At 46.2% G+C, this 141,717-nt stretch overlaps 4 protein-coding genes and 1 long non-coding RNA gene across 19 annotated transcripts; 2 read left to right on the forward strand and 3 right to left on the reverse strand.

Moving 5' to 3' along the window:
- Nucleotides 1–47,284: 47,284 nt before the first annotated feature.
- On the reverse strand, nt 47,285–50,972 carry LOC120304848. The gene is made up of 3 exons (XR_005555858.1): nt 50,916–50,972; nt 48,290–48,335; nt 47,285–47,615 (listed from the first exon to the last, which is right to left on the reverse strand). It is a non-coding gene; the product is annotated as an uncharacterized LOC120304848 (long non-coding RNA).
- A 6,189-nt stretch (nt 50,973–57,161) lies between these two features.
- Nucleotides 57,162–66,301, reverse strand: LYAR (Ly1 antibody reactive). Its single transcript, XM_039335852.1, has 9 exons — nt 66,170–66,301; nt 65,523–65,703; nt 63,899–64,013; nt 63,093–63,200; nt 62,399–62,482; nt 61,119–61,476; nt 60,536–60,598; nt 58,702–58,787; nt 57,162–57,460 (listed from the first exon to the last, which is right to left on the reverse strand). Exons 2-9 carry the CDS (start codon nt 65,642–65,644, stop codon nt 57,326–57,328), a joined length of 1,071 nt encoding a protein of 356 aa, XP_039191786.1. The 5' UTR covers nt 65,645–65,703; nt 66,170–66,301; the 3' UTR covers nt 57,162–57,325.
- A 2-nt stretch (nt 66,302–66,303) lies between these two features.
- Nucleotides 66,304–76,710, forward strand: ZBTB49 (zinc finger and BTB domain containing 49). 5 transcript variants are annotated; one of them, XM_039335848.1, is made up of 8 exons: nt 66,304–66,439; nt 68,117–68,289; nt 70,523–71,586; nt 72,477–72,523; nt 73,570–73,643; nt 73,917–73,999; nt 74,361–74,522; nt 75,996–76,710. In XM_039335848.1, exons 2-8 carry the CDS (start codon nt 68,138–68,140, stop codon nt 76,640–76,642), a joined length of 2,229 nt encoding a protein of 742 aa, XP_039191782.1. In that variant the 5' UTR covers nt 66,304–66,439; nt 68,117–68,137; the 3' UTR covers nt 76,643–76,710. The 5 variants fall into 5 exon arrangements, 4 of the variants coding, with proteins under 4 accessions (XP_039191782.1, XP_039191784.1, XP_039191783.1 ...); XM_039335850.1 differs by lacking the exon at nt 66,304–66,439 and adding an exon at nt 66,505–66,748; XM_039335849.1 differs by lacking the exon at nt 66,304–66,439 and adding an exon at nt 66,506–66,843.
- A 907-nt stretch (nt 76,711–77,617) lies between these two features.
- NSG1 (neuronal vesicle trafficking associated 1) lies at nt 77,618–88,955 on the forward strand. The gene is made up of 5 exons (XM_039335863.1): nt 77,618–77,755; nt 77,861–78,013; nt 81,741–81,857; nt 86,164–86,274; nt 87,179–88,955. Exons 2-5 carry the CDS (start codon nt 77,885–77,887, stop codon nt 87,377–87,379), a joined length of 558 nt encoding a protein of 185 aa, XP_039191797.1. The 5' UTR covers nt 77,618–77,755; nt 77,861–77,884; the 3' UTR covers nt 87,380–88,955.
- STX18 (syntaxin 18) lies at nt 78,418–118,113 on the reverse strand. Of its 11 annotated transcripts, none has more exons than XM_039335859.1 (15): nt 117,904–118,042; nt 99,316–99,467; nt 98,355–98,422; nt 97,658–97,773; nt 97,495–97,572; nt 96,310–96,376; nt 94,536–94,657; nt 94,005–94,093; nt 91,730–91,788; nt 91,104–91,173; nt 90,610–90,690; nt 89,760–89,842; nt 82,561–82,647; nt 81,616–81,771; nt 78,418–79,249 (listed from the first exon to the last, which is right to left on the reverse strand). In XM_039335859.1, the coding sequence occupies exons 2-15, from the start codon at nt 99,316–99,318 to the stop codon at nt 79,240–79,242; spliced, it is 1,089 nt and encodes a 362-aa protein (XP_039191793.1). In that variant the 5' UTR covers nt 99,319–99,467; nt 117,904–118,042; the 3' UTR covers nt 78,418–79,239. The 11 variants fall into 11 exon arrangements, 9 of the variants coding, with proteins under 9 accessions (XP_039191793.1, XP_039191796.1, XP_039191788.1 ...); XM_039335862.1 differs by lacking the exon at nt 99,316–99,467 and adding an exon at nt 112,958–113,152 and having other exon boundaries at nt 117,904–118,041; XM_039335854.1 differs by lacking the exon at nt 99,316–99,467 and having other exon boundaries at nt 81,636–81,771; nt 117,904–118,113.
- Nucleotides 118,114–141,717: the final 23,604 nt, after the last annotated feature.

Here is a 141,717-nt window from a genome sequence, read left to right on the forward strand (position 1 = left end):
TTTGCCATTTTCAAAGGTTTATTTCTTTCGGTGGCTGCTATACCCGGCTTGGCCACGGGAGGGCACTGTTTTCCCTCCCTTAGCGATAGCGGCATTGAGGCCGTGGAAAAGGCCTACGGTGGCCTCGATGGTAAATGCTATGGGACGGGTATTGCGGCCGCCAAGGGAAATAAGCCTTTTGAATGGGGTTTTCAAGGCTTACCTCGTTGGTCGGACGTCGAGTCCGCCCTGCCCAGAAGGTCCCCGGAAAAAAAGGAAGTGGAAGGATGATTAAGAAGGACGGACCGGAAGTCCGCCATATTGGGAAGGTCGCATTTCAAAGACCCTGGAGGACGGCGAATTTGAGCGGACGGGAAGTCGGCCATATTGAGGAGGTCTACCCGAAAGGAAGTAGGGGGGAAGATTAAGAACGAAGGGACGGAAGTCGTTTGCCGCAGCACCTGGGGGACCGCCGATACCGACGGACAGGAAGCCCGCCGTCCAGAGAGGCCCTCTCGCAGATTACTCGTCAAGAGCCAGCCGGCCGACATGCGCAGAAGGCCGAGGGAAGCGGCCCGTCCCTTTCGGAGGAGCATAGAGTGGCGACCCTTTGGCTGACGCTCTGCGCTTTGCGGCTTAGCTTCTCCGTGTCCCGATCCTGGGCAAAAGGCCTACGACGGCCTCCCTGTTAAGGCTATGGGACGGGAAACACTGCCCTCCTGTGGTCAAAAACGGGTACTGCTGCCGCCCAAAGAAATAAATACTTTTTAACACCATTTGAAGCTTATTCTTCTCTATTTTTATTCTTAACGCCTTATTATTAATATTTACGTGGCGACGGGGGGCCCGGCCGGTGCGACACGGGCGCAGAAGAAATCCTGGTTCCAATCTTAAACCGAGTTAAGGCCTATCGTGGCTTATTCATATTAATAAGGTTTTAATAATCAAGAATAATCATCTTAAAGAGGTTTATTTATTTTTCTGGCCGCAGTATCTGATTTGACCAGTTTTCCGTCCCTTAGCAGGGCTGGCTCAGGAATTCTGGGAGTTGAAGTCCACCAGTCATCAAAGAGCCAAGGTTGCCTACCCCTGCCTTAGCTATAGGATGGAGGCCATTAAAAAGGCCTAGGATGGACTCCAAGCCAAAGCTATGGGACAGAAAACTGTGCCCTCCCGGCGTCAAAAATGGGTATTGCGGCCACCCAAAGAAATAAACCCTTTTTAATGGCATTTTAAAATGACCGCATTCTCTATCTTTATTAACGCTATTAACACCTTATTAATAGACGAAGGTCTACAAAGTTAGATGGACGGCGAACAAATTGATAAATGCCATTAGTTGCAACGTCTCACGTCTCATCCCTTTTACCCCTCCTTTAAATGATAAACCTATAAGGGAACGATAGGTTATATACTTTTTCAAAATAAACTACATTTATTTTTATATTGATCTTTCCTAATGAAAATACACAATATTTCAAATAGATATTTGATATTGCGCTTATATTAACACATAGGTATCTCTAAGAAATATAGTTTAGAAACACCAAACCTAAATACAAACCTACATACGTACGATCTCCTTAAAGAAAAGGAAGGGCAGGACAAACTAAACCATTCTTGAATAAAAACATCGGGGTTTGCTTGAAGGGGGCGAGCGGGGTGCACTTTTAGGAGCAACCTCTTAAGGTGTAACACAGGGAAGTGCGACACCACTGGATCATGGAGAAAGCTAGGGAGTTCCAGAAAAACATCTACTTCTGCTTCATTGACTATGCTAAAGCCTTTCATTGTGTGGATCACAACAAATTGTGGCAAGTTCTTAAAGAGATGGGAATGCCAGACCATCTTATTTGTCTCTTGAGAAACCTATATGCGGCTCAAGAAGCAACAGTGAGAACTGGACACGGAACCACGGATGGGTTCAAAATTGGAAAAGGAGTCCGGCAAGGCTGTATACTGTCGCCCTGCCTATTTAACTTATATGCAGAGCACATCATGAGAAAGGCAGGGCTAGATGAAACAAAAGTTGGAATTCAGATTGCCGGGAGAAATATCAACAACCTAAGATAGGCAGATGATACCACTCTAAGGGCACACAGCGAGGAGGAACTAAGGAGCCTCTTGATGCGGGTGAAGAAAGAGAGTGCAAAAGTTGGCTTGAAACTCAACATTAAGAAAACCAAAATCATGGCATCCGGCCCACTCAATTCCTGGCAAAGAGATGGGGAAGAAATGGAGGTAGTGACAGATTTTATTTTTCTGGGCTCCAAGATCACCTCAGATGGGGACTGCAGCCAAGAAATTAAAAGACGCTTGCTCCTGGGAAGGAAAGCTATGGCAAATCTAGAAAGCGTACTAAAAAGCAGAGACATCACCCTGCCAACAAAAGTGCGTATAGTCCAGGCCATGGTTTGCCCAGTTGCAATGTATGGCTGTGAAAGTTGGACCATAAGAAAGGCTGAGCGCCAAAGAATGGAGGCCTTTGGACTATGGTGCTGGAGAAGACTCCTGCGAGTCCCTTGGACTGCAAGGCGTTCAAACCGGTCAGTCCTAGAAGAGATCAACCCCGACTGCTCTTTAGAAGGCCAGATCCTGAAGTTGAAACTCAAATACTTTGGCCACCTAATGAGAAGGAAGGACTCACTGGAGAAGCGCCTAATGCTGGGAAAGATTGAGGGCAATAGAAGAAGGGGACGACAGAGAATGAGGTGGTTGGATGGAATCACTCAAGCAGTAGGTGTGAACTTAAATGGACTCCAGAAGATGGTAGAGGACAGGAAGACCTGGAGGAACATTGTCCATGGGGTCGGGATGGGTCGGACACGACTTCGCAATTAACAACAACAACAAAAGAAATAAACCTTTTTAATGGCATTTTAAAATGACGGTATTCTCTATCTTTATTAACGGTATTAACACCTGATTAATAGGGCCAGGGGAGGCCCGTTTGCTGCAACGCAGGCACGGAAGAAGAAATCTGCTTCAAAAGTTTGCTAAGCTCATAGATGTTCAATTCCTAATCCTTCATTCTTTGCTCTAACCAAGAATAAAATAAATTCTTAAACCTAGTTAAGAAAGCCTAGGATGGCCTAATATTAACGATATTAATATTGTACGAGTCGTACAAAGAACATACGGACTGCTATCCAATTTGGAGTTTATTTTATTCTTGGTTAGAGCAAAGAATGAAGCAAAGAACTGCCAAGCTCTGCTAGTGGGTAGGCCCTTGGAGAGGTCCCTCCCGCTACTTCCCACCAAAAACTGCAATATTGAGAGGAGCGGTGGCCATCGCAACCTCCCACCCTGTTTCCCGCTTCCTCTTGGGGTTTTTACTGGGCTCCCAACCTTACTCCATTTCCATCCCTGTTTCTTTAACAGGAAAAGCCTTAACCTCACTGAAAGTGGAAAAAAAAGGGGGAAACTTACCTGTTTCCCCCCCCTCCCCCAGTTCCTTCTTCACAGCCACAGCAAGGGGGGGGGGTCACCCATCCGGCGGAGGCTCTAGGCTGGAAATCCAGGGAGCGTGACCTCCTTTCTCCACTGCCTCTTCCAAAAAGGCTGAAGCTTTCAGCCGGCAGGCGTCCCCACCCTTCCTCCTGGCCGCTACATCAGTCGATGCAGCTGTGACTGGGGGAAGTTAGCAAAATTGCAAGCCGGACTCTGCAAAGACCCGGGTCTCCTGCTGCCCCCAGAGAGACCTGCTTTTCCTTTCTCTTACCTCTGGGCGGTGGGTGGGCTGTTTACGGCAACCTGGGGAGGAAAGGAAGGAATCTCCTACCCTTCCTAACCCTGACTTGTTTTGGACGAAGGTCTACAAAGTTAGATGGACGGCGAACAAAATAATAAAAGCCATTAGGTGCAGCTTCTCACGTCTCATCCCTTTTATCCATCCTTTAAAAGATAAACCTAGAAGGGAACGATAGGTTATACACATTTTCAAAATAAACTGCATTTATTTTTATATTGATCGTTTCTTAATAAAAATGCACACAATTTCAAATAAGAGATTTGATATTGCACCTATATTAATACATAGGGATCTCTAAGAAAGATAGTTGAGAAACATCAAACCTAAATACAAACCTACATACGTACGATCTCCTTAAAGAAATAGCAGGGCAGGACAAACAAAACTATTCTTGAATAAAAACACCTGGATTTGCTTGAAGGGGGCGAGCGGGGTGCACTTTTAGGAGGAGCAACCTCTTAAGGGGTAACACAGGGAAGCGCGATACGACTGGTTCTTCTACACCCGGGACTCGGGCGCTGGGAAAACACAGAGAAAGCCGGTATCTTTCTGGAATCAGGAAATGCGGGGATGGCTCGGCTCACCTGAGGCAGTAGCAGGCTTCCTTTTTTTCCTTCCCGAGGCCTCGCCGGGAGACGTGCGCTCCGTCCACGTAGTGCAGAAAAGAGCACGGGAAAAAGCAGGGAACCGTGCTGCGAACGGACAGGAAGTCGGGGACGAATTCGGCGGATGGACAGGAACTCGGCCGTGCTGGGAACGTCGTCGTCGGTGGTCATGCTACGGGACGGAAAACTGTGCCCCCCGTGGTCAAAAACGGGTACTGCGGTCGCCGAAAAAAATAAAGCTTTTAAATGGGATTTTAAGGCTATTTATTTTCCCCCCGTCTCTATTAGTAACCTCTTATTAATATTAATAGGGCGACGGGAGGCCCTTTTGCCATTTTCAAAGGTTTATTTCTTTCGGTGGCTGCTATACCCGGCTTGGCCACGGGAGGGCACTGTTTTCCCTCCCTTAGCGATAGCGGCATTGAGGCCGTGGAAAAGGCCTACGGTGGCCTCGATGGTAAATGCTATGGGACGGGTATTGCGGCCGCCAAGGGAAATAAGCCTTTTGAATGGGGTTTTCGAGGCTTACCTCGTTGGTCGGACGTCGAGTCCGCCCTGCCCAGAAGGTCCCCGGAAAAAAAGGAAGTGGAAGGATGATTAAGAAGGACGGACCGGAAGTCCGCCATATTGGGAAGGTCGCATTTCAAAGACCCTGGAGGACGGCGAATTTGAGCGGACGGGAAGTCGGCCATATTGAGGAGGTCTACCCGAAAGGAAGTAGGGGGGAAGATTAAGAACGAAGGGACGGAAGTCGTTTGCCGCAGCACCTGGGGGACCGCCGATACCGACGGACAGGAAGCCCGCCGTCCAGAGAGGCCCTCTCGCAGATTACTCGTCAAGAGCCAGCCGGCCGACATGCGCAGAAGGCCGAGGGAAGCGGCCCGTCCCTTTCGGAGGAGCATAGAGTGGCGACCCTTTGGCTGACGCTCTGCGCTTTGCGGCTTAGCTTCTCCGTGTCCCGATCCTGGGCAAAAGGCCTACGACGGCCTCCCTGTTAAGGCTATGGGACGGGAAACACTGCCCTCCTGTGGTCAAAAACGGGTACTGCTGCCGCCCAAAGAAATAAATACTTTTTAACACCATTTGAAGCTTATTCTTCTCTATTTTTATTCTTAACGCCTTATTATTAATATTTACGTGGCGACGGGGGGCCCGGCCGGTGCGACACGGGCGCAGAAGAAATCCTGGTTCCAATCTTAAACCGAGTTAAGGCCTATCGTGGCTTATTCATATTAATAAGGTTTTAATAATCAAGAATAATCATCTTAAAGAGGTTTATTTATTTTTCTGGCCGCAGTATCTGATTTGACCAGTTTTCCGTCCCTTAGCAGGGCTGGCTCAGGAATTCTGGGAGTTGAAGTCCACCAGTCATCAAAGAGCCAAGGTTGCCTACCCCTGCCTTAGCTATAGGATGGAGGCCATTAAAAAGGCCTAGGATGGACTCCAAGCCAAAGCTATGGGACAGAAAACTGTGCCCTCCCGGCGTCAAAAATGGGTATTGCGGCCACCCAAAGAAATAAACCCTTTTTAATGGCATTTTAAAATGACCGCATTCTCTATCTTTATTAACGCTATTAACACCTTATTAATAGACGAAGGTCTACAAAGTTAGATGGACGGCGAACAAATTGATAAATGCCATTAGTTGCAACGTCTCACGTCTCATCCCTTTTACCCCTCCTTTAAATGATAAACCTATAAGGGAACGATAGGTTATATACTTTTTCAAAATAAACTACATTTATTTTTATATTGATCTTTCCTAATGAAAATACACAATATTTCAAATAGATATTTGATATTGCGCTTATATTAACACATAGGTATCTCTAAGAAATATAGTTTAGAAACACCAAACCTAAATACAAACCTACATACGTACGATCTCCTTAAAGAAAAGGAAGGGCAGGACAAACTAAACCATTCTTGAATAAAAACATCGGGGTTTGCTTGAAGGGGGCGAGCGGGGTGCACTTTTAGGAGCAACCTCTTAAGGTGTAACACAGGGAAGTGCGACACCACTGGATCATGGAGAAAGCTAGGGAGTTCCAGAAAAACATCTACTTCTGCTTCATTGACTATGCTAAAGCCTTTCATTGTGTGGATCACAACAAATTGTGGCAAGTTCTTAAAGAGATGGGAATGCCAGACCATCTTATTTGTCTCTTGAGAAACCTATATGCGGCTCAAGAAGCAACAGTGAGAACTGGACACGGAACCACGGATGGGTTCAAAATTGGAAAAGGAGTCCGGCAAGGCTGTATACTGTCGCCCTGCCTATTTAACTTATATGCAGAGCACATCATGAGAAAGGCAGGGCTAGATGAAACAAAAGTTGGAATTCAGATTGCCGGGAGAAATATCAACAACCTAAGATAGGCAGATGATACCACTCTAAGGGCACACAGCGAGGAGGAACTAAGGAGCCTCTTGATGCGGGTGAAGAAAGAGAGTGCAAAAGTTGGCTTGAAACTCAACATTAAGAAAACCAAAATCATGGCATCCGGCCCACTCAATTCCTGGCAAAGAGATGGGGAAGAAATGGAGGTAGTGACAGATTTTATTTTTCTGGGCTCCAAGATCACCTCAGATGGGGACTGCAGCCAAGAAATTAAAAGACGCTTGCTCCTGGGAAGGAAAGCTATGGCAAATCTAGACAGCGTACTAAAAAGCAGAGACATCACCCTGCCAACAAAAGTGCGTATAGTCCAGGCCATGGTTTTCCCAGTTGCAATGTATGGCTGTGAAAGTTGGACCATAAGAAAGGCTGAGCGCCAAAGAATTGAGGCCTTTGAACTATGGTGCTGGAGAAGACTCCTGCGAGTCCCTTGGACTGCAAGGCGTTCAAACCGGTCAGTCCTAGAAGAGATCAACCCCGACTGCTCTTTAGAAGGCCAGATCCTGAAGTTGAAACTCAAATACTTTGGCCACCTAATGAGAAGGAAGGACTCACTGGAGAAGCGCCTAATGCTGGGAAAGATTGAGGGCAATAGAAGAAGGGGACGACAGAGAACGAGGTGGTTGGATGGAATCACTCAAGCAGTAGGTGTGAACTTAAATGGACTCCAGAAGATGGTAGAGGACAGGAAGACCTGGAGGAACATTGTCCATGGGGTCGGGATGGGTCGGACACGACTTCGCAATTAACAACAACAACAAAAGAAATAAACCTTTTTAATGGCATTTTAAAATGACGGTATTCTCTATCTTTATTAACGGTATTAACACCTGATTAATAGGGCCAGGGGAGGCCCGTTTGCTGCAACGCAGGCACGGAAGAAGAAATCTGCTTCAAAAGTTTGCTAAGCTCATAGATGTTCAATTCCTAATCCTTCATTCTTTGCTCTAACCAAGAATAAAATAAATTCTTAAACCTAGTTAAGAAAGCCTAGGATGGCCTAATATTAACGATATTAATATTGTACGAGTCGTACAAAGAACATACGGACTGCTATCCAATTTGGAGTTTATTTTATTCTTGGTTAGAGCAAAGAATGAAGCAAAGAACTGCCAAGCTCTGCTAGTGGGTAGGCCCTTGGAGAGGTCCCTCCCGCTACTTCCCACCAAAAACTGCAATATTGAGAGGAGCGGTGGCCATCGCAACCTCCCACCCTGTTTCCCGCTTCCTCTTGGGGTTTTTACTGGGCTCCCAACCTTACTCCATTTCCATCCCTGTTTCTTTAACAGGAAAAGCCTTAACCTCACTGAAAGTGGAAAAAAAAGGGGGAAACTTACCTGTTTCCCCCCCCTCCCCCAGTTCCTTCTTCACAGCCACAGCAAGGGGGGGGGGTCACCCATCCGGCGGAGGCTCTAGGCTGGAAATCCAGGGAGCGTGACCTCCTTTCTCCACTGCCTCTTCCAAAAAGGCTGAAGCTTTCAGCCGGCAGGCGTCCCCACCCTTCCTCCTGGCCGCTACATCAGTCGATGCAGCTGTGACTGGGGGAAGTTAGCAAAATTGCAAGCCGGACTCTGCAAAGACCCGGGTCTCCTGCTGCCCCCAGAGAGACCTGCTTTTCCTTTCTCTTACCTCTGGGCGGTGGGTGGGCTGTTTACGGCAACCTGGGGAGGAAAGGAAGGAATCTCCTACCCTTCCTAACCCTGACTTGTTTTGGACGAAGGTCTACAAAGTTAGATGGACGGCGAACAAAATAATAAAAGCCATTAGGTGCAGCTTCTCACGTCTCATCCCTTTTATCCATCCTTTAAAAGATAAACCTAGAAGGGAACGATAGGTTATACACATTTTCAAAATAAACTGCATTTATTTTTATATTGATCGTTTCTTAATAAAAATGCACACAATTTCAAATAAGAGATTTGATATTGCACCTATATTAATACATAGGGATCTCTAAGAAAGATAGTTGAGAAACATCAAACCTAAATACAAACCTACATACGTACGATCTCCTTAAAGAAATAGCAGGGCAGGACAAACAAAACTATTCTTGAATAAAAACACCTGGATTTGCTTGAAGGGGGCGAGCGGGGTGCACTTTTAGGAGGAGCAACCTCTTAAGGGGTAACACAGGGAAGCGCGATACGACTGGTTCTTCTACACCCGGGACTCGGGCGCTGGGAAAACACCATTCAACGGCTGCCTTGCTTGGCAGCCTTCGAGGAGACCCCCGAGACGGGTCGGAACCCCCTTCCCGACCCGGACGCCAAAAGCCTGGAGCGTGTCCCGCCGGCCCCGCCTCTAAAAAGGAGCTAAAAAGAAGCCGCGGCTGAGCTCGCGTAAACGACCCCGAAGTGTGCTAGTAAAACAAGCTAACTTCGTCTCTACGTTCCCAATTCAGCCCCTAGAGCTGAAAGGGAAAGAGCGCAAAGAGACCACGTCTCGCAACCTCCGGCGCCGCCGCCGCCGCCGGTTCTCGGTCGCATTTTTACAGATACCGGCGGCGAAAGGCCAGGAACGGCCAGGCGGACATCTTAGGGGAGAGGACCAAACGAGTGGCCGGGGAGGAGGCGGGGCAGGGGGAAGGTGGGGATCCCCCGCTAACTAGGTAACAGAGAAAGCCGGTATCTTTCTGGAATCAGGAAATGCGGGGATGGCTCGGCTCACCTGAGGCAGTAGCAGGCTTCCTTTTTTTCCTTCCCGAGGCCTCGCCGGGAGACGTGCGCTCCGTCCACGTAGTGCAGAAAAGAGCACGGGAAAAAGCAGGGAACCGTGCTGCGAACGGACAGGAAGTCGGGGACGAATTCGGCGGATGGACAGGAACTCGGCCGTGCTGGGAACGTCGTCGTCGGTGGTCATGCTACGGGACGGAAAACTGTGCCCCCCGTGGTCAAAAACGGGTACTGCGGTCGCCGAAAAAAATAAAGCTTTTAAATGGGATTTTAAGGCTATTTATTTTCCCCCCGTCTCTATTAGTAACCTCTTATTAATATTAATAGGGCGACGGGAGGCCCTTTTGCCATTTTCAAAGGTTTATTTCTTTCGGTGGCTGCTATACCCGGCTTGGCCACGGGAGGGCACTGTTTTCCCTCCCTTAGCGATAGCGGCATTGAGGCCGTGGAAAAGGCCTACGGTGGCCTCGATGGTAAATGCTATGGGACGGGTATTGCGGCCGCCAAGGGAAATAAGCCTTTTGAATGGGGTTTTCAAGGCTTACCTCGTTGGTCGGACGTCGAGTCCGCCCTGCCCAGAAGGTCCCCGGAAAAAAAGGAAGTGGAAGGATGATTAAGAAGGACGGACCGGAAGTCCGCCATATTGGGAAGGTCGCATTTCAAAGACCCTGGAGGACGGCGAATTTGAGCGGACGGGAAGTCGGCCATATTGAGGAGGTCTACCCGAAAGGAAGTAGGGGGGAAGATTAAGAACGAAGGGACGGAAGTCGTTTGCCGCAGCACCTGGGGGACCGCCGATACCGACGGACAGGAAGTCCGCCGTCCAGAGAGGCCCTCTCGCAGATTACTCGTCAAGAGCCAGCCGGCCGACATGCGCAGAAGGCCGAGGGAAGCGGCCCGTCCCTTTCGGAGGAGCATAGAGTGGCGACCCTTTGGCTGACGCTCTGCGCTTTGCGGCTTAGCTTCTCCGTGTCCCGATCCTGGGCAAAAGGCCTACGACGGCCTCCCTGTTAAGGCTATGGGACGGGAAACACTGCCCTCCTGTGGTCAAAAACGGGTACTGCTGCCGCCCAAAGAAATAAATACTTTTTAACACCATTTGAAGCTTATTCTTCTCTATTTTTATTCTTAACGCCTTATTATTAATATTTACGTGGCGACGGGGGGCCCGGCCGGTGCGACACGGGCGCAGAAGAAATCCTGGTTCCAATCTTAAACCGAGTTAAGGCCTATCGTGGCTTATTCATATTAATAAGGTTTTAATAATCAAGAATAATCATCTTAAAGAGGTTTATTTATTTTTCTGGCCGCAGTATCTGATTTGACCAGTTTTCCGTCCCTTAGCAGGGCTGGCTCAGGAATTCTGGGAGTTGAAGTCCACCAGTCATCAAAGAGCCAAGGTTGCCTACCCCTGCCTTAGCTATAGGATGGAGGCCATTAAAAAGGCCTAGGATGGACTCCAAGCCAAAGCTATGGGACAGAAAACTGTGCCCTCCCGGCGTCAAAAATGGGTATTGCGGCCACCCAAAGAAATAAACCCTTTTTAATGGCATTTTAAAATGACCGCATTCTCTATCTTTATTAACGCTATTAACACCTTATTAATAGACGAAGGTCTACAAAGTTAGATGGACGGCGAACAAATTGATAAATGCCATTAGTTGCAACGTCTCACGTCTCATCCCTTTTACCCCTCCTTTAAATGATAAACCTATAAGGGAACGATAGGTTATATACTTTTTCAAAATAAACTACATTTATTTTTATATTGATCTTTCCTAATGAAAATACACAATATTTCAAATAGATATTTGATATTGCGCTTATATTAACACATAGGTATCTCTAAGAAATATAGTTTAGAAACACCAAACCTAAATACAAACCTACATACGTACGATCTCCTTAAAGAAAAGGAAGGGCAGGACAAACTAAACCATTCTTGAATAAAAACATCGGGGTTTGCTTGAAGGGGGCGAGCGGGGTGCACTTTTAGGAGCAACCTCTTAAGGTGTAACACAGGGAAGTGCGACACCACTGGATCATGGAGAAAGCTAGGGAGTTCCAGAAAAACATCTACTTCTGCTTCATTGACTATGCTAAAGCCTTTCATTGTGTGGATCACAACAAATTGTGGCAAGTTCTTAAAGAGATGGGAATGCCAGACCATCTTATTTGTCTCTTGAGAAACCTATATGCGGCTCAAGAAGCAACAGTGAGAACTGGACACGGAACCACGGATGGGTTCAAAATTGGAAAAGGAGTCCGGCAAGGCTGTATACTGTCGCCCTGCCTATTTAACTTATATGCAGAGCACATCATGAGAAAGGCAGGGCTAGATGAAACAAAAGTTGGAATTCAGATTGCCGGGAGAAATATCAACAACCTAAGATAGGCAGATGATACCACTCTAAGGGCACACAGCGAGGAGGAACTAAGGAGCCTCTTGATGCGGGTGAAGAAAGAGAGTGCAAAAGTTGGCTTGAAACTCAACATTAAGAAAACCAAAATCATGGCATCCGGCCCACTCAATTCCTGGCAAAGAGATGGGGAAGAAATGGAGGTGGTGACAGATTTTATTTTTCTGGGCTCCAAGATCACCTCAGATGGGGACTGCAGCCAAGAAATTAAAAGACGCTTGCTCCTGGGAAGGAAAGCTATGGCAAATCTAGAAAGCGTACTAAAAAGCAGAGACATCACCCTGCCAACAAAAGTGCGTATAGTCCAGGCCATGGTTTGCCCAGTTGCAATGTATGGCTGTGAAAGTTGGACCATAAGAAAGGCTGAGCGCCAAAGAATGGAGGCCTTTGGACTATGGTGCTGGAGAAGACTCCTGCGAGTCCCTTGGACTGCAAGGCGTTCAAACCGGTCAGTCCTAGAAGAGATCAACCCCGGCTGCTCTTTAGAAGGCCAGATCCTGAAGTTGAAACTCAAATACTTTGGCCACCTAATGAGAAGGAAAGACTCACTGGAGAAGGGCCTAATGCTGGGAAAGATTGAGGACAATAGAAGAAGGGGACGACAGAGAATGAGATGGCTGGATGGAGTCACTGAAGCAGTAGGTGTGAACTTAAATGGACTCCAGAAGATGGTAGAGGACAGGAAGACCTGGAGGAACGTTGTCCATGGAGTCGCGATGGGTCGGACACGACTTCGCAATTAACAACAACAACAAAAGAAATAAACCTTTTTAATGGCATTTTAAAATGACGGTATTCTCTATCTTTATTAACGGGATTAACACCTGATTAATAGGGCCAGGGGAGGCCCGTTTGCTGCAACGCAGGCACGGAAGAAGAAATCTGCTTCAAAAGTTTGCTAAGCTCATAGATGTTCACTTCCTAATCCTTCATTCTTTGCTCTAACCAAGAATAAAATAAATTCTTAAACCTAGTTAAGAAAGCCTAGGATGGCCTAATATTAATATTGTACGAGTCGTACAAAGAACATACGGACTGCTATCCAATTTGGAGTTTATTTTATTCTTGGTTAGAGCAAAGAATGAAGCAAAGAACTGACAAGCTCTGCTAGTGGGAAGGCTGTCCCTCGCGCTATTTCCCACCAAAACTGCAATATTGAGAGGAGCGGTGGCCATCGCAACCTCCCACCCTGTTTCCCGCTTCCTCTTGGGGTTTTTACTGGGCTCCCAACCTTACTCCATTTTCATCCCTGTCTCTTTAAAAGGAAAAGCCTTAACCTCACTGAAAGTGGCAAAAAAAGGGGGAAACTTACCGGTTTCCCCCCCCCCAGTTCCTTCTTAACAGCCACAGGAAGGGGGGGGGTCACCCATCCGGCGGAGGCTCTAGGCTGGAAATCCAGGGAGCGTGACCTCCTTTCTCCACGGCCTCTTCCCAAAAGGCTGAAGCTTTCAGCCGGCAGGCGTCCCCACCCTTCCTCCTGGCCGCTACATCAGTCCATGCAGCTGTGACTGGGGGAAGTTAGCAAAATTGCAAGCCGGACTCTGCAAAGACCCGGGTCTCCTGCTGCCCCCAGAGAGACCTGCTTTTCCGGTCTCTTACCTGGAGAGGAAAGGAAGGAATCTCCTACCCTTCCTAACCCTGACTTGTTTTGGACGAAGGTCTACAAAGTTAGATGGACGGCGAACAAAATAGTAAAAGCCATTAGTTGCAGCTTCTCACGTCTCATCCCTTTTATCCATCCTTTAAATGATAAACCTAGAAGGGAACGATAGGTTATACACATTTTCAAAATAAACTGCATTTATTTTTATATTGATCGTTTCTTAATAAAAATGCACACAATTTCAAATAGAGATTTGATACTGCACCTATGTTAATACATAGGGATCTCTAAGAAAGATAGTTGAGAAACATCAAACCTAAATACAAACCTACATACGTACGATCTCCTTAAAGAAATAGCAGGGCAGGACAAACAAAACTATTCTTGAATAAAAACACCTGGATTTGCTTGAAGGGGGCGAGCGGGGTGCACTTTCAGGAGGAGCAACCTCTTAAGGGGTAACACAGGGAAGCGCGATACGACTGGTTCTTCTACACCCGGGACTCGGGCGCTGGGAAAACACCATTCAACGGCTGCCTTGCTTGGCAGCCTTCGAGGAGACCCCCGAGACGGGTCGGAACCCCCTTCCCGACCCGGACGCCAAAAAGCCTGGAGCGTGTCCCGCCGGCCCCGCCTCTAAAAAGGAGCTTAAAAAGCAGGGGACCGTGCTGCGAACGGACAGGAAGTTGGGGACGAATTCGCCGGATGGACAGGAACTCGGCCGTACTGGGAACGTCGTCGTCGGTGGTCACGCTACGGGACGGAAAACTGTGCCCTCCTGTGGTCAAAAACGGGTACTGCGGTCGCCGAAAAAAATAAAGCTTTTAAATGGGATTTTAAGGCTATTTATTTCCCCCCCCGTCTTTATTAGTAACCTCTTCTTAATATTAATAGGGCGACGGGAGGCCCTTTTGCCATTTTCAAAGGTTTATTTCTTTCGGTGGCTGCTATACCCGGCTTGGCCACGGGAGGGCACTGTTTTCCCCTCCCTTAGCGATAGCGGCATTGAGGCCGTGGAAAAGGCCTACGGTGGCCTCGATGGTAAATGCTATGGGACCGGGTATTGCGGCCGCCGAGGGAAATAAGCCTCTCGAATGGGGTTTTCAAGGCTTACCTCGTTGATCGGACGTGGAGTCCGCCCTGCCCAGAAGGTCCCCGGAAAAAAAGGAAGTGGAAGGACGATCAAGAAGGACGGACCGGAAAACGGCCATATTGGGAAGGTCGCATGTCAAAGACCCCGGGGGACGGCGAATTTGAGCGGACAGGAAGACGGCCATATTGAGGAGGTCTACCCGAAAGGAAGTAGGGGGGGAAAGATTAACAACGAAAGGGACGGAAGTCGTTTACCGCAGCACCTGGGGGACGGCCGACACCGACGGACAGGAAGCCCGCCGTCCAGAGAGGGCCTCTCGCAGATTACTCGTCAAGAACCAGCCGGCCGACATGCGCAGAAGGCCGAGGGAAGCGGCCCGTCCCTTTCGGAGGAGCATAGAGTGGCGACCCTTTGGCTGACGCTCTGCGCTTTGGGGCTTAGCTTCTCGGTGTCCCGATCCTGGGCAAGTGGCCTACGACGGCCTCCCCGTTAACGCTATGGGACGGGAAACACTGCCCTCCTGTGGTCAAAAACGGGTACTGCCGCCGCCCAAAGAAATAAACGCTTTTGAATAGCATTTGAAGCTTATTCTTCTCTATTTTTATTCTTAACGCCTTATTATTAATATTAACGTGGCGACGGGGGGGCCCGGTCGGTGCGACACGGGCGCAGAAGAAATCCTGGTTCCAATCTTAAACCGAGTTAAGGCCTATCGTGGCTTATTCGTATTAATAAGGTTTTAATCATCAAGAATAATCATCTTAAAGAGGTTTATTTATTTTTCTGGCCGCAGTATCTGATTTGACCAGTTTTCCGTGCCTTAGCAGGGCTGGCTCAGGAAGTCTGGGAGTTGAAGTCCACCAGTCATCAAAGAGCCAAGGTTGCCCCCTCAAAGTCAGGCATTTTTGTCTGAACATTTAACTGAAATTTAAGTGGCCCAGACTCACCCAGCCGGCTTTCATGCCTAAGGCAGGACGAGAATTCAGAGTCTCCTAGTCTCCAGCTTGGAGTGCTTTTATTTTTTTTAATTTTAAATTTGCTTCCCCACCACGTTCTGGAAGTTGAAGTCCACAGGGTAGTTGCCGAGGCTGACAAACATGCTCTACCTCATCTCCAAGTCAGCACAGGTCCTTCCCAGGCTGGTGACTTGGACAACTTCAGTTTGCCTTTTCCAGGGTTGGATTCAGTTTCAAGGTTTTATAGTCACCATGATAATCATGGGCTTCTCACAGGCCCCCAACTTATATGCAGAGCACATCATGAGAAAGACAGGGCTAGATGAAACAACAGTTGGAATTAAGATTGCCGGGAGAAATATCAACAACCTAAGATATGCAGATGATGCCACTCTAAGGGCAGAAAGTGAAGAGGAACTAAGGAGCCTCTTGATGCGGGTGAAGAAAGAGAGTGCAAAAGTTGGCTTGAAACTCAACATTAAGAAAACCAAAATCATGGCATCCGGCCCACTCAATTCCTGGCAAAGAGATGGGGAAGAAATGGAGGTGGTGACAGATTTTATTTTTCTGGGCTCCAAGATCACCTCAGATGGGGACTGCAGCCAAGAAATTAAAAGACGCTTGCTCCTGGGAAGGAAAGCTATGGCAAATCTAGAAAGCGTACTAAAAAGCAGAGACATCACCCTGCCAACAAAAGTGCGTACAGTCCAGGCCATGGTTTGCCCAGTTGCAATGTATGGCTGTGAAAGTTGGACCATAAGAAAGGCTGAGCGCCAAAGAATGGAGGCCTTTGGACTATGGTGCTGGAGAAGACTCCTGCGAGTCCCTTGGACTGCAAGGCGTTCAAACCGGTCAGTCCTAGAAGAGGTCAACCCCGGCTGCTCTTTAGAAGGCCAGATCCTGAAGTTGAAACTCAAATACTTTGGCCACCTAATGAGAAGGAAGGACTCACTGGAGAAGCGCCTAATGCTGGGAAAGATTGAGGGCAATAGAAGAAGGGGACGACAGAGAACGAGGTGGTTGGATGGAATCACTCAAGCAGTAGGTGTGAACTTAAATGGACTCCAGAAGATGGTAGAGGACAGGAAGACCTGGAGGAACATTGTCCATGGGGCCGCGATGGGTCGGACACGACTTCGCAATGAACAACAACAAAAGAAATAAACCTTTTTAATGGCCTTTTAAAATGACGGTATTCTCTATCTTTATTAACGGTATTAACACCTTATTAATAGGGCCAGGGGAGGCCCGTTTGCTGCAACGCAGGCGCGGAAGAAGAAATCTGCTTCAAAAGTTTGCTAAGCTCACAGATGTTCAATTCCTAATCCTTCATTCTTTGCTCTAACCGAGAATAAAATAAATTCTTAAACCTAGTTAAGAAAGCCTAGGATGGCCTAATATTAATATTGTACGAGTCGTACAAAGAACATACGGACTGCTATCCAATTTGGAGTTTATTTTATTCTTGGTTAGAGCAAAGAATGAAGCAAAGAACTGCCAAGCTCTGCTAGTGGGAAGGCCCTTGGAGAGGTCCCTCCCGCTATTTCCCACCAAAAACTGCAATATTGAGAGGAGCGGTGGCCATCGCAACCTCCCACCCTGTTTCCCGCTTCCTCTTGGGGTTTTTACTGGGCTCCCAACCTTACTCCATTTCCATCCCTGTCTCTTTAAAAGGAAAAGCCTTAACCTCACTGAAAGTGGCAAAAAAAGGGGAAACTTACCTGTTTCCCCCCCCCCAGTTCCTTCTTAACAGCCACAGCAAGGGGGGGGGGTCACCCATCCGGCGGAGGCTCTAGGCTGGAAATCCAGGGAGCGTGACCTCCTTTCTCCACTGCCTCTTCCCAAAAGGCTGAAGCTTTCAGCCGGCAGGCGTCCCCACCCTTCCTCCTGGCCGCTACATCAGTCCATGCAGCTGTGACTGGGGGAAGTTAGCAAAATTGCAAGCCGGACTCTGCAAAGACCCGGGTCTCCTGCTGCCCCCAGAGAGACCTGCTTTTCCGTTCTCTTACCTGGAGAGGAAAGGAAGGAATCTCCTACCCTTCCTAACCCTGACTTGTTTTGGACGAAGGTCTACAAAGTTAGATGGACGGCGAACAAAATAGTAAAAGCCATTAGTTGCAGCTTCTCACGTCTCATCCCTTTTATCCATCCTTTAAATGATAAACCTAGAAGGGAACGATAGGTTATACACATTTTCAAAATAAACTGCATTTATTTTTATATTGATCGTTTCTTAATAAAAATGCACACAATTTCAAATAGAGATTTGATACTGCACCTATGTTAATACATAGGGATCTCTAAGAAATATAGTTTAGAAACATCAAACCTAAATACAAACCTACATACGTACGATCTCCTTAAAGAAATAGCAGGGCGGGACAAACAAAACTATTCTTGAATAAAAACACCTGGATTTGCTTGAAGGGGGCGAGCGGGGTGCACTTTCAGGAGGAGCAACCTCTTAAGGGGTAACACAGGGAAGCGCGATACGACTGGTTCTTCTACACCCGGGACTCGGGCGCTGGGAAAACACCATTCAACGGCTGCCTTGCTTGGCAGCCTTCGAGGAGACCCCCGAGACGGGTCGGAACCCCCTTCCCGACCCGGACGCCAAAAAGCCTGGAGCGTGTCCCGCCGGCCCCGCCTCTAAAAAGGAGCTTAAAAAGCAGGGGACCGTGCTGCGAACGGACAGGAAGTTGGGGACGAATTCGCCGGATGGACAGGAACTCGGCCGTACTGGGAACGTCGTCGTCGGTGGTCACGCTACGGGACGGAAAACTGTGCCCTCCTGTGGTCAAAAACGGGTACTGCGGTCGCCGAAAAAAATAAAGCTTTTAAATGGGATTTTAAGGCTATTTATTTCCCCCCCGTCTTTATTAGTAACCTCTTCTTAATATTAATAGGGCGACGGGAGGCCCTTTTGCCATTTTCAAAGGTTTATTTCTTTCGGTGGCTGCTATACCCGGCTTGGCCACGGGAGGGCACTGTTTTCCCCTCCCTTAGCGATAGCGGCATTGAGGCCGTGGAAAAGGCCTACGGTGGCCTCGATGGTAAATGCTATGGGACCGGGTATTGCGGCCGCCGAGGGAAATAAGCCTCTCGAATGGGGTTTTCAAGGCTTACCTCGTTGATCGGACGTGGAGTCCGCCCTGCCCAGAAGGTCCCCGGAAAAAAAGGAAGTGGAAGGATGATCAAGAAGGACGGACCGGAAGGCGGCCATATTGGGAAGGTCGCATGTCAAAGACCCCGGGGGACGGCGAATTTGAGCGGACAGGAAGACGGCCATATTGAGGAGGTCTACCCGAAAGGAAGTAGGGGGGGAAGATTAACAACGAAAGGGACGGAAGTCGTTTACCGCAGCACCTGGGGGACGGCCGACACCGACGGACAGGAAGCCCGCCGTCCAGAGAGGGCCTCTCGCAGATTACTCGTCAAGAACCAGCCGGCCGACATGCGCAGAAGGCCGAGGGAAGCGGCCCGTCCCTTTCGGAGGAGCATAGAGTGGCGACCCTTTGGCTGACGCTCTGCGCTTTGGGGCTTAGCTTCTCGGTGTCCCGATCCTGGGCAAGTGGCCTACGACGGCCTCCCCGTTAACGCTATGGGACGGGAAACACTGCCCTCCTGTGGTCAAAAACGGGTACTGCCGCCGCCCAAAGAAATAAACGCTTTTGAATAGCATTTGAAGCTTATTCTTCTCTATTTTTATTCTTAACGCCTTATTATTAATATTAACGTGGCGACGGGGGGGGGGGCCGGTCGGTGCGACACGGGCGCAGAAGAAATCCTGGTTCCAATCTTAAACCGAGTTAAGGCCTATCGTGGCTTATTCGTATTAATAAGGTTTTAATCATCAAGAATAATCATCTTAAAGAGGTTTATTTATTTTTCTGGCCGCAGTATCTGATTTGACCAGTTTTCCGTGCCTTAGCAGGGCTGGCTCAGGAAGTCTGGGAGTTGAAGTCCACCAGTCATCAAAGAGCCAAGGTTGCCCCCTCAAAGTCAGGCATTTTTGTCTGAACATTTAACTGAAATTTAAGTGGCCCAGACTCACCCAGCCGGCTTTCATGCCTAAGGCAGGACGAGAATTCAGAGTCTCCTAGTCTCCAGCTTGGAGTGCTTTTATTTTTTTTAATTTTAAATTTGCTTCTCCACCACGTTCTGGAAGTTGAAGTCCACAGGGTAGTTGCCGAGGCTGACAAACATGCTCTACCTCATCTCCAAGTCAGCACAGGTCCTTCCCAGGCTGGTGACTTGGACAACTTCAGTTTGCCTTTTCCAGGGTTGGATTCAGTTTCAAGGTTTTATAGTCACCATGATAATCATGGGCTTCTCACAGGCCCCCAACTTATATGCAGAGCACATCATGAGAAAGACAGGGCTAGATGAAACAACAGTTGGAATTAAGATTGCCGGGAGAAATATCAACAACCTAAGATATGCAGATGATGCCACTCTAAGGGCAGAAAGTGAAGAGGAACTAAGGAGCCTCTTGATGCGGGTGAAGAAAGAGAGTGCAAAAGTTGGCTTGAAACTCAACATTAAGAAAACCAAAATCATGGCATCCGGCCCACTCAATTCCTGGCAAAGAGATGGGGAAGAAATGGAGGTAGTGACAGATTTTATTTTTCTGGGCTCCAAGATCACCTCAGATGGGGACTGCAGCCAAGAAATTAAAAGACGCTTGCTCCTGGGAAGGAAAGCTATGGCAAATCTAGAAAGCGTACTAAAAAGCAGAGACATCACCCTGCCAACAAAAGTGCGTACAGTCCAGGCCATGGTTTGCCCAGTTGCAATGTATGGCTGTGAAAGTTGGACCATAAGAAAGGCTGAGCGCCAAAGAATGGAGGCCTTTGGACTATGGTGCTGGAGAAGACTCCTGCGAGTCCCTTGGACTGCAAGGCGTTCAAACCGGTCAGTCCTAGAAGAGATCAACCCCGGCTGCTCTTTAGAAGGCCAGATCCTGAAGTTGAAACTCAAATACTTTGGCCACCTAATGAGAAGGAAGGACTCACTGGAGAAGCGCCTAATGCTGGGGAAGATTGAGGGCAATAGAAGAAGGGGACGACAGAGAACGAGGTGGTTGGATGGAATCACTCAAGCAGTAGGTGTGAACTTAAATGGACTCCAGAAGATGGTAGAGGACAGGAAGACCTGGAGGAACATTGTCCATGGGGCCGCGATGGGTCGGACACGACTTCGCAATGAACAACAACAACAACAAAAGAAATAAACCTTTTTAATGGCCTTTTAAAATGACGGTATTCTCTATCTTTATTAACGGTATTAACACCTTATTAATAGGGCCAGGGGAGGCCCGTTTGCTGCAACGCAGGCGCGGAAGAAGAAATCTGCTTCAAAAGTTTGCTAAGCTCACAGATGTTCAATTCCTAATCCTTCATTCTTTGCTCTAACCGAGAATAAAATAAATTCTTAAACCTAGTTAAGAAAGCCTAGGATGGCCTAATATTAATATTGTACGAGTCGTACAAAGAACATACGGACTGCTATCCAATTTGGAGTTTATTTTATTCTTGGTTAGAGCAAAGAATGAAGCAAAGAACTGCCAAGCTCTGCTAGTGGGAAGGCCCTTGGAGAGGTCCCTCCCGCTATTTCCCACCAAAACTGCAATATTGAGAGGAGCGGTGGCCATCGCAACCTCCCACCCTGTTTCCCGCTTCCTCTTGGGGTTTTTACTGGGCTCCCAACCTTACTCCATTTCCATCCCTGTCTCTTTAAAAGGAAAAGCCTTAACCTCACTGAAAGTGGCAAAAAAAGGGGGAAACTTACCTGTTTCCCCCCCCCCAGTTCCTTCTTAACAGCCACAGCAAGGGGGGGGGTCACCCATCCGGCGGAGGCTCTAGGCTGGAAATCCAGGGAGCGTGACCTCCTTTCTCCACTGCCTCTTCCCAAAAGGCTGAAGCTTTCAGCCGGCAGGCGTCCCCACCCTTCCTCCTGGCCGCTACATCAGTCCATGCAGCTGTGACTGGGGGAAGTTAGCAAAATTGCAAGCCGGACTCTGCAAAGACCCGGGTCTCCTGCTGCCCCCAGAGAGACCTGCTTTTCCGTTCTCTTACCTGGAGAGGAAAGGAAGGAATCTCCTACCCTTCCTAACCCTGACTTGTTTTGGACGAAGGTCTACAAAGTTAGATGGACGGCGAACAAAATAGTAAAAGCCATTAGTTGCAGCTTCTCACGTCTCATCCCTTTTATCCATCCTTTAAATGATAAACCTAGAAGGGAACGATAGGTTATACACATTTTCAAAATAAACTGCATTTATTTTTATATTGATCGTTTCTTAATAAAAATGCACACAATTTCAAATAGAGATTTGATACTGCACCTATGTTAATACATAGGGATCTCTAAGAAATATAGTTTAGAAACATCAAACCTAAATACAAACCTACATACGTACGATCTCCTTAAAGAAATAGCAGGGCGGGACAAACAAAACTATTCTTGAATAAAAACACCTGGATTTGCTTGAAGGGGGCGAGCGGGGTGCACTTTCAGGAGGAGCAACCTCTTAAGGGGTAACACAGGGAAGCGCGATACGACTGGTTCTTCTACACCCGGGACTCGGGCGCTGGGAAAACACCATTCAACGGCTGCCTTGCTTGGCAGCCTTCGAGGAGACCCCCGAGACGGGTCGGAACCCCCTTCCCGACCCGGACGCCAAAAAGCCTGGAGCGTGTCCCGCCGGCCCCGCCTCTAAAAAGGAGCTTAAAAAGCAGGGGACCGTGCTGCGAACGGACAGGAAGTTGGGGACGAATTCGCCGGATGGACAGGAACTCGGCCGTACTGGGAACGTCGTCGTCGGTGGTCACGCTACGGGACGGAAAACTGTGCCCTCCTGTGGTCAAAAACGGGTACTGCGGTCGCCGAAAAAAATAAAGCTTTTAAATGGGATTTTAAGGCTATTTATTTCCCCCCCGTCTTTATTAGTAACCTCTTCTTAATATTAATAGGGCGACGGGAGGCCCTTTTGCCATTTTCAAAGGTTTATTTCTTTCGGTGGCTGCTATACCCGGCTTGGCCACGGGAGGGCACTGTTTTCCCCTCCCTTAGCGATAGCGGCATTGAGGCCGTGGAAAAGGCCTACGGTGGCCTCGATGGTAAATGCTATGGGACCGGGTATTGCGGCCGCCGAGGGAAATAAGCCTCTCGAATGGGGTTTTCAAGGCTTACCTCGTTGATCGGACGTGGAGTCCGCCCTGCCCAGAAGGTCCCCGGAAAAAAAGGAAGTGGAAGGATGATCAAGAAGGACGGACCGGAAGGCGGCCATATTGGGAAGGTCGCATGTCAAAGACCCCGGGGGACGGCGAACTTGAGCGGACAGGAAGACGGCCATATTGAGGAGGTCTACCCGAAAGGAAGTAGGGGGGGAAGATTAACAACGAAAGGGACGGAAGTCGTTTACCGCAGCACCTGGGGGACGGCCGACACCGACGGACAGGAAGCCCGCCGTCCAGAGAGGGCCTCTCGCAGATTACTCGTCAAGAACCAGCCGGCCGACATGCGCAGAAGGCCGAGGGAAGCGGCCCGTCCCTTTCGGAGGAGCATAGAGTGGCGACCCTTTGGCTGACGCTCTGCGCTTTGGGGCTTAGCTTCTCGGTGTCCCGATCCTGGGCAAGTGGCCTACGACGGCCTCCCCGTTAATGCTATGGGACCGGAAACACTGCCCTCCTTTGTCAGAAACGGGTACTGCTGCCGCCCAAAGAAATAAATGCTTTTGAATAGCATTTGAAGCTTATTCTTCTCTATTTTTATTCTTAACGCCTTATTATTAATATTAGCGTGGCGACGGGGGGCCCGGTCGGTGCGACACGGGCGCAGAAGAAATCCTGGTTCCAATCTTAAACCGAGTTAAGGCCTATCGTGGCTTATTCGTATTAATAAGGTTTTAATCATCAAGAATAATCATCTTAAAGAGGTTTATTTATTTTTCTGGCCGCAGTATCTGATTTGACCAGTTTTCCGTGCCTTAGCAGGGCTGGCTCAGGAAGTCTGGGAGTTGAAGTCCACCAGTCATCAAAGAGCCAAGGTTGCCTACCCCTGCCTTGGCTATAGGATGGAGGCCATTAAAAAGGCCTAGGATGGACTCCAAGCCAAAGCTATGGGACAGAAAACTGTGCCCTCCCGGGGTCAAAAATGGGTATTGCGGCCACCCAAAGAAATAAACCTTCTTAATGGCATTTTAAAATGACCGTATTCTCTCTCTTTATTAACGGTATTAACACCTTATTAATAGACGAAGGTCTACAAAGTTAAATGGACGGCGAACAAATTAATAAATGCCATTAGTTGCAACGTCTCACGTCTCATCCCTTTTACCCCTCCTTTAAATGATAAACCTAGAAGGAAACGATAGGTTATATACTTTTTCAAAATAAACTACATTTATTTTTATATTGATCTTTCCTAATGAAAATACACAATATTTCAAACAGATATTTGATATTGCGCTTATATTAATACATAGCTATCTCTAAGAAATATAGTTTAGAAACACCAAACCTAAATACAAACCTACATACGTACGATCTCCTTAAAGAAAAGGAAGGGCAGGACAAACAAAACTATTCTTGAATAAAAACATCTGGGTTTGCTTGAAGGGGGCGAGCGGGGTGCACTTTTAGGAGCAACCTCTTAAGGTGTAACACAGGGAAGCGCGATACGACTGGATCATGGAGAAAGCTAGGGAGTTCCAGAAAAACATCTACTTCTGCTTCATTGACTATGCTAAAGCCTTTCATTGTGTGGATCGCAACAAATTGTGGCAAGTTCTTAAAGAGATGGGAATACCAGACCGTCTTATTTGTCTCTTGAGAAACCTATATGCGGCTCAAGAAGCAACAGTGAGAACTGGACACGGAACCACGGATGGGTTCAAAATTGGAAAAGGAGTCCGGCAAGGCTGTATACTGTCGCCCTGCCTATTTAACTTATATGCAGAGCACATCATGAGAAAGGCAGGGCTAGATGAAACAAAAGTTGGAATTAAGATTGCCGGGAGAAATATCAACAACCTAAGATATGCAGATGATACCACGCTAAGGGCAGAAAGTGAAGAGGAACTAAGGAGCCTCTTGATGCGGGTGAAGAAAGAGAGTGCAAAAGTTGGCTTGAAACTCAACATTAAGAAAACCAAAATCGTGGCATCCGGCCCACTCAATTCCTGGCAAAGAGATGGGGAAGAAATGGAGGTAGTGACAGATTTTATTTTTCTGGGCTCCAAGATCACCTCAGATGGGGACTGCAGCCAAGAAATTAAAGGACGCTTGCTCCTGGGGAGGAAAGCTATGGCAAATCTAGAAAGCGTACTAAAAAGCAGAGACATCACCCTGCCAACAAAAGTGCGTACAGTCCAGGCCATGGTTTGCCCAGTTGCAATGTATGGCTGTGAAAGTTGGACCATAAGAAAGGCTGAGCGCCAAAGAATGGAGGCCTTTGGACTATGGTGCTGGAGAAGACTCCTGCGAGTCCCTTGGACTGCAAGGCGTTCAAACCGGTCAGTCCTAGAAGAGGTCAACCCCGGACTGCTCTTTAGAAGGCCAGATCCTGAAGTTGAAACTCAAATACTTTGGCCACCTAATGAGAAGGAAGGACTCACTGGAGAAGCGCCTAATGCTGGGAAAGATTGAGGGCAATAGAAGAAGGGGACGACAGAGAACGAGGTGGTTGGATGGAATCACTCAAGCAGTAGGTGTGAACTTAAATGGACTCCAGAAGATGGTAGAGGACAGGAAGACCTGGAGGAACATTGTCCATGGGGCCGCGATGGGTCGGACACGACTTCGCAATGAACAACAACAACAAAAGAAATAAACCTTTTTAATGGCCTTTTAAAATGACGGTATTCTCTATCTTTATTAACGGTGTTAACACCAGTTCATGGTTACGTAAACCTAACCCTAAGTGGAGTTTTCCTCCAATGGGATTTTCCCATGTATTTTACCAAGAAACATAGATAAGGCAGCCTAGAAAGGTCTGTTCCCTCCTAACCATACCCAAGCACTCTGAGTTTGTTGGCAATGTCCATTTTGCTCTAGAAGTTCATGGTGACGTAACCCTAACCCTAAGTGGAATTTTCCTCCAATGCGATTTTCCCATGTATTTTACCAAGAAACATAGATAAGGCAGCCTAGAAATGTCAGTTCCCTCCTAACCATACCCAAGCACTCCGAGTTTGTTGGCGATGTCCATTTTGCTCTAGGAGTTCAAGGTGACGTAACCCTAACCCTAAGTGGAATTTTCCTTCAATGGGATTTTCCCATGTATTTTACCAGGAAACATAGATAGGGCAGCCTAGAAAGGTCAGTGCTCTCCTAACCATACCCAAGCACTCCGAGCTTGTTGGCGATGTCCATTTTCCTCTCTGAATTTATGGTGACGTAACCCTAACCCTAAGTGGAATTTTCCTCCAATGGGATTTTCCCATGTATTTTACCAAGAAACATAGATAAGGCAGCCTAGAAAGGTCAGTGCCCTCCTAACCATACCCAAGCACTCTGAGTTTCTTGGCGATGTCCATTTGCTCTAGGAGTTCATGGTGACGTAACCCTAAACCCTAGTGGGAATTTTCCTCCAATGGGATTTCCCATGTATTTTACCAAGAAAACATAGAAAGGCAGCCAGAAAGGTCAGTGCATCCTAACATACAAGCACTAGGAGTTTGTTGGGCGATGTCCATTTTGCTATAGGAGTTCATGGTGACGTAACCCTAAACCCTAAGTGGAATTTTCCTCCAATGGATTTTCCCATGCTATTTACCAAGAAAACATAAGATAAGGCAGCCTTAGAAAGGTCAGTTCCCTCTAACCTACCCAAGCACTCTGAGTTTGTTGGCGATTTGTCCATTTTCCTCTAGGAGTCATGTGAGTAACCCTAACCATAAGTAGGGATTTTCCTCCAATGGATTTTCCCATTATTTTACCAGGAAAATAATATGGCAGCCTAGAAGGTCCAGTGCTCTCCTAACCATTCCCAAGCACTCCAAATTTGTTGGTGATCTCCATTTTTCTCTATGAGTTAATGATGACCTAACCCTAACCCTAAGTGGAATTTTCCTCCAATGGGATTTTCCCATGTATTTTACTAGGAAACATAGATAAGGTAGCCTAGAAAAGTCAGTGCCCTCCTAACAATACCCAAGCACTCCGAGTTTGTTGGCGATTTTTGTTTCTTCTGCCATCAAAGTGCTTCATAAAACGCTAACGCTGTAATCTACAAACCACATTAACGCAATTGAAATCGCTCTTAAAATTACACAAGAGGATTGCTCAGAAATCAAAAGCTCGGCCAAAGAGATGCGTTCTTACCTTGTCTCTAAATGCCCGGAAAGCGGGGCCCGTGAGCATCACCCAAAGATTCTGTCGCACGGCCTGCCAGGTGTGCCAGAAAAGGCCCTTTCCGGTAGACTGCCAAGTTCTGCTAGTGGGAAGGCCCCTGGAGAGGTCCCTCCCGCTATTTCCCACCCAAACTGCAATATTGAGAGGAGCGGTGGCGATCGCAACCTCCCACCCTGTTTCCCGCTTCCTCTTGGGGTTTTTACTGGGCTCCCAACCTTACTCCATTTCCATCCCTGTCTCTTTAAAAGGAAAAGCCTTAACCTCACTGAAAGTGGTAAAAAAAGGGGGGGGGAAATCCTCAAGGACAACTTACCTGTTTCCCCCCAGTTGCTTCTTAACAACCACAGCAAGGGGTGGGGGGTCACCCATCCGGCGGAGGCTCTAGGCTGGAAATCCAGGGAGCGTGACCTCCTTTCTCCACTGCCTTTTCCCAAAAGGCTGAAGCTTTCATCCGGCAGGCGTCCCCACCCTTCCTCCTGGCCGCTACATCAGTCGATGCAGTTGTGACTGGGGGAAGTTAGCAAAATTGCAAGCCGGACTCTGCAAAGACCCGGGTCTCCTGCTGCCCCCAGAGAGACCTGCTTTTCCTTTCTCTTACCTCTGGGCGGTGGGTGGGCTGTTTACGGCAACCTGGAGAGGAAAGGAAGGAATCTCCTACCCTTCCTAACCCTGACTTGTTTTGGACGAAGGTTTACAAAGTTAGATGGACGGTGAACAAAATAATAAAAGCCATTAGTTGCAACTTCTCACGTCTCATCCCTTTTATCCATCCTTTAAATGATAAACCTAGAAGGGAACGATAGGTTATATACATTTTCAAAATAAACTGCATTTATTTTTTATACTTTTGAAGCAGATTTCTTCTTCCGCGCCTGCGTTGCAGCAAACGGGCCTCCCCTGGCCCTATTAATAAGGTGTTAATACCGTTAATAAAATAAATAACTTCCCCTCTCCCAGGAAACAGGCGGTGGGAGCATAAGCATAAGCATAACCCAAGGAAAGCAACAGAATAAGAGACGTGGAGTTCCAACTATAATTTAACAGAATATCTCTCTGCAGCAAAAAAATGGAAAGCATCTCCTAAATTCTGCATGTAATCTTTATTTTATTTTGCATTTATAAAATTTTCAGTTTTTTTTAAAACAGCATTTTAAGCATTTTCCTTCTCAACAAGATAAAGTTCTCTGTTGGAAGAAGGGACGATCCCCATCAGCACCCCAGAGGTGGCTGATGGGACTTGTAATCCAGTAGAAGCCCAAGTCGCCCTCTGTTCTCTCAATCCTAAAAAGCACAGCTGCAAAAATGATGGGGATATTTTGGGCCTTTGCAACGGGAGAGGGAGGTGGTGGGAGGCAGCCTCTCAGGCACAAGGCTGCGTGACGAATGGAATTTGTAGTCCAAAGGGTCCCCGGGCGGGGCGAAGGCTCGAGGAGGAGGCATTACGCAGTCTAATTATCTTCACCTGTGCGGGCCGAGGCACACCTGACCGTGATGAGCAGCTTCCCGCGCGGCGGCCGTCTCCATGGCAACCGCTGCGCGAGCTGGGAAAATAGCCGAGCGTTCGCACCTGTGTTTGGGCGGGAAAGAGCGCGCGCCTCGGACTGCCTCGCGGGCTCCTGTCTGCACGCCCATCTCGCTCGTGATTGGCTGCTCCGGAAACGCTTCCCTCGGATTGGCTGAGCGGCCTCTTCTCTCTCCGAGAGGCGGGGGCATTTAAAATGTCGGCGGGCTTCTCAAGCTGAGTGTCAAAAGAAAAGCGAGCGCGCTGCAGAGGCAGCCGACGCCGCTACCGCGTCTCTTTTTCCTCAGAAGAGAGGCGATAGCGGCGTCTCGTGCCTCTGCAGCGCGCTCGCTTTTCTTTTGGCACTCAGCTTGAGAAGCCCGCCGACTTTTTCCTTTTTGCTGCGGGGCGCCGGAGGGCAAAAATGTCTCTCTCCGGCTCTCCCGCGGCTCAAGTCCTCGAGCTCGAGGTCGGGCAGGGCCTTTTGAGCTTTGAGGTGAGTCTGGCGGAGACTTTTTTTTACCTTTTAGGGATGCGGAGGGGGGCGCGAGTTCGTTAGCTAATTAATAGCTTATTGTTCTCGAGGAGTCAGGATAGCACCTGGGGTAATTTTAACCACGGCGTGTATTCTTACGAGTAAAACGCCAGTGGTAGCTCAACGGTGTTTTATTCAAAGGACTCCAAAACCATAGATCGCTAAAGATACTTATCTCAGTCTTTCGCTCGGGGAATAAGGCAAACCGCTGTGTCTTAGAATAATACTAGTCAAGTTCTTAACATTTTGGTCGAACCTGAGCTAATCTCAGCCATGTCCTTTTTAAAGGGACCAAACCAGCAAAGGTTAAAATTAGCTTTAAAGGGAAAATTATCTCAAGAACTGACTTCTCTCTTAGGAATAAAGTGAAGTCTTGGGGTAATTTTAGCCAAGAATTCAAGTTCTTAGAATAAAATTTTGGTCGAACCTGAGGTAATCTCAGCCATGTCCTTTTTAAAGGGACCAAACCAGCAAAGGTGAATAGGAGTTAAAATTAGCTTTAAAGGTAAAATTATCTCAAGAACAGACAAGTGAATTCTTGGGGTAATTTTAGCCAAAAATTCAAGTTCTTAGAATAAAATTTTAATGGAACCTGAGCTAATCTCAGCCATGTCTTTTTTAAAGGGACCAAACCAGCAAAGGTGAATAGGATTTAAAATTAGCTTTAAAGGTAAAATTATCTCTTGAACTGACTTTCCTCTTAGGAATAAAGTGAATTCCTGGGTTAATTTTAGCCAAGAATTCAAGTTCTTAAAATAAAATTTTGATGGACCCTGAGCTAATCTCAGCCAAGTCCTTTTTAAAGGGACCAAACCAGCAAAGGTGAATAGGAGTTAAAATTAGCTTTAAAGGTAAATTTATCTCAGGAACTGACAAGTGAATTCTTGGGGTAATTTTAGCCAAGAATTCAAGTTCTTAGAAAAAATTTTTTGATGGAACCTGAGCTAATCTCAGCCATGTCCTTTTTAAAGGGACCAAACCAGCCAAGGTGAATAGGAATTAAATTTAGCTTGAAAGGTAAAATTATCTCAGGAACTGACTTTCCTCTTAGGAATAAAGTGAATTCTTGGGGTAATTTTAGCCAAGAATTCAAGTTCTTAGAATAAAATTTTGATGGAACCTGAGCTAATCTCAGCCATGTCCTTTTTAAAGGGTCCAAACAAGCAAAGGTGAATAGGAGTTAAAATTAGCTTTAAAGGTAAAATTATCTCAGTAACTGACTTTCCTCTTAGGAATAAAGTGAATTCTTGGGGTAATTTTAGCAAGATTCAAAGTTCGTAAAATAAAAATTTGATGGAAACACCTGGAGCTAATCTCAGGCATGTCTTTTTAAAGGGGACCAAACCCAGCAAAGGTGAATAGGAGTTAAATTAGCTTGAAAGGTAAAATTATCTCAGGAAAACTGACTTTCCTCTTAGAATAAAAGTGAATTCTTGGGTAATTTAGCAAGAATCTCAAGTTCTTAGAATAAAATTTTGATTGGAACCTGAGCTAATCTCAGCCATGTTCCTTTTAAAGGGACCAAACCAGCAAAGGTGCATAGGGAGTTAAAATTAGCTGAAGGTAAAATTATCTCAGGGAACTGCCCTTCTTAGGAATAAAAGTGAATTCTTGGGGTAATTTTAGCCAATAATTCAAGTTCTTAAAATAAAATTTTGATGGAACCTGAGCTAATCTCAGCCATGTCCTTTTTAAAGGGACCAAACCAGCAAAGGTGAATAGGATTTAAAATTAGCTTTAAAGGTAAATTATCTCAGGAACTGACTTTCTTCTTAGGAATAAAGTGAATTCTTGGGGTAATTTTAGCCAAGATTCAAGTTCTTAGAATAAAATTTTGATGGAAACTGAGCTAATCTCAGCCATGTCTTTTTTAAAGGGACCAAACCAGCAAAGGTGAATAGGAGTTAAAATTAGCTTTAAAGGTAAAATTATCTCAGGAACTGACTTTCTTCTTAGGAATAAAGTGAATTCTTGGGGTAATTTTAGCCAAGAATTCAAGTTCTTAGAATAACATTTTGATGGAAACCTGAGCTAATCTCAGCCATGTCCTTTTTAAAGGGCACCAAACCAGCCAAGGTGAATAGGATTTAAAATTAGTTTTAAAGGTAAAATGATCTCAGGAACTGACCTTCTTAGGAATAAAGTGAATTCCTGGGGTAATTTTAGCCAAGAATTCAAGTTCTTAGAATAAAATTTTAATGGAACCTGAGCTAATCTCAGCCATGTCCTTTTTAAAGGGACCAAACCAGCAACGGTGAATAGGAGTTAAAATTAGCTTGAAAGGTAAAATTATCTCAGTAACTGACTTTCCTCTTAGGAATAAAGTGAATTCTTGGGGTAATTTTAGCCAAGAATTCAAGTTCTTAAAATAAAATTTTGATGGAACCTGAGCTAATCTCAGCCATGTCCTTTTTAAAGGGACCAAACCAGCAAAGGTGAATAGGAGTTAAAATTAGCTTGAAAGGTAAAATTATCTCAGGAACTGACAAGTGAATTCTTGGGGTAATTTTAGCCAAGAATTCAAGTTCTTAGAAAAAAATTTTTGATGGAACCTGAGCTAATCTCAGCCATGTCCTTTTTAAAGGGACCAAACCAGCCAAGGTGAATAGGAATTAAAATTAGCTTGAAAGGTAAAATTATCTCAGGAACTGACTTTCCTCTTAGGAATAAAGTGAATTCTTGGGGTAATTTTAGCCAAGAATTCAAGTTCTTAGAATAAAATTTTGATGGAACCTGAGCTAATCTCAGCCATGTCTTTTTAAAGGGACCAAACCAGCAAAGGTGAATAGGAGTTAAAATTAGCTTTAAAGGTAAAATTATCTCAGGAACTGACTTCCTAGGAATAAAGTGAATTCTTGGGGTAATTTTAGCAAGAATTCAAGTTCTTAAAATAAAATTTTGATGGACTGAGCTAATCTCAGCCATGTCCTTTTTAAAGGGACCAAAACCAGCCAAGGTGAATAGGATTAAAATTAGCTTTAAAGGTAAAATTATCTCAGGAACTGACCTTCCTAGGAATAAAGTGAATTCTTGGGGTAATTTTAGCCAAGAATTCAAGTTCTTAGAATAAAATTTTGATGGAACCTGAGCTAATCTCAGCCATGTCCTTTTTAAAGGGACCAAACCAGCAAAGGTGAATAGGAGTTAAAATTAGCTTGAAAGGTAAAATTATCTCAGGAACTGACTTTCCTCTTAGGAATAAAGTGAATTCTTGGGGTAATTTTAGCCAAGAATTCAAGTTCTTAGAATAAAATTTTGATGGAACCTGAGCTAATCTCAGCCATGTCCTTTTTAAAGGGACCAAACCAGCAAAGGTGAATAGGATTTAAAATTAGCTTTAAAGGTAAAATTATCTCAGGAACTGACCTTCTTAGGAATAAAGTGAATTCTTGGGGTAATTTTAGCCAAGAATTCAAGTTCTTAGAATAAAATTTTGATGGAACCTGAGCTAATCTCAGCCATGTCCTTTTTAAAGGGACCAAACCAGCAAAGGTGAATAGGAGTTAAAATTAGCTTTAAAGGTAAAATTATCTCAGGAACTGACCTTCCTAGGAATAAAGTGAATTCTTGGGGTAATTTTAGCCAAGAATTCAAGTTCTTAAAATAAAATTTTGATGGAACTGAGCTAATCTCAGCCATGTCCTTTTTAAAGGGACCAAACCAGCAAAGGTGAATAGGAGTTAAAATTAGCTTTAAAGGTAAAATTATCTCTTGAACTGACTTTCTTCTTAGGAATAAAGTGAATTCCTGGGGTAATTTTAGCCAAGAATTTAAGTTCTTAGAATAAAATTTTGGTGGAACCTGAGGTAATCTCAGCCATGTCCTTTTTAAAGGGACCAAACCAGCAAAGGTGAATAGGAGTTAAAATTAGCTTTAAAGGTAAAATTATCTCAGGAATTGATTTTGCTCTCAGGAATAAAGTAATTTTTTTGGAATCTGAGGTAATTTTAATCAACGCACAAGCCCCTAAAAGTAAAATATATAATAATAATAATAATAAAGTTGGAAGGGATCTTAGAGGTCATCTAGTCCAATCCTCTGCTCAGGCAGGAAACCCTATAGTTTAACAAGTTAACAAGACAAGAAACTAGTGCAGGGGTAGGCAGCCTTGGCTCTTTTATAACTTGTGAACTTCAACTCCCAGAATTCCTGATCCAGCATGGCTCAGCTTGGAAACCTCCCTTTCCCCTCAACATGGCTGGCTCAGGAATTTTGGGAATTGAAGTCCAAGGGTCTTCAAATGTGGCCCTTTTATGACTTCTGTATTTCAATTCCCAGAATTCCTCAGCCAGCGTGCCTGGCTGAGGAATTCTGGGAGCTGAAGCCCTGGGGTCTATTTGTGGACTTCAACTCCCAGAATTCCTCAGCTAGCGTGCCAATGCACAAGTCATAAAAGGGTCAAGTTTGAAGACCTCTGCCTTAAAAGAAGCAAAACATGTAGAAAACAGGCTAGTGACTTAAGGGAGCAATGTTACAAGTTATTGTATCTTGCCTTCTTTCACAAGTAGGATAAAACACATAAAACCCCTTTGACTGATTGCTTTTCTACCCTCTGAACATCCATGGTCATTTGGTGATGTTGATTTTTTTTTTAATTTCAAAGGCATGAATCCATGTAGACGAAGAAGAAGACATCAACAGTAAGACAGATGGTTTAATTCACTCTCCAGTGTATTATGAAAGTGAGGAAGCCTGGCAGATACTGTTTGCAACATGTTAACTACTGCAAAAATCTTTGGGTCTTGCTAAAGTTTATCTTAAGACTTGCTTTAGCAAAGTTTTTTTTTAAACATTACAAAGTATCAAGGGTAAAAAGAGCAGTCATAAGTGTGACAAACATGCCTAAAAAGTAGCAAAAAAATTTCTGACCCAAGACAATTTTAGCTATTGGCTGTAGATCTTAGAATCAGACAGATACCAGCCTCCTCCAGTACCTGAGGACTCCCTCAGTGAGACTCAAGCCGGAAGGGAATCCTTTGGGATCACCTCCCTCCCACCTTCACACCCTTGGAAATAATGCCAATACCAGCCAGACTTCTTAGAAGCAAAAGTAAACCTGGTGATGCATTTTAATATGAGGAATACCAATAAAGAAGAATATTTGTGGTTAACAGTTGAAATGAGGTGTCTTTGGTGCTCTCTGAGCTTGGCGGTTTTCTTGTAGACCAAGCATGTCCAAACTTGTGACGTCATGTGACGTCATGCAATGCATCGGGCTGGTTTTGCCCTTGCCGGCAATGGGGTGGGCGTGGCTTCCACGTGACCTGTCCGGTCCATGGGCCGGCAATTTGACACCCCTGTTGTAGTGCAGTTTGTTCCCAGTTTATGTTCTAGTGCAGTGGCGGCGAACCTATGGCACTCGGAGCCCTCTCTGTGGGCACATGTGCTGTTGCCCCAGCCTTGCCTCCCCCTGCGACCCCCTCCTCTCCAGCAGCTCCCCTGAAGGAGACTCGCCCTCGAGTGTGGCCCACACGGAACAGCGCAACCAAGGACATGGCAGCCAGGCAGCGTAGACAAGACTCTGCCCTCACACCCCATCATGCAGTTGATGCTGCAGGGCATGGGCAGAGGGCGTGGCTGCCATAGTGCTGCTGGGCTGCCTGGGCAATCTGCGGAGGGCCATGGAGGCGGTAAGTGGTCCTGTGGGCGGGGGGGTGGGGGGTGGGGATGGAGGGGTGGAGCGGGGTCGGGGCAAGTTTTTGGGCACTCGGTCTCTAAAAGGTTCGCCATCACTGTTCTAGTGGCTCCTTTCAGTGTTAGCGAAAATGGTCTTGGAGGTTGTTTGTTGCGCTATGTGTTGTTAGCTTCTTTGGCAGCTCCTTGATTAGGGTATTGTTTACTTCTTGATTGTTGGTCTGGAAATGTAGCCTTGGCAATGGTTCATAGAACCAAAAAGAAAACATTAATGGCCCTTTTTAATGTTAGGTTGGCCATTGATCTGTAAAAGATGTTATAGTTTTGTAGCTTTGCAGACTGAGCAAAGGAAGTGCACTCTTCTACCAAATATTCTTCGAAAGAAAGAGACAACGTTGCCGGGCACGACTGAGGAAGAAACAAAGGAGAAAGAAGAAAAAAGAAGAAAAAAAGAGCAAGAAAATGTCTCCAGCGCAAGCCCTCTTAGTCTTCAGCTGTGATGGCACCCTCTACGCTGAGAGGTATGTTTAGTTGAGTCTTATATTCTTTAAAGCTTTAGGACAGGGGTCTCCAAACCTGGCCCTTTTATGACGTTGTGGACTTCAACTCCCAGAATTCCTCAGCCAGCGTGCTGAGAGTTGAAGTCCACAAGTCATAAAAGGGCCAGGTTTGGAGACCCCTGCTTTAGGATATGGAGGGAGGTGGATGGTCTTCCAGTAATTATGCCTAGGTAAGCAAGGGTAACCCCTGTGTCTGGGGTAATAGTAACCACTGTGTATTGTGCATTCTTAGGAGTAAAACCCCAGTTCCAACTGAAGTAATGTTGACTTTCAAGGCACGAATCCAAAATGACCTGTAGACGAAGAAGAAGACATCAACAGTAAGACAGATGGTTTAATTCATTCTTCGGTGTATCATGAAATTGAGGAAGCCTGGCCAGTACTGTTTGGGCCTTGCTGAAATTTACCCTAAGGCAGTGGTGACGAACCTATGGCACGTGGGACAGAGGTGGCACTCTGAGCCCTCTCTATGGGCACGCGCGCCTTCGCCCCAGCCCCACTTCCCCCCGCGGCCCCCTCTTCTCCAGCAGACCCCCGGAGGAGAATCACCCCTGGGTGTGGCCCGTGCGCAGCAGCCCAGCCAAGGACATGGCAGCCGGGCAGTGGGGACAAGACTCCGCCCTCGCACCCTGTCGCATGCAGATGATGCTGTGGGGCGCAGGCAGAAGGCGTGGCTGCCATGGCACTGCAGGACCACCTGGGAGATCTGCGACGGGCCATGGAGGCGGTAGGTGGCCCTGCGGGATGGCAGAGCGGGATGGGGAGGCGGGCGGGCGAGAGCTGGGGCAGGGCGGCTTTTGGACACTCTAAAAGATCTAAAAGGTTCGCCATCACTGCCCTAAGGCTTGCTTTAGCAGTTTTTTAAAAAAATGGTCTTGGAGGTTCTTTGTTGTGCTATTTGTTGTTAGCGTCTTTGGCAGTTCCTTGATTAGGACATTGTTTACTTCTTGATTGCTGGTCTGATGTTAATCATAGTGTTAATCTATGCATATCTCAGTGTGGATTGCTGGTGAAGAGGTGTTGTCTTTTTTGCAAAGTGGGTACATATTGTTTCTGTCTGTCTATTCATGGCTAATTTGTCAGAGTGACAGGCTCCTAGAAATTTATTAATGTTTTTGGACATTGCTTGGTCTACGACAGGGGTAGGCAACCTTGGCTCTTTTATGACTCGTGTACTTCAACTCCCAGAATTCCTGAGCCAGAATGGCTGGCTCAGGAATTCTGGGAGTTGAAGTCCACGAGTCATAAAAGAGCCAAGGTTGCCTATCCCTGGTCTAGGATAGTCAGTTTCCCAACTGTAACTATGGTTAGGTCTTTGAATTTATTGTGAAATTAAAGAGTTTTCATTATATATTCTGGCTGCTACCTGGTACTATGATTGATATTTGATTTCACACCTTTCTTCCCTAGCATAATTTTAGCCATGGTGATGGTTCTTAGAACCAGAAAGGAAACCTCAGCGGCCCATTTAAATGATCAGTGTGGCCGGTGATTAATAATAGATTTTATAGATTTGTGCCTGGCATAATTCTAGCCAATGGTGATGGTTCTTAGAACCAGAAAGGAAACCTCAATGGCCCTTCTTAATGCTAGGTGTGGCTGTTGATCTATAATAGATTTTATAGTTTTCTGGCTGGCATTATTTTAGCCATGATGATGGTTCTTAGAACCAGAAAGGAAACCTCAACGGCCCGTTTAAATGACCAGCATGGCCGATGATTAATAATAGATTTTATAGTTTTCTGCCTGGCATAATTTTAGCCATGGCAATGGTTCTTAGAACCAGAAAGGAAACCTCAATGGCCCTTCTTAATGCTAGGTGTGGCTGTTGATCTATAATAGATTTTATAGTTTTTTGGCTGGCATTATTTTAGCCATGATGATGGTTCTTAGAACCAGAAAGGAAACCTCAACGGCCGTTTAAATGACCAGCATGGCCGATGATTAATAATAGATTTTATAGTTTTCTGCCTGGCATAATTTTAGCCATGGCAATGGTTCTTAGAACCAGAAAGGAAACCTCAATGGCCCCTTTCTAATGCTAGGTGTGGCCGTTGATCTATAAAAGATTTTATAGTTTCCTAGCTTTGCAGATTGAGCGGAGGAACAAGTTGCGCTCTTCTGCCAAATGTTCCTCGAAAGAGACGACGCATGCTGGGCATGGCAGAGGAAGAAACCAAAGAGAAAGAAGAAGAAAGAAAGTAGAACCAAGACAGCAAGAAAATGTCTCCAGCTCAAGCCCTATTAGCCTTTGGCTGTGATGGCACCTCCTACACTGTGAGGTAAGTTTAGTTGAGTCTTGTATTCTTCAAAGTCTCAGGGTATGGAGGGAGGCGGATGATCCGTTATGCCAGGGGTCCCCAACCCCTGGTCGGTGGACCATTACTGGTCCGCAGCATGCCAGCAAGTGGGCCACACAAATAAGCAAAGCTCCATCCTCAGGATTCAGGCAGTATTCAAAACCACACCCCCTCTGGTCCACAGAAAACCTTTCTCCACGGCACCGGTCCTTGGTGCCCAAAAGGTTGGGAACCTCTGCATTATGCCTAGATAAGGAATGGTAACACCTGCATCTGAGCTAATAGTAACCATTGTGTATTGTGCATTCTTAGGAGTAAAAGTCCAGGGGCAGCTGATGTAACATTGATATTTTTTTTTAATCTCAAAGGCGTCTACTATACGATCTTAGAAAACAGAAGACACAGTTGTCAGCCTGCAGTGTTGATGGTGAAAATGGAGGAAGAAGGAATGGAATAAAAAAATGAATATGGTCTCCATCAAGAATGCTACTTCACCAACTCAATCACAACTGAGCTGTAGATAATAAAGTTTTAAATGTTTGTTGCCAGGCATAAATTTAGCCATGGCGATGGTTCTTAGAACTGGGGGGGGGACTCTCAATGGCCCCTTTTAAAGCTAGGCATGGCTGTTGATAGATTATAAACTTTATGGTTTTCTTGCCTGGCGTAATTTTAGCCATGGTAATGGTTTTCAGAACCTGAAATAAAACCTCAACAGTCCTTTTCTAATGCTAGGTGTGGCTGTTGATCTATAAAAGATTTTATAGTTTTTTTAGCTTTGCAGTCTGAGTGGAGAGCAAGTGCACTCTTGCTGACAAATGTTCCTCAAAAGAGACAACCCTTGCTGTGCACAGCAGAGGAAGAAACAAAAGCGAAGAAAGAAAAAAGAAGACCAAGACAGCAAGAAAATGTCTCCAGCTCAAGCCCTATTAGCCTTTGGCTGTGAGGGCGCCTCCTACGCTGTGAGGTAAGTTTAGTTTAGTCTTGTATTCTTCAAAGGATATGGAGGGAGGTGGGTGGTCTTCCCTACTTGTTGATCCGTTATGCCAGGGCTCCCCAATCCCTGGTCTGTGGACCAGCACCGGACTGCAGCATGCCAGCAAGTGGGCCACACAAACAAGCAAAGCTCCATCCTCAGGATGCAGGTATTCAACACCCCCCCCCCTCTGGTCCGCGGAAACCCTTTATCCACGGCACCATTCCCTGGTGCCCAAACAGTTGGGAACCTCTGCATTATACCTAGATAAGGAACGGTAACACCTGCATCTGAGGTAATAGTAACCACTATACTTTGTGCATTCTTAGGAGTAAAACTCCAGGGGCAACTGAAGTAATACTATTTTTTTTAACTCAAAGGCTTCTACTACACCATCTTAGAAGATAGACGACTCAGCTGCCAGCCTGCAGTGTTGATGGTGAAAATGGAGGAAGAAGGAATAGAACACAAGAATGAATATGGTCTCCATCAAGAATGCTACTTCACCAACTCAATCACAACTGAATTGTAGATAATAAAGTTTTAAATGTTTGTTGCCAGGCGTAAATTTAGCCATGGCGATGGTTCTTAGAACTGGGGGGGGGACTCTCAATGGCCCCTTTTAAAGCTAGGCATGGCTGTTGATAGATTATAAACTTTATGGTTTTCTTGCCTGGCGTAATTTTAGCCATGGTAATGGTTTTGAGAACCTGAAATAAAACCTCAACAGTCCTTTTCTAATGCTAGGTGTGGCCGTTGATCTATAAAAGATTTCATAGTTTTTTTAGCTTTGCAAACTGAGTGGAGAGCAAGTGCACTCTTGCTGACAAATGTTCCTCAAAAGAGACAACCCTTGCTGTGCACAGCAGAGGAAGAAACAAAAGCGAAGAAAGAAAAAAGAAGACCAAGACAGCAAGAAAATGTCTCCAGCTCCAGCCCTATTAGCCTTTGGCTGTGATGGAGCCTCCTACACTGTGTGGTAAAGTTTAGTTGAGTCTTGTATTCTTCAAAGACTTAGGATATGGAGGGAGGTGGGTGGTTTTCCACTACTTGTTGATCCGTTATGCCAGGGGTCCTCAACCCTCAGTCTGTGGACCAGCACTGGACCGCACCATGCCACCAAGCAGGCCACACAAACAAGCAAACTCCATCCTCAGGATGCAGGTATTCAAAACCATACCCCCTCTGGTCCGCGAAAACCCTTTATCCATGGCACCATTCCCTGGTGCCCAAATGGTTGGGAACCTCTGCATTATGCCTAGATAAGGAAAGGTAACACTTGCACTTGAGGTAATAGTAATCACTGTACTTTGTGCATTCTTCGGAGTAAAACTCCAGGGGCAGCTGAAGTAATACTATTTTTTTTAACTCAAAGGCTTCTGCTACACCATCTTAGAAGACAGAAGATGAAAATGGAGGAAGAAGGAATGGAACGCAAGAATGAATATCAAGAATGCTACTTCGCCACGTAAATCAAAACTGAACTGTAGATAATAGATTTAATACCTTTCTTGCCAGCTATAAATTTAGCCATGGCAATGGTTCTTAGAACCAGAAAGGAAACCTCCCCAACAGCCCTTTTAAATGCTAGACACAGCTGTTGATTGAATATAGATTTTACAGTTTTCTGCCTGGCGTAATTTTAGCCACGGTGATGGTTCTTAGAACCAGAAAGAAAATCTCAACAGCCTTTTTAAATGACCAGTGTGGCTGTTGATTGATTATAGATTTTATAGTTTTCTGCCTGGCATAATTCTGGCCATGGCAATGGTTCTTAGAACCAGAAAGAAAGCCTCAACGGCCCTTTTTAATGCTAGGTGTGGCCGTTGATCTATAAAAGATTTTATAGCTTTAGAGTCCCTGAGATTGAGGGGAGGAACATTTGCACGCCTGTTGCCAAATGTTCCTCAGAAGAGACACGGAGGAAGCAACAAAGGCGAAGAAAGAAAAAAGAAGAACCAAGACAGCAAGAAAATGTCTCCAGGTCAAGCCCTATTAACCTTTGGCTGTGATGGCGCCTCCTACGCTGTAAGGTAAGTTGTATTCTTCAGAGTCTTAGGATATGGAGTGAAGTGAATGGTCCATTCTTCCTGGAAATTGATGGTCCATTCTTCCTAGGTAAGTAGGGGGTAACACCTGCTGCTGAGGTAATAGTAACCACAGTGTATTGTGCATTCATAGGAGTAAAACGCCAGTGGCAGCTGAAGTAACGCTGATTTTTTTTTTCTCTCAAAGGCATGTACTACAGCATCTTAGAGGACGGAAGACTCAGTGTTGATGGTAAAAGTACAAGAAGAAGGAATGGAAATTAAGAAGAATATAATGTTGTAGATAATAGATTTTATATCTTTCTTGCCTGGCATAAATTAAGCCCTGGCAATGGTTATTACAACCAGAAAGGAAACCTCCCCAACAGCCCTTTTAAATGCTAGGCATGGCTGTTGATCGATAATAGATTTTATAGTTTTCTGCCTGGTGTAATTTTAGCAACGGTGATGGTTCTTAGAACCAGAAAGGAAATTACAACGGCCTTTTTAAATGACCAGTGTGGCTGTTGACTGATTATAGGTTTTATAGTTTTCTGCCTGTCATAATTCTGGCCATGGCGATGGTTCTTAGAACCAGAAAGAAAGCCTCAATGGCCCTTTTTAATGCTAGGTGTGGCCGTTGATCTAGAAAAGAATTTATAGCTTTAGAGGCCCTGAGATTGAGGGGAGGAACATTTGCACCCTGTTGTCTCCCAGAAGAGACACAGAGGAAGAAACAAAGCCAAAGAAAGAAAAAAGAAGAACCAAGACAGCAAGAAAATGTCTCCAGTTCAAGCCCTATTAGCCTTTGGCTGTGATGGCGCCTCCTACGCTGTGAGGTAAGTTGTATTCTTCAAAGTTTTATGATATGGAGGGAGGTCAATGTTCCCCCCCCCCCAAAAAAAATTGATGGTCCATTTTTCCTAGGTAAGTAGGAGTAACACCTGCCTCTGAGGTAATAGTAACCACAGTGTATTGTGCCTTCTTAGGTGTAAAACCTCAGTGGCAGCTGAAGTAACGTTGATTTTTTTTTTATTTCAAAGGCATGTACTACAGCATCTTAGAAGACAGAATACTCAGCTTTGATGGTAAAAGTACAAGAAGAAGGAATGGAAATCAAGAATGAATACGATCTTGTAGATAGTTGATTTTATATCTTTCTTGCCTGGCATAAATTAAGCCCTGGCAACGGTTCTTAGAACCAGAAAGAAAGTTTCAATGGACCTTTTAATTCTAGGTGTGGCCATTGATTGATAATAGATTTTATTGTTTTCTGCCTGGTGTAAATTTAGCCATGGCTATGGTTCTTAGAACCAGAAAGAAAACCTCTCAGTGGCCCATTTAAATGACCAACGTGGCCAGTGATTAATCATAGATTTTATAGTTTTCTGCCTGGCATAATTCTAGCCATGGCGATGGATCTTAGAACCAGAAAGGAAACCTCTCAATGGACCTTTTTAATTCTAAGTGGGGCCGTTGATGGATAATAGATTTTATACCTTTCTTGCCTGGCATAATTCTAGCCATGGCGATAGTTCTTAGAACCAGAAAAAAAGCCTCAACGGCCCTTTTTAATGCTAGGTGTGGCCGTTGATCTAGAAAAGAATTTATAGCTTTAGAGTCCCTGAGATTGAGGGGAGGAACATTTGCACCCTGTTGCCAAATGTTCCTCAGAAGAGACACGTAAGGAAGAAACAAAGGCGAAGAAAGAAAAAAGAAGAACCAAGACAGCAAGAAAATGTCTGCAGCTCAAGCCCTATTAGCCTTTGGCTGTGATGGCGCCTCCTATGCTGTGAGGTAAGTTTCGTTGAGTCTTGTTTCCTTCAAAGCTTTAGGATATGGGCGGCAGGGGGGGGGGTTGGTTTTCCACTATTTGATGGTCCATTCTTCCTAGGTAAGTAGGGGTAACACCTGCATCTGAGGTAATAGTAACCACAGTGTATTGTGCCTTTTTTATCTCAAAGGCATGTACTACAGCATCTTAGAAGACAGAAGACTCAGCTTTGATGGTAAAAGTACAAGAAGAAGGAATGGAAATGAAGAATGAATATGATCTTGTAGATAATTGATTTTATATCTTTCTTGCCTGGCATAAATTAAGCCCTGGCAACGGTTCTTAGAACCAGAAAGAAAGTTTCAATGGACCTTTTAATTCTAGATGTGGCCAATGATTGATAATAGATTTTATAGTTTTCTGCCTGGTGTAAATTTAGCCATGGCTATGGTTCTTAGAACCAGAAAGAAAACACCTCAGTGGCCCATTTAAATGACCCACGTGGCCAGTGATTAATCATAGATTTTATAGTTTTCTGCCTGGCATAATTCTAGCCATGGCGATGGATCTTAGAACCAGAAAGGAAACCTCTCAATGGACCTTTTTAATTCTAAGTGGGGCCATTGATGGATAATAGATTTTATACCTTTCTTGCCTGGCATAATTCTAGCCATGGCGATGGTTCTTAGGACCAGAAAAAAAGCCTCAACGGCCCTTTTTAATGCTAGGTGTGGCCGTTGATCTAGGAAAGAATTTATAGCTTTAGAATCCCTGAGATTGAGGGGAGGAACATTTGCACCCTGTTGCCAAATGTTCCTCAGAAGAGACACGTCGAAGGAAGAAACAAAGGCGAAGAAAGAAAAAAGAAGAACCAAGACAGCAAGAAAATGTCTCCAGTTCAAGCTCTATTAGCCTTTGGCTGTGATGGCGCCTCCTACGCTGTGAGGTAAGTTGTATTCTTCAAAGTTTTATGATATGGAGGGAGGTCAATGGTCCCCCCCCCAGCAAAAAAAATTGATGGTCCATTCTTCCTAGGTAAGTAGGGGAAACACCTGCATCTGAGGTAATAGTAACCACAGTGTATTGTGCCTTCTTAGGTGTAAAACCTCAGTGGCAGCTGAAGTAATGTTGATTTTTTTTTTTATCTCAATGGCATGTACTCTACACCATCCTAGAAGACAGAAGACTCACTTGTCAGCCTGCAGTGTTGATGGTGAAAAAGGAGGAAGAAGGAATGGAACGCAAGAATGAACATGATCTCCACCAAGAATGCTATTTCACCAATTATGTCAAAACTGACCTTTAGAACAATCGCTGAAAATGTAAGCCACTTTCATGATCACACCACACTACACATTTTAATCCTATCTGTGACCATTGCTACATAATAGAGATTCTAGTTTTCTTGCCTGTTGTATTTTTAGCCCATTCTAGGTGTGTTCCATGATGTACATAAGATTCCATACTTTTCTTGCCTCCTTACTGTTAGGCCTGGCAATGGTTCTTAAAACCCAAAAGAAAATGTCTATGGCCCTTTCTATTGCTAGGCTTGGTCACTGATTATTAAAACAGTAATTAGTATTCTGGCCTAGTGTAATGTTAGCCATAGGTGTAGTTCTTAGAACTTGAGAAGGGCCACACAAGCATTCCACATGCCAATCCATCCTGTAAATAGTGATGACTCATTTTTAGAGGTCTTTCAGTCCCTGAGCTTGTGTGACACTCACACCGAATGGATGTGGATAATTATCGGCTCCCAGACTCACTCAGTCCATGAGCAGATACTTTCTGAGACTCACACTAGAAGTCTCTCTCTTTCAGTCCCTGAGTGAGCAGCGAGGGCAAATCAGAGGGCAAATCACACTGGAGGCGTCAATAGCCCTCGGCTGGAAGCCTCTCCCGGTCCCTGAGGCTCCCCAACTGAGTCTCAAACTGGAAGGGAATCCTTTTGGATCGCTTCCCTCACTGGCCAATGATGATCATGATCATTGCAGTCCATGAAACCAGAGAGACAAAAGAGATGCACTATTCCTGATTCCATCTGCACCGACCCCCATGTTTAGGCATGGACGCTAGGTCACGCCTCCTTCGCCCCCTGCCACTCCCCTCAGCCCATTTACAGCCAGCTTTCCTCCTCCGTTGCCCTCCCGCAGCCATTCTCCACGGCCAGTGGACCCTTGGCCCTCTGCCCGTCGCCCTTCGGCCTGGACAATTCACCCAGACACCCTTTGTCCCAGGCCTTTGGCTATATGGGACAAATAGCCCCCAGCCATGGTGCTGCGGGGGCAGCATGCGATGTGCAACCCCAGGGGCTGGGGAGGGCAGCTGTGATGCAAGATTTTTTTAAAAAAGTGCTCTGCTCTGAATGTTTTGGGGCCTTGCAGCTCTGACCCCAGAATCGGAAGGAGGGGGACTGGCAGCAGAAGTAGCAGCCACCGGGGCCACTGGGGGGAGCAGTCAGACAAGAGTGTGTTGGGGGAACAAGGGAGGGAGGGAGGGGCACCTCAAGGGGGCTTCACGAAGACAACTTGACTTGCAACTCAAACGAAAGAGGGGAGGAGGAGAAAGGCCGGAGCAGCTTCTGCCACAGCCAGGGAGGCAGGTTAGGGGGGCACACAGGCAAACAGAGGGCTGGTGTGCTGCTGGAACTGGAGCGTCATGGGAGGGAAGCGTGGGCTAATGGGACTGCTTGCGCCTTGGGAGGGAAGGGAGGGCAACTGGCAAGGGCTGGGGCTGATGGGACTGCGTGCGCCGTCGTGGGAGGGAAGGGAGGGCAAATGGCAAGGGCTGGGGCTGATGGGACTGCGTGCGCCGTCGTGGGAGGGAAGGGAGGGCAAATGGCAAGGGCTGGGGCTGATGGGACTGCGTGCGCCGTCGTGGGAGGGAAGGGAGGGCAAATGGGAAGGGCTGGGGCTGATGGGACTGCGTGCGCCGTCGTGGGAGGGAAGGGAGGGCAAATGGGAAGGGCTGGGGCTGATGGGAATGCGTGCGCCGTCGTGGGAGGGAAGGGAGGGCAAATGGGAAGGGCTGGGGCTGATGGGACTGCGTGCGCCGTCGTGGGAGGGAAGGGAGGGCAAATGGGAAGGGCTGGGGCTGATGGGACTGCGTGCGCCGTCGTGGGAGGGAAGGGAGGGCAAATGGGAAGGGCTGGGGATGATGGGACTGCGTGCGCCGTCGTGGGAGGGAAGGGAGGGCAAATGGCAAGGGCTGGGGCTGATGGGACTGATGGGACTGCGTGCGCCGTCGTGGGAGGGAAGGGAGGGCAAATGGCAAGGGCTGGGGCTGATGGGACTGCGTGCGCCGTCGTGGGAGGGAAGGGAGGGCAAATGGCAAGGGCTGGGGGTTGGAACTGCGTGACCCGTCGTGGGAGGGAAGGGTGGGTAGAAGCCAAGCTGGCCTTGCTGTTTGCCTGTGTGCCCCCCTAACCCGCCTCCCTGGCTGTGGCAGAAGCTGCTCCGGCCTTTCTCCTCCTCCCCTCTTTCGTTTGAGTTGCGAGTCAAGCTGTCTTTGTGAAGTCCCCTTGAGGTGCCCCTCCCTCCCTCCCTCGTTCCCCCAACACACTCTTGTCTGACTGCTCCCCCCAGTGGCCCCGGTGGCTGCTACTTCTGCTGCCAGTCCCCCTCCTTCCGATTCTGGGGTCAGAGCTGCAAGGCCCCAAAACATGCAGAGCAGCCACAGCACTTTAAAAAATCTTGCATCACAGCTGCCCTCCCCAGCCCCTGGGATTGCTCATTGCACGCTGCCCCCGCATCACCATGGCTCCTGCCTGCCACCCAGTTGGCTGTGGGCTATTTGTCCCGTACAGACAAAGACCCAGGACAAACGGTATCTGGGTGAATTGGCCGGGCCGAAGGGCGACAGGCAGAGGGCCAAGGGCCCACTGGCCGTGGAGAATGGCTGCGGGAGGGCAGCGGAGGAGGAAAGCTGGCTGTAAATGGGCACGGGTGAGTTGATGGGCTGCATTTCTTGGGCAAAAGGCTGCACTGCTGCTGAGGCCATCCTGACTCAGAGGTGATGCCAAGGCACTCCTGACAGGGGTCTTCCAGCCCCCGAGTTACTACTCTGGGAAACTCACACTGAATGAGTAGGCAGCCAGACGCTCCCAGGCTCGTCCAGCCTCTGAGCACACACTCTGTGAGACCCACCCTGGGAGGGAGACCCTTTCAGTACCTGAGTGAGCAGCCAGGGCGAGTCACACTGGAGGAATCAACAGCGCTCAACTACAAGCCTCCTCCGGTGCCCTAGCTGAGTCTCAAACTGGAAGGGAATCCTTTTGAATCGCTTCCCTCCCAACTTCATACCCTGAGAAATAATGTCAGCTGCAGCCAGATCTCTTGCAACCAAAAGTAAACCTGGTGACACACTTTAATACGAGGTATTGCCATCTCTACAAATTAATAACTAGTTTTTTGCTAGAGTGAAACATTATGTCCTCGAACTGGAAAATAAATCTGTGTGACCCTTTTAAATTCTAGATGTGGCCATTGAAACCCTGAGTAGATTTCTTGCCTGGCTTAATTTAGGCACGATGGTCGTTCTTAGAACCAGAAAGCATCTCAATGGCCCTTTTTAACGCTGGGTGTGCCGGTGATTGATAATAGATTTTATAGTTTTCTGCCTGGCATAAATTTAGCCACAGCCATGGTTCTTAGAACCAGACAGAAAACCTCAACCGCTCTTGTTAATGTCTGGTGTGGCCAGTGATTGATAAAAGATTTCTATTTGGAATAATTTTATCCACGGCTGTTGTTTAAAATGTGTAAGTTATGTTTTGACTGATAAATATTAAACATGACACACAGTATGGCGGTCACCTCAAGAATTTTGATTTCTTTTGTCACACACATTTGTCTTTTTGTTCCTGAAATTTCTGTTTGACATGTATTTTTTGTAATACAACTGAGTTTTACTCTTGATTTACTGTTGTTAAGTAGTTGTGATGCTTATGGTAGACAAGTTTTATCTTTTGCCTGTTTTTATGTATTCTTTCTTATCACCATCTCTTCACCAAGAGATACCTGTTGTGATATTTATGTATTTGAACACTGAAGTTGTGTTTTCTTTCTTCCGAGAAAAATCTTTTGATGACAACTATGGTTCCTTTTACACCTCACCTTTTGTCAAAAATGTCATTTTAAATTAGTGAACTATTTAACCCATGGTATTTTATCATTGCTTTTGTAATTTTTGTGTGACTTTTTATCCTTAAAATATTGGATTATGCTTTTATGTATTTTATCTGTAAGACTGTATTATGTTTTGAATTGTTGTACAAACTGTTGCAACTGGGTAACGCTTCGAAGATATGATGCAGAACAATAAAGTATTTTTCGAGTCTTCCTTCACTACATTTGGGATCCTGCAGCAGGAGCTTGGACCTGTTGGGCACCTTGTGCTCCTGCCCTTTGCCGAAATCACCGAGGATCATCTTTTGTAAGGATTTGGGGGTTTGGTATATTCAGAAATGTCCTGTTCTACCAAAATAGAAGTTTTTTGTGCTTTACATAACATTTTAGGTTTCTCTCTCTCTCTCTCTCTCTCTCTCTCTCTCTCTCTCTCTCTCTCTCTCTCTCTCTCTCTCTCTCTCTCTCTCTCTCTCTCTCCCTCCCTCCCTCCCTCCCTCCCTCCCTCTCTCATCTATTATCTATCTCACCTATTAATCATCTATATCAGACATCCCAAACACAAGGCCCAGGGGCCGGATGCAGCCCACAAAGTGGTTTCATGTGGCCCGCAAAGCCATCCTGGAAACAGTGAGGGAACAGCCCCTTGTGCCTTGGCCCTGGCCCAGGCCGGCTGGGAGCCAATGTACAATTTTGTGGTGGCCATCTTGGCACTTGCCCCAGTGGACCATGCCTTGGCACTTGCCCCAGTCCCACCCCCTTTTGCCAGAGACCCTCAGATCTGTCCCACAGGCACCCTTGATGCGACTGGTGTAGAACTGACCACGCCCACCCAGTAGGCCACACCCACTCCATGCCCACCCAGTAGGCTGCACCCACTTTGGTCACACCCACCCCCCAGAGCAACCGCAATGCTGATGCGGCCCTCGGTGAAATTGAGTCTGATACCCCTGATCTATATCTATTTAATCTATCCAGTAACCTTTTCTGCTGTACCTTAGGGGAAAAAAATGTCATGAGCTTACCTGGCCACAGGAGGGCAGCATTCCCTGTTTTGTCCTCCTCAGTGCCCTATTAGAAATGAAATTTTAGCTCCTGCAATTATCTTTTATATTCCCAGCATCCTCTGCTGTGGCTGCTTTGAGCTACCATCAAAGGAAGGAAATGAAAGAATAAAAATAAGCCACTCTGGGAGTTCTTTGCCAAACGTTACAGCACACACTGGCCACAGGAGGGCAGGCTTTGCTGCTTTGACTAAACTCAATTTTATAGATGTTTGCTTATATTCCTTTATCAAAGGTGTACTCTGAGTGCCCCTACGACACAGGTTGGCAACCTGCGGCTCTGGAGCCACATATGGCTCTTCGTGGCTTATTAATATTAATAAGGTTTTAATAATAAAGAATAATAATCTTAAAACATCATTAAAGAGGTTCATTTATTTTTGTGGCTGCAGTATCTGATTTGACAGAGTTTTCCGTCCCTTGGCTATAAGGATGGAGGCCATTAAAAAAAGCCTACCATGGACTCCACAAGCTAAAGCTATGGGACGGAAAACTGTGCCCTCCTGTGGTCAAAAACACGTATTGCGGCTACCAAAAGAAAAACCTTTTTAATAGCATTTTAAGATTACAGTACTCTATCTTTATTAACGGTATTAACACCTTATTAATAGGGCCAGGGGAGGTCCGTTTGCTGCAACACAGGCGCGGAAGAAGAAATCTGCTTCAAAAGCCTTAAACCTAGTTAAGGAGGACTATGATTCCCTATTAATATTAATAAGGTTTTAATAATGCCATTGAAAAGTTTTTTAATGGCTGCTCTACTTGCTTCAACCACAGGATGGCACTGTTTTTTGACCCTTAATAGCATTCAATAGCTTCAACAGCTAAATAATAATAATCTTAAAATCATATTAAAAGGGTTTATTTCCTTTTGTGGCTGCTATTCCTTCTTTAACCATAGGACTCAATTCTTCCCAGAGGGCTTGACTGCTTTAGTCTCAATAAATAACTTCCCCTCTCCCAGCAAACAGGTGATGGGATTATAAGCGGGCCTCCTGTGGACTTTCCTGTTTTTAAATATCCCTAGGCTATAACCATCCCAAGCAAAGCAGTTACCAACAGAATAAGAGATGTGGAGTTCCAGCTAGAACTTAACAAACTATCTCTCTGCAGCAAGAAAATAGATTAAATGGGGTGTGTGGGAACCAGCAAGGTATCTGAAAGACCTGAGCTTTCCCAAGAGTAGAATACCATTTTTTAGAGCCAGACATTTTAATATCCTCTCCTTCGCACTCCTGCAGGGCAGAAATGGTAAAACCCCAAGACTGAGTGAAGGTGTACTTGTGGCAGTGGGGAAGTTGAAAATCTCTCTTACCTGTCTCGTCCCCTCCTTTCCATTTTGGATTCTGCTGCTAAGATGGCCCTGGAAGTCCTTTCTGACTAACACCACAACCACCACCACCCCCGGCCAGAAAGGAAAGCATTAGGCCCTTAGGAAAAGGCCTTGTCTGCACAGCTAACCGGACTGTGCGACGGGACCCTGGAAGAACAGGGTCTTGCATCTCTTTGACCGAGCTTCGACCTGAAATTTATCCTGATGCTTAATTTGAACTCATTTCAATGGCATGTTGCTCCCATTTCCACTTGATGATTTAAAAAACAAAAGTACCGCTGTTGCAAGCAGGCGCCGTTATATTTGCCCTTTTGTGTTTTTTATTTTAAAAGTGTGGACAGCAATTAACCCTAACGATTTTCAAAATCTGGTTTACGGTTATGTTTAATCCTAGAGTTTAGTACGCTAAGATTTAAGATGTAATCTATGTTTATAGTTATTTCTAATTTTACATTGGGTACGTTTGTTTCTAAGTTATTTTATATCTAGGCAGCTTTTGTTTCTTCTACCATCAAAGTGCTTCATAAAACACTAACGCTGTAATCTACAAACCACATTAACGCAATTGAAATTGCTCTTAAAATTACACAAGAGGATTGCTCAGAAATCAAAAGCTCGGCCAAAGAGATGCGTTCTTACCTTGTCCCTAAATGCCCGGAAAGAGGGGCCCGTGAGCGTCACCCGAAGATGCTGTCGCACGGCCTGCCAGGTGTGCCAGAAAAGGCCCTTTCCGGTAGACTGCCAAGCTCTGCTAGTGGGAAGGCCCTTGGAGAGGTCCCTCCCGCTATTTCCCACCAAAACTGCAATATTGAGAGGAGCAAACTCCCACCCTGTTTCCCGCTTCCTCTTGGGGTTTTTACTGGGCTCCCAACCTTACTCCATTTCCATCCCTGTCTCTTTAAAAGGAAAAGCCTTAACCTCACTGAAAGTGGCAAAGGGGGGGGGGGAATCCTCAAGGACAACTTACCAGTTTCCCCCCAGTTCCTTCTTAACAGCCACAGCAAGGGGGGGGTCACCCATCCAGCGGAAGCTTTAGGCTGGAAATCCAGGGAGCATGACCTCCTTTCTCCACTGCCTTTTCCAAAAAGGTTGAAGCTTTCAGCCGGCAGGCGTCCCCACCCTTCCTCCTGGCCTGGCCGCTACATCAGTCGATGCAGCTGTGACTGGGGGAAGTTAGCAAAATTGCAAGCCGGACTCTGCAAAGACCCGGGTCTCCTGCTTCCCCCAGAGAGACCTGCTTTTCCTTTCTCTTACCTCTGGGCGGTGGGTGGGCTGTTTACGGCAACCTGGAGAGGAAAGGAAGAAATCTCCTACCCTTCCTAACCCTGACTTGTTTTGGAGGAAGGTCTACAAAGTTAGATGGACGGCGAACAAATTAATAAATGCCATTAGTTGCAACTTCTCACGTCTCATCCCTTTTATCCATCCTTTAAATGATAAACCTAGAAGGGAACGATAGGTTATACACATTTTCAAAATAAACTGCATTTATTTTTATATTGATCGTTTCTTAATAAAAATGCACACAATTTCAAATAGAGATTTGATATTGCACCTATATTAATACATAGGTATCTCTAAGAAATGTAGTTTAGAAACATCAAACCTAAATACAAACCTACATACGTACGAGCTCCTTAAAAAAATAGCAGGGCAGGACAAACAAAACTATTCTTGAATAAAAACACCTGGATTTGCTTGAAGGGGGCGAGCGGGGTGCACTTTTAGGAGGAGCAACCTCTTAAGGGGTAACACAGGGAAGCGCGATACGACTGGTTCTTCTACACACGGGACTCGGGCGCTGGGAAAACACCATTCAACGGCTGCCTTGCTTGGCAGCCTTCGAGGAGACCCCCGAGACGGGTCGGAACCCCCTTCCCGACCCGGACGCCAAAAGCCTGCCCCGCCTCTAAAAAGGAGCTAAAAAGAAGCCGCGGCTGAGCTCGCGTAAACGACCCCGAAGTGTATTGTTAAAACAAGCTAACTTCATCTCTACGTTCCCAATTTAGCCCCTATAGCTGAAAGGGAAAGAGCGCAAAGAGACCAGGTTTCACAACCTCCGGCGCCGCCGCCGCCACCGGTTCTCGGTCGCATTCTTACAGACGGGGGGGGGGGGCGGCGAAAGGCCAGGAACGGCCAGGCGGACATCTTAGGGGAGAGGACCAAACGAGTGGCCGGGGAGGAGGCGGGGGAGGGGGAAGGTGAGGATCCCCCGCTAACTAGGTAACAGAGAAAACCGGTATCTTTCTGGAATAGGAAATGCGGGGATGGCTCGGCTCACCTGAGGCAGTAGCAGGCTTCCTTTTTTCCTTCCTGCGGCTCCGTCAACGTAGTGCAGAAAAGAGCACGGGAAAAAGCAGGGAACCGTGCTGCGAACGGACAGGAAGTTGGAGGCGGCCTCGGCGGATGGACAGGAAGTCGGCCGTATTGGGAACGTCGTCGTCGGTGGTCATGCTACGGGACGGAAAACTGTGCCCTCCTGTGGTCAGAAACGGGTATTGCGGTCGCCGAAAAAAATAAACCTTTTAAATGGGATTTTAAGGCTATTTATTCCCCCCCCCTCTTTTTTATTAACCCCTTATTAATATTAATAGGGCGACGGGAGGACCTTTTGCCATTTTAAAGCTTTATTTCTTTTGGTGGCTGCTATACCCGGCCTGGCCACGGGAGGGCACTGTTTTCCATCCCTTAGCGATAGTATCGGCATTGAGGCCGTGGAAAAGGCCTACGATGGCCTCGATGGTAATGCTATGGGACGGGAATTGCGGCCGCCAAGAGAAATAAGCCTTTTTAACGGGGTTTTAAAGGCTAACCTCGTTGATCGGACGTGGAGTCCGCCCACCCCAGAAAGTCCCCGCACAAGGAAGGTGAAGGATGATTAAGACGGACGGACCGGAAGGCGGCCATGTTGGCAAGGTCGCATTTCAAAGACAATGGAGGACGGCAAACTTGAGCGGACAGGAAGACGGCCATGCTGAGGAGGTCTCCCCGAAAAAAACTAGGGGGAAAGATTAAGAACGAAGGAACGGAAGTCGGCTACGATGGAAAGGTCCTTTCACCGCAGGACCTGGGGGACGGCCGATACCGACGGACAGGAAGTCCGCTGTGCAGAAAGGGCCTCTCGGAGAGTACTCGTAAAGAACCAGCCGGCGGACATGCGCAGAAGGCCGAGGGAAGCGGCCCGTCCCTTTCGCAGGAGCATAGAGCGGCGATCCTTTGGTTGACCCTCTGCGCGTTGAGGCTTAGCTTCTCGGTGTCCCGATCCTGGGCAAAAGGCCTACCACGGCCTCCATGTTAATGCTATGGGACGGGAAATACTGCCCTCCTGTGGTCAAAGACGGGTATTGCTGCCGCCCAAAGAAATAAATACTTTTTAATAGCATTTTAAGCTTATTCTTCTCTATTTTTATTCTGTATTTATTAACGCCTTATTATTAATATTAACGTGGCGACGGGGGGCCCGGTCGGTGCGACAGGGGCGCAGAAGAAATCCTGGTTCCAATCTTAAACCGAGTTAAGGCCCTATTAATAAGATTTAATAATCAAGAATAATCATCTTAAAACGCCATTAAAGAGGTTTATTTATTTTTGTGGCTGCAGTATCTGATTTGACCAGTTTTCCGTCCCTTAGCAGGGCTGGCTCAGGAATTCTGGGAGTTGAAGTCCACCAGTCATAAAAGAGCCAAGGTTGCCTACCCCTGACCTGACCCCTTGGCCTTTGACCTGACCCAGTGACCCCCGGCCCTTGACCTTTGACTTGACCCTGTGACCCTTAGCCTGACCCCTTGACCCTTGACCTGATCTCTCAACCTTTGACCTTCTTGCCCCAAAAGAGAGATAAAGACAAACGCAACACAACTACTGAAGTTCCCCCTGTGCTCGGAAAAACAGTGCTGACTTGATAGGACCGAAAATGATATCGGAACCACCCTGGGCTTCATCTGCCTCCCGCTTGCTGCAAAGCTACCCGCTTACCTGTCTCATACCCTCCTTTCCGTTTTGGATTCTGCTGCTAAGATGGCCCTGGAAGTCCTTTCTGACTTACACCCCCCCCATCCCCACCCCCACCCTGGCGAAAAAGTAAAGCATTAGGCCCGGAGGAAAGGGCCCTGTCTGCACAGCTAACCGGACTGTGCGACGGGACCCTGGAAGAACAGGGTAATCTTGCATTTCTTTGACCGAGCTTCGACCTGAAACTTATCCTGATGCTTAATTTGAACTGATTTCAATGGCATAAGGTTGCTCCCGTTTTCCCTTGATGATTTAAAAAACAAAAGTATCGCTGTTGCAAGCAGGCGCCGTTAGTTACGCTTTTGTGTTTTTTATTTTAAAAGGGTGGACAACAATTAATCCTAACCATTTTCAAAATCTGGTTTACGGTTATGTTTATTCCTAGAGTTTAGTACTCTAAGGTTTAAGATGTAATCTATGTTTATAGTTATTTCTAATTTTACATTGGGTACGTTTGTTTCTAAGTTATTTTATATCTGGGCAGCTTTTGTTTCTTCTACCATCAAAGTGCTTCATAAAACACTAACGCTGTAATCTACAAACCACATTAACGCAATTGAAATTGCTCTTAAAATTACACAAGAGGATTGCTCAGAAATCAAAAGCTCGGCCAAAGAGATGCGTTCTTACCTTGTCCCTAAATGCCCGGAAAGAGGGGCCCGTGAGCGTCACCCGAAGATGCTGTCGCACGGCCTGCCAGGTGTGCCAGAAAAGGCCCTTTCCGGTAGACTGCCAAGCTCTGCTAGTGGGAAGGCCCTTGGAGAGGTCCCTCCCGCTATTTCCCACCAAAACTGCAATATTGAGAGGAGCAACCTCCCACCCTGTTTCCCGCTGCCTCTTGGGGTTTTTACTGGGCTCGCAACCTTACTCCATTTCCATCCCCATCTTTTTAAAAGGAAAAGCCTTAACCTCACTGAAACTGGCAAAAGAAAAAGAAAAAAAAGGACAACTTCTCTGTTTCCCCCCAGTTCCTTCTTAACAGCCACAGCAAGGGGGAGGGAGGTTTAATGGCATTTTAAGGTTATTCTTCTCTATATTTGTTATTAACGCATTATTAATATTAACGGGGTGACAGGAAGCCCGATTGGTGCGACACAGGTGCAAAAGAAATCCTGGTTCGAGTCTTACACTGAGTTAAGGCCTATCGTGGCTTAATATTAATAAGGTTTTAATAATAAAGAATAATAATCTTAAAATGCCATTAAAGAGGTTTATTTATTTTTGTGGCTGCGGTATCTGATTTGACCAGTTTTTCGTCCCTTAGCTATAGGATGGAGGCCATTAAAAAGGCCTACGATGGACTCCAAGCTAAAGCTATGGGACTGAAAACTGTGCCTCCTGTGGTCAACAATGGGTATTGCAGCACCAAAAGAAAAACCTTTTTAATGGCATTTTAAGATTACGGTATTCTCTATCTTTATTAATGGTATTAACACCTTATTAATAGGGCCAGGGGAAGCCCGTTTGCTGAAACGCAGGCACGGAAGAAGAAATCTGCTTCAAAAGCCTTAAACCTCATTACGAAAGCCTAGGATGGCCTAATATTAATAAGGTTTTATTAAGAAAGAATAATAACTTTAAAAATGCCATTAAAAGGGTTGATTTCTTTGGGTGGCTGCTATTTCCCGGCCCCCGGAACGGATGAGGGAGAAGGAATCCTGCTTCAAAAGTCTTAAACCGAGTTAATGTGAGTTTCCGTAGATGCAGAATAATCTTAAAATCACATTAAAAGGTTTAATTTCCTTTTGTGCCTACTGCTCCTTCTTTGACGGCAGGACTCTTACGCTCTAGGACCGCTTATCGAAAAAGGTGGCCTCCCCTCCTATATCTCCAGCAAAGGAGGACGTGTTGGGTGGCTTGGAGAAGAGCTGGGACGCAAAGCTTGCGTTAAAAACAACATCCAGCATTCTTTCACAAATCGATTGCGACCGTATATTAAGTCTGAAAACTCACCGGGAATGGGCAAACTGCTCTGGAATATTCTGAAAAGCTTTTCTGCCACATTGTGGCTGTTGAAACTCTGGCGGAAATTGTGTGGATGTCTTATGTGCCTGTTAGAATCTCTTTGGTTCCCCAAGTTTTGTATCGGGCTGTAATTATAATTTCGTATTGGCTAAATTTGAAGACCCCTTGCCCGGGCCTTGTCCCGACCCTGATCTAAAGATGAGAAACCTTACGAGCAGGGATATTATACCTTTTATTGAACTTCCTTTGGGTTTACGTTAAGGTTGGTTAAAATTGGGTTTTCTCCCCTAGAAGTGACTGCCAACATGCAACCAAACAAAAAAGTGAAGCAAAAGATAGAAAAGAACGATAAAAGCAAAAGAAGCGGAAGATGGAAGCAGAAGACGACAGATAGAATCAGAAGCGGGACCAGAAGCAGAAAGATAGAAGCAGAAAAAGCCAAAGCAAAAGAAGATGGATACAAAAGAGAAAGAAGCAGAAAGATGGAAGAACGAACTTGAAGCAGAAGACAGATATAGAGCAGCGGGAGGAATGTGTTACTGTTTAGTGTGGGAAACAAAGATGCTGTACCTCAGAGGTGGATGGAAATCCTATGATGGTAAAATACTATTCTGCTCATCTGAAGCCTCAACTTACAAATGGGATCACTTACTGTGCATATTCTGATCTCTGCTGTAACTAGACTACCTGAAGTGTGTATTGAAATAAACAAACTTTATCTCAACATTCCTCATTTGGCCCTTCATGGTTTTTTTTAAAGTTCAAATGGAAAGAATCCAAGGAGATAGGGTCTCCCATCGTCTGGTGGCCCATCATCCCTACCGGTTCTCAGTCGCTCCCTTACAGATGCAGTGAAAGGCCAGGAACAAGTGGACAGCCGTTATGGGCGACAACCAAAAGAGGGGTCAGGATGAACAGGGGAGGAGGCAGGTGGGGGAATCTCCTGCCAACTGGTTAATGAAGAAGAACGGCACCTTTGTCTCTACCACAGACTTCAGGGGCTATTTCCACCATGGTTCCTCCTCAGTCGTCTGTGGGAGCCTGGAAATGCGGGGCTGGGCTGGCTCACCTGCAGCACTGACGGGCTTCTTTTTCTCCTTCTTGCCGCCATGCCACTCAGGCCGTACTACCCCGCGGGCCAACCTCCAAAGGTGCACTCTGCCTGCGTAGATAAGAAAAGAGGACAGGAAAAAGCAGGGCACCATGCTGCAAGACGCACTCGGAGAAGGAAGTGGAGGACGGCCACAGAGAGTGGACAGGACGTTTCCCATGGCGGGAAGGTCATTCCGAGAGGAAGTTGGGAACTTCCGAGGTGAGCGAATAGGAAGTCAGCTGTGCCGGGAAGGTCGTTCCGGCCCTGGAGGGAGACTTCTACTGGTTTCAGGGGCGCTTACATATTTATCGATTCAAAGTATTCTGCTATGCCCTTGAAAGTTTAGAGAGCAAACATTCACTGAGGCTGCAAAGCAAATCAAATAGAAAATGTAGCTCTCTAATAGTAACAATAGAAATATTTCAATGGAGTTTTTGTCTTTTACAAAATGTTTTTAATTTTAATTTTCATGTTATACAAAAGAAAATTAATTTATAATCAAATGCAGCTATATTTTGTTTCCATATAACAAATAGTTTTATATTTGTTAACAAAACTGACAATGTACAAAATCAGATCATCTGACCACTAAAAATCATTTTAGAAGTTTAACCTTTTCTTTTAAAACTCTAAATTTAGGATTGCTGCTGACTTTCTTATTAAACAGGGCTAGTGTTTCCTCCTCAGATTTATGACGGTCACCAGCAGTGGAGTAATACTGAGCTATAACCTACAACAGAAAAAGAAAACAGGCGTTAACACTCAAAGGTTTGGTTCTGTTTTCAGTTCAGTCAACTTTCTAGATTTTCTCACATTTTCCTTTGGCAAACTGGGAGGAGAAGCTCGTCATATGTGCAGATGTACACTTTTCTTTTTGCTTAACCACTGAGAATAATTTTTACCTACAGCCTTACAAGGTGGGACCTGTTAATATTTTTCCCCAGTGCTTACAAGTTTAACCAGGCTGCTAGACTAAATCCAAACTATTTATAGCTTTTAGGAAATCAATGGAAATAGTAGTTTTCCACTATGCCTGGGGCTCAATAGCACTTTACTGTTAATGGCTCTCAACTCTGCTGCTTCAATCACTGCAGTAATTCTAGGCAGCTCGCATGCTAGAGTTAGAAACAACACACTGGGACTTGGAAAAGCCAAAAACCAACCAATTCTAAGCAGTCTGAGAAGACAATATCTGCACTTGCCCCATATCTAGATCTGTTAAAGCCAAGCTACAATAGACGCCTTCCTTTAACACTTCTGATAGCATTTAATTCTCTCACTTTTATTAAAACTTGTTAAAATATATATGATGTCCAAGTTACAGAGAACAGTATTATGGTAGTAAATGCAGTTATTTTCCCTCACATGAAGTCCCAGAAATGTACAATACAATTAAAAAGCTGCCCTTCTAAGGATACTGAACTGCATGCAAGAGCCACTGACTTCCACTGGATTTAAATTTTAAGGAGTTAACCATAGATCTACACATGGCAATTTTATTTAAACTGGTATAACACTGGGCTTTTTGCTCATATATTGGACGATGATCGTAACCCTGCCTTAGAGTCTTTTCCATGAATGAACAGAAGTGCTATCATGTGTTCAAGAGCTGTGGTTTCAGATCTAATTTAATTTTCATAGATGAAGTCAAAGCCATTTTTTGAGTAATAAAGTAATAAAGCATAGAGCACAAATACTACAAAACCAGAGACCGAGTTAAAATGTGGCTTGCTAGCCGCTGGAACTTGATTTTCAATTCCATGAAATGAATGATTACAAACAGTGTATTTACCACACGAGTTAGTTTTAAAAGGTGTCAGCTAGTAAAACTGCTGAAATGCAACCCAACCTCATAGCATGCTAGAAGTACACCAATTTAGCAGCCCACTGTACTTAGTTTAAAGCACTTTTCCTTTAATTCAATAGTGCTCTCTCTTCAATTTTACATTGTTTCACAGTGATGCAACACACCTTTTTCCTTAGTTTCTTAATGGATAGTTCACTGTCTGGTGCTTGCTTCAAAACAGCTCTTATTGTTCCTTTCCAGTTGAATTTACCTACAGAATTGATAAAAAAAACTTTAAATGATCTCCTTACATTTTGTCTTAAATTAGTAAAAAAAAAAAAAAAAACCAGCATCACTCAAACATAACATTAAGTATTTCTTATAAATAAGTTTCTGCAATAACATAAACCTGGGATTGTTAGAATATTGCCACTGGAAATTGTACTTCATTTATACATTTATCTGTCTGTTGTATGCCTTCGAGTCAGTGGTGACTCCTAAAACTGTCTAGAGTGTTCTAATTTTCTTTGCAAATCACTTTTTAAGAAGTGGTTTGTCACTGCCTCCTTCTGAAGACTAAGAGAGAGAACTTGGTTACCTAGCTGGCTTTAGTGTCCAAGACAGAACTAGAAATCAGAGCTTCTTGGTTTCTAGTCCGGTGCCTAAAACATTAAGAAAGAGCGACACTGTTTAAGGCTTTGATTTGGCCAAGGCAGCCTTGGGGAGTACCATCTTGCTGGGAAAAATATCGTAAGTTATTTTAAAGTAATGTGGATGTTACAAAGAGGTGAGAAGCATCAAATGCGGATGTTCATAAAGTCTACTTATGCAGAACGCCCCCCTCCAATGCAAAACTTATGCTATCCTTGCAGGGGCATCACTGAGTAAATTACTATATATACAACTATGTAAAATCACAGCCATCAATTCTTTAACTAGTTTTGGCTTTCCTATGCATCACGTTGTCTCCAAGAACCCAGGAGAGTATATAGTATCTACATTTTTTACTATGGTTCATCACTATTGTCTTTGAAAAAGAAAACACAAAAAAGGGGGACAAAAAAGCAACCTCCCCCCCCCCAAAAAAATAAATACACAGGTAATTTACAAGCATCACAATATTAAATAAGAATGTTCAATTTTCATTATCCTTGAATAACTAAAAAAAAGTACGGCACCACTTAAAAAGATATAAATCATTTTAAAATATAAGAAATTAACTAGTCTCATTAATAATCAGCATTGTATAAATCAGAAAATAGGAGATTGGGAATTATTATAGCAATTTCCACTGGAATAACTGAAGATCAATCCTCATTTATCCAATCACTGAAAGTTAAAGATTCCACGTTGAGAGAACCCCAAATTTTGGATGTTGTGCAAAGTCACATACAGTATTATAATCATCCGAAAATGGCTTCCACATTGACTTCATTTTAATGACAGATTTACTTATGAAATATGTATTTTGGACTTCCCCAATTCAATTAGCCATTCATCTGCCAAAGGGAACGGTAAATATTTTCAATAGGACACGTAAAAATCTTTGCAATAGTTACCACATATAAAACTAGTTTGTAAGTTTTAATACCATTTAATAAAAAGTACCAGACTGGAAAAATAAATCTAGCTTTCACAATTTGTCTCATCTTATTAAAAATCATCCAATCCACCATATCTCTTCAAAACGGCACCAACAAAGGAGGGTTTGGAGGAGGAGGGGCCACCGAAGGGCATCCCCCCTCCCCCCTGGCTCCGTCTAGAATGATAGAAGCAGCCAAGGCCTCAATCTAGCCTGGGCTCAAAACCTCTCTCCCAAAAGGGAACCTCACACACTGTGCCTTCCTATTGCCGTCTCTGACCATTTTGGACACTAAATTCTGTATCCAGGTTCCAGCTGCTGACCAGCCTTTTAGGGCAGGACTTTCTGTTTTTGAAAATAATACTAATGACCATAAGATTCAACTGACATGTTCCATTATTATTGTACTGCACAGTTTTGATAAACTTCCAAGTTACCTTGATGTTTGTTTTCTTCCACTTCAGAGCAGTTCATTATTTTGGTGGGAATGGGAGACTCATCTGCATTTATAGGGGAGCAGGGAGAGAAAAATCAAGAAATTAAGAAAAGATAGAAGGCCCCTTTTGGTGAGAAGCACCATCATCATGTTACAATCTTGGTGGTCACTGTACCTGCTTTTCTCTATACAAATGTCTCATCATCACCCAAAGTGGCAATGTCTCTGAAATGTAACATTTGCAAGGGAAAAAAAAAGCCAAGCCCAGGGAACACTTAGGTCACAACCTCTCAGCTCTGAGCTACACTATATCCTCAGTGCTGGGTTTAATTCCAACAGGGGGAAAAAAAAATCTTCTGTTCCTTAATGTGACGTGACATTAAGGGCGCACTCCTCAGGCTGTTAATTTCACTAGCTTTGATTCCTCACATGAATTTTCTTCTAGCTCTGGTCCCTGCCTTTAAAAAGCCCATTTCATTTTCTTTCCCTGGCAAATGTTTAATGGAGGAAGATAAATGAATCTTGCTGCAGGATTCTAAAAAGAGCTTTTAAAATTAGGAAGAACGTGAAGAACACATTATGACCTTTTGTGCAGCTGTTCTTGCGTTTCTTCACACGCGCCTGTGTCTCGGCTTCTTCTGCTTCTGGGCCTCTTCCCTTCCTGGGCACTTTGGCCAAGCCGGCTGCTTCCTGCTGCTTTGCCTTCTCCAAATGGTCACTCTGGGGCATTTTTATGCTGCCTTCCTCAAGAATGTCTCTCCTAGGTTTTTCACTTTTTAAACATTCCAAGTTTTCTTGCTGAGCTTTTAACTTTCTGATACTTTTCTTCTCTTTTAATTCCTTTTTACTTTTTTCCTCTTTTGGTTTCTCTGTCTTCCTGACATTGTTTTCTGATACCACAGGCATAATTTCATTTTTTACAGATTGGATTTCAAGTGTTTCCTGGTGGAAAAATGAGGGGATTATATATCACCATGACAAGTCCAGTATGTATTAGCACATTTCTTCTTTTTATTACTTCTACTACACTTTTATTGTTTCAATGGTTGAAGGTCTCTTACAACTAAAAATATTCCAAAACAAAAAAATAACAAAAAAGAATAAAATGCAAACACAGGAGCAATGAATGTAACAATATAAAACATACTATTCCAGCATGGAATGGGCATTTCAAATCAAATTGATAACAAAGCAGCAAAAGCATTTGACAGAAATAACTGTTTCGCCGAAATTAAGATGAATATTTCCACCTACACATTGGAAAGCAGAGTTCTGCATGACTCACATGGCAGTATTTCCTGTGTGGGAACAGCAGAAGATATTCTCTTAATCTATTTATGCTCAGATTTCTGAGATTTTTTGGGTTTGCTCAGAATTTTTGGGTTTGCTCAGAAAATAAGAAAATGAAAACCTTCCCTAACTGAATAAAGAAAGCTAGAGAGGCAGGAGCTATATTTTTCATTTACCAAAAAGCTTGCTAGAGGGAAAAAAATGTCTCTCTTATCAGGAGATTTTCAATACATTTCTCAAGGCCAAATAGAACAATTTTTATCTGGCTTCACAAATTTCAAGTTTATTTCTTTTAATCTTTTTTAATATTAAAGAAATCCACCCTTCTATTTTTCCAAATACACATACAAGTCCTCAGTTGATGACAGTAATTTTCACAGTTAAGCAATCTGGTCGTAAAACACCACATCATGTGACCGCATGGCTTAACAAAAGCAATCCTGTTACTTCCCACTGGACAGTAGGCCAGGACCCATCCTGAGCCCAGCCCCGTCCCAAACCAAGCTTCCTCCTGCACTGCCCCCATGCGCGTATCACAATTTATTCCAAATGCAGCAGCAATTGGTTTGCTTACCTTTCTCACTGCTTCTGAAAAAATATCCCATACTTGATCCTGTAGAGTAGGATTGTGGATTTTCAAGCTGTTGGCCATCCAGTTCTATTTGGGCAGACCGGGGGGGGGGGAGGGGGAGAGAGAGAGAGAAAACCCTCTATTTAACCAGAACACAAATGTGTTTTCTGACAGAACTAATGAATCAGCATAAGGCCATAACTACCTGTTCTTAACTACTTAACTACCTGTTGTTAACTACTTCTTCCAGAGTCTGTTAACAACCAAATGTATAGAATTTTCCAAATAGGTTGCTGTAATTTTGCTGTGGGCTTTAGCTCTTCAAGGGTACAGCGCTGGTGACCAGTGGCCAAAGTGGAACTATATGTCTTCTGACTCTGCTGAGGTGGCCCGCAGTGGCGTCTCCGCTCCTTAGCCCCAGACACGTCCACTGATGGGGCCATGATGCCCGAGGGAGGGTTCGAGCAGCGGGTCCACTGGCAGGCACAAATGTGTAATTAAATGGATCTAAATAAGTTTTTTTTTTAAAAAAAGGGTCTTGTTTTCCACAGTATAATTTAAGAAACCCTGAATTATGCAGATTCTTTAAGAGAATTTATTTAAAAGAAGTTACTTTTGCTTTAAGGAACCGTAATAAACAAAATCTGCACTATACTACGTCAGGTTTGGGGCATAAATACTTAACTCATTAACATACCTGAAATTTGCGTTTTTTTCGTGGAATATTGTCATATGCATACATCTGTTGTAAAATATCTCGAACTTTGATATTAATGTTACTTTCCTTTATAATTTCATGAATCTTCTGCAAATGAAAAACAAGACTAATGTGACTGCTTTCATGGTTCTGATGAGACCAATTAAAGCAGAACCCCAGGCTTTCCTCTAAGAGCATGTTTATTGGCTACAAAGTATCAGCACAGTCAAAAATGAAACCAAGACTAAAATTCCTTCCAAAAGTAACAATATTACAAAGTTAAACTTCCCACCCCAGAAACTATGCAATTGACCACATTTCCCAATAGAATAGCTTGGCAGGCTTTCTAACATTAAGCTCAACCCCCTCCCCTCAATCTGAAATGACCTTGGTTCCCACGGGACAGAGAATTGTTTAGACCAGTGTTTCTCAACCTTGACAATTTTAAGGCATGTGGACTTCAACTCCCAGAATTCCACAGCAAGCATTGCTGTGGCAACTGAAAAGGAGCAAGATGGCTTCACTGCAGAGTTGACAACTGGTTAATACATCAGTAGAACATTTTATGTTTCCTATTGTCGCATTTAATTTTATACTGTGAATTGCTACAGGATTAAATATAGTTAAAATGCCGAAGAGGTTCATGTAATACATTTATAACTCTAGACACAGCATTATATTACATTAGTTTTATTGCATTTTACTGGGCCTTGGGCACCATTATAGAAAGCGTGTGGTATAACAAATAATGAAAATGTTTTTTTAAAAAATTAAATGCAATTTCTGCTGTGCTTGGTTTACTTCACCTGAATCCACTCCTGCTGCTTGACGTCTCCTTTGGGGACTTTGGCTTCATAATTCTTTCCTCCATACTTCTGATCTTCACTTAGGCACTTCACATGGTGTTTATAATCATCATCCCTGCATTATAAGTGCAGATATAAATAACCCCTAAAGGAAGGCATTTGGCAGAGCTCTTCCCAAACATTTTGCTGAAATATATTAAAGCAGCATAATTAACTTGAAAGACTTTGGTAGGTCTAAGCTAGCTTTTTTCCCAACTGCCCCACAAGAGGGCATGACTGGGGGGGGGGGGAATAATAATTGTTTTTTCTTATGCAGTGCAATGCTGGGAAAGTTTGCCTGCCCCCACTCAGCTGCTGGCCTGCGAGTCTGCTCTGTAAATATTGCAAAATTTGGATTTTGCAGGTTAGAAATGAGTTGTATTGTGAAGTACAAGTATTTTTATTATTATTATTATTATTCTGGAGTCCCTTGAGACTAAAAATTGTGTCAAGATTTTCTCCAGGATGAAAAGGTTGGAAAAGGCTGGTCTTTGCAAAGAACTTGCTTGGCATAGAGCAGGGGTGTCAAACTGCAGGCCCGCGGGCTGATTTCATCATACCGAAGCCGCGCCCACCCCATTGCCGGCAATGCAAAGAGAGTCGCGATATGTCGTGACATGTCACGTGACATGGCGAGTTTGACACCCGTGGCATAGAGGCTTTTAGAGAACGACCTCCTCCTTACGGAATACTTCTCCAGGGTGGACCGCCTGCCAACCTCTTTCAATGCCGTCCAAATGCTGGGCAGGAAAAGGGCAGGGATTCGCAAGCAATGTTTCTCTGCAGCAACCCCTCCCTTACCGAGTGCTCTCCTCCTCAAGATTAGATTGGCAGCCTCATTATTGGTGTTGGGAAGTGGCTGAAGGCAGAATGCTTCCAGAGGGCCTTTGAGAAGTCACCATTACACTTACTGCTTTGTAATTGCTGATGAATTTGCAGGGTTTTTTCTGTTATTACTGTTTTTTTCAGTGGTAAACCCCTCGGAGTCATTTTTGCTAAAATCCAGCACTATACAATGCAATACTGGAAGAAATAAACTCTGACTATGTGCTGAACTCAAAATTGTGCTCAAGTAGAGATAATAAATTATCTAGGCTGACCTTAAGAAATCTCTCCCCCCTCCCCTTTTCAATTTTACCTTTTCTCAAAATGCGACATTATATTAACTCTCTTATTTCCTGTCTCTTTTCCATAGGTTGCCCACATTGGGCTCTATTAACCTTTCTATTACTTCCCCAGATGTTCCTAGAGATTTCTTCCCCTATAATCTGAGATACATAGTATGTTTACTGTTTAGTTTAGCTGCTTCTGATTTGGCTAGAAAGGGGGATAAGCCACAGTTCCAATACTTCAACTGTGTCCTTCAGGTCAGCCTGGATGCCGGAGAACTCCAGGGTAACAACACCGGGGCCTTTTTTCAGACATCCCAGAACAGCTCACAGCTCTGGAGCTGCCAGGCAGCCCACTAGCAAGGTCCTTGCTGGTAGCAAGCTAGCCTGCTTAAGTTTCACGCTCGGAAAAGGCTGGCCTGATGCTGCAACGGCTGAAGCCCATCGAAAAGCTTCCTCTGCCGGTTTCAACCTACCAGAAATCCTTCCCACAATCCATGCAAGACAGACACTGACAGTGTCGGCACATATTCAGATGCTTCTCCACCTGTCCCTTCTTCAGGGCTTCTCCGCAGGCGTTACACGTAAAAAACACCATTCTGGAAAACTAATTGTATCTCTCTCTCCCAAGTCTGATTCACTGCTCCTCCACAAATCCTAGAAATAAATTGAAAACAGAATTAAAAATCTGATGCTGCATTGAATTCTACTTCCAAGAAGAAAACGATCCAGCACCACACGATAGAGAATTACTCTCTATTCGGAACGGCCCACAGGGAACGTCACACCGCCACAGCCGCTGCCAGCAATTGTCTCCTCATTCTTGACAACCACAAAGGGGGGGGGAAGCAACGCTGCCCCCGCCCCTCCCAAGAGATGCGGAAAGAAAAGAGTTCCGGGCGGGGGGGGGGAAGGAGGAGGAGAAGAGCGCCCCCCCGCCGGTCTCCGAGGCAACCGGCGCTTTTTATTTCCCCCGCCCCCATCCCTCAGTCTCCCCCCCCAACGCCCGGCCACAGCGAGACCCCCCAGCCCTGGAGGGGAAGGACTGCCCCCCCCTCCTCAGCCGGGAAGAGGCCGCCCTGGGGGTGGGGGAGGGGGGAAACCCGCCAGTCGGAGCACGAACCGCTCGCGGGTGGGGAGACCGCCGCGTCCTCCCACGGGCGATCAGACCGGCTCAGCCCCGGACGGAAGCGGCCCGAGCGGAAGGGAACCCGCGCGCAGGTAGAGTCCCGCCTCCTCTCTATGGTGGCGACTTCCGGCCGGGAGTGGCCGACGTCTTGCCGCGGCGGGGGGGGGGGTGCCCGTTTGGAAGCGTCCAAATGGCGGGGGCGCGCGGCTCGTCTCTTCCTCCTCCGTCCCCCCCTCCCCCGCCCGGGATTCCGCCCGCCTGGCCGTGAGTCGCTCTTTCTGGGGGGATTTTGGGGGGGCGGTAAGGGGAGCTGGCTCCCTCCCTCCCTCCCTCTCTTCCTGTCCTTCTTTCCTCCCTCCCTTCCTGTCCTCCTTCCTTCCTTCCTTCCTGTCCTCCTTCCTTCCTTCCTTTTCCAGAATAAGGAAACGCTGAGACTTCTTCATCTTGCCCATTATGTACAGCTGGTCCTCGAGCTACAACGGAGCCCCAAATTTCTGTTGCTAAGCAAGACTGTTGTTAAGGGAACTTTGTCCCATTTGCCACATTTGTGAAGTGGATCACTGCCGTTGTGAAGTTAGTAACATGATTGTTAAGTGAATCTGACTTTCCCATGGGCTTTGCTTGTCAGAAGGTCGCAAAAGGGGACACTGCAACCGTCATAAATGCAGGTCGGTTGCCAAGCCTCCGCATTTTGATCACATGACCAGGGGGATGCTACAACGGTTGTAAGTATGAAAAATGGCCATGCTACTTTTTTCAGTGATGTTGTAACTGAACAGTCACTAAATGAACTGTTGTAAGCTGAGGACCACCTGAAGACCACCACCTCTCGGAAGATGTCCCGAGGCCGTGGCTCTTTAACTTCCCGCCCTCGGCTCTGGGTGCCCCATCACCCACCCACTCTCTGGTCGTCTGCGGGAGGTGCCTCTGGCCTTCTCCCCAGGAGCCGGGATCTCATCCGTCCTTCTTCAGCTTCTTCCCAAGAGTTCTCTTGATGTCGGGCCGTCCCTTTCTTCCTTGTGTCTCAGTTGGCAGAGTGTCTGCAGCCTCATCTTTGGCTGCTTGGGACACAATAAGCTCGTCAGATATATTTCATCTTGGCCCTGGCTCACCCTGTCAAAGTGCCACCTTTGGATTTTTGTGGCATTTTGTGGAATTGCTTCCTCCCCTACAGTTCACTATGTCCTGCCTAGATTGCTGCTCATGGCCTGGGTTCGTTCCACTTACATTGCTGCTAAGTTGCATATTTGCAGGCTGTTTCACTTAAGCCACCCATGGACGCATCCCAATGCCAATAAAAAATAGTCTTCAGGTTACTTTGGCAATTGGTACCAGACTTGCTGTTGCTAAGCAATGCGGTCATAAAGCACAACATCGTGTGACTGCATCGCTTAGCATTGGGATCCCGGCAGTCTGTGTTGCAGTTGTAACCCCAGGGCTGCACAGGTCCTTCAGCGGGAAGACAGCAGTAGCAGGCAAGCAGGCAGGGAGCAATAGGAGTCATTTCCGAATTCCTAGTGGCTTCCCCATTGACTTTGCTTATGAAGAGCTGGCAGAAAACGTGGGAAGTTGCGATCATGTGACTGCAGCTTGCTGCACCCTCATAATTGCAAACTGGACACCATCAAAACGTTGGTCCCTGAACAAGTGGTCATAATCTGAGGACTACCTTAAATAGTATTCTAATTATGAGAGGCTTTAGGAAAATCAAGATATAGCGTGTCTACTGTGTGCCTTTAGTTTGTTAAGGAAGCTACCTGGTCAGAAAATGAAATGGGGCTCTTTTGGCAAACCTGGCTGTCTGCTGTGATTTGGGTTGCATTTTAAAACAATATAACATTTAATCCTTTTGCGTAGAACAGCTCTGGTGTATATGCCTACACAATTTAGCACGTGCTTATAACTGCATACATATATATATATTTTTTTTTTGTCTTTTAGGTAACATAGACACATTCTAGCATGGATGCTTTTGCTAATCACAGTTGCCACCTCCTTCAGCAGCTCCATGATCAGCGGATACAAGGTCTTCTCTGTGATTGTATGTTGGTGGTCAGAGGTGTCTCCTTCAAAGCACATAAAAATGTATTGGCTGCTTTCAGCCAATATTTTAGGTATGTTAGTAAAAACTATTTTAATGAATATTAAGTAGGGCATGGGAGGCAGAAGTGCCATTAAGTTAACAAGAGTTATATATTTACAATTCTTACAGACTTCCCCAATCGCCAGGATTCTGAACAGTGTGCAGAAAGCAAAATGAAATAAGGAAAACATGGTGTGATGTTGCTCCTAAAAACTGTTACCAACTGCAAAAATAAAATAAAAGCTTTGATTATTTATAAATGTGTTTTTCTGTTTTAAAATTAAGGAATCTAATTTCATATACAATACATGTTAAAAAAGATATAATTACATTGCATAAAAATACTATGAGCAGTGCAAAGTCTTGCTCGATGTCATGTAGACGCATCCATGTAGTTTACCTGTTAACATTTTGGGAAAGGTTTTCTTTCTCTATTCTTCTAGAGCAGTGGTCCAGCTTTCTAAGGTGGCCCACAGTCCTGTGATCTGAGAGAGAGAGTGAGAGAGAGAGAGAAGGGGGGAGCAGTGGGGGGAGGGTCCACTGGGGTATGTAAGAGGTGCCGCAGGTGTCAGCAAGGATGCACGAGAGGTGCTACATACATCAGGGAATATCCAGGAGGGTCCATGAGAGGGACTGCAGGGGCTGGGCGGGAGGGTCCACGAGGGTCCCCAGAGGTGTCATGACGGTGCAAGGGGCTGACTGACTGCCTTTCCCAAAGAGCATCGGCCATTCCCACTGGATCAGAACAGGGTCAACCTGCCCCAGGTCCCTTCCCTCACACATAATCTGATGGGACCTTGGAGGCATGCCTTCTGGGCGTGCAGATGCCCTGGCTCTATGCAGTATAGCCCTCCGTTATACTGACATTGGGGGGGGGGTAACTCTTTTAGCCTTCCAAAAACTCTTCTCCCAAGCATTGTGCTAAGAGTCAGGGAGGGGTCTGTATGGCTGGTCCAGCACCTGATGGGATGGGTGTCGTATGTTTTTATATTGCTCTTTTTAATGGTTGTTGTCTAGGATCACTGTACCATAGGCATTCCTTAAATGAATAAATAAGTAAATACATTTCTTATTATATCCACTCTATTTCATAGAACTCAAGACAGTGTATATAATGAGAAAGTTTTCCAGAAATGCTTGCACTGAATAAGGAACGGAATCTAAAGCCCCAATCCCTGTACGCGTTAAGCTTTTTTCTGAGATCTAGTGGTATCGACTATGATTTGCTCTAACTAATGGTCTAAGTTGGTTACAAACTCTTTTACTAGCAGTGTGCACTCATTCTAGTTCTATAAATTCTTTAAGAGGAAATACATTATTAATGTGTGGTCATACACAAGTGTAGAACTAAAATGCAAAATGTCAAACCACAAAGTCCTGTTCACAACAAAAGTTACGTATACTTAAGTTACATTCAGATCCAGTGACTTCAAACATAGCTGTCTGTTGCTACCACCAGCAATACTACAAATTCAATTGAGGATATTCTGCCATCCTTTGTGCTCTCTGAAAACGGAAATTATATAGAAAGATTAAAAGATGACCTTTAAATGTTTTTTTTTTCCGGTTAATATCAGAGACTGAAATTGTGTCAGAGACTGAAATTGCAAATTCCAGTATGTATGTTTGCTATAAAAAGAATTGCTGCTTTCAGTAATATTGTTGTGCAATTATTATCTAACCAAATGCTGTGAGCAAGATTTTTAAAACATTGATGAATATGTGCACTTTTATGTTTACTTAAGTATTTTTCACGTTTTTGAGCCACCAGTCTCCTCAGAGAGGGACTTTGGGCAGTGTACAATAAAATTTTAAAAAGTATATATAAAAGTTTAAAAAATAGAAAAATAGTTTAGAAGGAAGGCGGTAAGGAGGATTAAATGTTGTGAAAATGAGTTAAAAGGCAAAGGGAGGTTTTCAAGGACTAACCAGGCCCTGCGCTGCATGCTCCTCTGGGCTCTCCATGCAAGGCCAAAGAGCCAAGTTTTGATCCTTTTTGGAAGGCCAGGAGGGTGGGGGCCTGCCTCGCCTCGGGGGAAATATTCCACTTTTTTGGGGGGGGGGGAGAAACGGCAGAAAAGGCTCTCTTCCTGGACTCTGCTAGTCGAAGCTCTTTAATTAACAAGGTCTCCAACATACCTTCCCTGCCCGACTGGGTGGGATGGGCCAATGTCATGGGATGCAAGGTAATGTTAATGTCTATAAAGGGGATTTGAGGATAAGCAGATGTACCCCTTGTTTGTAATTCTGCTTTTCTTTCCTAGGACCCTGTTTCAAAATTCTCCAAGCCAGAAGAATGATGTTTTTCATTTGGACATTAAGAACGTGGGTGGCATAGGCCAGATCTTGGATTATATGTACACTGCACATCTTGACCTCAACCAGGATAATATACAGAACTTGCTGGATATTGCACAGTGCTTGCAGGTGCAGAATATTTTGAATCTGTGTCACTCCTTTTTAAAAACCTCCCGATCCATAGAGCAGCCAGCCAATCTGACTGGCAATGATACATTTTCTTTGCAAAATACTTTGGTTGTTGATACCCACTGTGGACATTATGATGTGCTCCGTGTTTGTTCAACTGCTGCTTGTAAAGTCTTGGATGACCAGCAAGCTGGGCCACAGCCTTGTGTGCCTCACAGCTCATCAGCTGAGAGAGCCAAACCAAAACAAGACTCCGTGGACCATGTTGGGGTGGATCTGTCCTTTAAACTGCCAAATGGCCATTATAAGCTCCGAAACTTTTATAGCAAGCAGTTCTGCAAACAAACTATTTGTCCCAGCAACAAGGGGTTACTAGAACTGCCCCCTGATTTTGTAATATCTCCAGCCCAAGACACGGCTCAGGATGCTACTTTGTGCAACGTCAGCCAATGTACTTTGGAGTCGTCTGATCCCCCCCTGCCACCAGCCTTTCTCACTCGGTCCTTACATGACTGTCCCGAGGACCAAGACACGGAGGGCACGTCCCTACAGCCAGCCAAACAGTTGAGGCTTAAGAAAGCTATCCACCTTCAAAAACTGAATCTGTTACGGTCTCCTGAGCAGTCTTCAGTACATGATCCTGACAGAGCCATTGCAAAAGGAACTGAATTAGGCAGTCAGAGCAGCACAAAAAGGACGACCATGTTTGTAGTTCCTGAAGGGAAACGTCCCAGTGGGCTAGTGAATTCCGAATGTGTAGAGTTGGAACCGTCCCGGGAGCTGTCTGGGCCAGGGAGCCCATGCAAGATTTTCCCTCCAGAGAGGCAGTATCCTTGCGCGTTGTGTGGAAAGGATTTTAAACATCCGAGCAACCTGGAGCTCCACGTAAGGTCTCATACAGGTACAGTCGGTTAACATGGCAGGCCGGCTATCGAGTGACCGACCGCAGGGGGAGCCAGCTGGATGTGGCCTTAGCAGCTGAAAAGGCTCTGGTGCCGCCGTGGTCTCCCAGGTCCTCCTCCTGCGGTAATCGGGTCTCATGGCCCTCCTCAAATGGCCTCCATCCCTGGGAAGGTGCTTAAACATTCGAGGAGTGTGTGTGTGCGTGTGTGTGTGTGTGTGTGTTTTCCAGTAAAGGTGTGTGTGTGTGTGTGTGTGTGTGTGTGTGTGTGTGTGTGTGTGTGTTTTCTCCAGTAAAGGTATGCAAATCGTTTTTCTGATAAGGGCCAGTCATAGCACTTCTAAAAAAGTTATTGCCTGGTTTCCCTGATAGAACTTTTTGCATAAAAAAGTTACTCCGCTCTGCCATAGTTGATACATATTTCATATACTACCATTTACAGCCATTCCGAAGGGAAAAGGAAATGGTTTGTAAAAAAAAAAGACATTATGATCTTATTGCATCATAGGGATGTTAAGGTGCTTATAGAATCTGTTCACTCCAATGACCAGAATTTTCTTTGAGGCCTCCGCCACTAAGTTCCAAATCCCAGCTTTATGGTGAAGAATTTCAAAATGGCAATGGTCAAGCTCTGTTAAGCTATGTGTGACCTGCTCCTGGGCAAACATAGAATAGTGTACAATTAAGCTAATTTTGCATTAAGCCTTATTAATACAAAATAAAATTAATCTGTATATTAAGGGGAATTGTGAATATAAAATATCTTGAATATAAACGGCATCTTGGCTATTTCTATGTTGACTTAAAGGCAAGTGGCCATTTTGCCTTTTTATATACATTCAATGTTACTTAGTTGTCAGAAGTGCGAATATCATTGCTTCTTCTTTTAGGTGAAAAGCCTTTTGAATGTAACATTTGTGGAAAATGTTTCTCACAGGTAGGAGTTTTAATATTTTGTATAATATTATTTTGTATTTAAGTTTATTTTTGTTTAGATGCTACCTAGTCCCTTTCTATTGATCAGGCAATAGATTGTACACAGTATGATTTTCTGGCAATTCTACAAGAATCATAAAATAAGATAAACAATTTTAAGAAATGTGTTTCACCAGAAAAAAAAACAAACAAACATGGTTTCTGTTCCCCATGATTGGTGTTGCTAAGGAATCCTATCTTTCCTAAAGTTAGCTTCAGAAATTATGATCATGTACCATTTTCAGATATGAAAAAAGTTCTGGATTCTAGTTTGAGAGAATGAATTCCTAATCCCTAAGCATTTGTCCTGTCATTGATTTTGTTTCCAAATTTCTAACTGGAAACTTTACATTGTCCGTCCTCGTGCAATAAATGATCGCACTGGATGGTATTTTTCATTAAACGTCTGCAAGGAAGGCAGCTGGATAGCGAGAGCGGCCTCACACACACCTTTGGCTTCGGGGAAGGGAGAGCTAAGCATAAATGTCTTAAAGTCTCTTCTGCCTTGAGCAGAAAGGATGCCAAGCTTTGAGCCCCGATGCCATCACAGTGCCGCCCTCTTGCTCTGGGGTCCTCCGCGCCCAGTGAAAGGATGATGACAGCACAGCAGACTCGGGAACGTTTTGTGGCAGCTCCTTCTGCACAGCTGCAATCGCCCTCTCCCAGTTGAGGCTGGTTCCAGGAGAGGAGACCCCTTCGTACCCCCTTCCCTCCATTCGGAAATACCTGCCTTGGTGGGGGTGGGGTGGGTGGGAAGGTGCTTTGTGTTTAGCCCATCTGCTGTTGGGGAGCAAAGTCTTTGCAATCCCAGGTCTGGTAAAGGGAATGCTCTGCTGCTTGTGCTTAAAGGAGGCCCCTCCCCCTTTTTCAGATACGACACAACGGTACATGGGGGGGAGGGGGTTGCTTTTATTTTTCAAGTATCAGGATTAACCTAAGGAACTATTTGAAGGTCTTCATTTCCAACTGTAAACTTCTCTGGTTAAAAACGTTTCCTTATCTTCGTAGGCTGGCAATCTTCAGACTCACCTGCGTCGCCATTCTGGTGAGAAACCATTCATTTGTGAAATCTGCGGGAAGAGGTTTGTATGTCTGTGAAATTCATACATATTATATGCATTTATATCTATTAATCATATATGTAGAGATTTACTCTTCACTGTCCACTAAGGTAACACATCCCAGAAGATCCATTGGCTAACATACCTGGATGGGGAAGTTCTGGGTCTCTTAAATTTCTTCCAGCTAGATTGAGAAGGCAGGTCTGCCTGCCAGGGACAGGATGCATTCGAGGGAGGAGGGTGCAGAAAGTACTTATTGGGACATTCACAGTGGCTCTCACAACGGTGTTACAGGTTTGCTGCCTCTGGAGACGTCCAGCGCCACATTATTATTCACTCTGGAGAAAAACCGCACCTGTGTGACACTTGTGGTCGAGGTAGGTCTGCTTAAACCTCCCTGGATGAGTAAGCCAAGCTGTCATTCTGGCATATGCCTCTTCCCCGCTAGGCCTCGCTCGGGTGCCGGCACCGTCCTGCTGGGGTCCTGAAAGCAGCCAGGTGGCCGTGGCCAGAATGAGCAGCGGCCCAAATCCACCGGTTGTGCACCAGCCCCCTCCGACTCTCCCCTTGTAGGCCAGGAGTCAATGGGAGGAGAGGTTTCACCCTCGCAAGCTCAGGTTCCCCCCCCCCATGTTTGGCCTGGGCTCTGTGGTCTGGGGTGGCCCGGGGGAAGGATTTTTAATTGTAATGTATTTCACCCTGTGAGTGATCATTCTGATTCAAACTCTCTTAATTTAGGATTTAGTAATTTTAGTAATTTAAAGGAACACAAGAAGAACCATGCAGCAGAAAAAGTATTCACATGTGACGAGTGTGGAAAGTCATTTAACTTACCACGAAAATTAGTAAAACACAGGATCAGACACACAGGAGAAAAGCCATATAACTGTTCAGTTTGTGGTAAGTCAGAAGGTTTTCTGGTGGTTTGGAAAGTTCCACTAAAAATGCTAACCTTTTCATTGTTCTGTTGTACCTTTGGAACACATATGAAGATAGTGAAAATTCTGTACTTGGCAGACATGGTACTGATCACTCAAGCAATAATATCAAACTATTTCCCCTCCTCATCAAAAGAAGAATTAACAGGCAATATGTTATACTCATAATATAGACTTCAAGAATTACGTCTCCTGTCTCAGCTGGAAACTATAGGCATTCGTTAAGATTCAATAAAATTACAACATTTATCCTTTTAAAAAATAGTATTAAAGATTTTAATGATAGTAAAAGTGAAAGTAGAAGCAAAAACAGAAAAACTGAAATCAAAGAGAAAGAAAAAGTAGGGGGAAAAGAAAATATCTCCAGAAGTGACTTTCTGTCTTCTTTTACAAATATAAGCAAACTGAGTAGGTATTTTTCAGACCTCTTGGCTATTACTTTTCCCGAATCTCTTCTACCCATCCGTAAATCCAAAATGCATTAATGTTTCTGTCGAGTGTCAGCAAACAATCTATGATGGGTTGCCAGAACTTTGTAAAAGTATTTCTGGTTTTAACCGTGATTCAACAGATCCACTTTATGTTCCTTTCTTTTGCTCTTAATCTTCTTAATCTTTGCCCCAGTAAGATGCTTTTGTAGGATTTAATTTCCACCCAATTTTCTTTCTCCCATTTCCTCGTGGCTTTATAGCCCCCTTTTATAAATCCAAATGAGTCGTTCTTACTGTCTGCATTTCCAGTTTACCTTTCGTATCTGACTACTATTTTATTTTCCAGTATTTCTGCATAAACTAAGGTTTGTTTTACTTCTTTATCCTGTCAGCTTATAAATGCTTCCAAATTCTTTTCCTTTGCAACTTTCCTTTCTTTAAAAACTGTTAAATAACACTTTTGCAGTAGCAGATGTTGTTGCTGCCATTGTGTCTTCAAGCTTCTTTCCCATTTCTTCAAAAATCCTTTGAAATGTCTCCAATGTAACACTTTTTTGCAGATTTCACTGCAATGTCCTCGTGTCCTTATCTACGAGAGTTTGCTTTCCCAGCATGGGACCCCCTGGCTCAAAATGAGGGAAGTTATGGTAGAAGTTGTGGTTGGAAGGACTCTTAAATGTTGCCTGGTTAAAGCCCAGTCGCGAAGGAGCAGAGAACCTCCCAGCCTCTTTTCAAAGGACTCTCGCCAAGGAGAACCCTCCACTGGGCACAGCAGCCTCTTCCGCTGGCTGAGAGCCTGCACAGTCGGGCGGCCCCTCCTGATGTGTAGCCTTCCTTGCAGTTTTAACCTACTGGATCTGATCTGCTCACTGGGGCTGTAGAGAACAAGTCTGTTTTTGATGCATAGGTGCACGGAACAACCAACCGCACGAATGAAAACGTAGTAATTTTAGAATTAAAACATTGACCTTTGCTGAAAGAACAATAAATATCTTATTTTACAGGGAAATGCTTCACAGGATCTGGAGATTTGCGAAGACATATCAGAACACATACCGGGGAAAAGCCTTATCATTGTGAGACCTGCAATAAAAGTTTCAGCCGTTCTGCTGTCTTACGTCGACACAAAAAAAACCACTGTAAAGCTAACCGTGAAAGTTCTGCTATTGTAGACAAGTTTTCTCACGGAATGGACACTCCTGATCTTGAGAAGTCGCAAAGTTCAGGTTTCTTTACCCAGGAAATCTTCCTGTCAGTATCAGAGAAATGTCCACCCCACTCGAGGGGACATTCGCCAAAAGAGTTTGGATCTCCCGGAGCACCATTTGGCAGGGCAAGGCCTGGGGAGGGAAAAGACGCTCAGAAACTGAGTTTGGATCCTGCCAAACTCTGTAAATCTCAAGAAGGACCTGCTCAGTCTTGTACTTTTAAACAAAGTCATCCCCCTTCTGAGCAGGGACTGCTGCAGTCTGGCCCTCTGCCCCCCATTCGCTCCTCTGCAAGTGCCCCGGGCAGCGGCTGGAACGGGGACCCCACCGGCACCCACGAGGCTCCTGCCCAGCCCCAAAATAACGAGGGCCCCTTCTCCAGCATGGCGCTCTGGGGCCTGGCCTTGAAGACCTTGCAGAACGAGAGCGAGCTGGACCACTGAGGAACTCTGCTTGGGTCTTCTGAGGAGCAGCACGTGTATTTGTAAGTAAATAAAACCGTATCAAAGTTGTACTTGATTGAATTTTTGCCTAGAGAGTTAATATTTCTTTTTAAAAATCACCATTCACCTGTAGGCTGCCTCAGTCATGTCTGAATTTATCTGCATAACACCATTTCCATAGTTGAGTGAGGTTTAAAATACGACAAGCCAGCAATACTGAAATAATAGAGCCGGTGATCTTGTGGGTTGCTATTAATAATCAAGCGTCCCATTAAAAAATGAGTGCTCCGTTCTGTGGAAGCCCAGTCGCCTCCCTCCCTTTGGCTCTCCTGATCAAGAAGTGTGAACGTTTCAAAGAGACTCGGGCCGCCCTTAGGGCAGAGGCCCACCCACCCTCGGCACCTGACCCAAGGTAAGGCCCTGGCTGAGCAGGCTGCCCGTCGAGGGAGGCCATCCCGGTGGGCAGGGGTCCGGCTACTCCGATTCCAGATGTGGGCCGGTCGCTCTCAGCGCCCCCTGCCTCTAGGTTGCGGGGGGGGGGGCTGCTGAAGGGGCATGAGAAGAGGCCACAAGGCAGGCGGGGGGGGGGGAGGCCGGACATCTGGAGCTGCGGGGGGGGGGCTGGGCGGGACGGAGAGCCCGACTCTGCGCTAGAGGGGGGCGGCGGGGCAGAGCTCGGGGGGGGGGCTCGGGCGGCCGGGGCGCTGCGCTAGCTGAGCCGGCGGGAGTAGCCGGGACGTCGCTTCCACCGGGCGGCGGCCCGGAGCAGCCGGAGAGCCGGGCGGGGGCGCTAAGGCGGGCTGGGCTCGCAGCAGGTGCGTCGCCCGAGGCCAGCGGCTGCCCCGAGGGAGCCCCCGGCCGCTCTCCTCAGCCCCGCGCCCTGCCGCAGCCCCGGCCGAGGGCGCCGCGCCCGCTTCGTGCTCCCGGCTGGGCGGGGGAGGCGGCGGCCACGCGCGGCTGCGTCACTCCGGAGCTGCTGCCGCCGCCGCCGCCGCCGCCGCGGAAGGGGCGGCTCCGCTGGGCTCGGGAGGCAGAGCGGCGGCGGCGCCGGCAGAGAGCGCGAGCGGCCGGCGGGGGCAGCGGCAGCGGCGGACGAGGCGAGGGCCGAGCCAGGTAGGTCTCCCCCGGCCGGGGCGCGGCTGGGCAGGGGGCGGAGCTCGGTCGGTGCCGGCGCCGCTGCTCCCGCGGCGAGCCTCGCCTGACCGCGCCCGTTTGCAGGCTCCCCTTCTTCGCGCGGGAAGGATGGTGAAGCTGGGCGGCCCCTTGGGCGAGAAGAGCGGCAAGGCGGCGGCGGCGGCGGACGGCTTCGACACCATCCCCCTGATCACCCCCCTGGACGTCGGGCAGCTCCAGTTCCCCCCGCCGGACAAGGTAGGAGCGGGCGGCGCCTCGGGGTCCGCCGCAGCCCCCGGGTGAGGGTCTCTCCCTCTCCGTCTGGCCGGAGCATCCCCGCCGCGAAGGGCTTCGGCTCTCCCGCCTGCCCCCCTCCCGTCCGCGCCGGGCACGAAGCGCTGCCTCCCTTGGAGCGCCTCCCGGGCATCCCCGTCGGGAGGCGGCGGCGGCGCGCGCTCCTTCCCTGGTCACCGAGAGGGATGAATCCTGTCCGCCCCCGGCCCGGTCGCTTCCGCAGGGCAACCCGGGGCCACAAAGCGTGGCAAAACCAGAAGCCCCCCACCCTCCCACCCCCGGAAGAGTTTTCTGGAGAGCCTTCGGTGTACAATGCGAAGCAGCAGGCTTCGCTTTCAAAAAAAATCAGCTTCTTTTTTACTACATGGTTGAATATTTTTACATTTGTATTTTTAGTTATTTTACTGTTATTTCCATGTAAATTGCCGAGCGACCACGTCAAAAGAATAACATCGATACATTTAAAATCAATACTGCGGGGGGGGGATTCAGAATTGGCGGTGGGCTATTTTAATCGGCTTGCAAAGGATATCTGCAAAGAGGAAAGACGTTTGGGGGCTGAAGTGGATCATATAAATCGCGGAGAACGAGCGGCTGTAGGCTACGTAAGGGAAGACGGCGGCGGCTCTTTGTTCGTGCCTGGCGGAGAAGCTTTTGTTCCTCTCTGGGTGTGGCCTCTGCCCACCCGTGGCTTACTCCTCAGCTAGTACCGTAGGTGCCTGGAGGTTTCTGTTGCAGATAAAGACTCTCAACCTCCATTTCTTCATCAGATAAACAATACGATAGGAATAGTAGAAGTTACAAAAATAAATCTGGATACATACTCTTTGTCTCCTAAAAAATTAAATGAGTTAAATAACTTGTAAAGGCTTTCACGTAACTCTGTCTTCCCTTTCAGATCATAAACTACTAAGTAATTAAATTGACACCCGTGTATCAGGAATAGCCGGTGTCTATAGGATAATCTCATTTCAGTTCTTCATTTCTTAGGATCCTAAGAGGTATTGTGGTGCTCCAAGAGGCATTCAGGACCCAGAGTCCAACTCTTTCTCCTGGGGTTCTTTCAGCTTGGGAAGGTTCTAGTTCTGCTGCTGAAGTTAGCATTGAGAAGTTCATCTGCAGATTTAGGAAGCATCTCCCTTCAAGTCATTCATTAAAATATTCAGTCCAGGACTGTTATCCTGTGCTCCTCAGTCCAATCTGGAAGGAATAATCAGTGAGAACTTTGAGGGCAATTTCCAAGTCAGCTGCATATGCCACCAGACCACATTTAGCAGGCTGATCAGAATGGCAAACGATCTGCTGAAATCAAGATATATTATTATGTCTTTTCCTACATCTCCTAGGAAAGTTACCCAAGCAAAACAAGAAACATCACGTGTCTCTTAAGCATTGTTTTTCCGGTTGCTGACAGTCAGTTTTGTATCAGACTGACTGATTCCTTGCAACCTACTATTTTCTAATTTTAAAGATAAGGATGTTTATTTCCTCTAATTACCTAGCATTTAATTGGTTCTCCAATGTTTCTTAATAATAAGATACAACTGTTTGGTAAGATTTTTAGCTAGCTCCTTCAGTATTCTAAGATGCAATTTAATAGACTCTGGAGATTTAAAGCTGATCACTGTAAATAGGCAATTCCTAACTAATTTCTGTCAATCTCAAGATTCATTCTATATCTTGCATTTATCTTGTAAAACTTACATCCTATGTTAGAGAAGACTGAACTAAAAGCATTTATCATCTTCATTGAGCAGCTTCATTAATTGATTCTTTTCTCTTCCCATTTTATTAAACATGTCTAAAAAAGCCCCCCCCCCGTTATTGTTGTCTTAGCACTCCCCCCCTCCGCCAAGCCCGCCTCCTTCTGAACTTTCCTGGCACCTTCCCTACAGCTGCAAGATACTTCTTGCTCACTTGCTCTTTTCCATTTGCCCTCTTTCCACTGACATTATGTGAACAGGATTTAAATTAAATAAAAAAATGTTTTTATCTTCTGGGATGTTGGCTATTCCTGCCAGCTTAGTGTCATCAAATTTGCAGATACACTAAGCTGGCAGGAATAGCCAACACTCCACAAGAATAACTCAGGATCCAGAAAGATCTTGACAGACTTGAACAATGGGTCCTATCCAACAAAATGGAATGTAATGTGGAGAAAAAGCAAGGTTTTACACCTGGGCAGGATAAACCAAACGTACAAGTACAGGTTAGATGAAACCTAGCTCAAAAATTGTGAGAGGGTCCTTGGAGTCCTAATGGATAATTACTTAGACATGAGCCAGTCGTGTGCAGCAGCAGCCAAAAAAGCTAATATAATCTTTGGTTGAATAAATGGAGTCATAGAATCAAAATCACATGAAATATTAGTGCCGTTTTATAAAGCCTTAGTAAAGCCACATCTGGAATACTGCATCCAGCTTTGGTCACCGTGTTACAAAAAAAAAAAAGATGTTGAGACTTTGGGAAAAAGTGCAAAGAAGAACAACTAGGATGATTAAAGGCCTGGAAACTAAAACACATGAAGAACGGTTGCAGGATTTGGGAATGGCCAGTCTAAAAAAAAAAGGACTAGGGGTGACATGATAGCACTATCCCAGGATTTGAGGGGCTGCCACAAAGCACCAGAAGGCAAGAGAAGAAACAATGGATGAAAACTAATCCAGGAGAGAAACAATCTGGAATTAAGAAGAAACTTCCTAACAGTGAGGACAATTAGGCAGTGGAACAGCTTGCCTCCAGATGTTGTAGGTAGAGGCTTCATCACTGAAGGTTTTTAAGAAAAGACTGGACAGCCACCTATCTGAGAGGGTTATAGGATCTCCTGCTTGAACAGAGGGTTAGACTAGACCTCTCTTCCAGCTCTGTTAAGATTGAATTCTGATTGAATTGGCCTCATCTTGTTCTTTCTTTTGCCCATTTCACTGCTCGGAAGACTGCAACTTGTCACGAACAGGCTTCAACCTGTCATATCTAGAGTCATTTATTGTTAATGCTGCTGTTATTTTCTATCCCACTTTCGTTCAGCCTTTCCTAACAAAAGGGGGTGTGTTTTACTAGATGTAAGTGACCAAGGGGTGTATGTTTTACTGCTCTAAAGGCCATTTACAACTGATAAAGAGTTTTGGAACCCAGGCTTGAAAATTGGTGGAGGAGAGACCAGGAGCCAGTTTAGGTGGTGCCTAGTTGCTCAGGAGGGTACAGGAAATTGCTACTTCCTTTTTAATTAAGACTTCAGGTAGTCCTCACTTTGCAACCATTTGTTTAAAGATCATATAATAATTTATAACATAATTACAAATCCAAAGGTGGTTAGAAAGTAAGTTGGTTGAACCCACTGTCCTTAAAATGCCCTTCTTTCAGGAAAGCCTTTGGAAAAGCATTTCCTGGCAGACTCTGCATCTTGCATCCCCGGGAGAAAATCACAGGGAATTATTCAAATCGGGATGTGCATATTTTGTGTGCGTGAAAGGACAAAATAAAATGAACAGGGGAGTCCTTTGCACGCTGTGTGGGACACGCCTGTTTTCTTGGCCACAGCGTAGAAGGGGATTGTCACTTCCTACTTCTTTATTCTGTGGCTCACGTGTCCAAACGGTGCGCCAAGGAGCAGGCGGTTGCAGGCGTTAAGAGCAGCTCTGGTGGGGCGGCTGTGCTGGTAACGGCTCTTCTGTTGGTGTTCACTGAAAAGGTGGTGGTGAAGACAAAGACGGAATATGAGCCTGATCGAAAGAAAGGGAAATTTCGTTCTCCCAGAATTGCAGAATTCACAGTCAGCATCACTCAAGGCATCTCAGAACGTTTTAAGGTAAGCCAAGTCAGCTCATTTTCAAGGATGAAAAAATGAATGTTACGTTTATTTATTTCACTCCAAAATACTAGCAGGTATTAAATTAAATAATTGCCACAGGAAAACTGAAGGATTAATTAAGGTAAAGGTATGGAGTACTTCCTTGCAGAATCTTTTAGGCCTTAAGGGACTGAAGTTTAATGTAGTACACACACACACACACACACACACACACACACACACACACACACAGAGAGAGAGGTTAGCCTCAGTGAAAGTGATGGGAAGTGCTAGAACTGTTATTTTTTGGGAAACAGGTTCACCTGTACTAAACGTGTGCTAGAGGTGAACTTTCCAAATCTCTGATCCATAGTTTCCACATTAACTAATTTATCTACTTACTCCATTTCCTTCCTTTATCTACTCTTTTCCAGTGATCAAACAGACTGACAGCCCTAAAAGTTTAGGGTTGAGCATCATAAATTTAGGATGACATTACATCAGTGATCTAACCTTGAACAGAGGGGAGAGGGTGGCAATGTTTGGGGTAAAACTGGCCTTGGGTTTCACTTGTGATCAAAGCTGACCAAGACAAGGAATGTTGCATGCGGCCCCTGTGGGATGGAGACTGATGATGACCATCGCATATGGAAAGTTGTGGCACAGACTGAAACCAGGAATAACTAGGAGACACGTTAAAATATAGATGCGGCTTACTTACGTAACGGTATGTGAGAAACACCTTGGGAGATGGAGTGAAGAAATATTGCCGAGGAAATGGTCCGAAAAGGGAGGGCCCAGCCCGCAGCTGCAACACAGGGAGGGAAAAGGATTCAGAAGGACCCCTCAGCTGTAAGGAAATAACAGGAGACTTGTACTGTCAGATTTGCAAGGTGCTGTTAAGGAAGCCTTCCCATAAAGTAGAATTAGCTCACCTGGTTGACTTGGGAAGGCTGATAGCCTATACAACAGCTGTGCCAATAGAAGGGAGTGCTTGCAGCTCAGGGTTGAACTGTGGGACCCTCGATGCTCTCTCCCCGAGCTTGGTGATTTTCTGCAAGAGAACCACCACCAAGCTTGGAGGGAGCACCAGGGACCCCGTGTCTAGGCCACCGGCTCAACCCACCCACAGGAAGACAGCATCTGTGCCTGACAGTTGGGAGAAGGCTGCCCTTCTGCTACGAAAGGGGGAAGGGTGGCAGCCAGGGAGAATGCAAAGGCCACAGAGTGACCGCTAGTTCTGCCTGTAAAGCGCCGGGAGCATTATAGGGAGCAGGAGTCTCCTGCGGTTTTATATCAGGGAAGAAGATTGTTCTGTTTAGCAGCTCATTGAGAAATATACCATCGTAAGAAAAAACTTTCTATTATGTTTGTTAGTTTAGAGAAAATGCAAAATATATAAACGTGGAATTAAAGTTTGATTGCTTAATGCTGTAAGAGCTTTATAGGGTGGAAGTAAAATAAAAAATATGTGGATCTGAAAATTAATCCGAGGCGGCCTTGTATTTGGTAGGGAATACAAATTATGCATCAGTGATGAAGAATTAGAGCAACTACCGTAGATGAATTTGTGAGAGATAAACATAAATATAGCAATACCATCATATTTATTTACTTATTCTATAATGTTTTAGCTTTTTCATCATTAGGACAATGCCCAATAGACTTTATTTGCTGTAAAGGATATTAAATGGACGCAGTGATAAGTTAAAGACCATAGCTTAACCATAAGTTAAAGACCACACCACAAGGGCAAGAACATTTGTTAAGAGGAGCTGGCTGAAGGAGTCAACCCAGAGCTCCAGTGCGGCTCCCAGGGAGGGAGGGAGGGAGGGAGGGGGGGGGCCAAAGGCAAACCCCCAGAGGCCCCCCAGGACAGCTCCCTCCCTCGGGGAAGCCTCTGGGGATCCTGGGCTGAGTCAGAAGAGTTGGCTTGTTAAAAGTTAAATTCAAAATATGGCTTCGCCAAATGCTCAAATGAAGAAATGAACGAGCAAACAAACATGCGTCCAGTTATGAACTTCATTTTACTGATTTCTGCTTCTTACTGGCATTAGAGTGAACTGTATAAATGCTGAAACGTCAAACACTTTTCGTGTGCAACATAGAGTGTGACAATTATTTATAGAGACTTCTCGGTTCTACTGCCAAAAGCAGACTTGCCCTGTGTAGATTAGAAGTTAGAAGACAAACAAATTTTCAATTGCTTTGCTTGAATCGTTACAGGATTATTTTCAGGCTGTGTGGGTTGTTGAGCTCTGCTGCTACGCAACAGGGCCCCGGAGGCCCCGGAGAGGCCGCCTGGGCCTCTCGGTGCTGTCGGTTCACAGTGCCAGAGGGAAAGAGGGAAAAAGGCGGGCTCTTGAGCAAATGGAAGGCTTCCCCTGTGGAACTCCTGCAAGCCTTCCTGGTCACCCAGTCAACACGCATGGGTGGCCTTTTAGGAAAGTCTTCCAACGCCTGTCACTCAACAGCAAAGGGGAATACATGACACTGCCGTGTCCCAACAGCTGTTGGCGTTGCTGGGGTTTTCCAAGGCCAGCAGGGGAAGCCATTAGATGGGCAGATTCTGCCAGGGCATCTCCAGCACAGGGCCTTCCGGTTGAGTTGGCTGGGGGCTCTCAGCTCTTCAGCACTCCCATCTTTCCCAGCAGGAGAGCCTCCTCCTCCACAGAGCTGGGTCTTTGCAGGTGTCTGAAGTAGGATAACTTGAGTCTGGTCATTTGTGCCAGGAGAGAGAAAACTCTAGGTCAATTTGTTTGATGTTTATCAGTTTGTCTTCTTAGCTGTCCGTGGTCTTTTCGGGAGCTTTCTCCAAGACTGAGTAGATGAACTGACTTTTTCCAGTAGGCTCACTACTGTGTTATGCTCCCAATTTATAACAGCAGTTGGTTAGAACATTTACAAATGCTTTTTTAATTGATTGGCTTATTCTGGTTTTGTAGTTTTTTTATGTTGCTTGCCGTATTCTCATAGATATTTCAGCAATTTCTCCAGCCTTCAAACTTGATAATGAGAATGTTAATCTACCTTTGTGTTCTAGTACCAGGGTTTTTTATAATCAGGAAATATTTTTTAAGATACCTTGACACAGACATCTTTACTGTAGACAGTTTCAGTTTACTCCTATCTTTGATCTTCTTGAAATTAGTTCTGTCTGTCTCTTCAGTGTACCAAATTGAGGTTGGAACCTCCCAAGTGGAGAACTTCTGAAAGACTTTCTTTGCGTGTCTTGTCGGTTCCGAAGGTTGATGTCTTCACTGTAATTCTCCTCTTAACAGTTCACTGAAACTCATAAGTGCCTTGGGAGATCCTCCTCTCTTGCTCAATAACATCTTGAGTACCACTCAACCCAACTCAACCCCCATCATCCAGCATTATACTGTCAATTGCTTTATATTGTTCAGCTAAGGGGCTTTCTTGGTAACATGCAAGAACAGCAGAATGCTCAATTCTAGACGAAGCCATCACACAGTAGTAAATGTATTTATTACATTTATATGCTGCCCATCTCACTATCCAGAGCGACTCTGGGATGCTTGCAAAGAACCCAGCTCAATCTACTGGTTGTAAGGGCAATGCAGGGCCAGCAGCTGGAGACCCAACGGGCTCTAGGTCCGGGCAGACGGGCAAGATGGCAATGGAGAAAGGAGTGGTCAGTGTCAATCCAGGATTCAGACTCGGTCCTGGTTGTAAAGGCTGGAACTGTGATTGGAGTGAGGACACGGGAAGGCATCCTGTTGCTGGAGAACTGTTTCCAATGGAGAAGAACTCCTGGCCATCACTGTGGGGCTCTACCATCCTTGCTTCCCCCAAAGTCCAGCGGATCACCTTGGTGTCCTCCAGCCTCTGGCTTCTCCCAATGGGAGTCTGCCCTCCCTGGCTCCTGTCCCCCCCCCCGGTCTGCTTCAGCTTCCTCGCAGTTGCCTGGCTGGTTGCCTGAAGGATCAGGCCCTCCGGCCTCCAGCTGACAGGAACCCATAGCACAGAGGTCGAAATGCAGGCATAGGCAATTCATGAGATGCCTCAGAGGATGGCGAGCTACTGAGCAGATCGCTCAAGCCCCCCCCCGTTAGCAAACACAGCCCCCCTTCTTTAGGGGAGGGTTTCAGATTCAGCTGCAGCGGGAGTGCAACACAGGCCCCACCCGCTATGGGGAAGGCAGGTGCTGGCGGTGGAACTGGGCACTCTCTTCTTTCCCCACAGAAACTGCCAGGTCAGGCAGTGAAACTCCAACTGAGATGTCGATGACAATCCTTGGGTCTGTGTTCAGAAGTGTTTCGGAGCCACGCATGCTCAGAAGAAATTGTAAATCTGTTTGCAGGTGACTGCCCTGATCCTGTTTGCCCTGGCATTCCTTACCTGCGTTGGGTTCCTGGTGGTCTACAAGGTCTATAAGTACGACCAAGCCTGCCCAGAAGGTTTCATCTCCAAGGTAAGGAAGAGGGACTGAAAACCTTGGGGAGGCCACCCCACCGATGCCTCCCCAGCGGGGTCTCCAGCGGGATCAGGCAGGAGGAACAGCATGAAAGAAGGGCAAAAAAGCTAGGGCAGAAGCGGGAACATTTGCGGTGTGTTGAGGTGCGGAGATGGGAAAAAAGAGCCAGGCATGAATAGATGAGGGAGGGCTCCTGCACCTAGTTCCTGTGATATGTTGTTTTTTACTGTAACAACTCGTTTCGGCAGTTGACAACCCTCAAGCAAAGGCTTCTCCCTTTTGTTTGAGCACTGTTGTTCAGAGCACTCTGCAAAACGTGGCTCCTTGGGGAACAGCCATTTTGGAGTGGCACTTCAGGCAAACCGTCCTGTGACTCTCAGCCTCTGGGTCCATGTCCAGCTTACGTCCCGTGGATGGAGACGGTTTGCCCAAAATTCCCACGTTAAGCTGGGCCAGACCTGCCAGCCGCTTCCTCAGAAAAGAGAAACTTCTATTTGATCCTCAGAGGAATAGAGAGACGGTGGGCATTATCAGTCTCCAGAAATTAAGGGGCCCAGAGCCACAGGACAAGAAAAGGCTCCGGTATCCCTCTGGCAAGGGGAGCCTGGGAAGCAGGAGGCAAAGAGAGAGAGGAAAACCTCCGAGGTCCTTCATAAGCTTCTGCCCTGGAGGAACAAAGGTTAAAAGGCTGGGAGAGAACGGGATGCAAAGGAACAGGGGCGCCAGCCCAGGTGGGGGGGAGCTCTGCTGGGCCCAAGAAGCCCGGTGCTGATGCGTAGTCCGTTTGTCTTTCTCATCACACACACACACACACACACACACACACACACACACAGAGCCGCCTTGCTTTCTCTCTGGTATTCAAGTGTGTGTGTGTGTGTGTGTCATCGGTGTCTTTCAGAACAATCAATGCATTCCGGCTGGATTGGAGAGCTACTATTCTGAACAAGACTCTAGCCCCCGAGGAAAGTTTTACACGGTGATCAACCACTACAACCTGGCCAAGCAGACCATCACCCGGTCAGTTTCTCCATGGATGACGGTGCTTTCGGAAGAGAAACTTTCTGAGCAGGAGACGGAGGCAGCTGAGAAATCTGTTTAGGAGAATGAGTCTGATGGAGAAGGGGTCTGGAGGTGGTTTTCATGGAATGTCTCATTGTTAGGATCACTTAGAGGTTGCTCATAATTTATGGTGTAATTGCTTTGGTTGCCGATAACTGCTTTGCGAAAGGGAGCAACGAAAAAGAAATTGGGCCATCAATGCGGGTCCAGCGCGCATCAGCCTCCCTGTAGAGTTCTAGCACCGATTTCTCTTTCGGTGGCATCGAACTTGGGCACATTCTTGTAATTCAGACATCTGGCCAGAGTCACTCAGGCAGGGCCTGTTGGCGTGAGACAGCCTCTGCTGCGTCCGCCCTGGTGTTTCCCTTCCTGTTAAATCTGCTCTGAAATCCAAATATTCGCGGGAAATAAAACCGGCCTGATTTTGCTCACTATATCCATTACCTTCAGGCTTAATTGCTTCTGTTGTAGCATGAACTTCACTGTTTCCACTACATTAAAGAATCTTGTGCAAACGAAATAGAAATTAGACATTCGAGAGCTATGTGGTTTTAATGACAGATTAGGCGTTTCAACTAAAGGGCAAAAATATAAAGGACAAACTATTCTGAGGGATAAACAAGATAGAAACTCCTTAGATGTAGTCCACGATGCAATCTGTGTCACTAGAAAGGACGTATTTTATTAGAACGGCCTCTTTCGCAGACCTTAACCTCGTACAGTGCCCTTTGCTGGCAGCAGCGTTGTCGGCCTGCCCTGAAAAGACATCGGCTCCCTGGAGCTCAGGGGGACTCTGGCACGCCCAGGAACGTAGGGAGGGAGGGAGGGAGGGTGAGGCTGCTTTCTGGACATAATAAGCTAAGCACGCACAAGGCCAGGTACCCACTTATTACGTTTGTTGTTCAAATGCTCCTCTGCAGTCATTGTCGATTCCTTCCCAGAGAGTTTGGGAAAGCTGCCAAGAGCCCCTGCAGCATAAGCGGCCGAGGGCGCCAGCCTGCTAGGAGGACATGCGTCAATCTGACCAGCTTCCCCACTGCTAAGCCCTGTAGGGATAGAACAGCGGCTCATTTTAATCTGGGAATCTTCCCCTAGGATGGGAGATGGCTGGAAAAACAGGGCACCGCACTAGGAAGACCCTCCGTCAGATTCTGGCGTTGGCTTGTCTGCTGTTCTTCAAATTACAGGTTGTAGTTAAAAACTGCTGTCATTTTTGTTCTTCTGAATGTGTTATTTCCCAGTGGAATGTCAAAAGTTTCATTAATTTTACCGAAACACACTTTAAAATAATCAAAATATCTTTTTTTTCTGTACTTGTAGTAAGACAAACATGGTTCTAGGTTATATTTCCTTCCAGAACTTTTTTCATCAATCTACTTGGAAATGCCATTTATAGTTTCATTGAAAGTTTTAATATTAAATATAGTTACATATTGTACAATTTTTGGTATATAATCGCTGCTATGTGGAATACATAAAAAGCAATAACTTATGTGCCAAATCTTTTCTTTGCATCGAGTTCTCTCTTGTACACACAATACCATGTTTGTATTCCCTAGTAGTCAGATGTAACTTTTGACATTTTCACTCTGTGTAAAATAAAATAGTATGCTGAAGTCTCAAACTCCGTATGTTTAAATAGATGTTTGCTGCAATGAAGAGGAAAAAGAAGGAAGGATTCCAATCACCCTATTTGCAATAAAACCCTCTTCTAACATGTCTTTCTAACAATGGTTATTTGCATGACTATGTCTGAGCAATCCCTGTTTGCTGTATATTGAAATGCAAGAAGACCCCCTTCCTCTCCATTCTTCATGGGGGGGGATGGGGGACTTCCACGTGTCCCCAAAGCTGAAGAGGGCAATTGGGGCTTTGAAAGGGGAGACTAAATGAGGGGAGGGAGTGCACAGTTTCTGGAAAGCGCCAAGTAGCCCCTGTGCCGCCCTCTCCGTAAGGGGACCTTTTCTGACCCCCCTCCCCCTACGTCAGCCAGTAGAGAAGACCAGTGGCCTCCCCCATGCCGGAAAACGTTGCCCCCCTCACCCTGCCCCCAAGGGGAAGCAGTTGCTTTTCGTTTTATCACAGAACAAACGTCTCGCAACTTCTCTCTGCTGCAATCGTGTCCATGTCAACACTTTTATTCAGCATTTCCTGGCAGCCATCCAGTTTCCTTCTGCTACCTAAAGCTCCAGATGAGATATTCTGAGATATTCCTGAGTATTAGAATTTATATATCCTAGAATTTACATGTGTGTGTGTGTATACACACATACATACACACACATACATACATACATACAATATATACATATTTCTACAACCACCATGTGGTGAAACACAGGGTCACCTGGCGGGGAAAACCTCATAGGGCAGTGGGGGGGGGGTCTGCAGGTCCGGCTGGCCAGGATCAGCTTCCGTACCAGTCCAGAAACAACAGAGAGAAGGAGCACATGACCAGGAAGAAGAGGATCCACACTCGGAATCCAGCGTTATTCTTGATTGCCTGTGGAGAACAAAAACATCGTTTTAAAAGATGTAAATTGCAGTGGGCAATTCAGGAATATGCAAAAATGTTTTCAACATAAGTTTTTGTCTTCAGATTTTTTGTTCCACATGGCAGCCTCCTAAGAGCAGAACACTGAGGGAAAAGGCCAATCAAATTATGACTGAAATGTTCACGAACATCTTTAATGTATGCCCTTCCCCCCCTTTATTTTATTTTATGCCACTTGTTCAGCCGAAGAGCTGAAATAAGAACAAAGATTTTACACATCTTTGTGTAAAACGAAGAACAACTTTTTAGCAGTTGTCCATCAGTCCTCGCTTGCAAAGCACGCAGGATGCTTTGACCAAGGAATGGTGCCTTGAGGGGTTAAGGTGTCTCTGGAGCAGAGGGTCTCAGCCTGCACTGGGGGAGGGGAGGGAGAGCCACACCTTTAGATGTGATCCTTGGACCTCGCAGCATCAGAGTCTCCAATCTGTCTTCCTTAAGGAAGGTGGTTGGTCCACAGCTAGAATATTACCCACGGTTGGTTTTGAACAGGGCGGCACTTCCACAGACTGCGCTGCCCAGAGTTTGTTATAAGATGGGCAGCTATGTAACTGTTTTAAATGAATGAATGGATAAATAAAAGTGCACAGAACAAGAGGTACAAGAAACAAGAGTGTCTTCCTTCAAAATGCAGCAGAGCCAGGCTACTGGAGTACAACTTGCCATGGGCCAGTCAAGAAGACTTTAATAAAAATCAAGGAAGCCTTGGCCAAAATTACCTCTCTTATGTCTTCGTTGCCTTCCTTGATGTTCTCCGTTGCACCCACAACTATCTGGTGGATGTTGTCAATTTCAGCTTCCTAGAAATTAAGTTAACACATATGTGGTGACTCTCTGCAAATGGCAGCAGCTGAATCCTTCTGGAAAAAGGTAAACATGACTGACTTTTGGACAGGAGTTGGATGAGAGACCACAAGGAAATCCCAAGGCTATAGGCTACACTGGGAATTGGAAGAATATCTGGGAATTCAGCGACACCTTCACAGCCCCAGTGTACTTGTTCATTCCCCCATAATGTTCTCCCCTGGAGCATATTTCTGCAGCAAATTCGTGTTACACAAACTCTTTTGGTAACTGTCCTCATGATCCCCACTCTATTAATTCGTATTTTGCTCCATCATCAGAGATAATTTGCTTCTGTCCTGCAAAGTGCCATGAATTTTTTTACAGAGCTCAAAATGCTTTATGAAAGAGTCAAATATGAGATTCTTACCTGTTGTAATACTTTTTCTGTAAATATTTCTTGAAGTCTAGATATTTCAACTACTTTCCCTTCAATCTGCCTAAAAATGATAAAAATATACCAAAGGAAAACAAAAAGACTTTGGTGTATATACAAACACAATTAAGAATAAACATTTCCAATTTTTATAGAATGAAGTATATAGAATATCTTACATTCCTAAGATAATGAAGCATTTATTGGATGAAGCAGATTTTTAATAAGCTACTCTTAATACAAAGAAGATCAGTTGTTTATAGTAACTTTGGAAAAATACAATTTATGTAATTAGGTGTAGATTCTAGGTGGGTAAAAAATGCAGACTGCTAGACATAAAAATTGGAAACTTATTATCTGTGCACTATAAAACAGCATTAGTCACAGATAGGTCCTGTTGGAGTTGGGAAATGTTAAGAAGGCTCAAAAATTATGCTGAACAAGAGCACAGAATTAACAGAAAGTATCAGCCCTGCTGGGAGGCCAAACTGCGGACACGCAATCAGGATGCGCCCCAATCCCCGCCGTGCTGCCCATACGACCTCACCTCAAGCAAGGGATACGGGCCAAGAACCTTGATCAAAATGTGAAAAAAGCAAACAGAAGGAAAAAAAATGTACCTCACTTCATCAAACAGGCTGTTCATTTCACCCACAAGGCGTTGGTTTTCCTGCTCAAACTGGGCGGAGAAAGGCAAGGATTACTGCAATTTAAAGCTTAGTTCCAATGGACCATCTATGTGAAAAAGTAAGTTGCAGTGAAACTGTCTTTCCGGGAATTCAGCTTGCCTTAGGCCAGCGGTGGCGAACCTATGGCACGGATGCCAGAGGCGGCATTCGGAGCCCTCTCTGTGGGCACATGTGCTGTTGCCCCAGCCTTGCCTCCTCCCGTGACCCCCTCCTCACCAGCAGCCCCCCTGGAGGAGAGTCGCCCACGAGTGTGGCCCACGCGGAGCAGCACAGCCAAGGACATGGCAGCCAGGCAGCATAGACAAGACTCTACCCTCACACCCTATCGCGCACAATGGATGCTGCCGGGCGCGGGCAGAGGGCCTGGCCACAATGATGCTGCTGGGCTGCCTGGGCGATCTGCGGCAGGCCCTGGAGATGGTGAGTGGCTCTGCGGGCAGGCGGGGTGGGAGCAGGGCAGGGGGTGGAGCGGGGGCGGGGCCAGTTTTGGGGCACTTGGTCTCTAAAAGGTTCGCCATCACTGCCTTAGGCTATCCCTACCGGCATCATGCAAGGAAGGTCCCGGAGAAGACATGAGGACCTAAGAATTGTTAAAGAGAAACCTGAATTCAGGGCTCGCGTCTCCAACACTTTTCATCTATGTCTGCCTTCTTCTAAGATTACAAAAATGCATCCTTCCCCCCCCCCCCAATTTCTGAGCAAGTATTCTTTAACTGAGTTATCGGGGGGGGGTGATGGGAAAGGAGGAATGAGAATTATTTCTACATTCATGGTAAAACTACTAATGCAGCAGAAACATCTCTGAAAAGATTTGCAAAACAGTTGTGTGTCACAGACCAAATATGTAGTCATAGACCAAACAAACAAAAGTTTAAAAAAATGACACGGCATCTAATTAAAAAAGAAGAAAAACAGCCCGGTCACATCCGTGCAAACTATACCTAAAAACCCCATCAGGTCTCCAAATTCCTGCTGAGAAAATTTGGCTACAATTCTGGAGACTTTCCTGAATACCTGGCCACTCGGGAGGCGGTGCATGAGTGCCATGGGGGGAGGGGCTGGGCCCAGTGTGTGAGCAGAAGGTAGGCTGACTGGCGGGCGAGAGGCCTCAGGAAGCCCTACCCAGGAGCTGGAGACCCTCCCTGCCAAAATCGAAGGGGGATTTCCAGCCCCCTCCCCCTGTGCTGGGCCTATGTGCTTCTTACCTTCCTGCTGCTCAGGAGCCAAAAATCCTGCTTGGCTTTTCCAGGCCCAGCCCGGGATGGCTGAAAAGAGCTGCCTGCCAAGGGATGTCAGCTCTTCTCTGTGCAGAGAAGGAAACTCCTTTGGCAGGTTGCAGAAACGGAGCTTAACTCATCAGGATTTAAGCTTCATCTCTGCCCACCATGGGAGGATGGCAGCTCCGTCGGTGATGTGCAGGAAGGGAGCTCAAATCTTCAGGATCGGAGCTCCATTTCTCCACCCTGCCAAAGGAGCTCAACTGCCGCAGCAGGCCGCTCTTTCAGTCGGTCTTCTTGGCAGGTGGCGTCTACTTGCACCCTTCCCTGCCAGCCTCCCCACTTTCTCTTCCCCGCATGTTGTGGGTCAACACCTCCACTGCCACTTTGCTCAGCCCAGTCCCTCCCCTTCCTCTACACAAGCCTCCCCTTGCACCAGGTCCACTCTGGGCCATCTGCTTCGCTTCTCTTCCTGCCCATGTTCCCTGCCAACTTCTCCTGCACAAACCTCCACTCTCTCTGCCCCATTGCCTAGACTAGCTGCCTCTTCTAAATGAGTGCCAGCCTAGAGTGAGAGGGCGGGGGGAGACCCCCCCCCACCTGCCCTGTTTGCTTGCTCAGGGAGCTCGCTCTTCCTTACGTTACCCTTTGGGCTCTTCCATGAGGCCAGCAGTGCCCCAATCCAGACACCCTGGGCATTCACCTAACTCTGAGGGGACAATCTGCAGCCCATCAACCCCCCCCCCATCTCTCTCTCTCTCCCCCTCTCCTGGGTTGTCCCCTTTAGCCTCCTCCAACCCCCCCTTGGCTCCTCTGGTTGGAGGGAGGGAGGGAGGGAGGGCACAGCATGCACCGATCCGCCAGCAGTGGGGCCTTGGTGGTCTCCCAGACTGCCCGGCCTGACGAGGCGGCCCTTTCAGGAAGTCTTTGCAACAGTTTCCCTGGCAGAGGCTTCCGAGCTTCCTGCTCAAGATGAAAAGATTAACTACCATTTGGATCTCTTCAGGGGAAAGCTCGTCTTCTCCTCTGCTGTCTTGACCAAGTCCAAAATCAGAGTGCTCATCAATTAGGTTTCTCTCTGCAAAAGAAGCCACACAAAACTATCATCAACACGAAGGCAGTCCAAACTTGCTAGAGCAACTCAATCCGAAGTGAAGCAAAAAGCAACATGGCACTTAGGAATTGTGGTCCCAACTGTGACGGGACTACAGAAGGACTACTTGTGCTCCGTTCTTAGGCACAAAACTAGCCGGGTGCCCTTGGGCCAGCCCCTCCCTCTCTGCCCTGGGAAGGAAGAAACGGCAAGCCCCCCCCCCAGAAAACAGCCTGAAGGAAGTCAGTACTGGCCCTGGGCCGCTTCTGAAGCCATTTCGCTTTCAAGCAGCACACTGTCAGTGCAGCATTACGATAAATAACTGAAAACTATTTTCCCTGCATGAATAAAGAGGGAAGCCTCACGAGCCTCAACATTATACAACATTTAAAGCGTGGATGTTACAGGCAGGAACGGATTGCCCCACCTCGGTGGGCTTCACTGGTGGGTTTCTCTCCCAGTTCTTTAGAAGACGCCTCCGTCTCAGGCGCTTTCCCGGGAGAAGCAGCTGGTGCTGACTTATGGCTTTGCTCCGGCTCCAGCCTGGATCTAAAAGGAACGAAGCGTCTATCATCATCATCATCACAGCTCTCCCACACCCATCAACCTGGAAAGTATGCCTCCCTCCCTGTTGTTGGTGAAGGGTTTATGGGGGGGGGGGTTGCCTCTCAAGGCCCTTCTTTCTCTTTGCTCTTTCCCTGAGACCCAAGATACTCTTATGCTCCCCCCCCAAACACACACGCAGTGTGCACCCCCTGCTTATCACTGTCCCAGCAGCATTGTGTGCAATCCAACAATCAGCCCTCCCACCCCCCACCCCCCAAAGTGGCAGAGGGCCTCTTGGGAAGCAATCAAATGCTGCCACTTGTAATTTCTGAATTTGATTTAAACTTCCACAATAATTGAAACAAAAGGCAGATTATAAAAGAAACGGATGAGTGGACCATCTCCACTCTTTCTCTCTTCTGCCTAAATACTGCAATATGCAATGAGCCAAGTCATTAACAGCAGTTTTAAGGCTGTTTTGGGTGGAATGATTCCGGATGTCAAAGCTAAACTCAGTCAGGACTGGGGGCTACCAAGCAGCACCGGATCGAGAAGCTGAAATGCATCTGGCCAGGAGGACTCCTCCTTTCCGGCCCTGCTGCCAGGGGGCTGAGCTCAGCACACGGCTGATTTTGCCCCCAAAGAGCATGGCAGACACCTGGGGATGGAGGATCCAAGTATTGCATTTCCGGATTTCGAAGTGCAATCACCTCTGGACTTAACAGTTGCTCTACAGAAAGCTTTTCTAATTTAGGCTAGCAATAAAGGTGTTATTAGACAGGGCAGAAAAAGAATCACTTTGCTGGCTTTATTTCTCTGCTCTGTGTAATGGCAGCTGCTGCAAAAGAGAGAGGAGGGGAATAGGCATAGGAGGAGGGAGGGAGGGAGGGAGGGCTGCTCTTCTCCTGGGGCTTCCCTTTCCAGGCGCCCTACGTGGGGAAGAGCTTCTTCCGTGAAAGCCCTGGGGATGGGGGGGGGTCCTCCCAAGGAAGTCAGTCTTCCCTCCTTGGGGTGGTCTTTTCAGGGACAGGAGGAGCCCCTCCCCGTGTGCCAGACAGTTTTGTGGTCAGCTGGTCCTTGTAATGGAATTCTGGGAGTTGAAGTCCACAAGTCTTAAAGTTGCCAAGGTTGAGAACCCCTGCCCTAGAGTAATGTGCATGAGTAGTCAGGGTGATTCACTCACTTCTCCTGATTGCATAATCCACGCCAACCCGCACGGCCTGCTTATTATTCCCTCTGGTTAATCATGCTGCATGATGTAATTATACTGACAGCCCCAGGAACGGACCCTTGTGCCTTGTACCCTTAGGACAGTTACCTTCAGTGCTGAATTAGCAACACTGTGTAATGAACTTAAGTGCTCCCAAAAAAAAAAGGGAAATCCCACTGAATTCAGCTAAAATACAACGAGAGGCTTACATTATGCTTATACATATCACTCTGCAAAAAGAAAAATAGGAAAGCAAAGAGGGGAAAAATCTATATAAAATTCCGGGTAAATTTAAAAAGAAACCCTTACAATGCTTGCTTGTTCGGTTTTACGTGATATTACAAAGAGCTTCAGAAACCAATGAAATGTTTTTTTCTGAAAGACCAAGAAGTTTGCACAGAAATGGGCCAAGAGCTTCCAATTCAGAAAAGCAAGCCTCGCTTACAGTCTCTTTTTATCCACCACGCGCTTGACCCGTATCGCTCTTTGTTCCGAGTACAGCCTGCACACTCCTGCGAAAGAGAGCAGAGCAACATAACCCCAGGGGAAATATATATTATAATATAATAAACCAACTTCCTCTGTATAAAAAGATGACCGCAATTTGATCATTTGAATTATTTTTTTCTATTTCTCATTTTAAGCATAACCACAGTAAAACCTCCCAGATCTAATCATTTACATATCTATCTTACAAAAATCTCCATTTAAAGTTAAAATGTACTATCTTTTCCAAATATATTTGGAATAATGGAGTGGCTAAACCTTTGAACTAAAAATAACTTGCATAGGTATTTCTGGCCGACAACATTTTGAATATTGGGATACTGCTTACCTTGTTAAAATAAGAGTTACTGCAATAATATACAAATAGGAAACACACTGAGCACTTTAAAAACTGCATTGTCTTACTCTACTTCTAAAATTAATCAAATAGTTTTAAATTGCTTTAAAAAGGCTTGGCACACAAATGAGTATCAAATTTATTTTCCAATTTTAACAGCAGCAAGAAAATTGCTAGTCCAACATTATGAAAAATGAACTATGTGACTCTGTTATTAGCTATATGTCATTTTTTTATTATTATTATTTGGAGAAAAGAAGATGAATTATTTCAGGAATTGAATGATCATGTGGCACCAAGCCACTTTCAACTCCTAGTGACTACACAGATAGACTTCAAGATTTAGGAGGAAGAAAATTGTTTTGGCACTAGAAAAAATGGAGACATTACTAAAAATGGATGCCAATGAAATGAAATGTTTTCTGCTGTTTAAAATATTGTCACGTTTTTTTCATTAGCTCATTACTATCAGTGGACTTATTAAGAATGCTTTGCCTCTTTCCAAGCAGTTAAAAAGCTTTTTTGTTTGTCTGTTTAATGACTGCTCAGTTTCATATCACTAAGTCCCCACCAGCCCACTGTCCACAGAAACTACGTCCCCTCAGGCTGAGTTAGGCCACTGCCTTCAGTCTCCTGGCAGATGCCTCCTGTCTCACTGGAGAACTTGCTTTGGCCCACAAATGGAAAAGAATATCTGAAAATGATCCTACTTATTTGGTCACAACAGCAGAAACTAATTTTGCAAAACACATAAACACAAGTATTATTTTGAGGAAAAACTGATACTTTTTAAATAGTCTGCAATGAAATCCAAAACCGTTTCTCGGTGCTGCTTCACTTGTGGGGAATGGATGTCCTTGTGTGCTGAAATGAAACGATACAGAATGTTATTTTGCTCAAAAGAACTCTCCACCCATCTGGCTAAATCCACACACGTCGCTCAAATTACCTTCTGCTCTGAGCTGCTGAATTGCATCCGCACACGTTCTCATGAAGATTTGGGCATCTTGGTCAATCTGATCTCGGTCAGTGTCGGACATTCGCACATACTCAGACATGAGATGGCTGGAAAAGACAGCCCATAAATAGCTCAACTGTATTGTATAACTGTATAACATCCACCTCAAAGAAGAAGCCTTGTCCTCAGTCATGGGGCCGTTTGAGGGAGTGGAAGAAGAGAGGGGTTGCAGCTAAAATTCCTCTCACATTTCTGCTCCTTTCCACATGTCACCACATTTTCTTGCCTGACACAAGAAGGGCCTATTAAAATATTTAGAATTAGCAGAATTCACGTGAGCTACTGTCGTGTTTATTTACATACTTTATAGGCCCACACAACTAGAACAATCAAGAGACAACCAGGGACTCCAATTTGTTATATTCCCCCTTCAAAAAAACCCCTATGCCTTTATCACTATTTCTGAGGCCTCACACAGAAAAGCACCGAAGTACCCGCTGGGATTCAGCCCTTCAGAACAGCCCCCCAGTTTACAGCTTGTGAACTTTCTTTTTCCTCTCCAAGGATAATTAAGTTTCCTACCATGCCATTAAATTCAGCGTCAGACTGCGAAACTGGCTGTGAGCATTAATTCATACATATTTTTGTCACAATTATCCATTTTCACTTTTTAAATCATGATTCTTACCTATAAGCATTAATGTAATCTTTCCTGTGCTGCAGAAGAAAGTCTTTCAGTTTCCCAATGTTATTAACCTAAAATGAATGAATGTAAAAATTACATTTAATCGTGTAAATAACCGTTTTTTCTATGTGCCCAATAACTTGCTAGACTTCCAAAGCAGCGCAGAACACACGGCCTCTGTTGCCTGCACTTCACGACCCAAGGCGGCGTCTCCCCACTTTGCCCCTGAATCAGCGTTGGGGTCAGGGCAAAAGACGTGGCCGGGGAGGCGGACGGGAGAGGTGGCTCTTCCTGCAGGCCCCCTGGGTGCAGAGTGGAGATCCAGGGGGCTCTCTTTGAGGGCCCCCCCTTTTCGGGGGCTTTCTTTTGTTGGCCCAAGAGAAGCTGCCTTTGAACGACAACAGGATGCTGAAAAGACCCCCAAGGATAGCCGTAGTGCCTAGACTTCGTGTGCCCCCTTCACGGGGCTTTGCAGCAACCTCTCTGAGCGGTTTACAGAGTCAGCATACTGGCCCCCAACAATCTGACTCCCTCGTTTTACCCACCCAGGCAGGCAGGCAGGCAGGAAGGACGGGAGGGGCCGAGCCGACCTGGAGCCGGTGACGAAGAAAAGCAGTTCCCCTCTACGGAAAGACAGACGGACGCCTTCCAGCAGCCTGGTCCGCACAGAGGACGGCACCCCATCCCACCCCACCAGACAACCCGGGGCTGCTGCTGCCCTTCTGTGACCTAAAGCTGCGTCTCTCAACCTCGGGGGTCTTAAGATCTGTGGACTTCGTCCCCTGCAACTCCCCAGCCAGCACGGAAGACTGGGAACTGCAGTCCACACGCCTGGAAGGTTGCTGGTTAAGAAACACGCATCTCAAGGCTGTTATGCTGCTACTTTTTAGCTACCACTAGATGGTCACAGGGATTTCGGTTCTGGGCAGGTGCCTTTGTTTCCCTTTCTGTGATTTGTGCCTACCATTGTATGCTACTAATTAGTCACTTTCGGCTTCTCATCTCAGCATCACCGGGGGATTTTATCAGGTCGTAGTATTAAAAGAACGGATGTTTCATGTTCCAGATCGGTCATCTTTACACGCCCCCAGTTTGTCATGCCTAGTTAGGAAGTATCTGAAAACATGTATTAAAATATGCAATAATACAACATAACTTTCAAATAAAGATTTTCAGTGTTACTTAAGCAATAGTCCCGATGTCAACCCCATGTGCAAATGCAATTAAAATAGTTAAGTTAATCTGATCCCAATTTATTTGCCACACTAGAAATAATTTCCCCTTCAGATTTTAACAAGCCCCTCTAACCCCCCCCCCTCTTTCAGCCCAGGAGGCTCCGAGGATCTCAGACTGCACAGAAACAGCCTCAAGGCACATCCCGGCTGGGGAGGAACCCCAAGGCCTCACCAGCTCACCTGCTGCCCATCTCGAAGTAAGGGCCAGGCGTGGTGTTCCTCCTCCTCCCCCCCCCCCTTTTCTGGGGTCTGGAATGGCAGGAGGAGAGAACAGAGGCAGGCGGCTTTTTCCTGCCCTCTGTGGAAAAGCTGCAGAGAAGAAAAACCATCCTGCCCAAGAGCCTCCCTGCCTGCCTGTGCTGCAGAGGGCACGCCTCTGGCCCCCACACGCCAGGGCCCCTCGCCGCCACCCCCCCTCAGCTGCAGCCTCCGGGAAGGAGTCTGGGCAGAGTATCAGGAGCCCCATCCCACCCACCCATCCTGGCCTCTGCAAAGGAAGAGCTCTCCCTCCCTCCCCCCCCCTCCTCCTCCTCCTTTGATCAAAGCCTGGAGAAACTCCCACCAAAATTGCTGCTCAAGGACAGGAAAGCCCTCCTTTCTGATCCTGCTCAGGTTACCCTTCAAAGGTCTGCCCAATCAGTGAGCCGGGCCCAGCGCCTGACCCTCCGCCACCCCCAGGCCTCCGCCCAGGCTCCCTGACTGCCCGGCCACAGAAAGACCGCCCCCCCTCCTTCCCTGGTCACCAGGCCCATTGCGGTCAAGGAGTGGGCAGGGGCCTGAGCTACTACTGCCACTTCTCTGGGCAGCGAGGAAGAGGAGGAAGAGAGCGCAGCACCAGCCAGCCTTTCCAAAGATAGGGAAGCCTGGCTTTCAGGAACAAGTTAAAGGTGTTTTTTTTTAAAGGTCAATCAGATCAATTCCTCCCCAGCCAAGGAATCTTAAACAAAAGGTTTGATTCCCTTAGGGGGGGGGTGGGGAGGGCAGAAAAGCAGGAGACAGCCAGTCTGCCTGTAATCTCAGGGAAGGGGTTATCGGGCTCAGCTTCTGGTTTGTATCAGCAAGGGGGGGGGGAGGGGAATGTAAAAGCAGAACAGGGTTCAGGAGCGACTTCACTTCTAACAAGCCCAGATTGCACATCCTATCTAGAGACATGGCTGTACTGTTACTGCGCAGCTGTCCTTTTAGACATTTAAACAGAAAGAGAAATTAAATCAAGAGTTTAAAGAAAGCAAATCCTCCATAGATGTTTTAAAAAATTCAAATTCAGCCTGGGGAATTTCAGCTTACTTTGGTGCGTTAGGGGGTTCAGCAGGAAACCAACTAGGGGTCCCTCCCTGCATCAAGTCAGCACGTTAAAGAGAGAAAGTGAATTAGCTGGAATAACAAGAAATTAATGGTCTCCTGTGGAGCACTTTTGGACAACCAATTACTTCCCTGGAAAACTAAACTGCGCTCAGAAAATATGAAGAATTAATCCCACCAGATTTCTGACTCCTCAGCATGGACTCGGATGAGCCTTCTGGGAAAGCACACAAACTCTCCCGGTGGTGGTTTTGCACTCGGCTGCTGCTCTTTGATTTCTTTTCTCTTTTCTCCCTCTGCATCCCACACCAGGAGTGGCGATGGCGGAAGCGCACATCCCTCCAGCACACAGCCTGGGACTGCCCATCCTCCTCCTCCTCCTCCCTCGATTCATCTCCCGCACAGCCAGCGGGGCCAAAGACGGCCCACTGAGCTCCGCTGGTCTTGCGGGCCCGTTTGGGGCGCCTTGCCTGGGACCGACCTTCGGCCAGCTTGGTTCTGAGTAAGCTACTTGGCTTGCTTTACTACTTGATTATGGTCTGCACAAATAAAGGGAGGTTGGCCTGTGTGGCTGTGAAGACAAGCTTTCCTTCAGAGTTGAAACAATAAATGAAAGCTGCGCGTGTCAACCTGACACACAGACTGGCCCAAGCCCATTTTCTATTTTGATATGAGACACATCTGATTTTAATAATATTTACCTCGTTTGTTTTATTGCCCAACTCTAATCAGAACTCCGGTTAATATTTACATTTTCACACAATGATCCAAAACCTCATAAAATGCAACACAACAGCAGCTGTGAGAAATGCTAAGAACAGTAATTTTTTAAGAAATAGGCAAAGTACATGTTTATTGAAATTGACTTTATACTGATTAAATACACTTGATTTACAACAATTCTCAATTACTAAATTAAATTTCATTTGTGCTGTTACATAAATATATCCTAGTTTCTTTTTACTCTCAATAAATTACACCTCCATTTATTTCTTTCCCTTTCCATTTGTTCTTAATAAATTTAAAACCCTATCAAGTAAACAAAATGATGGTAATTTCTGAAGCTGACCTCTTTCTCCTTCTGTCAATTTCCCTCCGACCACATGAAGCACTCATTAAGGGGAAGACTGATTGGAAGAGATTTTTATAAAACAACTGTTTGTGTTTATGAATGCTTACTTAAAAGTAAGTTCCATCTGCATGTTATGAGATTACTTTTGGGTGTATGTGCCTGGATTTTTTGGGAGAGGGGAAGCACAACTTTTGTCTAGCTGGGAGCCGGATTTGACTTTTGAAAGATAAAACGTTTTGGGTGCTGGAGGGGCTCCTGTTCCTGGGCACTTGGCCTCCCAGCAGCTCAGTTTTCCAGCTCTTTTGCGCCGGTGGGGATGGGGACAAACAAAGAACTGCTGAAAGTTGCCCTTTTGTGATTTACATGAAATGGTAGGAGGCCCGCGTTGGCTTCCAGCTAAAGCCCAATGGCTAAGGCACACTTAATTCTGCACAAAGGGCGTTTTTTCTTGACCCTTCTTATCAAAAGATTTAAACCACTCCTACATTGCAGCATCCTGTCTGGGTCGGGGACCAGGGCTTCACTCTTCCACCGGGGCCCCCATCCTCAGAGAGAAGTTCCCTCCTGTGTCGCAGGCAGAGAGAGAGGACTTCTCCCCGAGGACGCCCCCCCCCCACGTGTCCAAAAGCTCGGAAGAGTGACCCCCTGGTCCCGGTGACTGACCCAGACGGGATGCTGCAACATTATCCTGGGACAGGTAGATTTGCCTGCATTCACTCTTATATTGTTTACAGTAAAGATCCATCCGACTTATAATGCTGTCGCAAGAGGTCTTTTGTGCCGCTTTATAATCTGGATCACTCCAAGGGCCAATACTGCTCATGGGTATCTGAACGAATGTCTCTGTGAAGCCTACAAGCACACACACTTTGAACTGAACTGTTTGGGAGGGGCCTGTGACAACTCGCCACAGGACAACTCATCGCGGGGCAAGAGTCACACTAATATCAAAGAAATGGAGGAACAGAATCATTAAAGAAAGGATGCAAAAGGAGGGACAGAAAGAAATGTGAATGGCAAAAATTAATATATATATAATTAATTGTTGTCCCGTGGCAAGTTGACGAGTTGTCCCATTCCAATCAAAGGGGTGGGGGTGGGGGTGGGGGTGGTCTGAAGCTCTTTGGATCTTGTTTTTTTTTTCCTGACTCCTTTTGCAAACTGAACTGGAATGCCTTCCATGGAGTCCTCCTTCCCTCTAGGAAGGTTACCTAACTGTGGTCCTTTTCATTTGAACACGAAACCCTAGCCCTAACCCTCCCTCCCTTCTGGAGTAGGAATTCTTACTAACAGCCCTCTCTAGCCAGGAAAACGCTGCTTCTGCCCTCATATATACATGCAAGAACAGCCCCTGCAGGGAACTCTTCAGAGCATCCGTGTCCCCTCCCCTTAGAATAACTGGGACACAGCCTCACCAAAAGAGGCGGCAGCCCCAAGGGACTGCAGCCAGGGGTGAGACCCACGTGTTCTGCCCTCAAATCCAGAGGGCTTCATTGTTACTTGCTATTTTTACAATGTATGTAAGCATAACCAGCACAAGCCAAAGACGAATGCAGCCGTATTCAATGGCCTGGGAGGGCACCTCTCTCCTTTCCCCTAAAGGGTAACAAGAGCCAGGGGGGAGGGATTGTTTCCACCGCCATGGGCTCCATTAAGCCCCAAGGGTGCAGGGCTGACTCTGGAGCCGCAAGTGGTCCTGGAAAAATCCTAGGCTTAAGTCACAGGAGGTGCAATACGTTATTCAGATGACAACCAGAAACACTCAAGTTGTGTCCACCCTCCCCGTACACCAGACAAGAAGCAAGACTACATGAGCAAATTCTGCTTTACTGTATTGTGAGGCTGCTTTAAAAAACTTCCATGGCTACTTTTAAACAGCCCAAACAATTAGGGCAGCTCCTCCCTATGTTTCTTTCTCTGGGGGCTCCTAGCTAGCTGGCCTGTTTCCTTAGGTAGCATCCCCCCCTCATCCCCCAAGGTCTTCCTCACAGCCCCACTACAAGTTGCCTCAATGGGGGGGGGAAGGGAAATGAAGGACTTGATGGAATCTCCCTCCCCACTTGCTGGCCCACCTTCCAGAGCAGCTATGATTGCCAAACTGCCTTCCAGGAAAGCAGGGCAGGCATAGTGTCCAACTCACTCTCCCCAGCCATGCAAGGTCAGGTGCCAGCCGTGCCCACCTCCAGACGGCCATCTTATAATTGAGCCGTGAGGAGAGCCATGTTATGGGAAGAGCTGCATCGGTCAAAGGCTGACCCTTGGCCCCCAAAGGAGTGGCCCTTCCTTCCCCTTTATTTTTCTGCACCCAGTCTAAGATGCACCCAACTGCCAGAAAGGAGAAATATGGCTGAGGAGCTTCGGCATCCTGACCAAACTAAGCCCTCTGGACCCTTTCGGTTATGTTTTAATGAGCTTATTATGTAATGTACACCAGAGACCACAGTTTTAGTAAATAGGGACAGAAAACCATATATGATTGAAAATTAAAAAGCTTTAAAAAAAAAAAACCCTTAAGTCCCACTCTGTGAGCTGCTTCCGTCACTTTCTTGAGAGATTGCTCAAGAACAAAAGTTTCCAAGATTCAAAAACATGGTAGCAAAATGAATCAACAAATAAACAACGAACCAAACTGAGCACACTAAATAGGGCTAGATGTAAATTCCTCCTTTGGACTGTGGTCGGCGGAGGTCTAGACAAAGCTCTCTGCACATTCGCTGCCTCGTCTCCTGTCTGCTCCAAGTTTGAAAAGGTAATTGAACTCAGCCTGTAATTACAGGATTAGACACAGATGGCCTCTCTACGTTTCGGGGGAAGAAGCCCTGTTTGCATTCATTTTATGATTGCTGTAAGGTCAGACTTTTCAAAATATACTTTCATCTGTTAAATGGTTTCTTAAAATCCCCAGGGTAGATCTTCAATAACTGATGTTTTGAGCAATTTCAGCCTATCAGATCTCCCTTTGAATGTAATAAGTTGCTCATTTTCTAGTATTACATACATGCATGTAGGTTAATTACTACATCCCGCATATTTTCAAAATTGTCTTTTTTTTTTAAAAAAAATGTTTTTATTAAATAGGCATAGGAATTAGAGAAAAAATGTCTTTTATTTTAGCATGAGCATAATCTAATAATTACTGCAACAATACACGGTTGCTCAGCTAATAGCACAGGGACCCCCAATGGATTTTGTGTGCTCTCTCCACTTCTCTTCTCTCTATATAAACCAACAACTGCATCTCAAAGGAGTACTGAAGTTTGCAGATGATACAACAGTGATTGGTCTCATTCGAGACAACAACGAATCTACATACAGGCAGGCGGGAAGTTGAAAAACTAGCCCTGTGGTGAGGCTGGAACAATTCTGAATTGAACACAGTCAAAACTGTAGAAATGATCGTGGATTTTTAGAGAAGCCCTCCTATATCTACCATCTCTTACAACACTAGACAACACAGAATCAACAGTAGAGACCTTCAAGTTTCTGGGTTCTATAATACCTCAAGAATTAAAACGGACACCTAACACCAAAAACGTCATCAAAAAAGCACAACAAAGAATGTCCTTCCTGTGCCAGCTCAGAAAGCTCAGACTGCCCAGGCAGCGGCTGGGAGGGTTCTAGAGAGGAACTATGGACTCTGCCCTCTGCACCTCTGTTAACTGTCTGCCTTGGCACGGCAACCACACAGGACAGACATAGACTTCAAGGGATAGTTGGGACTGCAGAAAAAGCAATGGCAATCAGCCTGCCTTCCACTGAGGACCTGTACACTGCACGAGCCAGAAAGAGGGCTGTGAAAATATCTACAGAGCCCTCATCTCCTAGACATAAACAGTTTCAACTTCCTACTTCAAGAAGATGCTGTAGAGCATTGCATACCATAACACCCAGACACAAGGATGGTTCCCCCCATCCCTGTGCCATCATTATGCTAAGCAACTAATTAATAATTATAAAGTTGGAAGGGACCTTGGAGGTCATCTAGTCCAACCCCCCTGCTCAGGCAGGAAACCCTATACCATTTTGGACAAATGGCTATCCAGTCTCTTCTTAAAAACTTCCAGTGTTGGACCTTTCACCACTTCTGGAGGCAGGTTGTTCCACTGGTTAATTGTTCTAACTGTCAGGAAGTTTCTCCTTAGTTCTAGGTTGCTTCTCTCCTTGATTAGTTTCCACCCGTTGCTTCTTGTCCTGCCTTCAGGCGCTTTGGAAAATAGCTTGATTCCCTCTTCTTTGGGGAAGCCCCTGAGATATTGGAACACTGCTACCATGTCCCCCCTCATCCTTCTCTTTGTTAAACTAGACATACCCAATTCCAGCAACCATTCCTTATATGTTCTAGCCTCCAGTCCCCTAATCATCTTTGTTGCTCTTCTAGAGTCTCAACATCTTTTGTACATCGTGGTGACCAAAACTGATGCAGGATTCCAAGTGTGGCCTTACCAAGGCATTGTAAAGTGGAATTAACACTTCACGTGATCTTGATTCTATCCCTCTGTTAATGCAGCCCAGGACTGTGTTGGCCTTTTAGGCAGCTGCAGCACACTACTGGCTCATATTTAGGTGACTGTCTACTAGGATTCCAAGGTCCCTCTCACAATTACTATTGAGCAAGGTGCCACCTATGCTGTACTTGCGCATTTGGTTTTTCTTGCCTAAATGTAGAACCTTGCTTTTTTCACCATTGAATTTCATTTTGTTAGTTAGTGCCCAGTGTTCAAGTATGTCCAGATCCTTCTGTATCTTAAGCCTGTCTTCTGGAGTGTTGGCTATTCCTGCCAGCTTGGTGTGGTCTGCAAATTTGATGAGTTCCCCATCTATCCCTTCGTCCAAATCGTTGATGAAGATGTTGAAGAGCACTGGGCCCAGAACAGAGCCCTGGGGCACCCCACTACACACTTCCCTCCATATAGATGCGGTTCCATTGAGGACCACTTGCTGAGTATGGCTGGTCAGCCAGCTACGGATCCATCTGGTAGTGATTCTGTCTACCCCACATTTTTCTATCTTATCAAGTAATAGGTTGTGATCTACTTTATCAAATGCCTTACTGAAGTCCAAGTAAATTATGTCCACAGCATTCCTCTGATCCACTAGTTTTGTCACTTGGTCAAAGAATGCAATAAGATTTGTCTGGCATGATCTATTTTTGACAAACCCATGTTGGCTTTTAGTAATGACTTTGTTTGCCTCTAGGTGTTCGTTGATTCGTTGTTTGATTATCTTTTCCAGGATCTTTCCAGGTCAGGCTGATAGGTCTGTAATTTCCTGGGTCCATTTTTTTCCCTTTTTTGAGGATGGGAACTACATCAGCTCTTTTCCAGTCCTCTGGTAGTTCCCCTGTGCTCCAGGATCTTTGAAAAATATAGTTCAGTGGTTCCGAGATCACATCTGCCAGTTCCTTGAGAACCTTGGGGTGTAATCCATCTGGTCCTGATGATTTGAACTCATCTAGGTTGGACAGGTGCTCACTTACCATTTTCTTGCCTATCTTAACTTGTGTTTCTATCCTGTTTTTTATGGTACTATTTTTGATAGGTTGGTCTGTTTTTTCCCTTTGCGTAAAGACAGATGTAAAAAACCGAGTTAAATAGTTCTGCTTTCTCCCTGTTGCTTGTCACCTTCTTGCCACTTTCACCCACTAATGGACCAATCATTTCCTTCACTTTTTTCTTGTTTTCTACATGTTGAAAGAAGCTTTTTTTGTTATTTTTGATTTTGGTCACAAGCCTTAGTTCATTTTGAGCCTTGGCTTTCCTCACTTCATCTTTGCAGGCTCGGGCTATTTGCTGATATTCTGACTTAGTTATGTGCCCCTCTTTCCACTTTCTATACTTGTCCTTTTTATCTTTCAATTTGTCAGAGTTCTTTATGCAGCCATGCTGGTTTCTTTTCAGAGCTGTTGTTTTTCCTCTTTGTTGGTATTGTGCTAGACTGTGCTTTTATTATCTCATTTTTCCCACAACACTGCTTTAGGGTATCAAACCATGGAGTAGGGCTGTATTACTATTATCCTTCTCATCTTTCCCATTATCTATTTCCTTATTTCCTTATGTTTATAACTTTGTTGCTTGTATCTTACAAATTACATTGTTTTATTTAGTATCCTAGTATGATTTATGTTGATTGATTATTTAGTATCCTATGACTATCACTGAGTGTTGTATCTTAGGGTTTATGATTATTGTATTTTATGATAATGATCATGATTTATCGCTTGTTGCTTGTATGTACACCGAGAGCTTCTGCACCGGAGACAAATTCCTTATGTGTCCATTCACGCTTGGCCAATAATAATTCCCCCACGAACAGCAATCAGCAATGCAGGAAGTCTGGTGCACAGAGACCCAGGACCAGGCGTGCCCAGACAGTCTGCTCTGAAGGACGCCCGCAGAAGTCTCAACGAAAGGGACCCAGTGTGATGTTACAGCCAGTGAGAAAGCAAGAGAGAGATTCAAAGCCACAATTAAACTTGAAACGACAGGATTTCTCTGATGCTCTATGGAGGCGGGGGGGTGTCTGTGGCTCTAGTGAAGAGGGCCCAATGCTGGACGCAGCAGAGAATAAACCCATGCCAGTGGTGCCCGCCTCCTCTCCTTTGCTCACTTTGCAAAGAGGCGAACGTGCTGAAGAATCGGCATCACTGCGGTGTGTGTGTGTGTGAATCTTTCATACAAAAAAATCCTCTAAATTTTTAAAAGAATTCAGTCAAGTGAGCCAACTTCTATTATGAAGCAGCACACATTAAAACCACGTGTCTCCGAAGAATTCAAATACCACTATCATAATTATTTTGTTTAAACTGAAAATAGTCTCCCATAATTCAGAGAGATCAAATTCTTCTTTCCTCATTTTTTCCCTCCAAATAAAAATGTTGATTTACATTCTAGAACTAATATATTAAATCGAGTTTTCAAGGGAATTCACAAATTTCTTGTAAAGATTCCTATCATTTCTAGGCTAAAGAAAATATTATAACATTATCAACCACCCTTGTATCAAAATACAAGGTGGATTCAAACCATCCACACTAAATAAACAAGAACATTCAACGTATTAATTTTATTTATACTATATTAATATTTTAGCTGGATAGCGGAAGCATGTGGGAAAGGAAGTAAATTTGAAATTAATGCTAATCACATGCTGCTTGGTAAATGGTCTTCCTATCCCACGTGAATTCACCTGTGGCTCTTTATCTGGGGAGGCCCTGCGATGGCGACTCACAGCCCTGTAAGGCCACTGATGCTAGTGCCAGCCACTGGAGTCCAGGACCTCTGAGGTGGAAGCCAGAGGCCAGCCTGGCCTAGTGGTGGAGGGGCTGTGGGTTCTAGTTCAGCCTGAAACAGGAAAGCTGGTGGGCGACCTTGGGCCGGCCACCCTCTCTCCGCCCAGCCCATCTCAGAAGGCTGCTCTTGTGGGGAAAACAGGAGGAGGAGGAGGAAGCAATGTTAGATATGGTCACTGCCTTGAGTTACATGTAAAGTAATAAAGGCAGGATAAAAATCTAATCAATAAATAAATTTCTCTTTCTCACCTGAAAAGCTAATTCAGATAATCAGCCCAATACCTGCTGAAAATGGAAGAAAAGCACACCCATGAACACCTGGACATGTGGGCGTTTGCTACCTGCTAAGTGCCAAAATCTGTAAACAGGGCAATACTTTCACGAAGTGGGGAGAAATTCATGAAGTAGCAAAGAGACCCTCTGAATCCAAACCACGAGTCCCATATTCAGCCAGAGACTTGGGAGGTCAGAAATGTGGGAATCACCTTGGCCCCTAGAGAACGGCTTCAGGTCTCGCCCGCCCCCCCCCCGTAGCAAGAGATATTGTTATGGAGGAACAAGGGTCGATGCTCCATTTAATGGAAGCATAAAATGCTGATTAAAAGATGAATCATCTCTGATAGGTGGTTGTTTATATTTATCATTTCATCACCCAAATCCCAAGAATCTTTAAACCAGCTCTGCAAACCCATCAGGATTTCAGCTGTGTGTTTGACGGGGCACGATGAGGAGCAGGAGTTTATTCTCGAGGAGTGGCAGAAAGGGGCCACCTGCTTGTGTGGCTCCCCCCCCCCCGGCCTTAAGACCCCTTTAATAAAGAGGAGTAAATGCAAATAGGCTATGACACGACAAAACTAAAGCGACTAATTTTATTTATCAGTGGAGAAATAAGATGGTATCGCCTAGAAGCAGGTAAGGAGAATACATAGGACTTGATGGATCATTTGTAGATTTGAATTCTTAATGAAAACTGAAAAGATGAAACAATTATGAAAGAAAAATAACTGCGTTGCTAGTCATTTCATTTTACAAATACTGCCTCAACCTTCATCTCAAGAAAATAATTTAGGGGAGTTTCAGTATCTTCTCATAAACTAATACAAAAGAACACATTCAGACCCTAACCCAATAAATTGCCCCTGTCAATCACACAAGAATTTAACCTAAATAGCAAATGTCAGCTTTATTATAAACTACGTAGATGACAGGTAGCATTTTTGTTCTACCGGCTAAAACTTGTTCTTAAACACAACTTTTTTAACACCCCCCTTTCCATGGGGAAAAAAAAGGAGGGAAAGACCAAAAGTAAAAAGGACTTCATGTAGCTTTCTTTCTTTCAGATCTTGGCAATGAAGTTTTGAAACAGGATTATTTCAAGAACATGCACATCTGTTTAATATTACAAACCAACTGTCAACATCCTAACTGAAGTTCTAATTTAATATTTTTTTCTTGCTTGATGTTTTACCTTTAATCAATGCCTTGTGAGAGTATCAGCTTTCTATATGAAACTGTTAAATATAAAGAAATGTTATTGCAGCATGTTTACAAAATCATAGCTCGAGAACTTTGTATTTTTCTAAAGCCTGACCACAACTTAATTATCTGCAGGACATTCCAGCTTGCAAATGTAAGCTCCAGTTTGTCATCTAGAGCTGCATCTACTGCAAGGACACTGAGCTTTGCGCGTACCACAACAGGGTTTACTTTCCAAAAGGCAGCATTTGGGCTTTTAAGCATGATGTTTCTTTTAATTAAACATTTGTTTTGGTGCTAATCATTAGGTTGTCTTCATGCTTCCCTTTCACATTATTTTCATCTCCTCACATGTTTGCTAGAGCTACAATAAGAGCGGAGACTTGTTTAAATGTGGCAAGATATATTTAACTGAAACAACAACAAGTCCGTAGGGAGAACTGTTAAGGAGACATTCAGCACTCAGTTGCCACAATTAGTTTTCAAAAAACTTTGAACTTTAGAGAAAACAATATAGAAATTTCAAACTCATTGATATATACAAACTGTACAGTAAGATGACATTTTAATTACTTTGTGATTTAGCTCTGAAAACAAAATTAACACAAAGGGACTTCATTTGATCTATTGTATCAAACTGGGAAACATGGTATCTTATCTCCAACACAGGTTGCCGGTGTGCTACCAAACAACAAATCCAAAGGAAATCTGGGGAGAAATTTTGCCTCCGACAGGGCCAAAATATAAGAAAGTACTCCCCATCCAATAATAAAATCCCACCACATTTATCAAGTTCCTAGCTCTCATGTTTAAAAAGAGTAGGTTTCAATCCTAACTTTAATTTTATTTCTACAAAATCTCCCCAGGATCCAGAAAACTGACAGCCACCTCTTATCTAAAATTCCTTTTCCTTACAAAAACAAATTTGATATTAACACTCAAATAACAAATTCAGAAATTCATAACATAAACACAAAGCTGCCTATATTATATTTAGGTGAATAACTGAGTTTGAATGCCACACTGGATTCAGCTATGTTGAGAAAGTATTTCCCTCCCGTAGGATTTTCTATAATGTAATTCAGGATAAAGAAATATCATTATATATCTTGAAGATCTATTTCCAAATACTACAACTTTGACATCTCATTGTTTTTAAACAGCCAAATTAAGTGAAACTTAAACTAATGGAAAAGTATTAAATATTGTGAAGTGGCTATCAGATTTGGAATTATATATCTGAAAATTCTGCTGAGCAAAATATCTGAGATATTTCTTTTTGTTTCCACAGGCTTAGAGCTCTTCCTCCTTCACCCAACATAGAAATGTGCCAAGATAAAGTGAGTGTGGAAGGTGTTAAAGAGAGACAAGGAATGAAGTTTGCCTAGAATAAAGCTTTAACATTTAAACAAAGACAATGCTTGGAAGAAACAGCTAACCAGGTGTCAACGTTGTGAAAATTCTGCTACTGGTAAACGGTAAGGAATGAGCTGCCAAAGACATTCTTCTACAAAAAACAGAATTTTCTGTTGCTAAATAATAATAATGATTAAAAAAATGCTTCTATATGTTTCTGTGGAATATAAAAGAGCAAGCTTCAGGGGAGAATCTACCCAAAGAGTCTCATTTATGGAGTTCTTCTCATTTTCATCTTTGTGATACTGGTTCACTATGAAAACATGTCCGCCTCGCAAATTCAAAGGTCCTGAATCTACTCATGTACTCTCAGCAGGCAAGAGAACTGCAAAAGACGGCATCCGTCCATCTCTTGGCTCCAAAGGCCAGGCCACTTGCAAGCCCCGGAGAAGAGCTGACGGCACAACACTCTCCCAACACACACAGGCCAGCCTGGGGTGCTTCGCCCGCAGGATCATGCACGAATGAATGTCTCAGAGACATTAAAGATGAACGTACAGCTAAAAATGAGTCTGGCCTGGGAGCTTCACAAAGGCAGGTCTCATTTTTTTACGGAACCTAATCAGGACCCAGTACAAAGAGGGGGAAACCTCCGGTCTGCACAGTTCTGTGGAAAAAAATATCCACCCTCTGATTTTTTTTTTGCATATCTTTTATACTGAATGTTACCAGAACCTCTTGAGGTCCTGCCGATACATAACAAGAGTCTGAGTCAGCAAGTTCCCCCAAAGTTCATTTATTCATAGACAAAGTCATCCAGCCTGCCAGCTTGGCCCCCAGGACCAAGCAATCAAACCTCCTCCCTTGCTTCAGTTACCTTTGGCAGATGTGCGAGGGCTGAGGTGGGTCAGCCCTGTCCCCCACCGACTCCTCTCGTCACAATGCAGGGCTTGCCACACGGGTTCAAGGGGCGTGACTGAAGACCTTCATTACAAAGTCCCTGATGCTGATCAGTCCGGAAAACACTACCGAGCAATTTCTGAAGCTCTGGGGGTATCACCCCATCTGCAGCCTTGAAAGAGAAAAGAATCTCGTGGTTCCCCGTCCTGTCAAAATCACTCCAAAACTGCACTTTAAAATTGCCCTGAAATGCCACGGAGAATCTCAAAAACACCAGCCGGGGATCTATAAGCCTCTCCATCGTGACTCCATCACTGGAAAGGCACTGACTAAGAGGGCAGTGAAGCCAAAAGGGGCCCCCAATGCTTTCCCCCCCCCCCATGCGTTTCAAGGAGCCCTTCGCTGCAGCCCTTTCAAACATCAGGAGAAATGCCATGGACACCGATAAGAGAGGAGGGAAAACTTTCTAAAGGGTTACAAAGCTGCTAACGTCCGGAGGAAACGAAACAATGAATTCCACAACAGTTTTGGGCCATCCTGTGCACGAAGGTTGCAGCACTGGGATTCCAGGATGCTTTGCTGACCCAATGCGGAGCATCGGGCCATCTACCCTGCTTCAGCCGAAGCACACACGTGAACTCTTCAAGAAAGATAACGATCCCTTACAGAACACAGAGGATGAAGAAGAATCAAATTATGAAAGCCAAAATACAATCCAGACTTAAATCACCTGGAAATGTTGTGGTGGGACTTAAAATAGGAGAGCCGTGTAATAAAAGCCGCCAAGTGTTACTGAAGAAGTCTGCAGTGAAGCAGTGGGTCAAAAAGCCCCCATGGCAAAGTTAGACATTAACAGTAATTAGAGGAAGGGTCTGGGCTGCAATTATTACCCATCTGTGTTGCTGCTGCATTGGTTACGGAGTCCGAGTTATTTATTTTTTACACTGGAGCACAGCATGCTGGAGGACTTTTGTTCATGATTTACATTAAACAAGCACCAAAAATTGGAGCTCCTTATTTACTCAAACTCAACTCCCTTTTAATATTAAGAGGGTCCGTGAGATGCTTTGATACTATTCAATGGCAAAGATTTACAAACATTCCGTATAGTAGAAAGGGAGTGAATTCTTTTCACAGAAATATAAAATACAGATAATCAGACACACATTACAAAAACTGTCTCCCACAATGTATACTTTAGAATCAAATTACATGAACACTTGAGTGACTTGATTGTAAGATGGGCGGCTATGTAAATACGATTTATAAATAATAAATGAATATCTACTCGCCAGTCTTTTCTCGATAAAATTACTGATTATGTCCTTGTTATCCTCCATTTAATTGCTGCTGTTCTTATTTGCTGCATTATTTAGTCTACTTTTAACTATTATGTTATAATGGTATATTGTATTACGATCATATCTTTGGGTTATTCGTACTATCTTTTTAAGCTACGTATGGCATCCTCAAGCATAAATTATAAAGAAGTAACAACTAATACTGAATTCTGAACTCAACTATTTTTCCACAATACCAAAGTAAAGGCTTGTTCGTCTCAAACGATGGCCTGAGATGTCCACTGCAATCAATCCATACTGATAAATTTTCTCTTCATAAAAAGGGCTCAGACATGCTGGTTTCAGCCAAAAGCCTCTTTAAAATACGAAATAATAAACAGCCAGATAAAAACTAATCAGGCTGCTAAAACCACCTGTTAAGAAGTGAAAAAGGGCCAAGCAGGCAATCTGGGGTCCTATTTTTTTTCCCCGCCACAAGAACTACTCTGGGCCTCCCTTGTTCCGGGCAGGAGGGCGGGCAGGAGGGCCGCCCCATAGAATACGCCGTCCTTTTCTGACAGTCAGCCGCCTAATCTTTGAGGGCGGGGCCGCCCAGAGAAGACCCACCAGTGGAGCATTTTCACAGCCCTGTGAAGAAAACAGTAACCTGCTAAATATATCTGGCAAATTGCTGCAATACAAACAGAAATAGAGGCACCTTTTTTTTAAATGTATAAAGTAAGAACTGTTGCTTCAAATCACTGAATAGAATTCATGTGGGATGTGTCATTTTTTTATACTCAAATCAGAAACAAATTACAAAAAACAAATTTCTATGTACACTGTATGGATTGTACAATTACTGTTCTCATACAAATGTAACAAACCGGTCATAAAGATTATATAATTCTAGTCAAACTATTTTAGGCACCAAAACTATTAGACTGTATAGCATATCTACACAGTGTTTCTTCATTGCCACAATTTAATTTACTGCTTAAATCTGATTGGCTCTTAATTTTTAAATAATCTGAGATAAATGTACTTTATTGCAGAATCCAATAACTTAATTGTTATTGTAGCTTTATTGCTTTTTGGGCGTTTTTCTTTAAAAAGAATAATTTTAGCACATTTCCTTCTTTATGCTAGGTTTTCAAAATATTCCCCACGAATAAGTGATATAACAATTACGGTATTGCCACAAATAACAGATACATGTGAAAAATATGCAGGGTAAAGCAATTTGATCGCATTGTTTAAGTTACATGGTTATACCAGAATAAATAGGACTTCAGCCACGAACAAACGGAGGAGAGCCTGAACTAAAACTTTTTCCAGAAATTCAGCAGCCACACAGGGAGAGATAGGAGGGATGTCTACGTTAAAATTAAAACGGAGGTGCTGCAGAACGCAGCAGCCGCTCACCAGCCTCTCGAAGTGGATTTTGCAAACTTAAAACAAGCATTCAGGAGGTCTTCGACTTATGACCACAATCAAGCCCAAAATTTCTGTTGTTAAATGAGATATTTGTTAGGTGGGTTTTGCCCCATTTTATTACCTTGTCACAGTTGTTAAATGAATCGCTGCAGTTAAGTTAGCAACACGGTTGTTAAGTGAATCTGGCTCCTCCCATTGACTTTGCTGGTTAGGAAGTTACAAAAGGTGTTCACATGACCTTGGAACACGGTTGCCCCCAGGTGTCTGAATTTGGATCACGTGACCATGGGGGATGTGGCAAGGGTCGTGTGAAAAACAGTCAAAAGTCACTTTTTTTCAGTGCTGTTGTAACTTTGAATACTCGTGACCACTACAGATTAAGGTCCAGGAGTAGCTGTACTGCGATTCTGCAAATAGTAACTAGGTAAAATCCGATTCTGCCTTCCTCTGGACACAGAAACATTGGCCCCTGGAAAGGCAGGAACCAGGAAATGAAACTGTTACTTTCAGTACAGCAAAACACCAGCTGCAATCTGCTCTTATTATAAAACCCATCACATCTCACTTTAAATCTCTATTGGCAAATCACACTTTTCAGAATGGCATATTCAAATATTTATCAAAAGTTATTTTCACCCTGCAAATATCAGTAATGAGTGAGGTTTTTAACAAAGTTTTCCAAGCTTGACAAACCTGAAAAAAGGGAGTGATGGCGGGAGAAAAAAAGAAAAGCAGGTCCATCCTTATCACAAGTTTTGACAGGCTGATGGAACAGCCGCCATTCAGGGGCCGCCAAGACCTCAGCTTCCTCTTCCTGGGAAAAAGGGTGCCGATGGGGACGACAGAAGGAATGCAGGAAAGCACCGGGAACAGCAGTGAAAAAAGGGAAGCAAGAAAGCAGATACAAGGCAAAGGAGGAAATGCGGTGTTTCATTGGAACTAAGCATTTGGAAGAGGCAGTCCAGGATTTGGGAAAGAAGATACTTGAAGGCTATCGTGCTAATTAAGGAAGCCAACATGCAGCTACAGTATACCATTCACTAACCACGTAAGGGACTGTGATTTTAGTCTATGCATATTTTCTGGAGAGAACGCAGGACCCCGCGATTATATTTCCGCAAACTGTACCGGCTTTTCCCTTAACTAGAAGGTGGAAAGTATCTCCACTCACATGAGAAACAGTTGCAACAATTCAAGTTCAAAACAGATGTTCTGAATTTGTTAACCACCCGCTTTGTGACCACCCTGGGGGTTATCTGAGCTGCTTTCACCTATTGGTTGCTTTGGGAGGAAAAAAGCATGAGCATTTAGCACTGCCGCCTTATTATATGTATAATAAATAAAAGAAATCTAAAGTTATCAGAACAGGAAATGGAACGTTTAGAACTTTTAAAATCTTTTAAACTGACAAATTCTGCACATCACTACTCTCCAACACAAAACACAGAAGGCCAAGCTGTGAAGGCCAGATGGACAAATGCCTGGTCCTCTTCGGCCTGGGCTGACCAGGGTCTGCTCCTCGCACTCCATCCAGGCCACCGGCAGAGACACCGGCAGGGCCCCCAGGAGCCCAAATCCAGGCTCCCGTCCGGCACGCCTGGCGCCCACCCCACCCCCACCCCCCAAACGGGCCACCCGCTGTACGAAGACGACGCCCCGGCCTTTCGGCCTCCTGCAGCTCCGAAAGGAGGGAGGAGGAGAGGCCGCTCCCGCTCCCTCCTGCTCCTCCTGCCGGGGCTCCTCTCTCCGGACCTCCCTCCCTCCCTCCCTCCCTCCCCCTCGGCCGCCCCCAGCCCCCCCCGGGATGCGAGGGAACCGCCTTCTTCCAGGGCCGGGCCGGGGGATTATTGGGGGTGGGTCTCCTCCTCGTCCTCGTCCCCCCCCCGCAGAAAGAGAGGCCGAGGGGGCGAGCGAGGGGAGCCCCCCGGCGCCCTCCCCCCGCAGCCCAGTCCCGCCGGGCCCCCCTCCCTCGGCCTCGAGCGAAGCCCCCCGCCCGCCCGCCCGCCCTCCCCGAAGCAGCAGCGGCAGCAGCAGGAGGAGGGGGAAGAGGAGGAGACCCCTCGCCCCCCTCTCTGCCCCCGCGGACCCCCGCAGCCCCGGCCTTCCCCAGCCCCGCGAGGTCCCCGGGCGGAGCGGCCTACGCGAGGCCGGGGCGCCTGCGGGGCCTCCTCCTCCTCCGCCTCGGCCCTCCCTTCCCGACACTCACCACCTCGCGGGCCCGGGCGGAGAAGCCTCCCCGTCCCCCGGGGGCTCGCCTGGGCCACAGGGCGGCCGGCTCGGCTCCTCCGGGAGGGACGCCCAGCGCCTTGTTGCGCGTCTTCACCGTCTTCACGGAGGCCTTGAAGAGCGCCGTGATGTCCGCCGCCGCCGCCATGACGCGGGCAGGGAGGGGAGGGGCCCCTCGCAGTCCTCCCCCCCCCGCTCCTTCCGGCCCAAAGGGGAGGGGCCTGCCCTCTTGCCGGGCGGGGGGAGGGGGAGCCTGGGGTGGGGGAGGGGTGGGAGGGGAGTTTGGGCGCCCCGGAGGGGGTCCGGCCGAGAAGGCCCCCCCCGCGGACCCCGATCCCCCGGGTGGGGCGGGGGAACTTCCCGGGCAGCTCCTCCTCCTCCTCCTCCTGAGCAGATGGGGGGACCGGAGGGGGGGGGGCGCTGCGCAGCATCTTTGGCTACAGGGATTTGTCTGAGGACTGCTAAGTTGTCCTCCACTTACAACAGCTCATTCAGTGACCTTTTAAAGTTACACCAGCACTGAAAAAAGTGACTTATGACCGTTTTTCACACCTTTGCGGCATCCCCGTGGTCATGTGATCAAAATTCGGAGGCTTGGCAACTGACTCACATTTATGACAGTCCCGGGGTCACGCGATCCCCTTTTGAGACCTTCTGATAAGCAAAGTCTCAGAGGAAGAACGTTGGCTTCGATTTGCACAAAGAATTATATATTCTTTTGTAAACTATAAGATACAATCCCAGGGAATTACGCTTTACTGCTTTAGTGATGATCCCCATTGTTCAGAGACACCAGTCGTAGCAAATAATAATAATAATAATAATAATAATAATAATAATAATAATAATAATAATAATAATAATAATAATAAAAAAAAAGTTGGAAGGGGCCTTGGAGGTCATCGACTCCAACCCCCTGCTCAGGCAGGAAACCCCATACCATTTCAGACCAATGGCTGTCCAGTCTCTTCTTAAAAACTTCCAGTGTTGGAGCATTCACCGCTTCTGGAGGCAGGTTGTTCCACTGGTTAATAGTTCTAACTGTCAGGAAGTTTCTCCTTAGTTCTAGGTTGCTTCTCTCCTTGATCAGGAACCAAGTTATTTTTCCCTGATCCAGTAATAACATTGTGTTTTATTTGTTCCATACTTTTCTGGCATGGGAAGATTAGCTCGCAATGGTCAATCTTAATACTAAATTTTATTTTAGAGAGAGATGGCTTACTCTGCTCCCTCGAAATCAAGGTTTGTCAGCAAAAGAAACAATCCTTGAACATTGTTAGGAATTTTTTTTCTTTTCTCAGTAATATCAGATGCAGTTCTGTTCAAAATAAGCTGAGTTAATTTTGTAGAAGTGAAAACCAATTATTTTCAGGAAAGCTGGCAAACATCTTGCTTATCAAACTCCCTGAACTTTGTGCAGAGCACGCAAGAAACAAGACCCTCGTGGGCTCTGTTGGGAAGCATGGGGCTTGTACTCCAGAGTCTTCTTGAAATGGATGGCAGCAGCCCAGGAGGTCTGGCTCGCTCCCACGAGGTTTGCATACTTGTGTTCACAATCCATTTTTGCATCAAGCAGGCTTCCCATGCTGCTTTTCTATCTCTTTATTTGTGTCTTGGACGAAGATGTGGAGAAACTGCCTTTTGAATTTGCAGGTTGAGAGACACAAATGAGAGCTGCTACTTTAGAAGAGGAAAATATATATCAACATTACACGGATAGATAAGGGTTAGAGAAACAGGCTGAAAGTAAAGGTATGTTAAGCAGGGGCAGAGTTCTTTGCTTAGGAATGAAATGCACACCTGTAGGATGGGAAATGCCAAGATGTTCCCAAGGGGGAACCTCAACAACCTCACCCCGAAAGAAGAGGAAGCTGCAGCAAGAAACAAACTCTTCACTTGTCTGTTTCACTATGGTGACATCCCAACTTTAAGTACAGACATTTTACACAAAGAATGAAAAGCCTGGGAGACATTTTGCCACTTGCAAGATGAAATGGGGAAAAGAGGCAAGCGTTTTTTAATTTTGCTCTCAGTTCTGGCCCAATTCCAGGTTTAGAAAGGTTTTGTTTTCAGTTCCACAAACAACACCAAATCCATGCAGAATCATCAGGATGAGATGAGGCTGCACTAGACTTGCATTAAGGCTACTTGAGCACAACGTCTTCGCTTCCTTCCTATGTTGGATTCAGCAGGTGGAACCATCGCATGCCCTGCTCAACATACATCAAGTTTTATGTACATACATAAATCAATAACGGACATTATGCAAGGAAGATGGGCAGTTAAGAAATACAAAATATAAGTAAGTATGCCAGGATACAAAAGATCTTAATGTTTCGATTTTTGCTGTAGGTTTTTTCCAAACTTCAAGTATTCATGAATCAATCCAACCAGAATTCTACATTTAGAGCAGTGTTTCTCAGCCTTGACCATTTTAAGGCATGTGGACTTCAACTCCCAGAATTCCACAGCCAGCGTTAATGGCTGTGGAATTCTGGGAGTTGAAGTCCACATGCCTTAAAATGGTCAAGGTTGAGAAACACTGGCTTAGAGCCTGAGATCACCAAACTCTTTCTTCAGTTACCCGTCTCCATCGATCAGTTGGATCATCCATCATCTGTGGTCTTTCTCCACACACACACACACACTCTGTCACTGAAATATTTATATCTCCAGTCAGACTTTAGAACAGAACGGAATTACTATAGAATAGGACGGAATTCTTTATTGGCCAAGTGTGACTGGACACATGGAAATCTCAGCAGACATAAATTTTGTCACTTGGAGGAGGAGAAGGAGGAGGAAAGGCTGCCTCCTCCCTCCAAACGAAGTTTATTCCTGTCCCCAGGCCACCCCTGGTCTGCCGGGGCCTGGGGAAGCCAGAAGGGAACGTCTCCCCTGCCTGCCTCCCCCTCCACGACTGGCCTCCGAAAAGGGTCTCTTGGAAACCCCACCCGAGGGAGTTCTCCTTCTGGAGAAGGATCGGGGGGGGGGCTCTCTGGAGCGCCGGCCAGAGCTGCCAATAAAAGATGGGGCCCCCAGACCCCTTTGCAAGTTTAAACGGGAGCTTTTCCTGGAATTCAAGTCGGGAGGGAAAAAAGAATCGGTGTGTTTGTGGGGCCACTAGAGGGAGCCGAAAGAAACAAACAGCCGAGCCGAAAGAGTCTCCGTATTGCAAGCGCCGTCCCTAAAGCCCGGGCGTTTGTCCCCTGACCCGGCGACGCGGAGGTAGCCCGGGGCGCCTCCGGGGCCGGCCAGGGGGTTCCGGCCCCTGCGTGTTTGCCCCTGGAGCAGCTGCCGGTCTCCCCCCCGGAGGCTGCCCTGCAGGAGACACGAGTTGCCTGCGCCGGTCTCCTCCTGCCTTCTCTCCCCTCCCAGCAAGGTGGCCTAGTGGGAACCCTCCCCACTCGCTCCAGGGGCCCCGCGCTCTCTGGGGGCCTGAAGCTCCCGGGGCAGGGCCGTCTGGCAGGCATCTGCCCCGCCTTCCCAGGCCAAGGCTCGCTCTTCTCACGGTAGCCCCGAGCCGCTGTGGATGCCTCACAAGGGCCGGGGAGCCCCAGCCAAAGGGCGGATGATTGAGCTGCGAGCCCTGCAGGCGCTCCTGGGCAAAAGAGGCGAGGAAAGCGGGCTCTGCACGGGGTGACGGGGACGGGTGTGAGTGTAAGGGGGGGGGGGGGAGAACGCGGCTGAAGGGCCCTTCGCTCTGCTGGGCGGAGGGGGCTCAGGCCCACCCTTTCTTAGGAGGAGAAAAGCAGAACAGAGACAGCAACAATGCCTTCTTTTGTTTGTTTAATTTGATGTTTATTTGAATTCTTTTGTTACTGGTCATTTGGCTTACCCTCTGAAGTATGATACCATCGAAAACACTGGAAGAAGAGGAGGAGGAGGAGGATTTTGGCAAACTGTGGCTATAGAGCCCCTAGGAAAATAACAATCATCCGTGGTGGATATAATGAGGAGGTGTCTTATTACATAATTGAGGAGACAGTCTTGGTTATAGGCATGTTGGTTCACTTTTCACACTAAATTAATCGTAATAAGCATCTGCTTTGAATAAAGAGACTTTTGTGATAATTCAACCGTGAACTCTCTGGAAGCCCAAACAGTTTTGCCTCACTTTCTCAGTCTGGATTGCTCTTTTGAAATGTTCCTTCTTTGCTTTAGGATAATCACCGTGTTAACATGAACTGATTAATCCCATCAGCCTAACATTGATATTATGACTGAAGTGGACATTTTCCAGCAAATTTCTGGCGATGACACCATCGGTTTCATCACCCGCAGCTGAAGAAACTCAGTGGTGCTTACAGCATCGTTAGCTTCACGTCTGCACAGAAAACCCTAAGCGACAACGCGTGTGCCCTTCCCTCTCCTAGAGGTGCGTCGTGTCGCGCCCTGCTCTGGGAGACGAGAGCGGGGCACTCCGATGGCCACTGCGGCAATTACATCAACGGCGGGAATGGGATCCGCTGGGAAGATGCCCCGCGCAAGTTCCAAATTAGGACTGCGGGAGCCCTTTCCCCAAATCCAGACTACCGCCAGAGAGAAGCAGAAATGGGGGTCGGGGGGAGGCGTGACTGTCGGTCTGGACCTGGGAAGGCTCACTCGGATGGCCTTCTGGGTGGGGTGTGCAACAGCAGGCTGGGTTTTGTTCCCTGGACCGGGGTCCTCTCGCCCTTGTTGCGACCCCCCTCGGAGCCTTCCTTCTTAGGGCGGGCCAGCTCTCCTGCAGCATCAGGCGCGGCTTTTCTCCAGCTTCCCTTGCTGGCTTCGCTGTTAGCACCAGCCGGATGGCACAAGAGATCCTGCCAGCTCTCAACTTGTTTAGGAGGCAAAGTGTTACAAAAAGAGGTGCTGGAGAAAAAGCAGAAAGCCTTAACCACCCGGACAGCCGTGAGATTTGCACTTCAAAGGGAATTCCAAAATGGGGAATTTGTGTTAGGTGTCAGACTATATCAAATCTTCAGGGACAAAGCCGGCGTTTGTTTGTTTATTCTTTGTTAAATAGGTTTCTATGGCTGCCCAACTCAGCCACAGGGACCTCCGCTCCCCAAATAAAAGGCCAGGAGAGCCCACGCTGTCCCTTCTTGCAGAACTTGGGCAATCCAAGGAAGACGATCCTATTTTCCTCAAGAAACAGGATGGTTTGATTAAGGTTACCACGAACGCTCCACCCTCACCTGTGACGTATTTCTTTATTCCTGCTCTTTGCCGGGCTCAGCTGCCCATTTGAGGCTGCAACTTCTCTCTGGTTAGTGGCTCAGGTCTTCTAGGCTGACTTTGGGGATTTCTTCTTTCTTATCCGTCCACAGCTGAGCCGGAGGAGGAGATGGTGGCATTGGGGGACGGGGGGGGGGTTTGAGGTTTTGTGCCATTGGTGAATTTGGAGGTTGCCCTCGAGCCCACAGGGCCAAGACGCTTCTTTTACCATCTGGAGATAACGGTTGCCGAAGGTAAAAGAACTCCTAAACTATGTACAAAAGGAAATTAATGTTGATTTTGTTCTTACATTATAGCTTCCAAGCCATTAGCAGTCTCCCCACCTTCCTCCTTTCAGTCATAAGCCCAGCGAAGATTCCCCCGACCCAGTTGGCCCCTTATTAGCAAACCGGGCACGGCCTTTGTGTGGGGGGGGGCAGAGTTTCATTTCCACCACTGCCTGAGCGACCTTTTACTGCCTCTTCTTCTGGGGGGGGGGGATATTCCTTTCTCTCTCCGGCAACATTTCGGGACGCTTCCCAACCCTCCCACCTACCTTCTTTCCGCGAAAGAGGAGCGAGCGCACCGCCCGGCCCGGGTCAACCTCCAGCTCGGCCGGGAAGGCGCTGGGTCCGAGCCGGCGGCCAGGGCCGCAAGGATGGTCTGCCGCGCCTTGCGGGGGGCCGTTCTCGGCCGGCCGTGGGGTTCCCCACTCAGCCCCACCCCACCCCCGGCACTCGGCTGTCCAGGGTCCCGGCAGCGCCGGGCGGGGGCGAAGGGTCGGCAGCCTCGGGAGGCGGCGCGGAGCCCGGCTCTGCCCTCTCGGCCAGCGCGCTCGTCGGCCTGATTAGCACTTCAAAGCCGGGCCTCTCGCCCTCCCTCCGCAAAGGCAATTGGGGGGGGAGGGCGTGTCCGACGGAGGGGACAGGGCGCGAGGCGTCTCCCTTGATCCCTTTGTGGGCAGCGACAGTGATGGAGGCGAGGGGACGGCCGCCTACCTGCCCCCGGGATTGGCCCGGGCTGAAAGGAAGAAGGGGGTATAATTAACTGAGAGTTAATAACGGCCCCGTTGGGTGTCCGAGGAACACAATGGGGGAGGCTGCCCCAAAGGAACAAAGTGATGGAAACTCCTTTGACAACTTAAACGGGAGAGGCAACTGTGTAACGAGCTGACAGTTGAAAAAGAGCTGGCTAAAGAAGTGGGGGGGGGCGCTTTAAGGAGAGCAAAGGAATTCCTAGAAGGGGACACTGAGGAGGCACCGACAGTAACCCCGAAAGTGAGGGAGGGAGGGTGCTTATCTAGGAAAAGGAACCTTTCCAGAGGACTGTTATCACCTACTTTAGGTCTTGCACGTTTCTTTATCCCTGGAATGAGCCCCTGGATCACCCCTGGGTGAGCAGCAGCAGCAGGGAGAGAGGGGTTGGGAGGCCCCTGGGTGCCCCACATTAAGGCACCTAAAGGTTCGGGGCAGGGACCACTCAGCCTGGCTGCAGATCTGCCAAAATCCCAGATCCCAACAGGGGATCTCACCCACCTTCTTTGGGATCCTGGTATTTTCTCCTGACCTGTCCCCACAGCCAGGGGCACAAGGATGGTCTGCCGCATCTTGCGGCGTGCCGGTCTCCTTCTATAAATTAATGGCACGCTTTTAAAGGAGGATTTCTCTGTTTAGGGTGTTCTCCTCGGGGGTTTTCTTGTGATATCTGTTGAATCTTGCATTTCTGGGCAAGAAAAGGCAAAGTGCCTCTCAACTGAAGAGGCTGAATGGGTGGAAGGGGGACGGTGAGATCCAACTGCACTGAAAAAGATTAGAGCGAAATCGTCGTTCCTCCTTCCAGAACAGCTCAAATTCATACACAAGTATTTGCTATATACAACAATATTTCAAATGCAAATAAAAAACAAACTCACCAATAGTCTAAATAAGCAGTTAAAGATTACAAACTAAGCAGTGAAACACTACAGACTAATAAAATCAGTAAATGTGTATCATCCATTAAAAAGACTTTAAAAACATGAAGACCTTAACAATTTATGAAAAAGTTGGAAATGTTTTAATTCACCTATCTAATGTTTAAGGATTTTAAAACACAAACATCTCAAAATGCAGACAAATAGATTAATATTTTTCCTTTGCTTTGCTTTGCTTCCATATCAAGTATCTATTTTGAATCCGTTTAAAGAGCTTGAGAACCAGAATCTTAAACTTCTCTCAGAGGTGAACTAGAAAATTGGAACGTGTGAATTAGAGGGTGGTTTGTTTTTTCCAAGAGTAACTTCTGGCTGAAAGACTGAACAAAGACAAAGTGATGCCTCTCAGCCAGGTTACTAAAGCAAATGCTTGGGGAGAGCTTGGGCCACAAAAGAGAACAAACAATTCATTTGTCAATCAAGTGAAACCAGACGGCTATTGCAAACATTAATATGAACCTGAAACTTACATGTTTTGCACACATAATGAGAAGGCAAAGATTCCCAGAGAAGATTTTGATGGTTAGAAAATTTGAGAGCAGATAAAAGAAGGCCAGGGATACTATGACTGAGGGTACAAGCAAGCTTTTTCAGGAACTCTGAGTTGGTATTGGATAGTCCTTCCAACTGATGTCAGGCAGGCCATGAAAAACATGGTTTTGTGGTTTTATGACTGAATCACAACTACAAAACCATATCTCAACTGTAACAATTCAGATGACCACTAGATGGCAGCAATCAACTAGCACTTTCTATATCTAGTTACTGCCATCTAAAGGATAGCTGGATTTTTGCAATCCGAATAGGGTAGCGCTATTTTAATTACAGCTCTAATACCGGTATAAGGAAATTAGCACTGCTCTATTATGTTACAGGATGCCTGTTATTTATATTTGCCAGTATTCTCACAACTGCATTTGTAATTTGTGGATCTGTTGGAAGGGCTGCCCATAGAAAATACATTGCTAACACCAGCCTGAAAGATTACCCTGGCAAGGATCCTCTGGAGTCAAGTACCATTATTCTGAAATACCCCAGAGTGACATCCCAGCACATCTTTGTGCATGGTGCTTATTTATTTAGAGTATGGCATACGGTGTCAGGGAAAACTACAAATGGTAGACCCAGTGCAGTTCCCACAGCCTCAGTTGCTACCTTCATTCTGTTCAACACTTGCTTGCCTGTCCTTGGTGCACCGCAGGGAGTGAAGTAGCTCACGCCAGCTGACCAGCTCAAGTTGCTGGCTCTTCGGGGCTCCTCCGCCGGCCTCACCTCACCTTGTGTTGCCTTGCCTCGCGTGTCTGGCCAGATCCAGTGCTGGCTTCTGCTCTCCACATACATGGATGCAGCCAGGCTTTTACCACCAAAGTGATGCCCACTTATCTACTTGCAATATTGCATGCTTTAGAACTGCTGGGTGGGCAGGAGCTGGGGACCGAGCGGGCAGGAGCTCACCCCATCTCAAGGAGCCGGACTCGAACCACTGGGGTGGAGACCATTTCTGGTTGGCAGTTGCAGCTGGCACTGCTGAGATATATAAACCAAAATGTATCTATTTGTGTCAGAGGACAGATAGTGAATGTCTCATCAAACAAACACTATTAATATTATTTTGTATACTTACCAAATTTGTTAGTCCATTCACTACATAACACCTCTGAGTGGCATATAGTATTAAAAGCAAATTGACCCAATAAGGAACCAAAAAGAGTGATCAGTGCCCAGGTACAGCAAAACAACCTTTAGTGTACAAAATGCCCACCGAGGGCCTGCTGCCCACCCACCCATTATCCCAAGCGAAGGGGAAAGAGGTCTGGGCAGGGCCCACTTGGATCCCTGGGGGAATGGTGTCCCAGAGGGCAGGGGCTGTGAAGAGAAGACCCTCTCCTTGGCTCCCCTCACAAGGGCTTACACGATGGGACTCTAAGCAGACCAACCGTGGGCAGACATGGAGACAGAGGGCCCCTTGGAGAAACCTTTTTTTAAACTACTTTATTAGGGCATTCTCACCAGGCACAGGCGCATCCATTCACACATGCATGGAGCAGCTACCCAAAAGGAAGAGAAGTGACCACAGAGAGATCAGGGAGGGGACCTCTCCCTTGCAAGCAGGGAAAAGGATCCCAGAAGCTGTAGCTGGAGAGCAACAGCAGAGAACAGTTGAGGTCAACCTGATCTGGCAGCAGAGGACCTGTGACCTCTCCCCCTCACCCCCTCGCCCCCCCCCCTCCGTGGAAGGAGAAGAGGATCCAAGCTGCCATCCTTTCCTGCCAGGGATGAGGCCCTGCAGTGGTCCAGGCTCCCCAAAGGGGTCTCTCTCTCTCTCTCTCTCTCTCTCTCTCTCTCCCCCTCCCTCCCTCCCTTTCCCCCCCTCTTTCACTCTCCCTCTCTCCCTCCCCTCCCCCCTCTCTCTGTACCTGTCAGAGGATATTAAGGATCTGGAATAAATATTTTTTCCAAAATGAATGCAGAGCTGAGAAAGCCAGACTCCAGCAGCTTTCAGCCAGCAACAGGAGACCCGAAAGAAATACTCATTATGGGAAACGTGGACAGATGACCCTTTTCCTCCATCTTCATAGGGTGCCCTAGAGCTGACCACTGAAGCTCCTGGCAGCTCATCACTTTCCATGTTTATGAATTAGCGGTGTGTTAAGTCACAGTTTTAAGATAAATAAAGAACAAGAGTTAAAAAAAAAAAAGGCAGCCCACCAAAATTGTTCCAGATGCGCCCATTTTTGCTGATTACCGAGTCCGGGCCAGGAAGATGAAACGGAGCCTCGTCAGCAGAGAGTAGACTTTTATCTCTGCCAGGGAGATAAACAAACATGCTTGGTTGGTAGTCATTATTTACAAGAAGAAATTAGATCAGTTTTAACACTTAGACACTGATGTGAAACCTGTATTATCTGGCCATTGTTCAAAGATCTCAGTAACTTTCTTTTGGAAAGCTCCAACTGTTTTTCTGCGCTTCCTTGTTTAGTGAAGACTTTCCTCAGATTTCGTTTGGAGTTCCTCCCGCTGCAGTGTCCTGAATCCGTGCTTCCGTCTCCCGCAGGAGGACACTCTCTGCTCCGTCTGCTGTTATTTCAGAGGGAGAACCCCTCTGCCTGAGCAGCCTCTTTCCCAGGCCACAGCAAAGAGCAAACAAGCCCAGGGCTTCAACTCGGCCGGGGGTGACTTGTAGACGCAACCAGGAGGATCCCTTGACAGGGAACTGTTTTCCCAGGGCCTTTTCCCCAGCTCTTTTGCTGAAGTCCCAGCCTGGTCCAGAGTCTTGGTGTTCCCTGGTGACCAAGTGCTAACCAGGCTTGATCCTGGCTGAATCCCAGGCAGGACTGCCAGATGTTGCTGCTGCAGTTTAGCAATATTTGGATGGGGAACCATGTGGAAAACTGAGGTACCTTGGGAAATTCCGGAACATCCGAGGAGAAGAGTGGCAAAGCATCAAGACAGGAGCGACTTGAAGGGGGTTTTATTTACTACTGTACACACAGCGGGCACTTCTTAAAATGCTCTCATGGGCCCTGCCCTTCCCTGGTGGGGCCACATAGCCATCCTGGAGGTGTTTTACAGCCGGCCAGCTGGCTGGGGATAAAGATAAAATCTCCATCTTTCTTCTGTCCAACAGTGACCTGGCTTCTCGCTTCTTCAAATAGCAGCTCTTTGAGCCCTGAGCAATTTCTCTACTTCTCACAACCTAATAATGAAATTTGCCTCAGTATTTGAGTGACAGATTTTGATGGCTAACTTCCCCAATGAAAATAACTAGAAACAATTTCCCAGTTGATTTAAGCACAACATTCTTCAGTGGCGAAACATACCTTGGCTCCAGGACAAAGGCTTCCCAGGGAGCCTCTGCTCCCCCCTTTTGGACCTGCTCTTTTTGCATTGGACGGAGAAGTCTGAAAACCCACCGGCAGCCCATCCAGAAGGGTAACCTGGGGAGTAGAAATGGAGCCCCCAGGCTGAGGGCCTCGTTCGGAGTTGGGGGGGAGAGCTTTGGTCCAAACTAACTGCCAGAAGAGAGGCTTGGCGGGGGGGGGGGGGAGAATAAAGCAAGGGTCCTCCTTGAAGGAGGCAGGCAAGATTTTCAGTTTTCAGCCCCACACTCTGGACCCAGAGGTAGGCTTGGGCCTTTACCTCCTGATGTTTGGGAAACACGTCCGGCCCTTCCTGACCGTGAAGATTTTGAGCTGACCTTCTGATCACTTCTCTATCGCTCATCATCCACCACACAGAATCCATGACTGAGAAGTATATAAATGTGCTGTAGTAAATTAAAAGACTACTTTAGTATAGTTTTTTCAGCAGAGTAACACTTTAGAATGCCAAAAACCCATGGCAAAGAGCTGTTAGAGACAATATTGTTGCTTGAGATGAAAGTTGGAAGATTAAATTTAAATCTTCCAAAATTAAAATAAAACACAAAATATTTATAAAATAAATAAATAAAATCCTTATAAAGGGAGAAAAGATCTAGCAAACTGCACTACAGGTGATAATAAGAAGCAACTGATTCTAGCTTCTTCATAAATTGGCATTTTTGATCTATTGCCAAAACGTTGCATTAAATTTTTGAAACACAAAGTTGTATTCTTATGCCACTGTGAAATGGCGTGCACGGAGGAGCATGCCAGCTAAACCAGAAGCACTAAGGACCACAGCAGAGAAGGCGCATCTCCTGGTTCCCGCCAGGTGAGGTCCCTTGGCTGACCGGACCCCCCCCCAACATGTGCAACCTGTGGAATCAAATTGGATGGGGAGAAAACGATGGGGAGAAAAGGGTCCATCAGATAACCTGGCTCAAGACCCGGAGAGCTTTAAAGGTGACAACCAGCACTTGGAATTGCATCCAGAAACACCCTGGCAGCCAATGCAGCTCGTGCAGCAGTGGTGTGTTACGTGGGTGAAATATGTGGCATTTTTTACTACTTGTGCAACCGCATTTTTCAATAGTTGATGCTTCCGGATGCTTTTCAGGAGGAGACCCAAGTAGCACCTGCTGTGGTAATCCAGAGGAAAAAGTTATGACTGGCCGTGAGCAGAGGCTCTGGGTCCGGGAATGGGTGCAGCTGGTTCTGCCCTCTCCCCCTCCCCCGAGGTTGCCAAGGCCCTCCTGGCCGCCACGCTTGCCACCTGCCCTCCTAGCAGGACTCTGCCTTGCCTGGTTAAAGGAAACCGCCTCTGAGGGCAACCTAAGGGGCTTCTAGGCAGAGCAGGGGTGGAGCAGAGCCAGGGAGGGGCAGGAGGGAGGCTCCCGGGTGACTCTGGGCCAACCTACCTCCCAGGGCGATGGGAGGGGAAAGTTGGAGGAGGTATCTATGTTGCCTTGAGCATACTGTATATCTAATAAAACTTATAATAAATAAAAACAAATATATTGCAGTTCTTGATGAGATTTCAAATAAACCTCGAGGACCTGAGCAATTTTTCTTTTGTTGGACTTAGCAGGGCAATCAAACAAGGATTATATAGGATGCAATTGAAAACAACAAATGGCTCCAGGCAGACAGATTGGCAGCACCTGAATTCTCCTACCTTTTAACCAAGTTGGCAATTTTTGCATTGAAATTCCTGATTGAATCTTTTCATCAAACATCAAAACCCCAGGTTGCACTGGCTTATGAAATGCCCTCAATTGTTGTTAGTAGACTTTAATCACACCAGTCTGGTTTGAGTCTAAAAAGGCTTTTGTTCTTCATTCAGTCTCAATGCAGAGGCAAGTCTTTCCTGACTTTTATGGCTGAAGTGCTAAAGAAAAGTCCCTTTAAAGCTGTGAAAATCAGCTACCTTGGGGATGCCATCTTTTGCCTGGAGCAGTGGAATGAGAGGACATTAACATGCTTTAAAACTAACACTACAGAATATCATATTCACACACACACACACACACACACAGATAAGCTACAATAAAACTTCAAATGAAAACCATAGGTTTTTTAAAAATAAAATATGCATTAAAATTGGTAGGGGAAGCCCGCTGGAAACTTCTCTCTGCCAAAAGTTCAGAGACCATTTTAAATCTCATCTCCCGGAGAACTGTGATCAGGAGAGAACGTTCCATACATGCATTTGTCTGGTCCAAGCTAGGATGATGCTACATGCAACGTCACTGTGCAAATGATGTAACTTGCATGGTCTCCTCATGACTCCTGCGACCTGCCCCTTGCCCCTTACGGGCCTGGGCGGGAGAGAGTGAGTTGGATGCACTGCCACAAACTCTGGGCAGCTTGTAGCACAACCTACTACAGGGACTGAAGAATACTTTGAGCACAGTAACCTCCAGCGACATAGTTTACTTGGCAAGGAAATGGCTGGGGGGGGGGAAGGGGAGGGAAGCCCTGGACTCCAGGGCCTCTTATCCCCAATTGCATTGGCCAGCTTATGTCCCAGCACAGCAACCGCCTTGGTGAAGCAGGATTGGGGAAATTCCCTAAATGATGATCTGTACAGGATCCTAAACCTGAGCAGGAGGAAGGGGGAGGGGGCCACGGGGATCCAGTTGCTGTGGCTTTCACTGGAGAGCTGGAGAAATGGTCTTCAGGCGCATTAAGGGCGGCTATTTCTCAAGCTATCCAAAGGAAAAGGAAAAGGACTCCTTAGGAGCCAAGGTCTGAGCCAGTCTCATGACCTAGAGGCATTTTCCTCTTTGGCTAAAGAAGTTGCTATTTTTTTTTCTTTTATTCCATTTGTTGGAAAGTTTTATTTTTCCTTATTGTATTGCACAATAGTGAACTTTCAGCCCACATTTACTTGATTTGTAAAATTAAATTAGCTTTCATGCATTAGCCACAATGATATTCAAAGCCCTAGGTTTACTTAAGGTTTACTTTGTGGCTCCTGATTAAATAAACCTAAAGTATGCAAGTTGTAAAGTCAATGCCAAAGGGGATGTTTTTTCAAGCAAATATCTATATATTCAAGCCACCAAGAATAAACAAAATAGATACCGTATTTTCTTTGCTGTCAAATCTCAAGCAAAGTGGTATTGATTCTGTCCATGCATACTTTCCCAGATTATTTTGAACAGCACTATAAATACGTCACATTCTTTTAGCCTTTCCAGCAAAATCAGCCAGGCTTTTTCTGTATGTTCTCTCATCAAGCGCACGTTTCCTATGGCCTATTTAAATGGTAGCTTTAAAATCAGTTCTCCTGATTGGAACCACACCGTTTAGAGGCTGAAGCAGAGGCTTTTCCAAGGGCAGCCACTAGAGCCCCTTCAGAGGGGGAGAGGGCTGCCTGGGCCCAGCGAGCGGCAGGGCTTCCGACTGCTACGGCCAGGGCCCTCCTGTCTGACCAGGGACTTTGGCCATTCCCAGGGGGCTGTGGGTTGGAGCAGCTAGGAGCCCCCTTTCTAGAGCTTAAAGGCTCAGAAAGGTCTGGGAAATGTTTCAGTGTTCTATCTGAGTGGCTGCCCACTCTCCTGCTGGATGTTTAGAACGGGTAAAATGGTTGGGACGATTGACTGCCTCAGTTCTGTTAAGCAATGAAATTGTCTGACTGGTTTGGGATCAATACTCATCTCTCACTAGATCACTAAATGTGCGTTTGTTGGTGCAGCTCAGGCAGAGGCTGAGAACCTGCTGAACTTATGGCACCCTCTGAGTGCATTTGCTGTGACAGTCCTATTGTGGGTCTTTTGCCCTTGGCTTCACACTTGCCTCTTCTCCCTCGTCCAGCATGTCTGAGAGATGCCTGGGAACGCCGGTCTCTGAGTCAGAGATGTCAGCTGCCTTTTGCAATTGGCAGGGGGTGATTTTGTCAATGCCATGTGTGTGTGTGTGTGTGTGTGTGTGTGTGTGTGTGTGTTCAAGCGGTGCTCCAGATTATTTTGGTGATTGCACCTAAGGCGCCTAGGACTGCTGCCGCCGCCTTTGCTTTCTTTTACCACAATTCTTCTTCTGTATTTGTATTTTGTGATTTTCTCCAGTTCTCTTCTATGCTGCTCTCTCCAGTTACTGCAACTTCCACTGTCCAGACTTCTTTTTTTTGTCTTTCTTGCAAACAAGTATTAAGTCTGGGGGTGTTGTGTGGCAGATGCTTTTCTGTTTGATTTCTAAAGTCTCAGAACACTTCAGCTACTTCATTTCCTATTACTTGTCTATTTCATGGTCCCACCAGCTGTTGCTTGCAGGCAAATGATATTTGTTGCAAACATTCCAACGCACCATTGTTGCTGTTTGTCATGCCATTGTTTGTAGTCAGTTTCTGCCCTCTTTTTAAAGTAGCTGACTAGGCAGCCCATTGTTTCTTCAGCTTCTTTGCAGGGAGGGCATCTGCTGTCTTCCCAAGAGATAATAACAAGGCCTGGCAAGGGCTAAGAGCAAGGAAGTTGAAGAAAGACACAGAGAGGCCAGTTCTAGCTGCACAAGACCAAACTTTAAGAGCAAATGCATACTGTCCTCCGCCCCCTCTCCAAGTTTTCTTACATGGCCTCTCTTGCGAACAGGCCAGCTGAATAACTGGCATCCTCTCCTCCCTTCTTACAGTGGTGGCCACTAGGAGGAGAGGCGGCAAAGGATGCCCAGGTCTTCCCCTCCATCGGCCCCCTTGTTGGTCTTACAACATCAAAAGTTGCCCGGGAACTGGAATCAGGGACCGAGGCCGGATCTCCTCCCTCTCTCTGCCTTCCGAGGGGAAAGCTGAGCTGCTGGACGTCCCAGCTGCTGGACGTCCGCAGGGACCGAGACTGTGGCTATGTTCCACTGAGCACTCGGTGTTTTTGGGGGCTTTGCCTTGTTGTGTGGGACAGCTGAGAAGAGGTCTCAGGCTTCAGTGGCTTTGGAAAGCCTTTCATCTCGCTCAGCGCTGGGCGGGAGATCTTTTTCAGGCATTGCTCCTTTTCCCAGAGAGGTGGGACAGCAGATAGCCAGGGAGGGAGGAGTGTGTGTGTGTGTGTGTGTGTGTGTGTGTGTGTGTGTGTGTGTGCTTGGGGAAAGGACTCTCTTCCACCCTCAGGCTGACCCCTTTTCTTCTCCTTTCGACCAGGGACAAGTAAAAGGTTTGGCTGGCAAGCGTAGCTGTCCTTTTAATTCCCCCCAATTTTATCAGACTGGATCACCGGATATCTCCCAGCTGCTCCGATGCCCTCCGCAGCTCCCTCTGGCAGAAAAAACTTTAAAGCTTTCTTGGTTTTGACAACTCATGACTATTAAGAAGTGACTCAAGAGGCAGCAAGATGTTTGGTTTCTTTCCAGGGTGAGACAACGTCGTCGGCAGGACTCACGGAGAGGCCTCCAGCCAGGAGATCCTCAGCCAGCCTCAACAGAAGGAGCCGAAGGCCAATATGGGGGATCCAGGAACAGGCCTCTTCCTGGCCGGGTTCAAGGTCTCAGCTGAGTGGCAGTGGCAGGAAGTGGGGTGCCCCCTTGGCAGCCCCTGCCCCACCCCAGGAGGCAGGCCAGCAACTGGAGGCAAGGCAAGGGGCCGGCCAGTCCTCTGGGCCCTGCTTCCCCACCTGCTGCCAAACAGGAGGCTTCACCTGGCTACCTCCTGAGTGTCAGGTGGGCTGGAGAGGAGGCCAGCGCTGACAGGTGGTTAGACTGGAAGGCTGAGCCCTTGGTCCAAACTCACTCTGGGGTGGTGCAAGTTATGTAGTAGAACAACTACAGGAAGAAAGGGAAGAGCCTGTTGCTTCTTCCCCTCCCGCTCATCTCACGGGCCAGGAAATAGCGGCAGACCACGTCTCCTCCAACAGCAGGCCCTGTGTGCGGAGCCCAGTCAACGTCTCCGGTCCCTTCCCTCTGCCTGCTGGCGGTGAGGGGGGGGCTCCTGCTTCCAACCCCTCCGGAAAGCCCCTGCTCTTCTTGCCTCTGCTCTGCAGTTGGTAAGAACCCACAGAGAGCTTCCACGAAGCTCTGCGCAAACCGTTTCTCTCATTTGAGTTGAGATAACTTGGCTGTTTCTGTGTGAGCAAGAGAGATCTTGCTTTCTGTCCAAACATGTTCAAGTAATCTGTACTGTTTGTTTCCTGGTAGATACTTGAAGAGGGAAGGGAAGAACCTTCTGGTGGATAGTCTTTAAACTCTTTAAAGTTTGGTTACTTCTCAGGGTTTTTTTTCTGTGTTTTGCATACTACTGCTTCCTCCAAAAGGGAAAAAAAAAAAGAGATGCAGGATATTAAAATTGATCAAAAGCAGGAAAACGATGTACTGCCAACAGCGAGAAAAAACAAGAAATTATTGAGATTTGGCTTGACTCCTATACTTATTTACGCTAAAGTAAACAATGTAAAATGCAGACATGTATAGGATTGCAGTATAGATTTTATAATGGAAGGTTGCTTTTATTTCAAAGTAGATTTACTTTTAAAAGCCCTTGTATACCATCTTCATTTAATTATATGCACTTTTGCTTGAAATCCTGCCTAAAATGGTAAGTTTTTGTAGATTGCTGAACGATAGGGTGTTTTGGACATCATTTCTGTGTGAGTTTGTAGGTTTCCCTAATACATGCTGGTATTAACATAAGAGGTAAACAGCCTGACCAAAATGTGCATTTGAATGTTTCTATCCTATTGTCAGCATGCGGAAGGTTTTCCTGGACCCCATTCTTTCCAAATCGGGGAGGGGGGGCGCTAACATCCTGGAGGTGGTTGCTGGTGCCCCTGTAAATGGACACAGATGAAGCTTCACCTCCTGACCCCCCCCCCCAATAGGCTTAGTCCAACCAAATGTGCAGTGGGCGGGAGGATTGGAGGGAGATTAGGAACTTTCCCTGGGTTTGATCCATGATCCGCTATTACTAAAACACAGCAGTGCAAATCTTTCTTGCTCCGGGGCCTTTTGGACCACCAACCCTAACCTGAATGGCAATCCCACCCTATTTTCCTTCAAGCTCAAAGCTTTCTACAACAAATTCGTACGTGTCTGCTGATTTCAAAGGTAATTTGGCATTGGACCGAGAGGTTTTTGCGTGTCCTGAACTCAGCCCCCATTTTAAAAGGGAAGAAAATCATGGTGACCAGTTGCGCTCGGGGCCCTGAAGGCAGGAGCTGCATTCCCAGAAGAGGGGGGGTCTACTGGCGAAGGTGACTCCACTCAGTGGGAGGAGGACACAATTCCAGTATTTAGGAATACTGGGGAAAAATGAAGCCAGGCAATACAGACCAGTCAGCTCTAGCCCATATCTCTTCTATTATTCATTTTATGTGCTTTCCGCAAATGTGCTCCCTTCTGTAAGATGGGTCACGATGGTCAGACAGGCTGCAAGGAGTATTCTGGACTCGCTGCGGTATAAGAGAAGGGCGTTTCATTTCTTCAGTCAGGGACGCTGAGAAAAATAGGTAAGGTGTTAGTTGCCACATATAGAGTATGGTAGTAGCCCCAGGTCCTGACTGGCGCCTGGTTTTCCAGCATCGGTTGTTGCAACATAACGCAGGAACCCGAAAGGCCTCCAGGAGCAGCAGTTAAATAAGTCCGACTCATAAGACGTTGGGTAAGCAAACCAGACACAGACATAGATGCTGGTGCACGCACACGTGCACACATTCATCTATGTAGTTCATCTATCTCTACACACGTGTGTGTGTGTGTGTGTGTGTGTGTGTGTGTGTATGTGCGTGCATGTGCGTATGAACAGGCATAAAGCAATAATGGCTGTCTTTGAAGTGTAACAATTCATGCCCTCTGCTGAAACCTTTAAGCCACCTTAATGTTTATTCCCTGTTAGCCTTTGCATACAGTATTTAAAGCATATTGTCTACTCTAAAAAGGCGGAGCGACTTCTTTTGCATACAATGAATATTCATGGGGAATTTCACTGGCAAAGCGCCTTTTCATGACTAAAGATCAAAAGGGACTGTGTCCATTTTGCCTTTTTCTGAGCTGACTGCTATTTTTTCCCCCATGTAATAAATTGCCAATTTTGGAGAGGCAAAGAAGAGAAATGGAAATGCTTCTGCCTTTCAGGAGACTTTTGATTGTGCCGTTGTGAATAGTCTCCCAACAAACAGTGTTTGCAGCTCATTCAGGTCCTAGATAGGCATCCAATTGTTAATTCTGCAGATCACCGTCTCCAGTGCCTGGGCAGCTGCTGGCCGCCTTTTGGCATCACTGGGGCCCTCCCTGGCCAGGCCCTTGTCCCTGGGCCACTCGGGGTGGGGGGGGAGGAGCCCCGTTTGTGTAAGTTTCCTCTTGCTTTTCAAATTTCATTAAGGGAACAGCTTAGCTCCCTTTACTCAAATGAATTTCCTTGCTTAAGTGACTTTTACAAATATTGTTGTTTCAACATATTTTATTTATTTATTTATTTATTAAAATTTTACACTCTCCATCTCGCCTGAATGGCTGAAGTGGTTTACAATAACATAAAAGATGAATAAAAGATATAAATATAAATTTATTTTATTTAAAAGATGAAACAGTATCTGAATAAAAATAAAAAATACATTAAGTGATAAAGTAACTTTTGTACATTAAACGCTACAAAGAAATTGTTATATCTGCGTGCCATTCAGCTTCTATCTATTTTATAATAATTAGCAGCCGATTTTGGAAAAAGTCTCACGAAGAACTTATAACTTCCCTTTAATTTAAAAAAAAATGAAAACTTACCTTAACTTGCCAAGGTAGTGCTTATGCCAGAAAATGCGATGATCTCTACCACCTGAAACAATGACATAATTTATTTTTATAACGTATTGTTAGGTCCCTTAATTTAGGGGACATTACAGAAGCTGCAAATGTACAGGACACGTTTGTAATAATTATGTAGAGTCCCTGTATATGATTCTGGATTTTCAGTGTTTTTCATGGGAAGTGTCTCAATACTCCAGTTTTACGACAGGCATTTGGTAAAACATCCCTGAATCAGGCCACAGAGGCCATCTCATGCAAGATTTCGGCCAGGTGACCATCAACCCTCCGGCTGAAGACCTTCTCCGAAGGAAGCTCACATCTCACTGTGCCAGCCGGTTGCAGGGTGCAGCCATCTCCTCCTCTTCCGCATGGACAACCCTTGATGCTGGAAGACCTCTTCCCCGCGTCTCTCCTTATTTACCCTGCGACGGACGAGGGCACCCCCGATTCCTTTTAGATGGGCTGCAGCCACTCCAAACCCAGCTGTGCCTAAGGAAAGCCCAGCTGCCTCTTTAAAAGCCCCTCTGGGACAACTGTGGCTTGGATGATGGAGAATCTCCCTTCCCCAGGTGGGAGACTTCTCCCTGTAATAAATTCCATCCTGTTTGTTTGCTGAACCCTCAGATCTCTGTCCATCTCCTCTGGAGGGCAGCTATTTCAATATCAGACTGGCTGGTTTTCTTTTCAAAGACAGCATGACTGGTGTTAATGGTGGATTATTATTTTTCATTAAAGATTCGGAGCAATATCGGAGACAAAAGTCTCCAAACCCCGACTTCAGTGGGGCTCCTCATCGTGCAAATCTCTTTCCCTGGACGCCTAATTTGTCACTCTAGCAGAGTAGCAATATTTTAAATAAAATTAAAGCCTCTTTCCCAAATTAATGTAAACAGACTCTAATGTAATGGTCTGGAAGGCAGTGATAACATTTAGCACATGATGGTTTGTAGGTTAAGATAAGATTGTTAGAAGAAGTCAGAAAAGATTACAAACGTAGAAAGAAATGTTGGATCTGGAGAGTAAACTAGTAATAATAAAATGTATTGGCAATTTTTAGCAAAAAGAGAATGCCATTAATACTGGCTATACTAAGCAAAAATATAAACTGAAAAAGCCCACTAATTCCCTGGGAGGGGGAGGGGGAGGGGGTTTGAGAATTTTGTTCCCCCTCGGGCCAAGACAAATTCCTAACAAACTGACCTCTTAGTGGGTTCCCCCCCCCTCAATTCAAGCGTGCCTGCATGGCCATGCAGGAGGAGAAGCTCTTCTCAGTCACATTCTCTCCTTCTCTGGGGGGCTCCCTGGTCCTTCCGAGAGCCTCATGTTCCCCCATAAGTGGTGGGTGGGAGCCTCTTTCCCCACCTCTGCCAGGAAAGCCCACAGCCCCACCTGCAGGGGACCCGCCTCTCCTCTCTCTGCAGGCCAGGAGGACTTTCTCTCCCCCCCCCCCCAAATCTCCCTTTTCCTGGGCTCTGGCTGAGCCATATCTAAGGGGAGGGCTCAGCTTTGGAACCAGCCTACAAGCCTGTAAGGAGCCGGATCACTTGAGTGACCAAACAAGGATGGCACTGACCACCTCTCCACCAGGTGAATGATCACGTGACCACATAGGGCCAAATGAAAGCGGAGGAGAACTGAAAGAAGAGGCTCTGACTGAAATCCCACCGATGATGCTACTTAGCCTGGTGACGACACGTTCGAAAGCTGCAGCACATAGCTAGCTCAGAGAAGGAACCATCTCCAGCATCGACCACCCTAGCTACACATATTTTCTGCCATTTCATGACTCAACTTTATTCCTCCTCCAAATAAATTTTAAAAAGAAAACAAAGCAAAGCAGAACAGAACTAAATGCCCAGGGGCTTCGTGAGCACATCCAGCGCACCATTGCCTCCTGCCTGGGAGACCAAGGACGATAAGTAGGCACCTTATAGTCCTCCCTTCACCAGGGTCATCCATCAGGTCTGCTAGGCGTAGCTGCCTAGCTGGACTTACTCTTTTCAGGGATTTTTTAAAAAGCTGGTAAACTCTAATGATTTAAAACTTACAGAGAGGAAAGCGAACTTAAGCCTACAGCAGACTAAGCTAAGCTGAATTAAGGTTCAGCCTGCCATGGGAAGCTGGCCACCGGCCCCTGGGGCACCATGGCAAGCCCTCTGAAAGACAGCGGCTCTGTCGGTCCGCTTGGACGGAGGGCGTTGTGCAGAGTTCCCCTGGTCTTCACTGACCACAGCGAAGGTTTCTATCAGCCCGTTGCCAGCCCTTCACGCTGTCTTCAATAAAGCAAAATAAAGGTGGATTTATAATATCTCGTGTGAATCTAAATTAATTTAAGGATTCAGGTTTCTTATCTTCATTTTTTTAAGCAGAGCTTTTTCTTTTCTTTTCTTTCCCAAAGCAGAAATTCGTTTTTGCTGCAGCAACCGGTGCTTTCCATTTAGACCGAACTGGAAGGGAGGGAGAAGCTTCGGGGTAACTGGGTGATGAAAGGACTGCATGAGCCTACAATCCACCGGCTGCTGTTTCCTATTTGCAATGCTCAGTTCACATGCGAGTCATATTTAAGCAATAAATGATGGTCCCCAGGGAATATATAGAGTCCAATTGCTTTAAGTAATGAAATGCCTTTATCAAATCACCAGATGGCCCTCCATCCCGCAACAAAGTGTTCTTGACCAACCTGCTTTGTAGGCCCACTTTGTTTTCAATCCCGTACCTCCAGTTAGAAACTCAGTATCTGTGCAGGCTGCCCCTGCATGCACGAAGGAGTGCATGATATCAACATGATGTTAATGCTGCATTTATTTTATACTAATAAGGGGAAAAACTGCACTTATTCATCTTCATCTCTATATTTTCCAAGATTCAGCAGCAGAGTCTGCAGCTCCTGGTAAAAAAAACAAGCTGCCATCATTCTTCATGTGTGATGCACATAAAAATGGGCAGAGCTTTGATCCCACCACCCACGCTCTGCGGACCCCCTGACACTCACGGCCAAATGTAGTTGGTTCCCTCAGATCAGTGACCTGTTTTTTTGTTATTCTTTAAAGAATTGTATACATTGCTGTTGCTGCATAAATGACACAAAACATCCCCCCCCCCCCGTCTGCACACAAACACATCTCAGGGGCTGCCACAGAGAAGAGGCAAAGACAAGAAGCAACGGATGGAAACCAATCAGGGAGCGAAGCAACCCGGAACTAAGGAGAAACTTCCTCACAGTGAGGACAATTAACCAGTGGAACGTCTTGCCTCCAGAAATCATGGGTGCTCCATCACTGAAAATTTTTAAGAAGAGACTGGACAACCGTTTGTCTGAAATGGCATAGGGCTCCCTGCTGAGCAGGAGGTTGGACTAGAAGACCTCCAAGGTCCCTCCCAACTCTGTTTTTCTGTTCTGTTCTGTCTCTCAAGCAGCCCTTTAATAGACACCCCCCAAAAAAATGAAGAACGCTCCCCATAACAAGGATGGGGGAGGAAGAGGCTAGAAGCGCCATTATTCTGGGCCAAGAGAGGCTGTTGACAGCTGGGGCTGCTTTGGATACTGCGATCACTGGGCACTTGGCAGACTCTCCTGGGGGTGGAAGGAGGGGACAGTGAGGGCTCCCCGTCCTTCTCCCTGTCCATGTGCCTCCTCAGCCCCTCGGAGGCTGCATGGCCATGCAGGGCACCCCCCCCCCGCCCTCTCTGGACCCCCCTCTAGGGCATGGCCCTTGGCCAGTTGGGTGAGACACAAGATTGATAAATAAAGAAAGCTCGCTTCTTCCATGCCTTTGCCATTTTATCTGTGATTTTAAAGCAAGCATCAAGAAATATTTCACAACTCCTTTTTCATTTTAAAATATTTTCTCCAGAGGAAACAAAAGGGCCTCTTAAAAAGCGGGGGGGGGGGAAATCTGACAATTTTAAATTTCTCCTTAATTATGTTCTGCAAACGAAGATAAAGCTAATCCTAGGTTTACAGTTTTAGGGGTGTGTTTGAAATACGTTCATAAAATTAAGAAGATAAGAATTGGAAGTAGATTAGGCGGTCATACCCAGC

Source organism: Crotalus tigris, unplaced genomic scaffold, assembly GCF_016545835.1.
Source record: "Crotalus tigris isolate CLP2741 ecotype Arizona unplaced genomic scaffold, ASM1654583v1 scf7180000017663.5292952, whole genome shotgun sequence".
Lineage (NCBI taxonomy): Eukaryota > Metazoa > Chordata > Lepidosauria > Squamata > Viperidae > Crotalus > Crotalus tigris.

Excerpts from the sequence above, each read along its gene's own strand:
- LYAR (XM_039335852.1), bottom strand. The coding sequence starts at position 65,644 with ATGGTGTTTTTTACGTGTAACGCCTGCGGAGAAGCCCTGAAGAAGGGA. Across the intron at positions 62,483-63,092 it reads GAAAAAAACGCAAATTTCAG|AACTGGATGGCCAACAGCTT; the intron begins GTATGTTAATGA and ends CTGCCCAAATAG. Across the intron at positions 57,461-58,701 it reads TTAAGAAACTAAGGAAAAAG|GTTATAGCTCAGTATTACTC; the intron begins GTGTGTTGCATC and ends TTTCTGTTGTAG.
- ZBTB49 (XM_039335848.1), top strand. The coding sequence starts at position 68,138 with ATGGATGCTTTTGCTAATCACAGTTGCCACCTCCTTCAGCAGCTCCAT. Across the intron at positions 68,290-70,522 it reads GCTTTCAGCCAATATTTTAG|GACCCTGTTTCAAAATTCTC; the intron begins GTATGTTAGTAA and ends TTTCTTTCCTAG. Across the intron at positions 72,524-73,569 it reads GTGGAAAATGTTTCTCACAG|GCTGGCAATCTTCAGACTCA; the intron begins GTAGGAGTTTTA and ends TTATCTTCGTAG.
- NSG1 (XM_039335863.1), top strand. The coding sequence starts at position 77,885 with ATGGTGAAGCTGGGCGGCCCCTTGGGCGAGAAGAGCGGCAAGGCGGCG. Across the intron at positions 78,014-81,740 it reads AGTTCCCCCCGCCGGACAAG|GTGGTGGTGAAGACAAAGAC; the intron begins GTAGGAGCGGGC and ends TTCACTGAAAAG. Across the intron at positions 81,858-86,163 it reads GCATCTCAGAACGTTTTAAG|GTGACTGCCCTGATCCTGTT; the intron begins GTAAGCCAAGTC and ends ATCTGTTTGCAG.
- STX18 (XM_039335853.1), bottom strand. The coding sequence starts at position 118,071 with ATGGCGGCGGCGGCGGACATCACGGCGCTCTTCAAGGCCTCCGTGAAG. Across the intron at positions 94,658-96,309 it reads GTGGTGGATAAAAAGAGACT|ATCCAGGCTGGAGCCGGAGC; the intron begins GTAAGCGAGGCT and ends CGTTCCTTTTAG. Across the intron at positions 90,691-91,103 it reads CAGAAAAAGTATTACAACAG|GAAGCTGAAATTGACAACAT; the intron begins GTAAGAATCTCA and ends CTTAATTTCTAG.